Here is a 141,471-nt window from a genome sequence, read left to right as displayed (position 1 = left end):
TCCTGGTGCTGCCTGTGCCAGGAGCAGATATTTCATAGACTCACACAATCACGGTTCTGAGGTTGGAAGGGATCTCAAAGTTCATCTAGTTCCAACACCCTGCTGTGGGCAGGGTTGCCAGACAATAAGTCAGGAGCAGGTTTTCCACTCTCTCAGTGAAAAATTTCCCCTAGACATCTAAACTAATTATCCCTTCCTTTAGTTTAAAACCATCCCCCCTTGTCCTATCACTATCTGCCCGTGTAAAAAGTTGGTTTTGGAGCTATGGAGGGGCTAGGGTCCTAGAGATGAGATTGCTTCAGGACATTATTAATTATAAAAGCTGAAATCTCTGGCGTAGCAGGAGGTCAGAATAAAGTGCACTCTCTTGAGGGAAGGACACAATGATGTAGACCTTCTGAATGTCTCTCATCAGCCTCAGAAGGATTTAATTTTAAGATTGCCTGCAGTTAAACGACCAGCTTAAGAGGAGCTGCGCGGAGAGGGAAATATAGGCTGCTTTATTACTTAAGCATCCAGACTGTTGCACATATTGTGAGGCTAATTGCAAATGCTGCTTCATTTTCTGGGTTCATTTTCGTACCATTAATGCACAAGACTAGAGGGTGAGCAATTATTTCCCATCCCTTGTTCCATATCTGCAGGCTGTCTTTCTGAGCAAGCCTCTCCACCCCTCCAGCAGTTTGTGCATTTAGCTGGTGACTGTCAAGAGAACAGTTGGTGCGAGGCAAGTGGTGTAAGTCCTATTTGAGCTTTGAAATCCTTCTCTGAGGAAAGGACTGCAAATGCTCTGGGCAGGGACTGAGCAGGAATACATCTGCAAGGCTGCAGTATGGAGGGGCACCAGTTCTCCCAGGGCCTTCAGGTGTGAGAGAGGCTGCAGTCATAACAGTGCTCTTCCTTTCCTGTGCTCTAGTGGAAAGGAAAACAGGAATGGACAATGAAGATCAATGGGGCAAAAAATGGAGAGGTAGACTGAAAGGGGGGAGAGGCTGCAAGAGAATGACATGGGACAAAGACAACAAATAGGAACAGAAGGGATTTGCATGCAGTAAGAAGAGAGATTGAAGCAATAGCACAGTGTGGGGAAAAAAAAAAAAAAAAGAATATAAAAAATAGGAAGACAACACCAGAAGTGGAAAATATCAGATGAAGTAAACAGACAATGAAACGGTTCACGAGAGAAAGAGGAAAAGAGAGCGAAGGGAACAGTGCGTATTGATAGCTGAGCTCTCAGGAAAATGCAAATGATAGTGTTTAAGAAATCTTCCTGTGTTGCTTGGAATTAGGATGCTTCTGGCTTTGCTGCAGGATTGAGAGTGAAAGCCAATCCTCTTTGATCTGCTCCAGTGGTGCAGAATGACTCTAAGGGAATGTATCAATTAAGAAAATATTGAAATTGCTAGTACAGCGTTTTACATATCTTAGGTCAGACCAAAAGCAGAGTACATTGGAATATAAATGAACTGATGAACTGGCACTGTAATAATCCACTGAGCTTTTTATGGTAAAGAGTAAGAAAAGGCAAGATTTTGGCTGTTCTGTGGGTCTTAATGATGACCACTGTGTTAAAAAAGCACTGCACTTTGATTGCCGGGGCTCACACAGTAGCAGTTCAAAGCAGCACTTCATGAGTTTGGTAACCTCTTTCCTCATGAAAATGTATGTCAGACTCCAACCAGTTAATTTCTTTAGGGCACAAGCTAAAGACCAGAAGCCACAGTGTGAAATGTCAGCTATCAGTCAAGGTTGCTCACAGCAGGAAAGCTGCAATGTTTGCAGGCTGTCTTGTGTTATAATGACACAGACATTAAAGACGGGGAGATGGGAGATGTAGAAAGGATTTTACTGACCCAAACATTACTAGCACCATCAGGCATGTAACCTTCCACAAAGCCTCATCAAGCAGCAGTTCCTGGTTCTTGCATAAGGCACTGTGGCACCCTTGCACCCTTCTGTTCCATTTTACAGCTGGGAGAAACAGAGGGTAGGCCAAGCACTAAGAAATGCAGATGCCTAATGGTGGGCTCCTGTCCTCATGCTTCTGTGCCTACAGAAGTGCTTCCCACTCCGTGCTGTTATTTACTTAAACAGGATCACTTCAAAAGGACTTTTAACAGGGTTTTAGAAACAGAAAGTTCACCTTTTCCCAAGTCCATGTAAGTCATGAATGATGGTCGTTCATCAGATCCATCAGATCCATAGTTACTCTATTACCTGCCTTCACCAAGCAAGAAATCATTTCATCTTCCTGCATCATCATCCTCTCATGAATAGGATTCCCACCTCTGACATCTGTATGGGATATGTGGAGGGGCTAGGGTCCTGCTCTCTGTGTTCTATAATACAGAACACTGCATCTGTTGGGAGCAGAGAGGAGAGTAAGTAATGTTGTGAGTACTACGCTAGCACTGCAGCCTGTGGTAGATATGCTGCTGCCTCCAGCAACATGCAAGCTTGCTTGCATTTTTTCTGGCCCCATATAGGAAGATTTTATCAAATAGTTTGATTAATGTTTCCTTTGTCTCTAGTGCAGATATGAGAAGTAGATGGGGAGCCATTTGTTCTTTTTTTTTTTTTTTTTTTTTTTTTTACCACAGCAGTAATATGCAGTAGTGTATTCTGATTTATTTTGCTGTTGAAATGAAATAGGGAAATGACACTCTCAGGGCAACGTGTTATCAGCCTTCAAGATTCCCAAGAGTAAGTTATGTAAATCTCTGTTCAGTCAAAGTCAACAGTCTTGTAGAAGAGTCAAACAAGGGTAATTCCAGATGAATCAAGACATAGTAATATATGAGTATTCTGGCTGGAGAAACAGTCTGTCTTCCTTCCTGGTTGTAAGCATTGTGCTTTGGGCTTACAGAGATAGTTTAAAGGAAGGAAGGGATGTCTGGATAACCAGAACAGCTGGGAAACAGTCCCAAAAAACTGAAAAAAAAAAGAAAAAATAACTTAATTTTGCTTTTAAGCTTTCATTTCTTTATTTTTAACTACGTATTTTTCAATGAAATGACATTTTTTTTCCAAAGATGAAAAAAAAATCTTATCTCAAAATCTGAAAATAAAAGAAGTTGAGGAGAGTTTAGAGGGGCAATTGTGTTGCTGTTTTACTTTTCCAAACCAAAACAATTTGATAAAAACAAAACCATTAAGTGTATGTGCATACGCAAACTGGTGGGTCTTGTGCAGGGAAGAAGTTTCAATTAAAATTTCTCCCCAAGCCAACTGATGGTTTATAGATAGAAGGAGTGTTTGTATGCCTGGCTGGAACTTATGAAAGGGACTCATTAAGGTACAGGATGGAGACAGCAGAGGGAGGTTTCTCAATAGCTCATTGAGAGCAGTGACCCAACATGGGCTAGAGAAGGATGCAAACAAACAACAATAGAGGGTAGGATTAGGAACTTTTGGCCCATCTGTTTCCTGTAGGTGAATGCAAGAGCTGAGCAGCCTTGCTTGGAGTTAGCCACCTGTTACTCAGCATTGCAGAGGGCAGACAGTTTTCAGCACTGATTAGATAGCCAGGCATGTGGCTACCTACCACTGCTAAGGCTGTCATGCTGCTGCACTGCAATGGAGTGTTCATTTCAAAAAGGGGCTACCAACACCATCGCGTTCCTGAATGAAATACTGTCTGAAGAGAGGAGAAAGCAGAAGAGGGATCCCCTTCTCCTTTGGGAATTGTCACTGAAGATGCCATTTCCTTGTGCTTTGTCCAGGAGAGATGAAAACCCCAATCTGGACCCAAAGCCAATGGTGTAGGGGAAGGAACTGCTCTGATCCTCCCCTTGTTGCAAGCAGCAAAGAAGAAAGAGGCATCATTATACACTGAATAAGTTTTCTGGCTTGCATCTGCACATTCATCCAGAGGGACTTTCATTCCTTTATTGTATTTATAGGTCCCCGGGCTTGGGAATATTGGCTTAAATGAGGCTAATGGTAACAGTTGAAGCTAAATCCCAACACCTGCTCTTATAAGCTGTGGCTGTCATCTCTTTTCAGCTGTTCTCCATCTTCCTTCACAACAAGCCTGCCTGTTGTAATCAACACAAATTCTCATTGGCTTCATTGGCCAGATCCAGCAAAAGCTTGGGGGTGGGAATACTGCATCACTGACCACGGAGGCAGGGGAAAACCTTAAAGTTTGACCATAATGTTTCATGCCACTGCATGATATTTGCTCTTTTATCTTCTATCTTTTTTTTTTTTAAATTTAATTTAATTTTATTTTATTTTATGCAAGTGGAGGTGCAGCCAGAATCTCTTGAAGGAGGCTCCTGTAATATCTGACTTAAGTCTCTTGTATCAGTAGGAAGGAATGACCTTTCAAAAATGTCTCTTGTCTAGTTTCATTCTCATGGTCAATGAATCACACCACAAGCTTTGATCGACTGAGTGTGAAAATTACACCATAAGGTCGTCTGTCTCTTTGAAAAAGCAGCTGTTCCATTTTTTCTGTCTAATTGAGTTTGTCCTGCTGAAAAGGACAGAGTTTCTTTTATATTTCAAAGCGATGAGTTCTTTGCATGATTTCAATGAATTTTGGGCAGGAGGGCCTGCTTCTGCTTATGGCTGCTTCATTCTCTAAGGAAATGTAGCAGGCTGTTTTCATTATCCATGAAATATACCTGACACTAGGCTGCTTAAGGGCATTCCTGCACTCCATGATGCGTGGCACTGAGAGTGCTCGCAGTCAGGCTCTTGCTGTCAGGTACTGCTGCAGAGGCATCATTTGGAGTCCCCTGGTGTAAAGAACACCCGTACAAGAGATAGTCCTACTGTTCATATTTTGCTGACTAAATGGGAAACTGGTGACTGGTTTTCGTGTTTCCTTGCAGTACCGTTCTGGGGAGAATGGAGGGGAAATGTAAATAGAACGAAAAACAAAACCAACCAAAAATAAACATCCAAAAATCCAAAAGCTGCTTGAAAGTCCTCTCCTTCCTTGTGTGTTCAGCGCAGCCTTGAGGATCCAGTTTATAGCAGGGAACAACAAGAGCTGAATCATAGCAACTTCTGACCGCTCTGGCTGTACTGAGGCAAACCCATTGATACAAGTGAAGTCAAGGAGAGGTTAAGACTGTGACTCAAACAGTTTTGAGATAGGGAAGCAAAACTCTTTCTTCTAGAGCAACAAAAGCAAAACAAGGTCAAATCCAGGAAATTTTTATTTAGCCTGTTAAAGGACAACAATACAGATTTAAGGAGAGCATTGGCTGCAGCTTCTTTAGGGAAGTAAATACTGTTTTCACTGAAGCTTACCATCCTCAGCTCCAACTACTCAGACACAAGGTTTCAGCCAGATAAAACATGCAGACTAAAAAGTGAACAGCCCCTAGAGTACAGAACAGGAGTAAAGGAGTAAACTCTACATGCAGAGTAGTGTGATGCTGTCTGGAAGAAGTCCTGTTGTATTTCAGAGCAAAGCATTTCTTGGTCAATAATGGCCAACTATTCTGAGTAGCAGTATGGCTTAGTAGTGGGGGGACATGATGGAGAATGTTTAGGAGCCAGTAAGAGGGACTGACAGGTCCTTATGAAGGGTACATCTACACCATTCTGCCTCCTAAGGAGGCAGCATAGAGCCCAGTATAGATATAGACCTTGGGAGATGAAGTGCTAGGCCCTATTTTGTTACTGTCCTTAGCTTAAATCATTGGTACTCAGATATAAAGGAAGGATAAGGTTTTTTAAAGAAATGCATAGGCTACTATTCCCATCCTTATGCCTGTAGCCACACCATCATTACTGAATTATTTAGAACCTTTTCATTGAAGGACTGATTACTGTTATTGGATATTCTTTTACTAAAATAATCTGAACTCTATTTCAAGTTCACTGCATTGTTTGATAGCCAATAAACTCTGATGCTCATTAATAGCCAAAATCAGCCTGAGTTTTACTGAAAGGTGCATTAGCTCACATCCTGTTGTTTGGCTCTATGATTGCAAAACTAAAATGACTGAACACAATGTGGCAACATACATGCTTTTGTAGCTTTGCTGCCAACTGTTCTTGGCATAAAATGAGTTGACTCATTTTGAAAATGGGCCTCTGTTACTTAAAACTGGGGCAGAATGCAAATGCTTGTCCTGCTGACCATCACTGACATCGTTACCGGTATTTTTTGTGGAACAGTGATGCACACTCTCAGAAAGGATCTACAAGGGGTATATTCGGTTAAGCTGATACATTACAGTAAGATGAAATCACTGATCTCATCTGATAAATCTGTAGGTGAGTTTGTGAGTTTGTATTTTAAAAAAACGTAATGCAGACTACGAGTGCTTTGGGAGGTCTGTCTCTGTAAACAGTGTCTGGGTTGAGCTTGTTTTTTCTGGCAAGACAAATGCTCTGTACCCATTCTGTTGGTTCCTTGGGGATGTACAATCCATTATCCTAACCTTGAAAATAACAGGTGTGAGGAGAGAGAAAGCATGTGAGGGAGAAGAAGGGCAGTTTATATGGGAAGAGGGATTACTAATAAAAGGTGCCGTCCTGAAAAGACTTGCTCTGGTCACTGGATACATTGCTTTTCATTTCTTTGTAATCTTAGCTAAGTTATACGATGTGAGAGAACAGATTTACATTTTCCCACCCGGTTTTATGCAAAGAGGATGGTAGCTATTCAGTTTTTGACTGATTTTCTTTCATTATTTCATGTCACAAAAGCCTAAAAGTGTAAGATGATAACATAGAAGGTCTGTAATGAGACCTGCACTAAGCATTGGGGTAGAGATAGATATGGCATGCATTACCTCCCCATGCATAAAAGTTGCACAAAATCTATTCTGGAGGCATACAGCATCCCTTTCTTTCATAGGAAAGCTAAGTTTCTTAATATATGTTATTACTCTATTTAATATTATATTGAGTGAGAAGACAGGAAGTCAGAAATGACTATTTGTCATTATTCTGTGGCATCATTCTGCAGATGTTCGGCTAAATCATTCAAATGTTGAAAGAGATGTGGTCTTCATCATGATCAAATCTTCCTGGCACTGTCTGCATGACTAGTCTGCATGACAGTAGTAGTCATAGACAGTTTTCTGCTTCTATGAGAGATATTAAAAATAGAAGAAGAAAAAGAAAGGACCAGCTAAGGATCCAGATATAATTTGGATAAAATGAAAATTTGCTTATCATGATAGTTCCTTCCTAGATTCAAGACAGTCTTTTGCCGTATTCTGGAACTAGGAATGACCTTGTAAATCTTTGCTACTCTTCAGCTTCCTCCTTTTCTCCCTTTTCCCCCTGCTCCATCATCCTATATAAGGAAGCCTCAGCCAAGCAGTGGCTTGGCACAAACTGTTCTTAACATACAAGGTCTGAGACCTGGAAGTGGCAAATAGCTGGGCACTCATCCCTCTGGCTGGAGTAATCATGTGCTCCAGGACCTCAGGTAAGGAGTGACAGCCTTTAAAGGCACTAGTTTTCTAGAAAGATTTTGATAAGTGCTCCTCACTCAGCTGGCAACAAAGGAGAGGGTATTGGATGAGTCCCACATAGTCCGGGGCCTTACTCTCCCATTTGCTACATGAAAATCTATTATTTGGGTCTTCTGAGTTCAATGTTTGTGTATTGCAATATGTTTTTGAAGACACACCTCTTTCTGAACCTTTCTGAACAATGTCTGGGGGAGAATGGGACTCAGTAACTCAGGAGGATGCTTCCAGTCTCATGTCATGTGCAGAAAGTGACGAGGCAATAGACAAGGACAGGGATGGAGAATGAGAGAGAGAGGACCACGCACCAGAAGAGCATTGGATAATCTCTCTTGGTTATCTGTGCTTTTGTGGTGATTTACTGAAAGAAATACAGCTAGTGAGGCTAAGCATATTGATGTTTAATACTTGGATGCCATACTGCCTGAAATTTGGCAGATGTAAGTTACACTGCTTGTTCAATAAAGAGTAAGGCCTTGAGCAGGGACATTCATACCACACGGCATCTTACACATGGCTGCGCAGTGTGAGCACAGTTATAAATTCCTGGGGAATTCTAATTCAGTACGGAACCCAGGCTGCTTTTCACCAGGGTTGCAGAAGTATCAGTCTCAGCCACCTCGGAAGGGTGAGTTCCCCTGTGTCACCCACCATCAGCCCTCCCAACATAAATGTGTGCCAGGTCTTCTGGAAGAGGCTTCCTGTGCTATGGCCGAGTAACTCCTGAAAGGTGCAGAGTGCCCTGTGCTTGGCAAATATGTGAATGAAGTCATTCTCTCTGTGTAGATTTGGAGAGCACAAGTGCAGCTCATTGGATGACTCAGGGGTGTTGACACAGTATGACAACAGGTTAAGATTGATTGCTGTAGCTCTTTGCTCCATCTTTCTTGAGGGAGATCTGTCCCCAAAACAGGGGTAACAGGAAGGCTCATGAGTCAGCTCCTCAACCTCCAGAGCTCACAGCCCAGTATGTTATGGGAAGCTGCTGCTGACCCAGGGTCATGCTTTTAAGCCGTACTGTAAACTACAGCTGCTTAAGAGCTGATTCACATCCCTTACATCTCTTTATGCTGAAGCCTTCAAGAATACATTTGATGTCCTTGCTTCATCTGCCATTGCTTGCAGGCCAGCGTGAAACCAGGAGTGAAGTTCAGCAGAGGCAGAAGAGAGTGCTCCACTTCACCATCCTTAGTGAAGATGTTTCTCTTGGTCTAACAACCCTTGTGACTGTCAATCGGATTGCTCTGTTATGACCTAAAGACTAGGTGTGATGGATGAGCCTCAAAGTTCTGTGTGCTTTGAAAGAACCTTTCTGTTAAGTAGAAATGTAAGAAATGTTCACTCTATTCTTTGAAATTATAATCCAAGTCTTTGTCTAGGCCTAGATGGATTGGCCTATAGAAAAAAATGGTCAGCTTGATTCTCTTCACAAGCTATAAAATCTGAATTGTTGTGTGGGTGCGGAGAACCAGATTCAAAATTTTTTCTTCGTTCTTTGTATTGCAGTGATATTCAGAGACCTCATATGAAAAAGCCACCACATAAATACACAGTAAAAAACTATCCATCTTGCAAAGAGCTCCACTTGACAGACAGTGAGAGAGGGGATGCTATTATTGAAATTCTGCAGAAAGGAGGAACTGAAACCTTCAGAGGAGGGAATTACATTTACCTCACGTGTGCTACTTAATTTAGCTAGTCAAAGAAACTCACTTTTTTTCTTGGCAATTTATTCTTGCTTGTAAATTCTGACCAAAGTTGAAGATTGGTGTTTGTATCTCCCCACTGGCAGGGAAGAAGAGCCTGCTTGACTGGAGTAGTCTAGGTGTCAATTTTTAGGTGGCTAAAATTAAGTGAGAGCAAGTCCCACTCTTGGCACCAGAATACATTGGAAAGGAGAAAGTCAGATGGTAGTCAACCAATGGTTTGTTGTCTAACTAAAGACTAAAGACTTGGCAAAAGTTTATCCTGACTTTGCTGTCCTTCAGTTTCTCCAGTAATCTGGGTGACAGAATAGGCTGTATATTGATTACTGTGTTGTGATGAAAGCCTAGAAAGGGTTATAACCATGCTGGTGAGATGAGTGCAGTTTCAAGGGATAGTGACAAATTGGAGAAATAGTCTTAACTAATATGTAGTTCTGTGAGGACGTAGACTTAGGAACAATCTGTTGCTGGATGGAAAAATAAAAAGTATGCAGGCACCAGTGGGAGGAGGTGCACACTGCACAAACTGCAATAAGTTATATACTGATGTGGAAAAGAAAAGCAATCATCAGATGGGGATGCTTAAATGTTTGAGTTCTTTAATATAGAACAGCTAATACAGCTATTTTCCTTCACTTCTACGATGTAATTATTCACCTCATTTTATTCCAGCTTCTCAGCTATAGTGCTGTGGTGGATATCACTCTTAAAGAGGAACGGAGGAAGCCTAAAAGAAAGTAACAAAGATGTCCCATCATATATGAAATATGAGAAAATTGGAAAGAACTAGGAGTGCATAGTCCAGAGTAGGAAAAGCTGAAGGAGACAGAGGGTGTAGTCTTCAAATGCATAAAAGCTCATCACAAAAAGGGTGATGGTTAATTTCCTCCCCTCACGCATGTCCTGCCAGAGGTGAAGAAGGAGCAAGGAAATTAAATTACAGTAGAGGAAATAGAGTGTTGATGTTCAGGCTGCAAGGGCAGCAGAGCAGCAGAGTACCTCAAGAGGACAAAGTTCTTTAATCACTGGAATTTCTAATAACAAGGCCTTTTCGTGTCTTTTTTCTACAGTTCTGTGATCTTGCCCACTTTATTTTGAATTAGCACATCTGGCCAGGCACCTGGAATAATTGTGAGAATATGTCAATTTAGTAGCAGCAGCAGCTCTTCTTGTTGCTCACTCCAACCAGAACTTACATCCCTACCCTCTCCACATCCACTTTCTTCCATAGTTGCTGGGAAGAGTGATTTGCCCCAGCTCACAGCCTGCGTTTTCACTTAGAGTGGCTGAACAGCTGCTCATGCCATCCATGCGCACCCGCTGGTCTCCAATGGAGTCTTGCTGGCAATGTGCTTGGCACTAAGTGCCTCCAGCCCCTCTCTGCCATGGAGCTCAACTTCTCCAGAATAATTTCATCTCTTCAAACAAAATAAAAGCAGCTCTGGGTGTGGGGGCAGGGGGGTTGCTCTAATCTTTCTTTCCTCAATGTAAGCAGCATCTTTATGAGGACAGCGAAGTACTACCAGCTGGAGAATTAATATAGAAAATTTCCTTTTATGGAAGAAGTCTTTTTCTAACACTATCAAAGAGAAGCTTTTAAAGAACAGCACTAATTTGAAAAGCTTACTGTTTCCTTTTAGGCTGTGGATTCAATCTAAATAAAGCGCTTCTTCCCATTGCAGCACAGACATTTTCAAGTGCGCTGATGGTAACAGGGAGATTTTGGTTATCAGTGAATCTTTCTGTATTTTATTCACATAACAAAATAATGTTGTTGTTCAACATTAAACATCCCTATCAGACTGGAAGAACCTAATTCTCCTCATAGAGGCCATATTCAGCTGCGGATGGAAGAAAGAGGGAAAGGAGAAATGGGGTGAGCTGTGTGACTGAATGTGCACGACTACACTGTGCAGCAGGGGCTGTGCAGGCAGTGATACAATGCTACTGCAAGGAGGGGAGACCCCAACCCCTTGGCTTCCTCCCCTTTGCATAATGTGTACATGATGAGTGCATGCAAAGCTCTGGACAGACCTCCTGCTGTTCACAAATAACCATGTGGCTTACTGTGTGCTCCTGTGCTGATGTAGAAATCCTGTTTCAAGGCACTAATTAGATTGTAGCCTGGATTTTCATTCTGCTCAGCACAGGTGGTTAGCTTCTGTGGTTTTTCTTAAAGCATCTCAATGCTGAGCCATTGCAGCCTGCAATTTCCTTTTTGTATTTGCCACTTACGCTGTCTTTTCCACAAATGTGTCTGATTTGGGACCTAGTGACAATTGTAGGAGGTGTTCAGCACACAGAACTGCATTTGAAATCAGCTGTTGCTGCCTGGAGCAGAATCTGGGACTGCTCCATACAACCTTTCTCAGATCAGACTGCCCCTGCATCCTCAACATCTTGTGTCTCTTCAGCCTTAGCTGCTGCTGTCATCTCCCTCCTAGTTCATAGAAGACCTGAATTCAAGCAGATAAAATATTTCCTTTTGATTGTTCTGAAACAATTTTTTGAAGGCTGGCAATGTAGTGGTTGTAACTCCCTGCTCAGCCATAGCCTGGTGTTTTAGACATCTTCTTTCAACTAAAGCAACAAATTTCAGAGGATCACTTGAGCATTAGGGTTGGGCTCATTTAATTTGTGCTCAGTTTTCATTCTCCTAAGGAAAGTTTTTTGCCCTTTTTGTATTATGTCAACAAACCATGAGCTTGTCAAATTCCTCTGCTTCACTGTAATTACAGCGTGGGCATGAGAAATGATCCAGAGAGTCAAAGGCAGAGATGTGGCTCCATAAACACATTTGTCAAACTGACCTCAAGCTGGCAAGCAGCATCATTGCCAACAAATATTTAGCAGGTGCAAGCATGCCAGCCACTAGCGGTATGCCGTATGCTTCTTTAACAAGTAGATGGCTCTGTGTGCTGTTTTAGTATCTGTGGACAAATCCCATGTGCTTCTATTTATTTATCATGGTGCTTTGAATGATGCTAAGCAGAACGCATTTGACAGCCAGGCACCTCACAAACTCTTTTCCATTTTTTACTTGTGCCCCACCTGCAGCGCTCGTGCTCTTTTCTTTTTCCAGGAATTGGAATCCACTCAGGCTTTATGAAGCTGAACATTTGACTAACAGACAGACAACAAACGAACACACAGTCCTAGCAGCCACACCTGGTGCAGTTAGATCAGGGAGAAAAAAGGCAGCAAAGGCTCAAGGTGAGAAATGTGTGAAGGACGAGTTGTTGCAGCAGTACTTCTTCTAATGTTTAGAAAAATCGTTCATAACTGTGAGACAGAAGATTGACTAAATGGCTGGAGAGGGAAGGAGGGAAGGAGGGAAGGAGGGAAGGAGGGAAGGAGGGAAGGAGGGAAGGAGGGAAGGAGGGAAGGAGGGAAGGAGGGAAGGAGGGAAGGAGGGAAGGAGGGAAGGAGGGAAGGAGGGAAGGAGGGAAGGAGGGAAGGAGGGAAGGAGGGAAGGAGGGAAGGAGGGAAGGAGGGAAGGAATTCATATTAGATGTCAGCATCTTTATTTAAAGAACTTCATTGCATTTCACTGTTTTTTTTTCAGCCTGGAACGAGGACAGAAGTGTATTAAAACACAAGCAGATGGAGTAGGAAGAGGGGTGTGGAGCCTGCAGAAGTCTGGCTTTGGGGATATTCAGGCCTCTGAAGGCTTCACATATGTCATTAAGTGCACATAAAAGGTTGTCTTTTTTTTTTTTTTTTAAAGAGTGCTAACACCAGTAACTTGCTTGTATTTGTGCAATCATAAAGGATTTCTGGTAACTATAAAGCAGGCTCACTGCCATTGCGAGTGAGAAGGGCAGGAGACCCAGGAAGCGAATGGCAGGGAGCTAGTCATGGAGCCCAGGCAAAGGAAGGGGAATAAAAAGCCATAAAAGCAGAACCACACCTCCAACTCAGATGTCTGCAGAGTGCTTCCCAGTAGTTTAATGCTCAGAATGATGGAGGTGAATGCTTTAACCTGGTGTAGGATGGCACTCCTGCTGAAAGAAGTCAGGCTTTCAGTTGTTGGCAGTAGCAGTTCCCTTTCTCACAGGCAGCCAGCAAGAAAAGAACAATGAAACAGAAGGGGAATATTTGGGAAACGTGAAAGCTACTTTGTTCAAAATCAAGATCTCATTCTACAACTTGGGAATGACAAAAGTGCTTTCCCTACATATTAATCACCCAATACAAACAGAGCACAGTGCCTGGCTTTTCAAATTTTGTTTACATTTTCATTATAAATTTGTATGAAATAAGCTTCCCTTACAGTTTTCCAGTATAAAAAGAGTATAGACTGCTACACAGTCCTCTGCTACTGGATCTAAAACAGGAGTCAGTGCTCCTTGCAGAAACAAGATGAAGGCCAGACTGAAGGAATGAGTGCAACAAACCAGCACGGGGTGGAAAAGCATAGCTCCTATGACTGCCTAATCCAAATCTCAGCAGCCAGACAGCATCAGCTCCATACTGCAAGCCGCATCTCACTCACCTCCTCCCTCTTGCAGCAACAGCAACAGCTCTGCTACGCTGAGTGGGATTTATCAGCAGCCCCACCCGAGCCCTCGTGGATCAATGTCAGCTGGAGAGCGTTGGTCACAGTCCATGAAGTGCATGAAAGGAAATTTAATCTGCTCATGGAGAAAAGCAAGGAACAAAGCTTTCCCTCCCATATGTGAAATCTTAGCAGCCGCTGCAGCCAGGCCAAAGCCAGGCCCAGCTCCCCGCTCCCTGCCCAAATCACCCTGCCAGCAGGGAGCGTGGCCATGAGTCCTCCTGCCTGCTGTTTCCTGGGGGAACACCCCAGTCCTTGTGGGATGGTGACCATGGCTGCTCGCTGGGATGGGAGGTTTTCATACCCCGCTGCGACACCCAAACTGCAGGCTTTGGATCCCATCATTATTATCAGCGTGGTTCTGTGAGGATTGAGGGCTTAATCCCACCTCACTTAATCTTTTGTGAGCACATAAGGAAGACATGGAAGACATTTGTGTTCAGTGTAATTAATGTCATCCGTGCTAGCAACTGCAGTGAATTAATTACTGTAATAAAGCTCCCCTACATGTTACTAATTTTAATATTGAGTAATCTCTAACTTTAAACTTGCAGACTGCGATGCTTGGAGCCTACATCATGATTTTTAAACATATTGGTACTCACCACTGGCATTTATAAAGTGACTTTACACACTCACTATTTTCCTGCCCCACTCCTATTTCCTTCTCAACACTTCTGGAACAAATGTGTTCTTCTATTCCTAACACCCCTGAAATGTCTGCTTCAGAAATGTGGTATGTGGAATCTGGTGACTGTTTCACAGATGTGGAGCAGGACCTCCAATCAGCCATCAGATCTGACCAGATAAAATTCCTAACATCTGCTGCTCCAAGTCAGACACCTCTTTCTGTTATTCCAGCTGTTGCTGGGTGTATGTATTGAACAGCAGCAATTAGTTAAACCTCTTCCTAACATTACTGCAGCTTGGTTTTTGTTTTGGTTTGGTTTTTTTTCGGCAACTGGAGAAATGTTTTTCAAGGAGAGATATTTTTCAAGCCTTAAAGATTTATTTGTAGCTGTGGTGTCAATACACCCTCTAATGGGCTTTTAGATTTTAGGCCAAAATACCAGAAGCCAGTGTCTGCCAATAACAGATTGCACAGCACCACTCCTCTCCTAAATTGTAAGTGTGCTAGAAATGAGTGGTGAATTCCCTCTTCTACGCTCAGGAAGAATGAATTATGGAAGGGCCAAGACTGTAAACAGGCTGCAGTAAATTAAGATAGAGAAACCCAAACCTTTTGCCCTGGAATCTGCTAGGTAGTGCTGCTTATTCTTGGCTACTTTTAGCTGATGTGTTTTCTCTTCAGCTACATCCAATTCCTACTGTTGTTTGCTGCTGCAACACGTACACAGGGCTCATTCCAGTCACACTGAGGCACTTTAATTCAGAGAACTGTGTATTGGTGTGGCTTTAAAGCAAGGCTAGCAGCAGGAGCACAGCTCCCAGTGATGTCTCCCAGCTCTAACCCAGTATCACACCTCTGCCCAGTGCTTTTTGGGACTGCAGAGATCTGCAGAGAGCACCTCATGGAGGTTTTGCTGGCTGGAACCTGTGGCCATAAAACTGTGCCTCTGATTTACAAGAACATGAAGATTTTTAATCAGGTCATTTTTTTCTTGTTAGTGTCTCTGTCGAGAGAATGAGGCGTCATATTTTAATGGCCAATATATTCTGCTAATTGCAGCATTTCATTATTTTTCCTTGACCTTGTCAACAGCCAGCATTCTGGTAGTATATATACATTAAATGCATTAAAGTCCCTCTTTCTAACGATCCAAGCTGTCAAGCAGAGGTTGAATAGTCAGGCAATGACCCTGCAGAATAATGAAAAGATCAAAGCAGTGCCATGAACTTCCCCAGTTTGCAGAGTATATGAGGCATTCACTTGCTGATATTTCATTCCTGTGACAACAGCTGGAGGAAAGCACCAGCCTCCTCTCTGCACGGAGACCTGCACAAATGGCAGAGGGGTCAGCGCCAGCGATTGTCACTGCTGTTGTGGCAAACAAAAGCGGCCAGCAATAAATGGCACAGAAGCATAAGGTCGAAGGATATGGCCTTCCTGCATTGTCAGGGAAAACAGCCATCTGACATGGGTTTCTTGCAGTCACTAGCCTTGTGCCACTCTGCTTTGCTGTGTCTAGATCCTCCCCTGCACTGTGAAGACCCGAGGCAATGAAAATTCCTGAAAGGTCTCAATAACTGTTGTCTGTTTTTTCTTTAAATAGTCCTTCCGTGACAGTGCTCTGTTTTGTGAAGTATTTGCAGGAGAATATTTTCTCCTGATGATTCTTCTTCATCTCCCTTATTTTCTGTGGGTATTTTTTTCTTAACTCTGGAAAATTAGTGCCATTTTGATGAAGTGTGAAGTTGTAGTGGGTTGTTAATTATTTCTCCTTTGATCCTTTAGTCACTGTGGCTCATTATCTGCGTGGGAGAGGCAGTATTTTCTGCCTTGTGTGAGTTACTTAGGGGAAAAAAACAAACAAGCAAATCTTGCATCTGTTATGCTTTTCCTTCCCAGTGTCTGGGATTCTAAATAACTATTAACACTCATTTTTTTCTGCATTTTTTTTTATTACTAAGTACAAACAGGCAGATAAACACATAGACCAGTCTGTCGGGCTCACTTACTGCAGTCTTATTGAGCTAATTAAAAAAATTGAGCAATGCAATTATAATGTTAAGGTTATAATTTAGCCAGAATCTATAAATCAATGGGTTCAGATTACCCAGCCAGTAAATTCATCAAGCTTGTAATGAACTCAGTTGACAAAATTAATGCTGAAAGCAATTGGGTTGTACCAGTTTTTCTTCAGCGTTTGAGGTACAGCCAGCTTCCTTTCCATATAAACCCACCAGCAGCAACTGCCCATAGATGCCCTAAGCCAAACCCATTAATATGCCTGGATAATCCAACAGGAGAAGCCCTGAGAAACACTCCCACCTGTTTCCTTAGACCCTTGTGCAAGGATGGTGTCTGGTTTGTGGTGGACATTGCAGTGACACACATTTCAGTCTGTTCTGATTGCTCCCAGCTCAAGGCACACAGCCTTTTGTCCAATGTGTTGTACCACATGTCCTGTTCTTCAGTATGATCTGACTCACATTTTATATACAGTGACTGCTCCTTTAGTCCTATCTATTCTTAGTTGGGTTTATTTTGGTTTTAACCATGATGCAGAAGGATATTTGCCTTGGGAGTGTCCTCCTTCCGCCCCATCATCACCACTCCTCAAACAGCTGCTGTCTAATCTCCCTGTTTTGTTTTTAAGCTTTTTCTGGGGGCACAGTGATACTATTTACCATCCTATCAACAAGGCAGCCACTGCCAATGGAAGGGGATGTGCTTTTTGGATTCAAAATGAGGATGACCTTCACGAAGCCAAATGCAGGCTTGGGAGAGGCAAAAAATAGTTGCAGCCCAACATATGATTCAGGTTACTGCGAGGGGACACTTTGCTGATGAAAATGACATATGAAAAATACTCTAGAAATAAAACTGAACTACATCCCCTGTTCATATTAGTGAACTTCTGGAGAGCTGTCTGCAAAAGTTACTTTTTCAAAACAGGAGAATGGAAACTTTTGCATCTGAGGAGAAACATCACCAAGCTGGGGACTGCCCAGCTGGAAAGCAACTTTGCTGAGAAGAACATTGTGTGGGAAGAGAGCACCGTTGCAAAAACTGTATAGACCAAATACACCCACTGACTGCCAACACCTCTATTTTGCAGAACTTATCCAGACAAGAACCATGTCAGAATTAGTGGTATTTTGCCAGAGTAACATCACTAAAGGCAGGTCACTGCAGTTTTACTTTCCAGTTTGATACTAGACTTTGCTCATAAAACCAGTCTAGGTTGCTGTGTCATTAGTTATTTTGACCTAGAGAAGTAGATTTCATGTAATCAAACCCCACTGACTTCAACCACCTGAATACTAAATTGCTGATTTCAAGGACTTTGACTTCTTATTCAGACTGGAAGAACATAGGCACTTGGGTTTGTTCCACTTCCAAGGCCTGATAGAGAAAGGGTGGTGGTAGGATCTGAAATTAAAATGTCATTTGCCCTTGTTAAGTTTTGCACTCATATGTCTTGTGGTTCCTCCCACTCTATCACAACTTTTTTTTGCAGAAGAAATTGCACTTCAGTATGAAAAAGTAAGGTTTTAACAATAGGTACCACTCAATTTTAGAAAAAGGGGGGAAGAGAAAGAGGAAGGGAAGAGGAAGGGGAAGGGGAAGGGGAAGGGGAAGGGGAAGGGGAAGGGGAAGGGGAAGGGGAAGGGAGTGGAAGGGGAAGGGGAAGAGAAGGGAAAGGGGAAGAGAAGGGGAAGGGGAAGGGGAAGGGGAAGGGGAAGGGGAAGGGGAAGGGGAAGGGGAAGGGGAAGGGGAAAGGGAAAGGGAAAGGGAAGAGAAGGGGAAGAGGAAGGGGAAGAGAAGGGGAAGGGGAAGGGGAAGGGAGAAACACTTTGTCTGATCTCTTTCTGAAGCAACAAAATAAGGATTTTAACACTCCTACTTAGGAATGTATCTTATGCATGGTGTCTGATGTGGGAATTTCCTGAGAAAGAAGAATATCTTGAACATGAGAATTATATACATATTCTTAAATAACCAGGAGAATTAGCTAAGACAGATTCATGGTTGAAATTAGTGTAGAACTATGACAAAAAATGTATGAGCACTTTGAAAAGACAATCTAGAGGCCCTGCTAGGTCTTGGCCTGAATGTATTTTCACATGTGTCAAAGCATATAAATGAAAGAATATTTGTATGGTGTGCCTAAATTTGGGCAAAAATGTAAAATTGTCTATAATATAGTCATTAAAGAGGAATATTTCTGTATTATTAATTTATTTATATAATTTATTTTTTTAATTTATTCTTTTCTCTGTACTCTAACATCTTCATTATATCTTCAAAATAGAAGAGAAATCAAAAATGAATGTGTGTAGGTGAAGTTTGCCAATGGATTTTTTTAGTCAATATAAACACCCAGAAGTCTGACTACTTATCACACTGCTAGATCTGGGAAAAGGGATGAAAAGCTCCACAAGTAATATTTTCCAGGCTCTTGAGCAGTGGGAAACTACCCATCGATGTCAAACTGCGCGCTGAGTTTGCTATCCAAAATGCTGGATTAGTTCCCAGAAGAGAAGGAGTAGCCAAGTGACAAGTCTGAGGTCAGCTGTGCTGAGAGCAACCAGGGTAGGGGTACGGCCCTCCTGCAACTGGAGGAGAGCTGAAATCCCTCTTTTGCAGCACATACAAAGCATTTGCCCTATTTTCCAGAAACTCTATCAGTCAGAACACCCACATTTAAATGATTGGAGCACAACAGCAATACATTCTATACAGGGTTCTGCATTCTACTGTGTTTTGTTGCTTTAAGACAGCAAATATTCTCTCTTCTCCTCTGTCAGTGGTGATGTGCAGCGTTGGCTGCAGTGGTTGCTAATAGTGACTGCTGTAGCTTGAGATCAAGGCACCATAAGAGTGCTGCTGCTGCCTTGTGGCTTGCAGTTCAGTAGCTGCTAACACTGAGCTCACTGAAATATTTGTTTTTCTTCTCTTGTTCTATTAAGTGTGTCTTCTGGTTCATCTGTGTCCAGTGGAACAAAATAAACTTGTGACTTCAAGTGACTACAGAGCTTTCTATATCCTCTCTGCATTTTTTCCAGGGTGATCTAATAATGGGTAGGAACTCAAAATAACACAGAAACAATAATTTTTTTAACTCGGGAAAAGGCTGATGGTGGTGCTCCAGGGCAGCCCTTCTTCCAGGGGAAAAGGAGCCTTTTTTGGCCCTGGAACCAGTTCCCTCTTTGACCATTGCCCTGTATCTAAACTGCTATCAGACTAACATTTGTCAGATTGCTTTGGGCCTTTAAACAGATTCCAGAAGTATAAAGTAATATTGTCTCTATGCTATACATACGGAACAATGTAATGAAAGGAGATTAGTGCTGCATCCAGCAACACAGATACCTTACTGTGCTGGGCTTGTACATCCTCAGTTCTGTGTTCTTGGCTTTTTTATTGGCTTTGTTTTTGTTTTTGTTTTTGCTTTTGTTTTGGGGTGGATGTCCAAATGCTACTGACAAGAAAAAGTCTCTCTTCACTTTGTTTTCACTCAAGGCTTGCTTTCACTCAGCCTTCCATTCCCTGACACACATGCAGCACACTGAGTGTGCGGAGACAGCAATGGTGTTAATGAGATGTGTTCTGTTTCACGGCCAGAGAACTAAAGTAGATGTGTTCTATTGACAGGAAAGATTGTTCTTACTTTGCATCAGAGACATTTACACTGGGGCTTACAAAAGGTTTTAAGAGGGTTAGGTGCCTAAACCCCATTGCTGCTTAAGTGGATGTAGAGCCTTTGCTGCCTCCAGTCCTCTTGCACAGAATGGTACGTGCACAAGTGAACCTCATTCATGTCACCACCAACAACGTGGCTTCAGGAACAGCAGCAGCACCTAAAACTGTGGGCTGGCTTCTTCCTGATCCACAGCTTTTTTGTTCCAGTGAGTTCTTCTGATGCACCCATCCTGATACAAATCATCTGTATTGCCTTTGCACCAATTCTTTCAACTTAGTTTTGCTCTGTTGTGCATACACAGCATGTGGGTTTCTACGGCTGTGCAGGTTGGAAGCTGTCTGAGAGTTGCCTGCAGGCTCAGAGCCACAGGCATAGCCCAAAGCTACGTTTGCCCTACTATGACCTGATTCTTAGCACAGCTTCTAATTGCATCTAGAATGTGTAAATAGCAGCTCTGCTGAAAAAGACCTGGGAGTACTGGTGGATGGGAAGCTGGACCTGAGCCAGCAATGTGCCCTCGCAGCCTAGAAGGCAAACTGTATGCTGGGCTGCATCAAAAGCAGCGTGGCCAGCAGGTTGAGGAGGGTGATCTTGCCCCTCTACTCTGCGCCGGTGAGACCTCACCTGGAGCACTGTGTCCAGATGTGGAGTCCTCAGTACAAGACAGGTGTGGATCTGTTGGAGTACACTCAGAAAAAGGCCACAGAAAGGATCCAAGGGATGGAACACCTCTCCTATGAGGACAGGCTGAGAGAGCTGGGGCTGTTCAGCTTCAGCCTGGAGAAGAGAAGGTTGTGAGGTGACCTGAGTGCGGCCTTTCAGTATCTAAAGGGGAGCTACAGGAAAGAAAGGGACAGAATCTTTAGCAGAGTCTGTGGTGACAGAACAAGGGGAAATGGTTTCAAGCTCAGAGAGGGCAGATTTAGGTTAGATATAAGGAAAAAATCTTTAACAGTGAGGGCTGTGAGGCACTGGAACAAGTTGCCTAGAGATGTGATTGATGCCCTGTCCCTGGAGACTTTCAAGGTGAGGCTGAATAAGGCTCTGGGCAACTTGATCTAGCTGTGGTGTCCCTGTTCATTGCAGGGAAGTTGGACTAGATGGCCCTCAGAGGTCCCTTTCAACTCTATGAATAAACTGAAAGACCAAAGTGACAGTTTTCAGATGAATTCACATCAGCTGACCAAGCCCAGCTGTTAGTCTGGTGTTGGCTGCCCCTTGCAGAGGTTAATTCCAGCCTCCTGCATGGGGAGGCTCTGACTGAGCACTCCCATTTCTATACCCTATTCCCCTTCCCAAAAGCAGCAGGCTTTACTGAGACCACATTACAAACTGTCAGACTTTATACCATCCATGTTTTACAGTGGATTCTTGATCTCAGATATAATGTTCTTGAGAAGACAAATTGCAGCTTTAACAGACCAGATCGATTACTGCACTACTGCTTCATATTATGCTGCTCATGTAATAATTAACTGCCTCTACCTTGACTGCTTGCTGGTTCTGTCCTGAGATAACCACACCTGAGATACAGGGAATGGTCATGACTACCACCACTGGTGGAAAAATGAAGACACAATCTCCACCTCTCAGAGTGAAATTCTGCATTGACTGCAAATACTTTAGATCAGTTCTAACATACTTGCTCTGCCTTTTATGTTTCATGTTGCCTTTTTTTTTTTTTTTTAATGTTTTTGAAGCCTTTTTTACTGGAACAAATGCTTTGAAAGCTCAGTTGTTATTGATAATATATTAGTCTTTTAGCTCTGCTCTTCTAACCTTTTGATTTTGCAGAGTTTTGCACCAGTTTTTCTAGAAGTATTTGCATCTCTTTCATATATGTGAAATTGGTAAGGTCTGGGATTTAGTCTGGTACAATAAACTCAGTATGCAGGTGTCTGCTCAGCTGATCTGGGAGCACAAAATGCAGGCTCCCCAGTATCACCACTGTTTGTCCCAACCTCCGAGATCCTTTCAGTCAGTGCAGAGGACCAGCATGGGATGCTAAGGCTGTCTCATTAGGATCAATGTGTAAATGCTGTGGAACAAAATGCAAGAGATGAAAAGTTTACTATCATGAGTCTACCAATCCCATGGTTTTTTTGTTTTTGTTTTTGTTTTTGTTTGTTTTTTAATATTATTTTATCTGCTTGCTGCTTCTTGGAAAAATGAGTTGTAGAACATTTTAGCAATGCAGAAATACTGATTTTCTCTGTAGACACAACACTCAAAGCAACCAGCAGAACAGTAGCAATCATGCCTTCATGAGCCTAACAAATCACTGAGCAACCGGCTATCTGGTCAAAAGCCTTGGGAACACAGTGAAGTTTTGACATTAAATTTAATCACATATCTTACCTAGAGAGTAATGGGCAGAGGGTCAGATTTAAGTAACATGAAGATCAGTCATTACTCAAAATCTGTATACAAATGTTTGCATTAGAAATCACTTGCTGCTCCACAGTGTCTGGCACAGTGTTTACACAATTAAATCCTATTTTTCACTTTTCTTGTTGAACAGAGAAAATGTGCTATTAAGTATTTGTTTAGATATTTATAGACATACCTGAAGTTGTGTAGACAGCCGGTCTATGGAAACCACACCAGCCTCACTCTGCTTCTTCCTTTATTTTGGTTGTGTTTTCCCATCTGTTATTTCTCATCTTAAGCTAAAATTGTAATCTGTGGGGCGGTTGACAGCCTTTAACAGCTACTGCCTTTTGTACAGTGCTCCTACCATAGTGGAAGCCTTTGGGGCTATTGTAACACAATTATTTTACAAAGAATACACAAACAAGCAGTAGTGTAGAGACTAAGGGTGCTTGGAAATTGTTTTTCTCCCCATAAAGATAACTGTGGAAAGAAGCAGAAGAGTTTAGCTTTCCATAGCTGTCATGGGAGGGGGGTACACTATCTGCTCCTTCTGTCACTCTTCTGCTGAAGAAGATCTTTCCAGGAGTTTTGGAGCCTTTCCCTTCCTGTACTTGAAGCAATGCGAGGTGAAAGATGTATAAATTATTACCAGCCAGATGCATCTTCCCTGGAAGAACAATCTCAGAACTACCAGATTTGGATCACTGAACACAGCTGTGATTTGTTAAGGTGAGGTTGAGTTCATCTCTTTTGTATTGCTCAAGAAAAATCACATCTTTGGAGGACTGCATTAGGAACCTAAATAAATGCGTGATCTTCAAGGTTGCTGGTCACCTGCTACTCAAATTAAATGTGGATGATGTTAGGCCTCACCGTATGTCAAATCTGGGCTCAGAAATATTGTGTAGGGAACTGAAAGGAGGCTTCATAGAAATATTAGAAATATTTTCTTCTCTCCTCCAACTGTGATTTCTGGAGCTACTTCCTAGAACTCACCAAAATGAAAGCCTCTTTTAACTAGAAATATTTTTCATTTGCAAGAGCTTTTGATTTTTTAATCTTCTTTTCTTGCAGCCATCCACAGCACCAAGTTGAAAGCCATCATCACTGGGAGGCAAGTTTAAAATCTGCATAACAAATCCAAACCTAAGTAGCTTTCCTCATGGTGCTTGCCATGTATGAAATCTGGAAAGCCCTCTCCTCCCACCATTCCCTCCTGCAAGGTGATCATGGCTGGTGGTGGGAAATGGAGCACACGGGAAGCAAGGGGAAATCAAACAACTCCAAACATTACCTCGCTGTAAGCAATATGGACCAAAAGGGTATAACAAGCAAGCATTCTCAGTCCAGCAGGGAAATGTGATGCCTCCAGAAACTGTAATGGTGTATGGATGAAAGACAATGCTCTAGAGAACATGTGGCAAATAAAGGATATATGGGTGCTATTTCACTTGTTCTTTAGGCTGCAATGGTTGTTAGGAAATGCTGAGTTACTCACTTGAGAGAAGGAGTTACAGAAGCCACATATCAATTATATGCAGACATGACTCCAGATTGGCCTCATTCATTTTTGCAGCAGCTCGAAAGTCATCAGTTTTAAAAATCAATAAGTAATGCTGAATTATGAATCATTTTCTGCTGGAAGGTTTGAGAAATATTGATGTGGCTGCTGAGCAGTTGGTAACACAATATTAATGTAAGCTATGAATCTAATTAGAGATACATGCAGCAGAAAATTGATGAAGACAAGGTTAAAGTATTGCCCGCTGCCTTTCAGAAACAATCGAGTGATTTGCCTTAAATTTCAGATTTGATATTCTCAAGGTAGGCTAAAGAATGCAGTTACAAAATAAACTAATAAGCCCAAAGCTATAAAGCTCTGTGCAAGCAGGTAATCCTTTGTTGCCTGCAAGGAAAAACATTTATATGATTAAATTTATTTTTTGTTCTCTCTGGGTGACCTCCATGTCCTTCCATCAGTTGAAGTTTAATTTTTCATTCCTTCATTCAGACTCCCTCTTGTACTGCAATTGTCTTTTCTTTTTCTTTCAGTGCTGAGTGCATTTATGCTTTCCATCTTTTAGTATCTCTGTCTCAATCACATGTACATATAGCTCCTCCCATTTAAGTATAGGAGAGGAGCTCTTTGTTTAAAGCTCTTTTATAACAGACCAGCAAATGGCAAGCAATTGTTGCACTGGCTCCTTTCAGTGCTGGTGGACAGTGAGAGATGTTTTACTGGGAGGTACAATTACTGGCACGACTTAGCACGAGTCCCACCAGCTGTGGCATGGCCCTGGTGCTGCTGAGAACAAAGATGTGAGCATCCCCCAGCCCATGAATACCTCAGGTTGTTACTGTAAATGGGATAGGAGGAAATTCAGTTATAAATGGAGACTTGTTTTCTTGCCATTGACCACAATAAACATATTTTTAATTCAGCACTGTAAGAAATCATGGATGTCCAAGAAAAGCCTGTTTGTGTCTTGAGCACAGTGGACAGTGGGTGAAATTCAGCCCTGTGTTAAACGCATTGAAGTCAGTGGAGTTTTTTCTTCTCTGGGCTATCATTTCAGGCCAGTTGCCTTTTCCTTTCCTCCCAGATCACTGCTTCATGGGAGGTGTGACACTGGCTTGGTGACCATCCATGTGCCATTCTGCCAGACATGAGCAGCATCCACTGCAGCACAGAGGGATGCTCCTGAAGCCCCCAGTGATATCTTCCCCATGGTATCCCCACCCCACCAGGGCTCACCCATCTTTGAGAGCAGCTGGACCCAGGAGCTGCTAAAGATCACAGGGAGGTTCATCTAGACATTAATGGAGCCAGTAAGGTGACTTTTCTGTGGGCTTTTTTTTTTTTAAATTTCTCTCACTTTATTTATTTCACTGCTGCAGCACGCAATATAAGTCAGGACATACATTATCTCCTTTCATAGCTGTGGAAGTAAAAAAGCCCATAACTCTGGGTTTTCTGGTTCACAGGCAGTACATCTGGTATTTCACAGCTGGCAGCAGCTTGGGAGTGTGTGGAGCTGTGGACAGCTACACTACATCGCAAGTCACTGCTGGGAATTATTTTAAAGAGGCAGAAATGCAGTGTTTCAAGTCCCATAGCTTATACAAATATCACCAGAGAAAATACAGGGGAAAAATTAAACACTGATGTTGTGAGTACAGCTGTGCTTCTGCTTTGTTCTCTGGTTTATGTTTACCCGATGTGTGATAAATTTTTGAAAAATCTTGCCTTTGCAAAATGAGGTTTCCACATGCTTTTCCCTAAGCCACGCAATGTGAAATGATCTTCACTGCTCAGGCATGCAGTTTGGTGGGGCACTGCTGGGCTCATCACTCAGCTAGAAAATAGGAACGGTCTTTATTGCCATATTTAGTTGGCCATCCCCGGATAACATAAATCAGGGCAAGGCATGCTCCTCCATAACAAATGCTGGTGCTGGTGAACAATTGTCACCAAGCTCTCTGGGAGCTTCCCTTTTTTGTCTGAGGACTGGTCCTTCTCTCTCATTCTCTTCCTTTGCAAAGAGAGCAACCCTTTTTCTCCCTTCTCTTCACATTACATCTGTGCAGGTAAATATTTCTTCATAGCACCATGAATTTGCACGTTGAGCACAGATTGTGCTCAAACCCTGAGAAGTCCTGAGCCCCAGGTCAGCTGTTTCCCATACCAACCATGGGTATAGGCTGGAGCCACGGCTTCATTTGTGACTGCTCTGGGTCAACTTAGCAACTAGGGACAATCCTTTCAGGCATACATGTGCTTTGTTGTACATGTCTTTGTCTGAGAGAGAGAGTGTAGTAGTGAGAGGGAGCTGCCGTCTCAGAAAGATCTGCTGCACACTGCCTGCGAGTGCTGCACACTGGAGAGCAGCACAGGCAGAATTAAACTCCAGGATTGCTGCCTGGATTTTCCAGCTTACATTTTTGAAATGGCAGAGGTGAAATGTGATGTGTTCTGTCTCGATCTCTACAGCATTAAAGCCTTTCATCTGCTTTTGTGGGGGAAGCACTAGTTAGGCACAACACACTCATTTCAGACCTTCTGCCCACTTCTAAGCACAGACTCACTCTGCTCTTGGTGCTGGTCCAGGTTCCTAGGGTTTATTTTGAAAGCATTACTGTGTGCTATCTCTTGTAAAAGCCTCTGCTTATCAGCTGCCGCACTTGTAGCGGTGCGGGACATCTGCAGGAATTAACACCATTACACTGAAGCAGTGTGGGTGCTGTGCTGTGGTCCGCTGGGCTGCAGCAGATTGCATGTGAGTGGTGATGCTCTCCAGAGACACCAGCACACACCTATACCTCCGGTAACAATGTCAGCACCTCTCCACAGAACTCAAATCAGATCATTTCACTTGCATCTGCTTTGGGATTTTATTACTACGTTTTCCCCCCAGACAGCACCAAGACAAACAATGAAATGTCCGTTATAATGAGAAAAAAATGTCAGGCAATTAGTGTCATAGGAGGGAAAATTTGATGCTATTACTGCTTCTTTCTCGTTATGCTTACCAGATTAACTACGGGTGTGATTTAGTGAGAGGCTGTCTGCAGAGGGCACGCGGCAGTGAGCAGATGCAGAGTACTGGTTGTAAATTTGGTTCTTTATTCACTTACTGAGATTGAGACCATGAAAGAGATTTCCCCCTGACTGTTACATGTTTGATGATTGCATCCTGGTATTTTCACATACTTCAGGCTGCAGTCACACTGCCACGCATCTTTGGGTGAAAATCCCCCTTTTTCTTGGTCTTTTTCAATGACTAAATATGAAGGCTTCTTTTCCTGTAATGCTGTGTCACATGCTGGGGGCAGAGAGGGATTTTCTTGTGCTTGTGCTTCTATGTGTGTCTTCTGACCGTTTAGAAATCAAATTGGGTATGCATGTGCTACAAAAAGCTTTTATCAAAAATATGGTGAGATCAATGGAAATTCCCCTTTTGGGCAGAGCCAAGGCTTAGAGCTTTCCGGCTGCTGGAAAGTATGAGGCTGGCTGTAAGCAGACCTGTTTTTTCCAGCAGTCCATCGGATGTGTGTTTCATTAAGGCTTGGGATCCCATGGTGCCTATTTCAAGAGGCTTTGCACCCCAAACGTTTAAAGGCAGGGCAGGACCCACGTGTTTTTTGCGAGATGTGAGATCTGTAGGTGGGAAAGATTTCAGTACGGAAAGCATTGAGAATCCCCAGTGAGCAATTCGACCTTCTTTGTGCCAGAGCAGGGGAAGAGGATGGGGAACATTAGCACTGCAAGCTTGTGCATTGGTTTAGATGGCTATTACTGCTACCTGAGACCTGTGGGAAGGAGAGCACTCCTGCAGACTTGCAGGTGTGTTAGCCAAGAAGCCTCTGACCTCCTGCAAGCCTAATTTGCTTCTAGGTACCTTTCAGTGAGGATCTCTATGAGACACAGCTTGACAGTCTGGTGTGCACAGTCTGCTTGAGATTGCTGTGGACCAGAGCATGAGAATTATTCTAGGCTTGTGGCACTGCCTCTCTCAGCATCACCACTCTCTCCAACCAATGCTCTTACTTTGAAGTTTCCTCCCACACCCTTCCTGTAACAAGCAGGTACTTGGCTTCTATGGTAAGTTAGAGAAGGGAAAAGTCATTTCCCTTGCCTTAAAGATGCTGTTTGACAGGACCGTGATACAGTTGTGGTGAGGTGGGGTTGGCCTCTTCTGCCAAGTAGCAGCAACAAGGCAAGAGGTCATGGTCTTAAGCTGTACAAAGAGAGGCTCAGATTGGATATTAGGAAGAATTTCTTCTCAGAAAGAGTGGTGAGATGTTAGAACGGGCTGCCCAGGGAGGTGGTGGAGTCGTCACTTCCCCGGAGGTGTTCAAGAAATGTGTGGATGTGGCACTGAGAGACAAGGCTCAATAGGTATGATGGTGATAGGCTGATGGTTGGACTAGATGATCTTAGAAGTCTTTTCCAGCCTTAATGATTCCATGATTTGAGCTCACTGTGGGACTGTGGCCTTCAACAAATATCAGAGCTCTGTCCTTAAGCTTAGTGTTGTATCACTTGGGGGAGCCCTGGACAAGCATCTGAAAGTTGACATCAGCAGCCTCCCAGGGGGCATCTGACCCTCATAGCTCTGCAGGCCAAGACAGGAACTGAAGCACAGGAAGGAGTGGAGATGGATGTGGGGCCTATGGCTGGAGTTAGGGTGAAGAGGAAAGGGGTGGGCAGCCCATGACAGCAGGGCTCTCCCTGTGCTGAACTAAGCACACTGTGGGTTCTGCTGGTGGGGTAACGTCAGCTCATTTGTAAGATCTGCTGACTGGGGTTTCTGTGTGCATATATATATATGCACACATATATATATAGCTTTTGGCTTCTGGGGTGGTTTTTTTTTTCCAAATAGCTGAACAGACAGAAAAGCCCAAACTACAAAGGGGCATTTACACAGTCAGATGGGCTCGGTGATGCTCTCCTAAACATTAGCCTGGCACTGAATATTTCTGTGATATTACCAGGCAGGAATCAGTTACATTTAGGGAAAGGGGAGTACTAGAGCAGGAGGAAAAACTATAAGAAGAGACAACATGATAGGGAGGAAAAAATGGAAGGAAAATATAAACGGTAGTGCCACCATAGCTAACAGATTATCACACCTGCTGGTAAATGTTTAAACAGGAAAAGAGCCCACTGCCAAGGAGAGCCAAAGCCTGTCAGGCTGGGATGGGGCTGGAACATGGAACTGGAAACAGACAGTGTGAGGCGGTTGTGCCAGACATCTGCCTTGTCCTCGCGCTCTGTATCAGGCCATGCCACGTCACCCAGCACAGCAGCATGTCCCCACCACATCCTTCCTCCCCAGTCACCCTTCTTATCCTGTCATCTGCATCACCTTCAGCAGTGAGCAGGTGATGCGTGGGCTTCTCATCCCACAGGAATTCCTTTCATCCCAGCTTTGGAAAAATAGCACACATCCTCAATTGAAGAAATATTGTACTTAAATAATTTCAAAAGAAAATTCCGAATTCCAGTCTCATTCCTCCTGTCCACGTGCTATCTACATCCTGCATGAGTCATAAGCAGCACAAAAGGGCCCCTGTCTGATTTTCTTTGGCTCTGTCATAATAGAAGGTTAATGACAGTGAAAAACATAGAGCTAGAAATCCTGCTAGCTAATGTCATTTAAGCAGTTAGCACAGAAAAAAAGCAATGTACCTTCCCAAGCAAATGCAAATGAGATTGATTAAAACCTGCTGCAGAAGGCTGGCGCATTTGTCGAGGCCAATGAAATCCAAAATACTGCCACAATACCTGCCTTATAAAAATGCATGTATTTCTTCAGCTGTGTGTATTTAGACCTTTTAGCAGTTCTAATGAGCTTTCAGAATGAAGCTACTACAGCAATCATCTTCTGTGTAACAAGCAAATTTAAATATTAAAAACGTAAATTAGCTAAGCTGGTTAATTACAATTTTCCAAATATTGCAAAAGTGCGAGTAAGACTATTAACTGCTTTGAAATTCAGATATCAGTTCCTCCCACTCAGGGAACATCCAGTTCAGTAGAGAAGATGAAGTTACAGAACAGTCTCCTGAGCTAGCCAAAACAATATCTGCTTACTGGAGCTACATTTCAGCTGCCATTCAGAGATATTAAAATGACACAGAAGCCTAAAATCAGAATTTAAGTTTATGCAAATGTTTTTCTTGCTGGCTCTCTGAGCCCCTACCCAAGGATGCTGTGGCTTGAGGCATCACAGTCAGCCAGGTAGGCACCTGGTGGGTTGCAGCCCACCTCTGCAGATCATGGAAAGTGTTTGCATTGAGTTAAAGCTCAGTCAGAAATGTGCAGCAGACACCAGTTGAGCTGCTGTAGCATCTGCCTCAGGTTCTCGTTAGAAATGAAACAAATGTAGCATCAGGAAAGTGTTTGTAAAAGTCAATTGATGAGGATGATCTTCTCGTCTTCTCTTCAACAGTACAGACTTGGCTGGTACTCAAGCTCACGTTGTGATCCCATTTCCCTGAACAGCATAAAAGCAGCCAGAATCTTCTTCAAAGTCAGCCTCTGAGCATGCTCCCAGAGTCCCAGCCAGCCCTCTGGACCCTTCTTTCTTCTCTGCTTACAGCAGCCTGCCATCACCCACACCTCCATTTGCCAGCATAGATGTAGTCACAGAATAAATGGCCTATCAGGAAGATCTACTTGATTACTATACAATTCCACAAGTATAAAATGGTTTCATTTTGTTTGTCGTGGCTCAAGGAAAAAGCTTTTCAGTGCCAGTTCTGCAGCAGCTACCTGAGCATTTGTGTTTCTAAGGCATCTCAAGATTTTGCATGTTGTATTGTTTTCTTTTAAGTAAGGGGCAATTTTCCATCTGTCACCTACTGTGGTTAAAACCCCACTGGCCCCTTCAGATCTCTCTAATGGGGAAAGAAAGTGGAAACCTCTTTCTGGAAGACATTGTGTATTATAAGCTATCAACATTTGGTGGTATCTTTTCACTTGGAAATGCCTTGTTGACTCAATTTGGAGTCAAATGTCTCTCAAAAGTAAGTGAAAAGGTGTGCTTGATTCACTTTCAGCTGCTTGTGTCACTCAAGCATACTACAGGCCAGGACAAATTTTGTTGATAACATCTAAAAAAAATATGTAATGCTTTGGAACAAACAACAGAATAGCTACCGTTACAAGCCTGAGTAATCTTCCAACTGAAAGTTAGTCACTGCAACAATAAACTCTAATTATATTATCTTTGTGTCTGTAGGTTTCAGAATTGAAAAACCCTTGGTACATGGCACTGTGCATGGTGTAGGAGACTGTCTTCCCATTACAAATTATAAATTTCTTGGAAATGAGAGAAGTCCCAAGAATGCCCCATCCCTGGAGATGTTCAAGGCCGGGTTGGATGGGGCCCTGGGCAGCCTGATCCAGTGGGTGACAAACCCTGCCCATGGTAGGGGGTTGAGACTGGATAGGCTTTAAGGTTCCTTCCAACTCAAACCATTCTACGATTCTATGAAGTCAGGTGTCCTTTTCACAAGCAGGAAGATGAGCCTTAACCATTTTAAAGAGCAACCCTGTGCCAGACATGGGCACAAAGCAATCCTCTCAAATCTTTCTGTCTTAAATATCCCTCACTTCCACAGATCTTCTAGACAATACATTGTGAATATTTGGAAATTAACATATATATGAATTTTTTACTTTGCCTTAACAGTGACATGTCCTGATCTATTTGCTGTTGTCATTCGTGGGTGCCTGAAAAGAGAATGTGTTGGTTGTAAAATATTGCTGTTGACCCAGTGGAGCAGCTTTAATTTCATGTCACGTAGAATGTGCTTGTTCTGGCCAGGAGAAGGGAATGCACAGTCTCCCAGCTGCAGAGGAGTGATTTTAAAGATTATCTTTGTGGTTACTTCAAACTGTGAGGCAAGAAGGACTGATACTGAAGTAAATTTAGTTCAGATGGACTGAGGTCTGAAGGGAAATAATTGGACTCTCTAAAAGCAACAACTGTTAAAACATTGTTGATTTCTCTGCAGATTTTATCAAATCTCTGCAGTCAGTTCTCTTTAAAAGAGTAACCTCAAGGATGCTCTCTGAGGTGACAGTGCTTCAGTGCCAAACTGCAGCAGCAGGGAGATATCAACATGATCTTCATGTGCAGGAACAATATCTGCATGAAAGTGTCTCCACTTAATGCCTAAATGAAGTCCTCAGAAAAATAACGAAAATACCTTATTTGACCAAGGTGCTCAAATATTAGCATCCCCATGATGTTCTTTGTGCCTTAAGTTTTACTGACATAAAGGCATAAAAGCAACAAACCCTTAAGTCTCGTTCCCATCAGTGGGAGGGAGAAGTGCTACTTGGTGGCCCTACACATAAAATATCTTGCAGAGTAGAGCAGGTTAAAATAGTAGTAGTTCTCTCTTCCTTTCTCTCTCCTTTTACTGACTTGATTCTTATCTGATATTAAATGATCTCTTTTTCTAGGACAAACAACTAAGTGGATCCACAGCTACTTGCAATATAATTCATGCTTGTCACTTCTGGCCAAGATCAAAATTGTGAATTCATCCAAAATAACTCTGTTTCTTTACAACCTTATTAGATTAGATACTTACTGAACTACTTTCTGTTTCTGTAGGAAAGCATTTCAAGTCAAGTCTGAAAATCGTAAATCAACACAAAGTTCTGTGGGATAATTCATGTGTGGTTTTGAAGAGGGAGTATTTTAAGTTCATTTCTTCTCTGGAGCAGTGGGAGGCACAGAAGGTGGTATATGGAGTACTGCTGGTTCAAAGGCAAGGTGCTTGCTGTAGTTGCATTTTTGCAGTAAAAGGGATGTTTCTCTTCTCAGGATACATTTTTGCCTGGGGAAGTTCCCTTCCAAGCACATTAACCATGACATTTTACCGCTGCAGCGAAGGATTTTGTCATTTCAGAAAGGTGACAATGTGTAACCAGTAACAGCTTCATAATCAAGAGACCTGATGAGCAGAGCACAAATTCCCCAAATGCTGTTTGTTACCAATTTTGTTTCCAGTAGCAGTTCCAGGTGGAGGAGATCCTTCTCCTCAGCCTGGCTCATGTAGTTGTTCAGTTTCCCACTCCTCCCTAACTTGGGTGATCACAGCAATCCAGGTGCTGCTCTGGAGGCTGGATTTTGGGATGGGCACACAACAGGGAGGAGGCAGGAAAAATATGACAATCAAACTGATTTTAAAAAACAAAGTAAGGCAGGACTTACCTGTCAAAACACTGTATTATAGTTAGCAATACACATTCAGCCTCAGTTGGCCATCAGAAGCAGGACAAGAAGACTGGAAAAGAGCAAGACTTTTATTTGCACGCTGAATAAGTAGTCACCAAATGTCACTGGGAGACAAGCACTGACTCCAACACTGTCTAGTTTAGACCCTTTGGAGGAGCCACAGGCTGAAATCAGCTCTGAGCAGTCCCAGCACCACACTTCAGCTCTGCTCTCCCTCTGCTGGGACTTCTTCATTATACAGTGGCAGCAGTAAGGGGATTAAATACTTGCAGATCACGTTCTGATATTGCTTCCCAACCCACAGCAGCACAGCACTCTTAGAGCGCAGCACAATGGAGAAAATACCTGTGAGCAGCGTGTTAAAATCTGACACGTGCTGCTGGACCAGGCTGTTGACTGTGCTGTGCCAATGATGGGGAGGGAAGATCTGGAAAGAGGAAGAGAGGAGAAAAAAGATGTGAGGCTACATTTATTTTTGTTTATTTTATAACCCAAGAGAAGAGTTGAAATTCGTAGTAGTAAATGGATCACTGAGGAGATAAATAAGATGCTGTATAAACATACGATGAGTACAGAGAAAAAGGGAATTGGTCTTGCAGTAGATAAACTTGAATAATGGGGTCACATACTGCAGGCTTTGTAGTCCAATTTAATTTCCTTCACACATCATTCCGTTGTGTAAAAGCCATCCCGTTATCACCACCTAAATTTCCTTCTACTTGGTTGCAGCCATTGATAGCTTTTACCTCATTACCATATGCTGCCCTTGGTCAGGAGCTGTTCTTTGTGGGCAATATTACCCTGGTAACAAAATAAAACAACTGAAAAAGGAGGAGGACGTAACATTCAATGGGACTGTGTCAAAGATAATGCTTGATTATTATTTTCTTGAGGACAATTTTCATTCTCTATTGTAAAGAATGAGAAGGTACCCTGCAGTGGGACTTGTTACACTGCATGATTTCCAAACAAATGTTCACAGAAAAAGCTATTTTTTCTAAGTACAGGAAACAAAAGCTTGACATTCTTGGTAACTCTTCCTTTCTTCCCATGTGTCTTGCTATGAAAAGGAATAAAAAACTGAGACTGACAACAATTCCTGTCACTACATAAAACTGCAATTTAAAGCCACATTTTTTTTTTCTTTTTTAGCTGCAGAATACTTGGTTTTATTGTGTTACAGTGAGAGGAATGTTTATATTGGTAGCAGTTTTACACTGAAGAAAAAATATTAGTTCAGTTATAGCCCAGGTAGTAAGTGAAAGCTGAATCTGCCCATGCTTGGCTAAGCATCAAATATCTTCCAATATGAAATAACACGTCTTACAGTTCTAAGACAGCAAGCTTTTTAAAACATAAGCAGAGGCAGTGAGATGGCAATGTCCTTTTAAGCAACCTTCAGAACAGAGCTCAGCATTTGTGGAAGTCCATTTAAACTCCTGGAAGGATGTGAGTGATGGGGAGAGCAGGCACGGGGACAGATAATAAAAAACAGCACCTGCTTTTAATAAAGGACAGTACCAAAGGAGAAAGAATGTGAGAGGAAAAAAAAAAAAAAGAAAAAAGAAAGAATGGGGAACCATTGCTGCTCTAGAAGGATACCAGTCACTTTGTTTGGCTTGTCCTGCTGCTCTCTCTGCTAATTGAGCCAAGGAGGTGTTACAGCGCTCTCCAAGGAGGGTAACTGGGCATGGGGAGAAGAGAGGATGGAAGAAAGCAGTCTGATTTCTGTGTGTGAATTTTGTTGATTTTTGTTTGTTTGTTTGTTTTTGTGGTGGTTTTTTTTTTTTTTTTTTTTTTTTTGTGTGTGTGTGTGTTTTGTTGTTGTTGTTGTTTTTTAAGCTGAGAATAAATATAACACTGCCTAGCATTTTCAGGTCGTGAGCAGATATTCATCCGGAGTGTTCATGACCCTATATCAAGTGCAGGCCAGCAGTTGAAAGTGGCTGTCTGCTCAGAGCAACACAGCCATTCTGAGGGCATAAAGTGAGCAGTGTCTCCAGGCATCCCTCCTCCTGACCCGCACCAGGCAGCCCTTCTCCAGGGACTGAGCTCAGAGCTTGTGGAGAGGGAGGTTTGCACAACTGAAAGACTATGTCATGGATAAGAAGAAGTCTGCACTGTAATGCCGCTTTACAGCTATTTAAGAATAGGAGTCACTTAAATACTGACCACTCGGTTGTTGGATTTGCGTGGATGGCAGCAAAAAGGAATCAGGGTGGCATTACATAGGTGTTAAGAAGGGCTGGCAAAAAGAAGGGGAGGGCATGTGTATTTACTAGCTCAGCTCTGCAGGGAACAAGGAGCATAAGAAGTGGTGCTTGAAAGCGAGAGACAGGCTCAGTGTGTACACTTGTCTCCTCTGCCCTCAGCCAGGGCTGCTCCCCACAGTGGGTGCTCAGGTGTTGTGCTCAGCCTCGCTATATACCTCAGGGACTGCAACCTGCTGTGTCCTGCTGAGCTCATCCTTTTCCTTTGTGTTTTGTTACAGGGCCTGATACGAGTACTTGCAAATCCTGATTTAAATGCTCTTGCTGCAGGCTGGCCCAGAGCAGGCATGGCCAGCAACATGAGGAAGGTGCAGGAGCCTTGGCCTCTGGCAGCCATCAGACACAAACCCTGGTGCTGCCAGGCATAGGCTGCTGCTTCCAGCCAAGCTCATCTTGGCTTCTGTCACCCTGAGAGAGGACTAGAAGTTGAATTTAAGCCACTTGAGCCTACTCTTCACCTTGGAATCAGCTGGAGATGGCCTCAACCTTTGTGCTTCAGTAAAGGAGACCTTTGGACAGCCCTGAGAATGCTGTGCCATGAAGACCAGCCAGTGCCAGCCATGTACCTTATCTCTCCATGCTGGATCAGGACAAGGATGAGCTTTTCACAGAAGCTCGAGACTAAAGGTGGTTTTTTTTTTTTTCCCTAACAACCAGTACTTTAAAATACAGAGCAAAATGATGGGGTGGAGGTGGGGCAGGAAGGGTGGTCTGTGAGGACATGTGTTGTCTGCCTGCATAGAGAAGAAAGGCCTTTGCTCCATTAGTCATCCCCTAATGAAGCATGTGGCCTCCAGATGCTTCCAGGATGTTGTGATCTCATTGGAATGGCAAGGTGGGCTTCTCAAAAGACAGTGGGATCAGCTAAAGCTTTTACAACAGCAGCAGATGAAAAAGTTTGGCCCTAGAACAGCTTGCCTAGCAATGCCAGTACCATGCATGTATAGCTCAGTGGTAGGGGAGAGCCAAGAGCACAGCAGCTCACCAGTTCACGGTGCACCATAGGATGTTCATTGTCCCTACACCAACAAGCCTTTCTGCTCACTGTGTCAACCAAGCAGAGAAAGAAATGTCTGAACATCAGCACAGCTGCTTGGTGGGCTGATAGAGCAGCTGCTGCCCCCAGCTGGTAGGGCATCAGACTGCAAATCTCCAGGCATCCCCACTTTGGGGATGGGTGGCTCTGGTGGTTGCTGACATGCTGTGGAATAGAGATGGTGGACATCAGGCTTACTGAGGCATTTCACGTGGGATTTGGCAGGTTGCTGCAGTTTGCATCAGTGTGGAGATGCTGTGAGAGTCTGCAGTAAGCTGAGTTCACCCAGATATGCACAAATACAGCATCCAGAAGCAAATTACAAGTTTAAAACTATTCTTTACAGTTTGGAAAACTCAAATTATAGGGCCAGGAGGAGAGTGCCATAAGGATAAGAAATAACTAGAAGAAAGTGATTATTAATAAGCTTATACATTCTCATTTGCTGCATTCACATTGTAACAATTTGTTTCTGTGAAAACTAAGTAAGCAGTAACATCCCTTGAGGGGCAAAGCAATGCAGTGTTTTTATGCTTTAACATCCTGGCCAGTGATTGCTAGAAACTTCTTGTTGATGAAGCATTCCCATTGACTGGAATTGATCCTTTGCAGAACTAAACCTAATCTGGGCATAACTTGATGGGATTGCTTAATACTATTTGATAATAAGATATAGTTCAGTGACAACAAATCTGCAGTTAAATAGTAGAGAAACAGGGATAGAAAAGATCCCTGAACAAAAAGCCTGTGTTGTGCCTGCGACAGAAAGATGATTCTTTTTTTTTTTTTCAGTGGAATAGGTCTTAAAGCTTTGTCATCTTCCAGAAGGTTGCCAGTGATGTACAGATTGGAGAAAAGGCAAATGAGCCATGAGCAGTGCAGTGGCACACAGCAGCCTGCATCGCCTGGCAGTCTGGTTGCTATTAAACAGTATGGGTGTACTGCAGCCAAGTTCAAATCCAGACATCCAAGGAGATGGGGCTCTGAGCATCCTTTGGGAGAAAGACAGCCCTTCCTCCCAGGAAACTGTGGCAGATGGGAAAAGAGGTGGAGGCCTCACTGAATATGAGCAGTTAGCCCAGCCCTTCTGCCAAGTGATTAAAGGCAGGGGAATACTGAGTGGGAGTGAGCAGGATGTGTTACCTCTGTGTCTGGCCAAGTGAGTCCATTTCTGGTGTCAGCAATTCAGAAAGGATATTGAGGAACTGGACAGGATTCAAGGGAGAGCTACCAGGATGAGAAAAAAATGGAAAATGTGAGGAAGACCCAAAGAGGGGAATCTGTTTATCTTCTCAAAATCAGGATAATGCAGCCTATGGCTGCCTACAGATGAAACACAAATTTATTAGCAGATAATTCTTCAGCCTAACAGAAATATACAGCATCATCCATCAAGAAGAGTAGAAGACACTAATACCTTAGAATAAAAATAAGGCACAAATATCTAACATAGCATTAATCAATGATTAACCTAATTAGTGATCAGAGTAGACTGCATTTTTTTCCTGCTGAAAGAGTGTTTTGTCAGGAATTGACATGGAAATCTGAGCTCTGTACTCTGCAAAACATCAAATCAAATGATCTTGGTGATCTCTCACAGATCTGTCTTTAAATCTGGTAATTCCTTTTATAGCCCTTCCTTTTTATATCTATTCCCTGGAATCTTGTAATTCCTAATTCAGCACGGGGGGAAAAAAAATCATTTCAGTGTCTTTAATGTCTACCAAATGTTTTTTGCATTTATCTTGCAGTGTTTTTGATTTCCTGAAATACAACTTTGGCTGATCTCTAGCTCTGTGTGCTAGCACACAGATAATGTGTGAGGAGATGTCTCGCAGTCAGACTACAATATGCAAAGCTTCATGGGAGCACTCTGTAACATCACAGGCAACTATGGCAATGACTGAGTCATGAATTGGCTTCTGTTTCCTGGGGGAGTTTCAGCTGAAATCCCACTCTTTAGAAATGAAAAAAAAAGAAACCAAAGTGGCCAGATCTTTTACCAAGGACTTCAAAAAACAACCTGTTAAGCCCTGTATATCGCTCACATTTTATTGTATGCAGGAGTACATCATTTAAGAAGAAGAAAAAAAAATCTTTTATTGCTAGGTCATGTGATATTTCTACTTCTTAAGGACTTTGACCCCCTTTTCTCTCAGCAACCACTTTGTTACAACACTGGAAGTTCAAGGCAGACTTCAGAATCTATGCATGGTGTTGCAATGAGCCAAAGGAAAAGGCAGTGGTAGGGTGGAACCAGGAGAGAGAGGAGCAAAAAAGAGCGAGTGGGGATGCTGTGTTGGATGGATGCTAGTTTGCTCACTGCAACACCAGTTCTTTTTGGATGAATTTCTGGGTTAGATCATTCACTAGTGTTGGTGTATCATCGCCACTGTTTAAATGCTGTTGCTCGTACCCAAAGAGTTTGTAATGCCATGGCATGTGGATACATCATAGATAGCATTTACATCACTGTTATTTTACTATTTGATAATATGAACATATTACAGCAATAATATACAAGCAGCAGTCTGAGTCCATGTTTAAGTAAATAAAGTTGCCAAATGCTGCATGCAAAATTTCTGGAAAGAACATTTTTATTAGGGTTAGTAGAAGATGTTCTGTTGGTTTAGGATGTCTCTTTGGATATCTGATACAACTCAGTTTTCCACTCCTGATGCAGAGCAGGCAGAAGCTCTCCCAGATTCCATTTTTAAATAGTCTGCTATGCACAGCACTCATGAGCAACCCAGGTCAGGCTGATGAACTGGGGAGCTAAACTCAGATGAGCACATTTTCTCCGTGAATTTGGCCTGTACAGGCACACTTGTTAGATCAGGAAACTGTAATTTTTCAGCAATAGTAGAAGAAGCAGAGAGGAGAATCCAATGCAAACAGTGTGGATTAGTCTGGATTTTGAGGGCACACACAAAAGGATTTGATATTTTCAGGGCTTTTGTGCCACTCTTTCAGTTCTGTCACCTCCGCTATTAAGGTCAAACTTTGTTTTTGGATTTATCATGTACAACCGTGTGGATAACATAAGCCCTCTGGGTTTAAATAACAACAGTTTTAGGCACCAGTAAGCAACAGACAAATTCTACTGAAAAACCCTCAGACACATTTTCCATGCTTGCTTTAGAAATTGCCTCAAAGCCTTGGCTCAGAATGACATTTCTGTTCATCTAGAAAGTCCTCATCTGATCAAAGCATGTGCTCTTCAAAATCAGAATGTGAGGAAAATTATTTCTCTTTGGTGTAGAGACACTTAGGGGCTGAGTTTAAGTCTTCTGCTGGAAAAATACAAACCAGATTGTCTTCCTTAGGCAAGCAACAGGTCTACGCTTCTTGCTTCAGGTGCATATAGGTATGTATCATTTTGTTACTGCTTCCATTTTCTTATTTTCTTATTGTTATTCTTTTTTTTTTTTTTTTTGGTAAATGGCGTCTCATGTCTGAATGAAAGAAAAACCAAAACTATTACTGTCTAGTGAGGAAGAAAGTAATTTGGAGATCAGCTAAACACATCTTCAGATGACAGGCCTGTTGTAAATTTCAAGCACAACAACAAAAACAAACAATTCTGTGCTCTTACAAATTCATAAGCAAGCTAGCTCACTAGTAAACTTATTCTAGTTCTAATTACTTAAACTTTTTTATGAGTTCTTAAGACTAAATTGAGGCTAGGCTTTGGATGAATAAGGGTACAATACAGAATTAACTTTGCTCTTACCTACTTTTCCCTTGGAGACACCACCATTTACTGCAGAGGTAGTTAGGGGCGGTAAGCGTTTATGTTGCTTTATTGACCTGTCACCTCCAAAGACTTTTTAATATTTGATTTGGAGTTAGACACATACATGATAAAGGTAGGATTATTTTATCAGGTCTCCCACTCATTAAAACTTCCTCTACAAAGCTGTGGAAAGGGTGTTTGATGCTCCCTGGTGCTCCAGGATAATGAGAACCAAAGGAAAGACCTGGCTGAGCATCTGTGACTGCAAAGACACTGCTTAGTCCTTATTAAGAGAGTTATGTGTGTTAAAAATGGACTGAGTTAGGAAGCACAGCTTTGCTCTGTTTTAGCGCTTATGTTGAAGGTCATTCACAAGAAGGCTTTATTTTTCCAGTAGTGACTCAAGACAAGAAAAGAGCTTTTAATTACTACCGAGTGATGAAAAAGCGTGAAAGCACAATTCATAATACCCTGGAGACTGCACGGTATCTTGGTGGCAGTTGTTTGGTCCAAACAAATTTATGTAAGGATAATTATTATTATTTTTTTCTTCTAAATGTTTTTCTGAAGTTTAACATTTACAGGGAGGTTTCATATCATGCAGATATTTATACAAAAACTGGACTTTAGAGATACAGGATCGCGCAGAGAACACATGATGAGTACCTCTGTTTGCTAGGACAAACAAATTCAGGTGTTGGCACTCAGCCCTGATGTGATACTTGGAGATTGGGTTTTAACCAATCCTGGCCCTGGAAAAGATTCAGGTGTACCATAGGGGAAGGAACCTGGAATGCTTGGGGAGGTGGGTGCCCTCATTGAAGGAGGACAATACTGGTCTCTCTTTTTTTTTTTTTTCTGCAGCTGTGAGTTAGGTGGAGTTGCCTCATTCCTTTGTTTGATAGAAATTAAGATATTGTGAATGCATATACCCAGAATGCCAGTGCTCAGAATTACTTTCCTGGTTGGTAAGGAGATTCAGCAGCTCATAGAGATAGGCATTTGCTTTGTCATGGGCAGTTTCAGTAAAATATAAGGCAGGTTTTCATGCAAAAAAAAAGAGAGGCTACAAATGCTGCCTGCCATCTGTTCTGGTTCTCACTTGGTTTCCACCCTGTCCCTGGGGTCCTAATTCTTCTCTGGGGGGAGCTGGTATGGACCCCTGCTGCAGGCACAGTTCTGTGCTACAGGGAATAGGGGCTGAGCTATTTCAGCCATCTTCCATGCACCAAATTTATAGATTTGCCAACATGATTTGTTTCTAGAGACGGGGGAATGGAAAGAGAAACAACTGCAGCCTTTCAAGGAAGGAAGTACAGTGGGAATTTTGGTGCATCCCCAGGTCATTCATTAATATTGGCTGATGAGTCAGAAAAATGTGGCTGTCTGCTGACATGTAGTGTGCTTCAGTAACAAAACAGGTTCCTGTTGCAGCAGTTCACCATTGCTAATGCAAAGCCAAGCCCTCTGTCAGCTTCTGATGATTCCCACATCCAAATAAAGGGCTGCATTTTGCTTCCAGTCTGCTTTTCTGTTCTCTCAGGCCCCTACTGACACCTGCATGCAGGCTTACAGAAATAACACTTCTACTGAGTGCTGTATATAAGCATACGCATCAGTTAGGATACTCGATCACGTCACGTTCGATATATTTAATAAAACAGCATTCTCTATTATATGGCCTTTTGTCTCTTAGTGCAAAGTCTCAGTTAATGCCTGCAGAGCCGCGGAGGCACTTGCTGAGAGCAGTCCCTACCCCTGCACACACCGTCCCCACAGCTGCCCAACGTCAGCCCTCACTGCCCAGAGGAGGAAGCAGCTCTACCACAGGGATAGGCCACGGCAGGGCCTGGCAGCTCTGCTGCGAGGCAATCTGCTTCTCAGGGTGAGCTGTGCATGAGCAGATGGCAAAGGGGCTGACCCTGCTCCAAGCAGGAAGCTGGTGGCCACAGGGCCCTGCCGAGGCCTCTTCCTACCTGAGTTACCTAAAATTCCCCGATCCTAGCCCCAGGTCTTCACACCTGTTCATCAGATTCAAATACTTGGCTTCCTGGCTCTCTTCCAGCCTTGGCTTTGCATCTATATCAACACTCGGTGACGCAAAAACTGCTCCTCTCCCATACATCTTCTGAATATGCACAAAAAGAAAGTGTGTTTTAAGATCACTGTAAATCTGTTCCCTTCTTCACATGGGGTGGTGGTTGCCCATGGCTTATCTGAATTACTAAATAGCTCTGATCAAGCACATTTATCTGCAGATGTAGCAAAGAACTGCTGGACCACCAGACTGTCCTACTAATTACTGATCAACAGTAGCTAGATAGGCTCCAAGTACCCACTAATAGATTTTCCAGACCTAAGTGACTTGTGAGTTGTAGGTTTATTTAATGTGAAACCTTTATTCTGCTGGTCTGATCAGTCTTATTTTCCTTCTGGTGAAGTTCTTCCTAGATGAAAGCCATTAAAAAACAGTTCAAAGGCTGTTGTGCTTAGCAGTGCAAGCTCCTGTCTTGCTTTTTCCCAGTTAGCTGTGTATTGTTAACCACTCCTGTATGATGAGCTTCGAGGTGAGGCCCAAATTGACTTTTATTCTCATCCAGTGGAAACTCCAACACAATCACTGAATCTGCTTTTGAGGAAGAAGGCTGCTCAGAATACACAGTGTCACGGTGCTTGCACTGTTTTCCATAAATACAAGGCACATTCAGGGAGAGTGTAGGAGGGACACAAATGTTTTGAGACAAAGAGGCAGAAAAAGCATTTTTCTAACAGCTGATTTTCAAAACAGAAATCCTATGGGATTTCAAAATAGAAATTGCTTCTACATAATTAAATCTTTTGAGAGGTTCATCTGCATGCTTGTCCCTGCCTTGGGGCTGGTGTTTTGCTGCCCATAATGAGCTGCAGTTGGCCGCCCCTGAAGCACTGCAGTAGGCAGACGGCACAGTCGGAAGTTCCCATGTGTTTGTGGGGGATTCAGCTGCAGCTTGAGGCAGTGATGTGCCTGAAGTTGGGGGGGGGAGGTCAGAGAGGAATAGCTGGAATAATGAGAGAAGTTATCACATCCCCCAGGAGATGGATTTTCAGGGATAAGTTCCATTTCCAGCAGTGTTGCATGTGTAGCCAGTATTGTCTTGCTAAGTCCTCCAACCTGAAAATACATTATCTGAACACAAAGAAAACGGAAATGATGTGCTATTTTGGAGCTATGTCCCATCCTCTGCATTGAATCAGAGTGGGGAAAAAAAGCCTGCAAACATGACTATTCCTACACGCTAATAAAAACAGCATAGCTTCTGAATAGACTGCTTTCATACATGGGTGTCTCCTCTTTCTTTCTGCTTCTGTTGTTAAGACACTGGCCTCACAAAGAACTACAGGCTTTTGTCTTTCAGGGTTCCTCCATGCTCAGGAGCTCAGCTGCAGGTATCTCAGCTCTGCGTTTTCCCCAGCGCACCATGCTCACAAGCAAGTCATCGAGCCATGGAGCCTCCAAAACAGCCAAAGGTCAGCAGGCAGCACAGGGTGAGGAAGTAAGCCCCAAGCACCATGCAGGAGCTGCTTGAGCACCTTGTGACAAGGCATGGCTGCCATTCCCTTCTGCCTCCTGTGCTCTGGGAGCCTCAGAGCGACAGATGGCAGCATTTGTGGCATCGCTGCAGCATCACCTGCCAGCCCTGCATTGATCTCAGCCCAGCAGTGCCCAACAATTCCTCTCATTCATAAAACCCTGGAATTTTTATTGTTCCCTTTGCTGCCCTGAGACACTTTTTTCCAAAGATACTGATTTAAGTTCATAAACACAGTAACAATTTTGTGAAATATAACAGGTGGCGTAGGTTTGGGGGAATGAGGCAAATGCATTTTTCTTTTCACACCAGATCTTTCCTAAGCTGTCCACAAACTGTGTTGTGCAGTTAATGATGAAAAGCTAAGACTGCCATTCTGCTTATCCAATAAGAGGAACAAAGAACATCTTTTAGTAGAAAGCAATTTTTTTTTTTGTATGTGAAAGACCAACATCACTCACAAAACACAAAGGCTTTGGAACTGATGCTCAGGGTTAAGTGGTTGCAGCAATAAAGCTCACTGACAGCTTTACAAGCAGGGACACCAGAAATCCTTCTCAAATAGAACCATAATCTGTTCAAACTGTCCTGCATGGGGCTTTCATCTTTTCACACACTATTTAGAAGAAAGGTCTACTAATGAGATTTGTGCCATCATGAGATAGGATTTTACTCTTGTATTTGGATGTGGAGCTTAGGGGTAAAATGACTTCAGCCACAGGCTCCATGGGTGCCTCCCTCCAGATGTGCACGGCTCCAGATGTGGGACATCCAGGAAAACTGCTGCCCACCCCAATGGGAGAAACACCTGCACTGTACTTAGGCAGCACCCTGCATGTGGTCCCTGCCCCCACATTAACTGTGAGCCAAGCCCCATCCTCCTCTACCCCTGAGCGTGCTGGGTGCTGGATTTGGGCACCTGGCCTCAGGCAGACATGGAAGCTGTTCTGCCCTGTAATGCCTGCCATGCAGGGGCAATCAGAAACATTATGTACAATTTAAACAAATACAGCATTTAGCTGACCAAGACTTTTAAATAAATATGATGTAGGATTTACATGTTGACAAATGCATGTACAATTTTTAATTTTTAATGGTTTTTTTCTTAAAATAAATAGAGAATAGAAAGTTAATTCAAAATCATGATGGCCAGGTTACCATAGAATGTTAAAGCAGCCCAAATTGAATAAACACTGATAGACAATATTCAAACAATTTTTTTTTTTTTTTTTTAATAGACTCTAAGATTTGGCACTATAGAACAATGAGCACTGAAGGTAGAGTACATCTGGAGACCAAATTTGAAGCGTGAACCACTGGCTGGGCAGGGAGGCAAAACTGGTCTTCGTGAGAAGAAACATTCTTGCTGTAGGAGGGTGTGTGCATGACCATGGTCATTTTTCCCAGACTGTGAGCCTGGCATATAGGTTGCTGCATCAAAATGTTGTCTCATTGCAATATATGCCCTGACTTTACTTGTATGAGGCAGAGATGAGAGCGGTGGTGCTCCAGGAAGTACAGGTTGAAGGGTTCTGTGAAATATCCTGCTGCTCCTTCCTGTGCCATAGGAATTAACCTCCAAGGTTCCCAGCACTTCCAGAGGTCACAGACTGTTTGTTACCAAACACAGCGTAATAAACTATGAGAAAATTTTCCTCTTAAATGAAAGGGAACACATCATGCACTGTGGTATTCAAAACAACGTAGCAGACTCCTTAACACATCCACTCTGTCTTGAATGGGTAGGTGTTACTGCACTGAGGTTTCATAAAATCCCTTTGGCAGCTTGGGATCCTGTCTCCAGCTTGCATTGCTGAGTGCAGGAGCAGCCTATCCTGCTTCTTTCTTCACCAACAGAACAAGAGATGCCGAAGTACTCCAGGAACTTTCAGGTGATTGCAGAATACAGCTGGTTCTCAGGGAAGTCATTTCACCTGCCAGTATTTCTCAAGGTTTTCATCCCTTCAATTTGGCAGTCAGGGTGACTGCTGAGCCTTGTTGCACCACCCAGTGCTTGCTCTGAAACATGACATTCTCCCACAGTCATACCCAGGCACCCAGAGCTTTGCAAACCCGTCCCAACTTTGGAATTCACCACAGACTGAAACCAGGAGAATTTGGCCTTGCTTTCGCCTTGCTTTGGGAAGCAGCAGGTGCTTTGAATGTTTTGGGTGAGGCTGGTTGTAGAAAGCCATGTTTCAGCAAGGCTCCTGAAGACGACTTTTAAAACTTAATTTTCCCCTTAAAAAGTGGTGAGCTGAAATAGTTGTTACTTTACTTACAGTTCCTTCAAAATTGCTCCTCTGGATACTGAGTTAGCAGCAAGAGAGAAAGTGCTGGGTTCTGTCACCTAATGAGAAGCAGTGTTTCTTTACAAATGGTGAATTAGAGATCCTTAACATAATGGCAGACCATTAACCCCCAGCGCAGCAGTACAGTACTTTTTGCAGTATTACTTTAATTTTTGCCCAAGCTTCATCCAGTTCCAAGTATTTTCTGATTCAAATAAGCATCTCAAGCACTTTCATATCTTTATCTCATTTCTCATTTGCTCTATGATATAAAATATTTCACACATTTTAATTATTTTTATCAGTGATAGTGAAGAGTTATGACTTGACCATTCAGTTTCCAACCATCATATAGCCATCAGCAAATTAGGACCTGACTATTAGATACCTGCAGAGTAGATTTTGCTAAATATTTAACTCTTCTCATTCAAAAAACAATCCTCTTTGCTATATTATATTTATTTTCTTCTCTTTCTTTCTTTCTTTCTTTCTTTCTTTCTTTCTTTCTTTCTTTCTTTCTTTCTTTCTTTCTTTCTTTCTTTCTTTTCTTTCTTTTTTCTTTCTTTTTCTCTTTCTCTTTCTCTTTCTCTCTTTTTTTCTTTCTCTCTTTCTCTTTCTCTTTCTCTCTTTCTTTCTCTTTCTTTCTCTCTTTCTTTCTTTTCCTTCCTTCCTTCCTTCCTTCCTTCCTTCCTTCCTTCCTTCCTTCCTTCCTTCCTTCCTTCCTTCCTTCCTTCCTTCCTTCCTTCCTTCCTTCCTTCCTTCCTTCCTTCCTTCCTTCCTTCTTCATTTTTTTTTAATATAAATGAAGAAGCGATGCCAACATAAGCACTGTGACATTTACAGCAGTTCAGCTGGGAACATGCTGCCTGTTCTTTTTATACCTAATTTGCTGATGATTTCCAACCATGTAGGAGTACAAGCAAACGCTCAGTTTGATAGCAGCATGTGCTGCTGCCCTTGTCTTTTGTTTAACCCTTATCTAATTTTGGCAGGACTGCAGTTCCTGCTCTTAAGCGTGATAAAAGGATCAGCACACTGCCCAAATCTACAGCCAAAGGCTCTGGGGCCATGCAGGCAGGATGTCTCAGTCCAGCACTTGCTGAAATAGGGTCATCTGACCCATGTGATCAGCAGTGCCCTTGGGTCCCGCTGAGCTTGCTGCGTGCCCACAGCCCTAATGCTATTTTGTTATGCTTTTGGCATAACTTGTCCTCCCTGCTGACTCCCTGTATTTCCTCTCTCCTCATTTGGAGATAGCCTCAAACCCTAAATAAGAAGTGTTGCTTAGCCACAGTGATTTATGAGGACATTTCCTAGCCTACTTGTGGTTTCCACAGTGCAAGCCTTAATATGCAATTTGGGGAGAGAACTGGAAGGATTACAGATCTCAAGGCAGAAAAGTGTAGCACAACTGCCTGGGAATAGACTGTTTGACTGTCCATATATTTAACTAAATTGCTGATGTTAGAGTAAAGCATATCATCCAGAAAGGCACCAAACCTTCAGCTGAAGAAGTGGAGAAAACATTTTTATCCTGAGCATTTAACAATTATCCTTATTTTCACATTCTTGTAAAAATTATTTATATATTTGTCACAGCACTGTTCCAACCACTTCAGCTGTATTGCTTGTGCTTCTTTAATTCCCACAAGCTAGACACAGTCACTTATTTCCAGGATCCTATTTCCCATAGGGGTTCAGCTAGCATTCCTTCTTCCCAAGTGTGTGTTTTTGCATCATCTTATGTTAAAGTACTCCTTGTCTGGATGACTCGAGCTGAGTGAGTGCTCCAGCACATTCTACGTGACTGCCATATTACAGTCTATCTGCTTTACATCCCGGGCATCTTCCATACATTGGCTTTGCATTGCTGTTTTCAGGTGCTCAACAAAAACACTACCTTGTCCCTATGCAGACTGAATCACAAATCTGGCAAGTTCATTTCAGGGTTATTCCTCATTGTTAATCAGGAAAGTCTTAATCCACTGGCTGTGTCCTGTGTGATGTGACAAGGTTTTTATTTTTGTTGATGTTGGTGGAGCTTTTTGAGATAACATCCATGTAGTCTGTTATAGTACATATGAGTTAAGGGTCTGTCCTATGTCCATAACTGTCTTCTATCAGACAAACTTGTACACTGGGAAAGTGAAATATATGATTAATAATTTAGGTTTGTTCTTACAAAACACTGGTGTCAGTAATTAAATGTACATCACAAAATGTCACATCAAGCTTCTCCATAGCTTCAAGTAGGATGGAAATTAACCAGCCAGTCCACAGCTGTCAGCTAGTGACATCCTTGCCGTCCTCTTCAATTAGCACCTCATCCTCTTGCTTCAAAGTTCCTGTAGTTCCCCTGGTATTTTAGAAGCTACTGAAAAATCATTCCCTTCTCAGCCAGCTCTTCTGGGACGCTTGGGATGCACAAGAGGCACTCTGCCTGTGTTACAGAAGCCAGAACCCTGCATCTTCCAAAATCAGAGAAAAAGCGCTTTCCTGAATGTTTCTGCCTCTACTTTGCATTATTTTAAACACTCTTCTATCTCAGGTATTGGAGATCTACTTTCAGTTTTGGTTTGAACATATTTACATGTATTAATTGTCCTTGAACATATGGTACTTTTTCACATCTAGAAAATTCATTTTTCCTTCACTGGGCATGAGACGTAATAGAATTACCTGGACCTGGGAAGCCCCAGAATGTAGCTTATGCAGCTAGGTGGCAGGACTAATGTTGCCTTGTTTTGGGGTGGCTGGATGCAGCCATGATCCTGTGCATGGGGAGCTGCAGAGCTGGGTAACCTTCCCCCCCTGCCTTATAGTCTGGCTGTGTGCTGGAGAAAGCCAGCCTGCCCGCTGCTTCTCTTTCTCACTTTCCTTTGGAAGCTGCAACAGCAACTTTGTGCTTTAAAAGCATGAGTCCATTTGAGACATTTCCAAAGAGCTTGACAGCTTTTCCAACCTGCTCAGACTTGGTGTCTCCTTGTATGACAGTCTTTTGAAATGCCCACAAATATGTTTTCTCACTTCCCATTCATGTATTAAAAGCTCATCTCAGTGATGCGGTGCTTGCCCGGGGTCTCTCTTAATGAACAACTGTCAGATGTTCAGCACCAGCGGCCTTCACCGCTCCAAGGCACAGGCTTTCAGAGCTCTTCTCAGTCACTTCCAGTTCTGTCTGACTGAGAGCACAGGGCAGGGGGGAGAGGGGAAGGAAGAGGCTGTGCCTGTCAATGGGATTCCAGCTGGTTTGTATATAAAGTCTTTCCAGGACACCCAAAATGCCTCATTCACCAGTCAGACGTCACATTTGAAACAAAACAGACTGTTTGGTTGACATGACAGCCCTGCTGAGGTACGTGATAATGGTGTCCCTTGTCTGCTGAGCCCAACGCGCGTGCTCTCCATGCACTGGCAGCCAAGTGGCCCTGGCCAGGCTCCGTGGTGGGTAAATGCACTGCTAGGCCTCTGCCCCAGCCAGCCAAGGTCCAGAGAATACCCTGGCAAAACTTCGTGGCACAGACTATCATTTTTATATTGCTTTTGGGTAAACTTCAATGAGTCATCTTGTATTCATGCTCATCTATAGTCGGCTTTTTTTTTTTTTTTTTTCCTTCTAACGTTCTGATTTGCCAAGCTGCAAGTGGTTTGTTTAACAATGTGCGATGCCTGGAGAACAGATGGCCTCTTTTCTTCCTCCCGGTGGCATGCAAAAATGAAATTTTATCATTCAAACTTTGGTCTGCGATATTTCATCTGAAATGGTTGTTTTAACAGCTACTTCACCACCCACCAGCTCCATTGTGTTTCCTTCCACATCGGATATGACTTTACAGCAAACCTACTGTCCCATGTGGCAGCTGTGCCATGCACAAGCTCCTCTCAAACTGCTGTCCTGCACAAATCCGTACTTGGAGAAAGCTTGGCACCTAAAGTCTTTACTTTGGTAAGGGAAGGGGACAGCCCAAAGTGCTCTGAAAGAAGTTCTGGCATCACCTCCTGGTGCCCCAAATTGCCTCTGGGACACTTCCTGCTGCCCTGCACTCCACATTTTGTGTCCCCACCTGTGTCCCCCAGGCTCTACATGGTTGCTGTGGATCTGGGTCAGGGGAAAGTGCTGTGAAATCTGCTGTGGGTGGAAGCATACACATGTACCAAACGACTTCATAGATTTATAAGAGGCTCGATGCTCAGTTTTTTTTAAAAAAAAAGCTTGCTAAATTCTGGGATTTGAAACTGGCTGCTAATATTTTAATGAAAAACAATAAGCATGTGGGATTTAGCGAGTCACAGGGCAGGTTATGAACAGACGTTTTGTCTGCCAGTTCTCAGCTGCTACTTTGATAAATCACAGGGGAATTTCTCACTGGCTATCTCAGGGGTAAATGCAGCAAACACAAAGTTTCGTATCAGATTTTATGGGCTGTAGCCTTCAGCATACTGAGTTCCCTCTGAGTCGCATGATTGTAAACCAAGGACAAGCTGTGCTGCTGAATCACCGCTTTTATGGTGAGAGAGCTCCCCGTGGACACCAGGCTGGTGGGGATACCACTGCAGCTCAGGATTTCAGGCACACAGAGACAGGAGGAATGGAGATATGGGAGTGAGGATCCTCTAGGCTTGATCCCCTGCCTGCAGCATAGGATACAGGCTCATAGCTGTTTCCAGGGTACCTACAGCTACATGTAACACATTTACTGACTCATACATTAAAAAAAGAGCAAGAGCTGAGGTCTTACTTGCTTTCTGGCACAGAAAACATGAGTGTTTCAGGGTGACTGTCAGGGTGTCCTTGGGCCAGAAGAGCTGCACCATGCTATGCCCCTAGCCTGCCTGGTGCCATCGACAGTGGTGAGTTCACCCATGGAGCCTGACAGCTCAGGCTTTGCATCTCAAAACTAATTCATCTGTGCTTCTGCTGACACCTTCTGATTATGCTGCTATCCCAGTAAAATAAAGGATGTGCTGCAATCAGTTTTCCACCCCCTGCTCCATTGCGGATACGAGACAAAAGATATATTGCTAATTAAAATGTTCTTATCTGCTGGAAAGCAGTTTGTAGGATTGATTTCAATAAAACTGATGATGCAGCCAACTCAGATCACTGGGAAATGACCTCCTTATTATAAAGTCCCAGAATAACATAGTGAAGCAATCTTGATTTCCTGAAATCTGTCAAAGGAAGAACTTTGCAGTTAGTTACAGCTTATAATATGGATACTCCTGAAATGTCCTCTGCTTAATGAACAGCTGATATTGGCTAACCTCGTGGAAATAAGAGAGAATTAGTACCAGCTGCAAAATGCATTCATTGGATAGTGAAACTGGCAGTTGGTATTATGCCTGCTATAAATATTTTTAATTAAAAATTGTTTTCTGTCTCTTCAATTGGTATAATAGCGATGATGCTTACTGAGAGTTACTGAAGATGTAATAGGATTCCCCTTCGTGTATAGCAGAGCTATTTATTCTGCTGTAATTTTGCTATAGTGGAAATCTGCATAATAATGCCTGGATTCTAGTACAAGAGAAAAATAGATTGAGGGAGTATTTTATCTGCACATTTTAGAATAATACACACCGGCACTATTGCGCGTTCCTAAAAATCTGCAATGCTCAAAGCCTGGCTGCTCAGGTACAACATTAAAATGATTTTAATCATATATTTTGGAGTAAATTCAGGAACGTATTTCCTGACCACTCTCATGCACACTCTCTGTGTGTATCTCATGTCCTGGCACAGTTTCTGTTGTGTGTTGTTTGCTTTTTTGACAATTCCCAGATGCTGAAGTCAAGAAAAAAGCCCCATCCTGTCCATCACTGTACGATGCATGATTAGACACATCTCCTGCTCCAAAGACCTTTTGATTTAAGCCTGCTGCTTTGATTTCATAATGACATTGAGTTCCTTTTCCCATTTGGCTCTATCCCTTTCTTGGTGATAGCAGTTTTATTGCAGCAAGGCTTTCCCCAGACAAAGCTGTCATCTTTTCTGCCTGTTGGCTCTTATTCTGGGTTTTTCCTTCTGCCTCAAAATCTTTGCTGTGGTTTTCCAGCAAATCCTTTCAGATGATCTCGTGCTTCGTGGCCCTCTCATGTTCCAGCTCCTTGTTCCTCTTTAGGGTTTAGCATGTGCTCTCCTTTCTGCTATCTTTCAAAGGGAAGCCCTCACTCTTCTAGAGTCAGCTAGCTCTTAGCTGAGCTGAGCAGAATTTATGATGGTTGCTGTCCCCCTTCCTTATCTCTCCACGCCTAGCCTTGCAAGTGCTAGCTACATCTGAAAACTTTGTTCTTGAATCAGTGATACTCCTCTCATTTCTAGCAAAATCTTCCTTCTGGCTTTCCAGCCTTGAAATATTAATAGATATCTGACAATGTGAGTGCTTGCTCTTTTTTCACCTTTAACCCAACTAGCAGGAAGATGTGCAGTTATTTCTCCTTCCAGTTGTTGTAGCAAGGTGCGGATTTGCTATGCGGTGAAAAGAGAGCCCAGAAGGTTGCAAATTTATGATCCTGTGATGATACACTAAGTCTCATTTTCTCTTCTGAAATTTGTGTTTTCCTCTCCTACTTCCTGCTTGCCACCTGTGATGACCTCCCCCTCCTCAGGCTCCCTGCAGAGTTGGCAGCAGCACCGCACCAGCGTGGTTTGCATTGGGCACTGTTACTTTTATCTGTCAGCGCCTCTGCAGATTGCTGCACTCAGCAGCAAAGTCAAGAATAAAACAGAACCAGAAAAGTGACTTACACCTCTGCTAGAGAGAGAACTGAGAGGAAAGAGAAATGGAGAGCATAGCCATGTCAGCCTTGGTCGTGTTAGCAGGATGGGGCTCTTCTGGAGGTAGCTGGACACAGGAACTTTCTGCTTGATTATTTTTATTCTGTCAGGCTGCCTCTGAATATTGGGTCACTTTGTGCTGTAACTTTACTCGAATAATGAAGGACTTTTATATTAACATGAACAGGACAACATGTTCTCAACCCTTTATTATTATTATTTTTTTATTTTTTTAATTTTTTTCCCTGTATCATGAGCAGTGAATAGATTTTGGTATCCAGTTTGAGTTATATTTTGATCATTTGGGGTGTTTTGCATGAAAGAGCTCAGACTCTCACTTGCCCATGTGGCTGTTTCCTGCCCTGCCACGAGCAAAAAGAATTAAGAATACCCTAAGCTAAGACAAATTTGAGATACAATTCTCCAGTTATCTCAATCAAAAGGCAGTATTGATTATTTAATTACGCAGAAAAGATCCAGATGCTGAGCATTTACTACAGATTAATGACTGTCCCAGAGCAGTTAATGGCTCTTCTCACTGCCATCAACACAAGCTGCTTATTAATCCCTGGAAAATGGCTTGCATAACAATCATAACCTGCTGTTAAAAGTTTATAAATAGATAAAAGTGTCACATGGATTTACGAGTGCTGGGGCTGAATGGGATCTGCATGGCATTTCTAGCGAATGAATGCCACGTGCATGAGCTCATCTGATTGCTTGAATTATCACAAAATCCCAAGTTGCTCTTTTGGATTTGAAAATGGCACATAAGAAAGTGCCAAGTGGCTTGAGTCCTATCTACTGACTGGGAAATAATTACTTTGCTGCATAATAGAGGCACCTTCAGCCTAACAGCAGCACTCTGCCTATTTTATCTTACAGCCTGAAGTGCATTCAGGGGAGGCTGTGTGGCTGTGCTGTTTCATTGTCTGCTTCGCTTCTAACAGGAAAGCAGTGAGCACACATAGACACACACACAACTGGCCTAGCTTCCTCCAGAGCCCAGCAACCAGCTCAGCAGATGTAGGGCTCTTTCTAGGCTGGTATCTGTGTTATTCAGGCAAAAGACTTCAAAGGAGCCTTCTGCACCCAGATCTCTGATCACACAAAGGGAATGCGATACATGTTGCTTACTGTAGGGAAACTGCTTCAGCAGGGCCTTGGACTCAATGATCTCCAGAGGTATGATCCAACCCCTACAATTCTGTGATTCTGTGAGAACTGCTTTAAGAAAATGTCACGCCCCATCACAGTCTGGTACAGCACTGCTGGAACTCCCTGCAGCAACCTCCATCTCCCTGTCCCCTCGGCTGTCCCTGGCCCCAGACAGCTGTCCCCACCTCCCAGCCTGCCACTGCCAGACATGCTGGGGCTGGCCATTGCGTCTGAGCAGTGTCTGACAAAAGTGATATAAATCTGTCATTGTCTGAGCCCAAGTGGGCAGACTGGAGTAGGAGAGGAGTCTATGGGAGCACCTGGTCTGTGACAGGAATTAGGGAGGCGGTTTCTTGTATTCAACTCCTCTGCAAAATTTGAGGTAAGAGGAAAGCTGAGAAGTCACTGCCTCCAGCAGAGAGCCAGGCAGGATGGGATATGAGGGGCCTTCCTGAGTCACAGCTTCCAAGTCTGATAGCACAACTGCTGGTGTTGTCTCTTAATTTGAGGCTAGATTTTCTTCCCTGTAGCATGATATTCTTTCATCCTCATATTGCATGTGGGCTGATCCCCTCCTGGAGATAAAATAAGGAGATTAGTTCCTCTGCACCTTAGTATTCCTCTGTGCAAAATAGCTCAGTAGTCACGTTCACGGGTCTTGGTCTGGTTTTGAAAGGAGTTGGAGACCCTCTGGATGAAAATGGAAACAGTGAGCATAGTGGGGATGGGTTGATGGTTGGACTGGGTGATATTAGTGACCTTTTCCAACCTTCATGTTTCTACAATTCCATGAGTGGGCATGGTGGTGTTGGGTCTACAGTTGGGCCTGATGGTCTTGGAGATCTTTTCCAACCTTCATGATTCTCTGGTTCTGTGATTCTATGAAGGCAGTGTACTGAACACCAAATGCTCTATCAACTCAGGATTGTAAATTTCCTGTTTAGTGCTTGTCGTTGTAGGTAAGCAGGTTGCAATATCAGAGCCTTTCTGCCATGCACAAATGCACTTTCCAAAGTTTTGTTGCAATTAATTATGGCGTAATTAAAGCAGAACAATAGCGCTAAGGGTGAAATCTTGAAAAATAAATATCATTTGAGTTGGATTTGTAATTGTTCCAGGTTCCCCAGATACGAATTGCACTGTCAGGCTCCTGACTGATGGAAGAGCTGGGGGCTGGCTGCTGCCTGGGCTGTTGTTTGGGTGGCCTTGTGGGTGACCCCATTGGGGTGCAGAGTTTTGACAGATGAACTTGATGATCTTAGTGCTTTTTCAACCTCAATTACTCCATTGTTTTATATTTTCAGCCAGCGAGCAACAGGGATGCTCTGTTCCCATTTCCTTGGAGACAGACGTCCCTGGAGCGTGCCTGCAATTTGGAGAAGATCCAGGTGCCTCTCACCAGAAACTTCTGAGCCGCGGTCTGTCCGTGCTCATTGCCAGAGCAGCTCGGGGATCTGCTGCTCCTCGGGCACCGAGGCTCGCTGGGGCTGCTCCTTTTGTCGCGGCAGTCAGTGCCACCCAGCGGGTAAAAGCAGCAGTGCGGCCCAATGAAAGGTCTTCGGGTGTCAAAACTGAGTTTTGAATGTTTTATTTATGTGTAGAGTGGATAATAGGAATAGCTGTTGGAGAGGGTCCAGAGGAGGGCCACGAAGATGATCAAAGGGCTGCAGCCTCTTATGAAGAAATGTTGTGGGAGTTGGACTTATTCATTCTGAAGGGATTCTCTAGGGATACCTCATTGCAGACTTCCAGTACTTGAAGGGAACTTAAAAGCTGAAGGGGGACCAAATTTTTACAGTTTGATAGTGATAGGAAAAAGAGAATGGCTTTAAACTAAAAGAGGAGAAATTTAAGGTGGATATTACAAAGAATTTTTACTCAGCAGGCAGTGAGACACTGGGACAGGCTGCACAGAGAGAGCCTGTGGGTGCCTCATCCCTGTCGGTGTTCAAGGCCAGGTTGGATGGGGCCTTGGGCAACCTGAGCTGGTGGGGGGCAGCCCTGCCCATGGGGGAGGGGTTGGAATCAACCTTTAAGATCACTTTCAACTTAAGGCACTCTATGATTCCATGATTGTGAAATAATTAAACACCTCACAGTGAGCAGGTCGGATGAACATTTGCAGGGACAATGCCCTGCTCAAATGTCTCTTCCAGCTTCTCCAGATGCCCAAGAAAGCAGCAAAGGCGGCACAAGCTTGCTTTCATCCTGAAGAAAATACTGAGGTACAAGTGCAGGATGGGGAGTGGGGAGGAGGCAGAGCATCACCCAGGAGGCATTAAGCTATGGCATTCAACCAAATAATTAGGTCTCATCAGGAACACGTGTTCTTTTTAGTTGCAAGTACTAAAGTACTTCAAGCATTTACCCGAGTGCTTTGGTTTGATTTTGATGATGCTGGATTTTCTTTTTCCCTTTTTGCTGCAAAACGCCAGCAGCAAATTCAGCGCTGAGGAGCACGGATGGGAGCGATGTGTGATATGAAAGAGGAAAGAAGGTGCTTGCTGCACGCCCCTCAACCAAGCCCATCTCCAGGACCCCGCAGCTGCTGCCTGAGTGGAGATACGACCGGACCCAGCGCGCTGTGCTGCCCCGGAGCTCGACTACAGCAGCGTATAGCGCGGGACTCCAGTTCCCGGCGTGCCGCGCGGCCCCTGTCTCACTTCCGGCGTCGGGCGGAAGTTGTGTGCGCGCGGTGAGCATGGCGGCTCCTGAAGCGGCGGAGGAAAAGGCGCGGCGTCCCGGCAAGAAGAAAGCGGCCAAAGGTGAGTGCGGGGCTGTGTGGGAGCTGTCCGCGGGCTGCGCGGCCTCTTGGCGGCGGGGTTTGGGGCCTGCTGCCCCGCCGTGCTTTCCCTCTCGCTCGCTAAGGGGCTGAGGGGCCCGGCCGCGGGCTGGAAAGGCAGTAACTTCCGTAAGGAGAAATGCAGAACGCCTCCTACGGAGTATTGAATGCACCGCCTGCTGTGTGCCTGCTTTCAGTTATCGCCGCCATCGATGACAAAGGAGAAACAAACTTTCTTTCGTCTTTTAATCTCTAGCAGTTGATGAGTCTGAGCTGCTCACTGTGCCGGATGGATGGAAAGAACCAGCGTTTACCAGGGAAGACAATCCCAGAGGGCTGCTGGAAGAAAGCAGTTTTGCAACATTATTCCCCAAGTACAGAGAAGCCTACCTGAAGGAGTGCTGGCCGCTTGTCCAGAAAGCCCTGAGTGAGCATGTATGAGTTGTGATGCTGTGCTCTGTTGTTTGGGAGATAAAGGTGTTACTTTTGTATAAAAGCTTGCTGTAGTAGCAGGTGTTGTCCAGTGTCTGCCAGCCGTAAAGGAGATAGGAGGATAGTGTTTCAGGCCTTGTGATACATAGAGCCTGTCAGTCTGGTGTTTTTTTGGTTTTTTTTGTGTGTGTGTGTGTGTGTGTCTGAGAGTCATTTTCAGAGGTTTGGATAATGGATTTGCATGCCTGTGCAGTGTGTAGTTTTATATTTCTTAACTTTATGCTATCAGAAATATAATCTTAGATTCTTATTTTAATGAGATTGCTTTGCTGTTTATTTTCACACATTGCAGTACGTGAATGCAACGCTGGATCTAATTGAAGGAAGCATGACAGTCACTACTACCAAGAAGACTTTTGATCCATATGCGATCATCAGGGCTAGAGATTTAATAAAGCTTCTAGCAAGAAGTGTTCCCTTCGAACAGGTTTGTAGCAAATAATATTGTAATGCTTATAAAGTAGTATGTTTTTAAAATATGGGTTTTTCAGGTAGTGGTAGTGAAACACTGGAACAGGTTGCCCAGAGAGCTGGTGGATGCCCCATCCCAGGAGGTACTTAAGGTCAGGCTGGATGGGGCTGTGAGCAACTTGACCTACCTGTAGGTGTCTCTGTTTGTTGCAGGGGAATTGGACTAGCTGACCTTTAAAGATCCCTTCAACTCAAATGATTTTATAACTACATGAAAATATATATTTAAAATAAACATATCAGCAAATGAAATGAGTCTTTTGGCTCTTCTGAATAACACTTTTGGATTCTGATGTTAATACCTGCTCCTTGTATCTTCAGGCAGTTCGTATTCTTCAGGATGATGTTGCGTGTGACATCATTAAAATAGGCTCTCTAGTGAGGAACAGAGAAAGTTTTGTGAAAAGAAGAGGACGGCTTCTTGGGCCAAAAGGATCTACTCTGAAGGTATTTCTGATAAGTATGGTTACCATAAAAATCTTAGATGCAGATTTGTTTCAGACCTTGAGCTCACACTGACTTTATTCATATTTGTTGTTCTAGGCCCTCGAACTGTTAACCAACTGTTATATTATGGTGCAAGGCAACACTGTTTCAGCTCTTGGACCTTTCAGTGGGCTAAAAGAGGTAAGAGAAGGCAGATGAGTGGTTTCTGTCGCCCACTTTTGTGCCCAGCTCTGACATGGACTTCAGGCACAATCTGATGGCCTCAAGAGTTGTTCTTTCAGCTACGTGTTAGTAAACTACTTCTATGTGAATGCCTATAGTCTTAGCTCCTGAATTTTGTTAGTTGCTGAAAAAGTATTTTTTGTTTCTTAAGGTAAGGTTTAGCAGATGTATAAAAAGGGTGCCTTCATATAATTCTGAATAATGTATCTAATTCTGCTTCTTCAGCTTTTTTTTCCTGTAGATTGCTGTGCAGAATTGCTATAGTTTCAGTTAAGAGACTTAAGTGAAAATATTGCAGTGCTAATGGCATATAGCATGGGTGAACATCTCATATATTTTTAATAATTCTGTAGGGAATAATACATGTCAAAAGCTAAAAAACAACATAATGTCCATGGTGGTGTGAAAATAGTGATTACGGGTGATGCTGGTGTGTATCAGAGGTGTGACAGTAGAGCCAATGATATTTTTTTAAGCACCGTTCGTCTAGTTGGCTTTGTGGCTTTTTCAGTCTAGCTGCTTTTGGTTTTGTTGTGCAGCTAGGAAAGAGAAATTTTCTGATTTTGAAGAAACTTAGGATACTTGATATTTTAATTGGTTAGAATATGAAGTACCTGCTGAGTGTTCCATTCATTTTCTTTTATTAAATACAGGTTAGGAAAGTTGTTCTGGACACAATGAAGAATATACATCCCATATATAACATTAAGGTTGGTACGGTCCAACGTGCACCTCTGAAAGCATTATGTCTTTGTACAGAGCTTTATGTTAATAATTATATGTTTCGATGTGGTAAACTGTTAATCAGAATTTCTGTTTTGTACTTAAAAAAAAAAAAAAGTCTACTTGCTGGGGATATGTTGTCATATCATTGACAGTATCTGAGCAAATATCGTAAGAAAAGTGTTTTCTTCCCTTTTATTGTTTGCTTGATACCTGCTTATTTAAACTGTCCCCATCCTGAGACACATTCACCTTTCTGCTTCTGTTCATAATTAAATCCCTCAACTGTTAATATACCATAAGAAACTTTTAGTTTGGAGCTCTTAGGTACTACTGCAATACTATTGTTCTGTTCTTCTTTGTGACGTTCTAAAACTACCAAAGACTTTGATGATCAAACGTGAATTATCAAAAGATCCTGAACTGAGGACACAAAATTGGGAAAGATTTTTACCTAAGTTCAAGCGGAAGAACTTGAAAAAACGCAAGGAGCCAAAGAAGAAAAATATTAAGAAGGAGTACACACCATTCCCACCTCCGCAGCCAGAAAGCCAGGTCAGCTGAAACTTTATTTGGTTATGCAGGAATATATGATTAATTTAAATCCTGCTCTTGTTAAGATGAAGTTAATGGGTCTTTTTTGTCAAGTTTTTATTTCCTGACACTATTATATCTGACTTATAATATATAGTTTTCTAAAGCTTCTTGGTACTTTTCTTGTACAGATTGATAAAGAATTGGCAAGTGGTGAATACTTCTTGAAAGAAAGCCAGAAGAAACGAAAGCGAGTGGAAGAAATAAAGGTAAATTTGTTACAACCAGTTAAAAAGGGCTTGATTTCTGACTTTGATTTTTCTCCCTTTTGCCCTGCTCTGTTGGTACTTCATATTTGTTATTGTTAACTTTAGGCAAAGCAAGCTGATGCAGTCAAGAAGAGACAAGAGGAAAGAAATAAAGCTTTTATCCCACCAAAGGAAAAGCCAGTTGTGAAAGCAAAGAAAGGTAGAGTTTTTTTTCCCTGTTCTAAACACTTGTAGTGTTAATTCCTAGGCTAAGTGATTATGTGGAGATGTAGCCATAGGAAATAAGGAAGGTCATGCTACTTACGTAATAATTATACACTCTATATTACAGTTTCTTGTGAGCTGAAGAATTTGTTTACTTCTCAAGCAATGTATAGTCTGGAGCACTGATTTGTATAAAGTACTTTTTTGTGATAGCAGTAAATTTTCTGTAATCATGCACTGCCTCTTCTGTATATCAAATACTGTCCTCTTCCAGCTGATAAGTGTTTTGAATGAAACCATTCAGTCTTCCAGAAGTAAATAATAGAAATACTTCATATGTAGAGAAGAACTGAGTTCCAACAAGGACGCCTGATGGTGTGTAGGAATTAACCATGTGAGGTGGCAGAGTTGGACCTAAGCTCGTGACTCTTGGCCAAAAGGGAAGATACCAGATGAATCATAGAATCATAGAATGGCCTGGGTTGAAAAGGACCACAGTAATCATCTAGTTCCAATCCCCCTGCTATGTGCAGGGTCGCCAACCACCAGACCAGGTTGCTCACAGCCCCATCCAACCTGGCCTTGAATGCTTGCAGGGAGGGGCATTCACAGCTTCACTGGGCGACCTGTTCCAGTGTCTCACCACCCTCACTGTAAATAATTTCTTCCTGATATCTAGCCTAAGTCTACCCTCTTCCAGTTTAAAACCACTTCCCCTCATTCTGTTGCTACATGCCCTTATAAAGCATGTTCATAAAATGTTTTATGAACACCAAATAGGATATTCTTCATGCTGTCACTTCCTGTAGAAGTCTCTTACAAAGGTCTTCATGCAGGGATCAGACTTTCCAGCAGCCATCATTAAGGCATGGCAGGGAAGGAAAATAAGGATGGTACAGGCATGTCTGTGAACTCATCACCCTAGTTACACGCGTATATATAAAATGCCACAAAAGCTCTGAAAATAAGTACTCAATAAATAGTTTATTCTTTTTATGTCAGACCAACCAAGCCAATAGACACAGCAGATTATGTATGTATTAATCTTGGAGTACATCTGTGGTCTGATAAGCAGGTGACAATTTCTAAGTGTGCATTGTAGTAGGGCATCAGTTTTCAAATACAGTTGTATAGGATTTTTTTATGTAACTATTCCTTGAATTCTGTTGAAAGAGGTTTGTGTATCATGCTAGTTTCAGTAAAAATGGTAAGAATAGTTTATAAAATTGTTAGCAAACATAAGATTAGTCCTAACCAATGCTACAGCATGCAGTTTACTGTGGATACATAGGAAGTAATCTCACAGGCTGTGAAAAATCAGAAAAGTAAAACTTGTGTCTGCTTGTGTTTTTGCTGTGTAGCCTCCACTGAGAAAAAAATTGATATTGAAGCCATCAAGGAAAAAGTAAAGAATGCGAAGAAGAAGAAATTAGGAGCACTTCCTATGGAAGAAGTCAAGTTAAAAATGGCAGCAGATGAAAAGAAGAAAAAAAGAAAGTAATTCACCACTCATAATGCTCACTTTTCTCCTACAATAATGAACATTTTCACACTTAGAACAACTGAGATGTGGAGTAAACCACTTCTTGCTGTCAGTGTAGTGTGGATAAGAAAACACTAGGCAGAAAGATTGTTCTCTTTTCACAAGCCCATTTTAATGAATGGACCTAGAGCAGCTATGCAAAATTGTCAAAGTTGGTGTACAAAATCTGCTCTCTCATATTTTTTGAGAAAGTGAGAGTGTGTTTGGGTAATATCTGTCTGCCTGAAGGAAGTTTCATATTAGAAACATTCAGGAGTTTAATACAGAATGTGAAACAGTAAGGATTGAAGAACTCAGTGGGAGTTAAATGGAGTACTTCTATGAAAAGCTACCAAATAACTGTCAAGATAGGCAAGATTTATTACTTTTATTAAGCTTTTACTTCTGTACAAGCTGGGTTTTTTGAGTGTCTTGTTTTGGTGTTAATAAAGTATTTTAATATATTGTCGTTAATTCCTTTAATTAGTCATCTACTGCAAAACCTACATCTTTTGATCTTGCTTCCAGGAATACTGCTTTGTGTGAGGATTAGACAACCATAGTCTTAATTGAATGCCATTAATAAATTGTCATTTATTAGCATTATCTTGTTAGGCAGAATGTGACACAAAGCAAGTGTGCTGCAGGGAAAACATAAATGTTGTTACCTTTCTTTAAATGTGTTCTTAATTCATTTCTTACAAGAAATGAGAACTTAAGTTCCTTTTAACTTTATTCAGCCCCTTCCCCTTTTTTGAAGGAAGTACAGAGGTTCTTAGTTTCCTAAAAATGGAAATTATGATGAAATAGAGTGCAATAGAAAAGCAGATGTTATTAGTTGATGCATCTGAGGTTCAAGAAGCAAATGTAACAGTAAGTAGGTGGTCAGGCCACACCAGTTTCATGACCGTGTTTGAGTGCTTTGCCAGACTTTGGAATTCTGATCACTTGCACATGTGGTAAAGATGATTATGCTAGAACACTGCAGCTCACTTTGCTGAGGTTAGTAACCTTTTATTTCAGACTGGTCAGTGAAAACACAGCTGTTTTCTTTGTTACATGTTTAAATAAAAATTTAGAATGTATGTTAAAGAGTCAGTATGTGTATGTGCATGGAGAAAGTGATCTAGAATTCTTGCATTTTAGGGTAGGGGACAATATTAGTACTCCTTTCTGTTGCCTGATCTTTTCTTGCAACTTAGTTCTGGAAGAGAAAACTCAATACTCTATCATTCATAAATGTCAGTTTAATTACTTATAAAATCATGTAAGAAAGTACTGCTCAACAGATGCTTCACTGAGAAAATAAGTAAATTACACACCCATCTGAGAAGCTGTAGTAAGCTGGTATGTTTAGGGATACCAGCCCTATGATAAGCTCTTAGACATGTTACCTGATATGTAGCTGTTGATGGTGTAAAGGGGAGACCTGAGCTCAGCATCAGGTGGGTCAGACATATTGAGGGCCTGGGCTACCCTGAGAGGCATTGCAGTAGTTCTCATGTGATCCCACAAGTGAGTACTTCAGTGGAGTAATCTGCGGAGCCCAAAGCCAGTAAGGAGGAGTTGAGCTGGATTCAGGGGAGGTACAAGGACAGAGAGTCCTCTGTTATATTTTGGACTGGATGAGGCCCCTTTTACTGCAGAAGGTCCTTGCAGCAAATTTTTGTTTGCTAAAATTAAGTTTATATCTTCTTCCATGATGCAAAGGGCTTTTGACTTTGTAGGTTGGCCTTTTATTTCATGAACCTGGTTTGGCTAAAAGCTCCCTGCTAATTAAGTGACTGTTTTCCAGCTGGGTCAACCAGCTGCATGGTTGCCTGAGTTGCAGTGCAGGAAAATGTACATTAGCTTGGTGGCAGCCTGACCTTAAAATGCATATATGTGCTTTCATGGAAACGTGTGTTTTGAATTTTGGTTCCCCAGCTGAGGTTTCTATGTAGATCTGGCATCAAAGTCCCAACCACAGTAGAACTTACTTGATTTCAAGGAGTCTTGTCCTGTTGTCACGAGATGAAAGGGTTATGTTTAATCTTTTTTGGTTGTTATGGCTGCTGGGTTTCAAGGATTGTTGGTTAGACTTCTATTTATTAAAACAGGAAAATCTAGAAAGACCCTTCATTCATGTAAGGAAAACAAACCAAGGATTTGTGAGCTTAGAATCTGCTTTTTAGTGGTAACCATCTGCATTGGGCTCACTACAGTGCTTTCTGCACCTGTTCTAATGTGTCTGCAAAAAAACAGAACAGAAAAATAAGTTCAGAAGGGCAAAGTAGTTGTTCTAGTATTTTGAGGACTAGCTTGAATTTTTGCAAATTATCTCCTTAAACTGATTTTAGAGTTTACAGGCTAGCAAAGAAGTGCTCAATGGCTGTTCCTATATCTGTATTTTGCATTTATCATGTGGAAGTCATGGATGTATGCCATAAAAAAGAATGTGAACAACTTGAGGAAATCATCAGGAGTTAAATATCTGGATTTTGGGTGTCCTTAAAAAATGAGATGCAGCTCTTGCTTAGCTTTGACTCCTTGACTTTCTGGATTTTTTGTTTGAAAGTTACCATGCTGTAGAATTTGTTGTTGGTTGGTTGGTTGGTTTTTTTCCCCATGAGCCCTAGTGATTTACAGTTTTTTTAATGAAGCTTTCTCTATGGAATTCCCTTCGAGCTGCTAAGGTATGTAGTTCAATGGCAGCACTGTGAATGTTTTGAACTTTAAGGGCTCTGTGTTGGTTCTGTTTACTCTCCTGGAAACCAAGTATAGATTAAACTTAGCAGGGGAGCATTCCTGCTGAGCTCATTTTGCTCCCTGGACACAGCATTGTATGTGCTTTGCTTTCCTCCATTTCTCCTTGCATCAGTAGGATTTTTCTGCACATGGGGCAGATGCTGGCATAAGAGCCCTTCTCTGCAAAAGGACACTGCAGAGTACGTCCTGCTGCCAATATGTGCTGGTTATCGTCCTTGTGGGATTTCCAGATGGGACTTTGCAGTACAGGAAGTGTGAGGCTTGAGTGGTGCTCAAAAGAGTGTGGCAAAAAGGCAAGTGGGAATGAAAGTGGCTGCCCTTTTCAACAGATAGACCCGTGGCCTTAAATTTGTAGTGAGGATTTTATTTATTTTTTTTAATAAAATTGTCTCTTTCTATGTTGGCCAGCACGAGTGCTGTGATACTGGTCATTGGATGGCAGAAAAGAGGCTCTGGCACAAACGAAGTGCAAATATAAGTGAAGGACAAGGAAGAGGATTAGGAATTCTGTCCCTGACCACATTTACATTTTGGAAAATGATTTATTTGGGACATGGTGTGATGCTGATATGATTCAAGTACTAGCAGCTAACTGTACGGAAGAATAACATCAGAAACTTTGGGTTGCAGTTGGCAGTACTTCCAGGTGAGACTGACTCCAGCAGTGGCATCAGAGCAGGACTTGTGCAGCAACACTGACAGAAGTGAGCAAAGACAGCACTACAGAAAGGAAGCAGCTGGGGAACTCCCTGGCTTCCTGCATAGAAGCACCCAGCAGAATGGTGTGATGTATCGAAGGGGCCTGGCTGAACCCTGCCAGCTCTGGGGGCACAGCCTCATGGAGACTGGAGCTTGGCAGCCACTGAGCCCAAGACACAACGTTGGGCACAGCACGATTTTATTTAGACCACTGTACTGTGTTTTTCCCAGCATCGTGTTTCTCAGCATTGTGCAGGCTGGAACTGAATGTATTTGTTCTGGGTCTGTGCACCAGTGGACCTTCAGATCAGGTTGCAGATACATGATCACCATGCACAGGAGGCAGGAAATAGTGGTTTATTGTTTGAAGCAGAAGTCAAAAACCTCATGCTCAGAAAAAGAAAAAAAAAAAAGAGTTTAAGGTGGTGCAAAGTCACATTTAAACACGGGTGAAGCTCTGTGTCTTGGCAGAGATGATGTGTGTTTGAAAACAGATTCTAAGCAAAGAGAAACGCCAGTGGTCCCTGTGCACTGCGATACGGGGAAATGCACTGCCTGCTGTGGGACGCACATGCTGGAACTCACCTGTGCCCAAAAATTAGGAGGTAAAAAACAGCTATAAATGACAAAAAGAAATCTCTCCAGGCTACCCAAAACCATGCTGTTGCGTCTCGCTGGAGTACGTGTGGAGAGAGCTCAAAAGGCATAGAGGAGTCTGCTCTGCTGGGCTGCAGACACCCCACTCCCCCACTCCCTCCCTGAGAAGCGTGGCAAGCTGTTCCATGGCATACCCATCTCTGCCACAGTGCTCCACTTTGGAAAAATAAGCAGGTACTTTAAAACCAGCTACTGATTCTGAACAATGAGAAGGCCACTTATCAGCTCTGCCAGCTCCTCCATGAAGTGGGGATGATATTTCTATATTTCAGAATGATCTGTGGATGCAAACAACATTTCCATCCATCTCAGTGCTGCCAGTAGCTTAAGCACAGGGAGGGGACGAATCAACCTCAGTGCTGCCACAGCCTCCTGTGCGTTACTTCGTGGCAGGTGCTATGGACCAGTATTTGGGTAGGATCCAAGTGGCTACAATAGTCAGAATAAGAAGTAACAGCCTTAAAACAACCACAGAGATGCAGTACTCATCGCAGGCAGGTCTGTCCCAAGCTGGGTGCCACTTGGAATCACCTGGAGGCAAAACAGATCAATTATTTCAAGTGTAACTGCACTGGGGGCAACAACTACTGGAGGCAGTAGTATCTGTGGTACTTACTAATGACTTTGTCACGCTCAGTGTTTCCTGGAGAGAGAAGAAGAAGCGAATGTAAGCAGCAGGCTTAGAATTTGTAAACAATGTGAGTTATAAAAGAGGAGAATTCGCTCACAGTGGGCTGACAAGAAATACAGTTGTGTTTCTTTCCAGGAAGAACCAAGGACCTATAGACTTCCAGAGAGTGATTTTGGGGCTTTGCTGTAGAGAGCTCGATTGCATCTTACTAAGTGCCCCTGCCAGTGGCTGGCATGGAGAGGAATTATCCCTCAGGTACACTTCATCACTTTTTTTTTGCCCAGCTCTCATATTCAAGATCCACTTGTCTAGCTGACATCAAGCAACCCCATCAGCCAGGGATCCCGTCATTCCTTGATGCTGGTATTTTAAAACCTTTTCTATCCTTAGGCATCACTGCTCTCTTGGCTCCTCATTGCATTTTTTCAGACAGTATTTGGGAATAGGAGATGCTGTGCTTCCTGCCAGTGTCTTCTTGTGTGCTCCCTCTCTTTTTACATGTGCTTGTGGAGGAGGGTGGGTTGTCTACTTACGACACAGATTGTCAGTGCACTGCTCGCCATTGCATTTGCTGCACGCTGCTCCTGTCTCATATGGGTGCCGTCTGTAATTCCCACTGTGAAGGAAAATAACATTGCTTTGAAGCTGCCCTTATGAGGGGATGGCAATCCCTTCTGCTAATTTGCTTCTGAACTTGAGATTTTCTTCACTTGTATTGACATTGAACTGTGTCCTGGTCAGCCCTGCCTTACTGTCCTGCTCCCACCTAGCCCAGGAGGTGCCCAGGCTGCTCCATGAAGATTTTGGCAGGCAGTAAACACCCACAGTAAGGGCTTTGTACACTATCCTCCCTGTGACCTCAAAGGCTGAGCAGATCAGGGCCTCAACCAGGACCAAGAAAGCATCCTGCCCTCATAAGCTGGGACCAAGGTTCAGCAGGTCCTTCAGAGCCTCTGTGTCTCTCAGGCAGCAAATATGCTACTTACAATGCATACGAAGGATCTCTCAATAAAATTTTGTCTTCAGCAGGCCCAGCATCACATGTCCAAACTCTCATACTAACGCTCAGCCTGCAGCCACAAGCACTGCACACTTCAGTATTTACTCAAACCATTGACCAAGAGACTTGATTCTGCAGACAAACCTTGGGTTTGCGCCTTGGCAACCATCTGGGGCCACCTCAGCACTGAGGAAAAAGGGAACAGCTTTCAAATGATCACTTAGGTATGCTTATTTCAGTGTCTTATATTTTACCCTTTCTATCAGCACCACTGCTTTTTAGCTACAATATATACATCTCCCACTTACTCAAACTAGAGTTGCTTGGATGTATCTTTATCTTTTTTGAGGATCATTTCTACCCATAAACACAGGAAAAAATGATCTGATCCTATCAAATTACATATTTTGGGAGGGAAGAAGAGGCAGGATCCAAATTCTTTAAAATATCTATCATGGAAACCTTACGCTGGCCCATAGTTGCAGACGAAGTGTGCTGCGTTGGTTCCTGAGAAGTATAACACTGTGGGACAGAAGTGGACAGCACAGCCAACCTTGTAGCTTTGAGCCCAAACGACCTGGAAAGACAGACACAAACATTGGTGGCTGAATATTTGGTTTAACAGCTACAGTTTTAGGGAAAAGCTTTGCTCTCCTCTATATTACATGGGCTTTGGAGTGCTCCTTGAACATGATTTGCAGTGGCAAGCAATAGTGATGGATATCTAAATAATAGCTCGTTCTGAAGAACATCTGGTTGTTTTAACTAATTCACTAGATGTTTATTAATTTATTTGATGACCAGAGGACTGGAGCACCTCCCCTATGAGGACAGGCTGAGAGAGCTGGGGATCTTCAGCATAGAGAAGACTCTGGGGGACCTTATAGTAGCTTTCCAGTACCCATAGGAGGCCTAAAGGAAAACTGGGAAGGGACTTCTTAGAAAGGCATATAGAAAGGGTGAGGGAAAATGGTTTTAAACTGGAAGAGGGTAGATTTAGACTAGATATCAGGAAGAAATTATTTACAGTGAGGGTGGTGAGACACTGGAACAGGTTGCCCAGTGATGTGGAACAGGATCCAGTTGCTGTGGATGCCCCTCCCTGGAGGCATTCAAGACCAGGCTGTTTGCTGTCTTCTACAAGAGTTTACTGCATAGGCAAATAACCAAAAGGCAGGGGGCTATAGGAACAACAGGGCGAAGGAGCATATCCAGGTTGCAGTCTTGCCTTCTATGATCATGATAATGATTGACATAACAGAGACAAGAGCATCAGATCTTCTTATGATTCCCCGTGTAGCATGAGCTATCCAATTCAACTCAGCACCACATACCCTATCTCCCCTTCCAAAGGGAAGCCTGCCCCTTGTTGTTTGCTAGGTCCATGAACAGGACATGTTCCTCAGGCTCCTGTGTTCTCAGCACAGTAACAACCAGAGGCTGCCCATGACACCAGCGGTGGACAACCGCATCCCTGAGGATGGTGATGGGGAAACAGCAGGAGCCAAATCAAACAAGGAATCACAGAACTAGCCCTTGTATAGCAGCTCATGGTGCCGTGTGGAAGCTACCTGGCAGAGTGGGGACTTTGTCCCACCATGCACTGCAGCCCACAGCCACTGCTACTGCCTGGTTTTTGGCCATTGCTGGGCTAAACTTGGTCGTTTGATCGCTGTCCTGTTTTCTTCCTAGAAACAAAATACAGCTGGGGTATTAAAAAGAAAATGCAGTGAAATTCTTGTTCTCTAAAATGTGACATGAGAACATCTCATGCACACAGGCACAAAAAAATTACTACAGCACTTTGAATTCACTTCACTGACTCTTCAACAGAAATCTAGAATTTCTTTGTCAGAATTGCAAGTCTAGTTTATAAAATCATAGAATCATAGACCAATTAAGGTTGGAAAGGATCTCTAAGGTCATCTAGTCTAGCCACCCGCTTATCACCGCAACATACACTAAACCATGTCCCCAGGTGCTGCATCTCCATGTTTCTTGAAAATTTCCAGACATGGTGATGACTCTACCACTTCCTCGGGTAGCCTATTCTAATACCTTACCACTCTTTCTGGGAAGAAATTCTTCCTAATATCCAATCTGAGCTTCCCTTGATCAGCTTAAGACCATGACCTCTTGCTCTGTCACTACTAGCTGGCAGAAGAGGCCAACCCCACCTCACCACAACCTCCTTTCAGGCAGTTAGAGCAATAATGTCTCCCCCAAGCCTCCTCTTCTCCAGACTAAATCACCTCAGTTCCCTCAGCCATTCTGCATGAGACCTGTGCACCAGATCCCTTACCAACTTTGTTGCCCTTCTCTGGACACCAGGCTCCACAGCCTTGATATATTTCTTGCAGTGAGAGGCCCAAGACACAGTACTCGAGGTGCACCTCAGCAGTACTGAGTACAACTAAACTTGACAGAGTTAGAGAAGTGTGATGCCTTACCTGTGTGTAATGGCCACATACTCTGCTACAGCTATTGCTGGAAAACGTATAGTCTCTGACCTCTTTGTACCAAGAGGTGATGGCTCCTTGCACCGAAAAAATTGAAAGCGAACCAGTCCAGAGATTTTCTCCAACAGGGTTAAATTTGGGGTGAGCCTGCCCTGGCTCTTGGAGGTATATGTTATGTTTGAACTCGCATCTCTTCGCCCAACCTCTTGCAGTCTTTGCCAAGTCTGGATCCCAACTCTGCAAAATAAAGACGAGTAAAAATGACTTGGTTATCTTAGCAATGCAGTAGTGCTGACCAGATTTTGGAGAAGTTGCATCTATATGCTGCAGGTTCGTTTGTTTGTTTCTGCTGAGACTTCAAGTGCTGTATGGTAGACTGACTTGTAGGTTCTAGTGGGAATCTAGTCACTCATTAAACATGGGGAAGATTTTGGAGAGGTGGACAATTGTGTCTGACATGCTTGCTGGATGCCAAGACTTGTGCATCAAAGTGTATGGAGCACAGTACACATTTCCAGGCTGTGCCACTTAAGGGACAATGTTAATTTAACCTTAAAAAAAAATGTATTTATAGAAAGCCTGGAAGAAGAGGGTTGTGCTTTCTGTCCCAAACTGCCTGAAATCTCACGTAGCCTCACAGATTAGGGCTGCTACTTGCTGGTCAAGTCACAAACATGCTGGGATTTTTGAAACAGTCTAAACTCAGGGAATTTTGTGGCTTCAAACACTAGCACTGAATTCATATTTGTGGAATCACTCATTCACTTGCAATTCAATCCAACAGAGAGCTGTTATGTAAGCCACTGAGTTATATGAATGTCTTTTGTTTGCACTGGAGGCATTGTCAGATTCCACTGGGTTTTCTTGTGTACACAATCTGATTGAGCAAGCAGTGTTGTACCTCCTGGAAAACACGGCTCCTGGAGCTCTGCTTAAGCACTGTGTCATGAAAATTAAGCTGTTCAGTACTGCTGGAGAATTTCTGATTGGGCTTTTGTAAAAAAAATAAGACTTCCTTATTTATCCTTCTGTGTATGGATTAAAATCTGTCAGTTGCCTCTGCAAACAATGGGATCACCAGAGAAACTGTTTTGATCTGATCGTGACTGAGGAAAGATTTGGAGGTTGCTGAATTTCATGCCTATGTTTTACATAATAGAGCTTTTTTGTACTGAAGATGTCTAAAACATTTTTTTTTTTAAATTTTATGCTGTGAATAAGTAAGGAGAAATTGTCAGGTGACATCAAAATAGATCTACAAAGATTTGAAAATATTTTGTAACAACCATCTTCCAATTCTCCCTACACCAATTATTTGGGAGAAGTGTTGTCCTACAAAACTAAAACATAAATAATAAGCCTAAGAACTCAGTACATGGAACGATCAAGGTAAACTTGGGAGCAGGGGGGTCTAAATGCAAACTAAAGATCTGATGTTTCCTTAAATGATAACTTTGAAGGATGATTAACAAAATCTGGCTTTGTTCAGGCATTTTCTCCCAGTCCTAGCATTGCTGCAAGCTGAGACAGAGGCTGCAGTTCACATTTTGGCAATGCTGTGAGGTCACAAGCAGAAGGCTGTGACAAAAGCTTTGTGACAGCGGTTGATAGGTTAGTCCTCCACGGTCCCATTTTTCAGACTCTGCTGGAGAGTTCTGTGGGAATGGAATGTTGTTTCTGCATTTGATATTAAAAAGAGCAATTGGTTTGAAGAAGTAGAACATAATGCATTTACATTCTGTAACTTGTCCTTAGAAACAGTTGATCTAAGAAGTAAAATACTATATATGGTAATGTTTTAAAAACATTATTACTGAATTATGTGATTAATTCTTTCTTGCAAAACTGTAATAGTTGTTAAATGTTCCAAACAATGTGAGTATAGTATGTTAGGGATTAGGAAACATATCATAGAGTTGTTTTGTTAGGATAAGAAACTCCCAGCAAAAGAAAACCAGATTTAGCAAACATTAAAGAAGTTAGGGCCTCTATACAAGAACCAAACTGTCTCCGTGAGAAGGTTGGGATGTGACAGGCAGGCACCAGGATACTCCCCTGTCTTTCTCCCCAGCTTATTTTTTAGAAAGAAGGACAAGCAGATACCCGCAAAATAATGGTCAGCTGTGGAATAAGTTAATGAATTAACTACAGATTTATGCTTATACAGCAAAAATTTATGTTTGTCCAGTGTTTCCATGTTTAGTGAAGCATCGGGAAGATTGTGAACCTAAAGTACTCAGCCAATGAGGAACCAGGGGAGAAGGAGATAAGCGTTGGGGAATAGGGAATAGAAGAGCTAACTCTGTTTTCTGTGTGCTCTCCTGCTTGCAGGAGGCCTGCCATTGCAACTCCGAATAAAATCTGCTTTATCAGAGATACCGTCCTAGAAAATTATTTGGATATTTCCTACAGTTCTCACCCCTCTTTTCTTCTTCATCCTGCACTAGTATTAATAATAACAGCTGTATTACAAATGTAGCTGGCTAGGCTTTGTCACTTATGCTTAAAGGAGTTTCTGTCTTGTATTTTGTTTTAAAAAGTATTTTTTTCTCAAAGGATGGAAACGCCTTGAGTTCATATCCTTCATTTTTATGCATCTAGATGGACAGTTATCAGCAGGAAACAGAAGTGTTCTGAGAAATAAAAAAGTTTTTTTGTTTTCCTCATTTTTGTAGTGCTAAGGTCAATTACAACAATGAACATATATGCTCTTTTCAATTCCAATACTTCTACTTTTCTCATTGATTTTATAATGTATTTTACTGCTTTACCCACAACAAATTCTTACTGGGAGAGGTCATACCCAAGACTAGTTTTTTTCGCAGCACTTTAAAAGAAATCTGCCATTATTTTAGTTCTTCTCTTCTTGTGGTGACCTGTCTTTGTTTGCTTTTCTTTTTTTTCCTGGTTCCAGATCTTCAGCTTTTCAAAAAGAAAAATCAGGCACAAAATCACTGAAATTTTAAAAAGATGGATACTACTCAAGAAAGATTCTGTTAGTGTAGAGCTAGTGAAGCCATTCAGAAAAAGTTTTAGAAAAGGTCTGGAGCAATATGCAGTGAAGGTTTGGGATCCTAATGCCCCACTAGATCTACTTCCCAGGGCTGAGGTTCTTTTGAATTCACAACAGACTGCCTTTTGCATCATGGCTGCAGCCAGAGATGGGCACCACAGTGCAGGACCAATGCCTCCAGCTATTGCTGCTGCTGCACTTGTTTTGGCTTCCTTTGCAGCCCAGCACCTAGGAGCTGCAGCTAACAGCTCTCTATTGGCTCAAGCTGCTGAGATCTCTGCAAAGAAAGCTAAAAGAAAGTTCTCCAAAGCCATTTGGCAATGTTTTCTGCACTTGCCAACTCAAGTATGAAAGGGTGTGCTAAGGTCTGCACATAAATCACACCCCTTGCTTCTAAACTATGATGCCTTGTAACGAGGAGCCTTTTCACAGGACTTTTCACACTGCTAGGCTTAGGGTTGAAATTTTGAGTTTTGAATGAAAAAACTAAGTCAGGCAAAGCTACACGTGCATCTGATTGTATAACACCATCCAACAATCAGAGCCTTATCTTCTGCTTTAAAGAGGAACTGCAGCTATGATCGCAGGAGTTGGTTTCTTTTTCATTTTTTTACATTTGATTAGAAAAAACCATCTTTACAACTGTAAACACCACACTTGCATGTAAACTGTGAATATCCCCTTACCATGTACAACATGTTGCTGGCTGGGGGGCTCACTCCAGACCGGAATCTGTTGTGCGTTCTCACACATTCCTCAATAAACTCTGCATCTCCAATATCAGGCAACGTCTCCGGTCGATAGAAGCCAGAAGAAAGGCAGAAATGCAATAAAGCCAGCACACAAATGAAAAATCTGCTTATCATGTTACTTAGCCTCCCGTCTGTCAGCTTGAAGAACAGAACACTTCAGCTGCGTAAGGTGGCTTTAGCTTTCCTTGCAGCTTGTGGGCTTGTGTTGCTTGGAAGGCTTGTGGGCTGGACTTGTCTTAGCCATGGTAATTGACTGCAGCACATGTCACAGGAAATGAGTCATATTTCAAGAGCGTTGCTATGAGAATAAGGAAATTAAGCTACGAATTCACATTAAAGCTGCAGAATCTTTTTCTCTCTTCCCTTTCACTGCAGTGGGCAAGCTTCTTGTCTCCTAGCCCTAGGGCTTCTTTGTTTTTTGTAACCTCCCATCCATTGCAATCACAATGGGTTACAAGAAAGTTTTGGATAGTTTTTCTGCTTTTCATAAAAATGGCATTGCTGTTAAGGCTGCAACTGTGAGACGAAATGCAATGAGACACAATTGATCTGAATTAAATCTTTTACTATAGTAGAGCAGTCACTTTGGCTGTACTTGCACTTATTGGCTAAGAAGTGTAGCTTAAATGTACTATGCATACTGATGGGTTTCTTCTGTGATCACTTGCTTGTGGTATTTGTTGCTCCCAAATTTTCCTCCCCAGCTTTAGTAATTCATGAATCACTCCCTGTGACCCAAGCCTGCATTGGAGCTGTGTGCCACAGAGCTTGGTGTTGCCTCATGCTACGTGCCCAGCACCCACACTGGGCTTTTCACCCAGAAGCTGCTGTCCCAGTCACATTGCCTCACGTACCCAACACTCCCTGCCCAGACCCACCACCATCACCACCCTTTCCTCACACTGCCTGTAACTATAATCTCTCCACCAAGCTCAGCATCCTTTCTGCGACCCAACTTGCACATCTTCATAGGAATGAAGTTGGATTTCTTCCCACTGACTTGTCTAGGAGATGAGTGATGGGTGTTGTCCTGTGGCAATCAATATCACTGTGTGGACAATTTTACACTTGAAAGCATTTCTTTGGAGCTGTTTGCATTCGAAGAGAGTGCTCAGGACTGTTTACTGGCAGAAGATCTAACCTGTGATCAAATAACTCCAGCTTGCTATGGCAGACTGCAGGATGATACCACTGTATCCTGTAAAGGCAAGATACAAGTTGGCGCTTATCTGCTGGCAAGGCCCGGAAGATACGAACAAAGGAGCTTCTGCTGAGATCCCAGAGCCAGAAGCTGCCACTCAAAAGAGAGCTGACTCGACCACTTTGGACTTATAAATAAGTTGGTGCTACAATTGAGAAGTCGCCATCGCCATGGTCACTATCATTGTCAATGGAACAACACCTGATGATCCACCACTACTGAAGACTGAGCTACAAACCATGCTGGATCCATGGTGGTGACTATCTCCCTCTTGCTTCCTATAAAAACTCCTTGCTTCTTTCCTACCTTTTCTATTGCCCTTCTTCCCTTCCCTAATCACCCTAATTCGTAATAGTGACCGTCCTCCCCTTCCCTATCTCCCTGATTAAGATTTGGAATAAACTGGTCAGACCAACATTTGAACTGTTGCTTCTTAATCTCACTCTGGGTATACAGATATCAAAGAATCTCCTCTCCTTCCTGTAAATTGGAGCAAGACACACCCACACAGCCACTGGATCAATCCCCATTCCCAGCAGAATGGAGGAGAAAGCAGGAATTAAAAGATGAGAAAATTCATGAGTCAGGATAAAGACAGCTCAACAGAAGTGGAGATGAAGGAGAAAAACAAACAAACAAAATAACAGGTGCTGTGAAGGCAATCACCCTCACAGACAGATATATAGATGCCCAGTCTGGGAGCAGTGGCCACCCTGGAAGAAACCCCTGCCTCTTCTTCCTCGACTCTGGATTTCATTACTGAGCACAATGTTACACGATGTGATATATCCTTTGGCCAATTCAGGTCAGCTATCCTGTCTGTTAAATGCAAATAATAATAAATGCATGCATATATATTCTCTAAATCTTTATTTAAAGCCTTTAATTTAAATCTTTATTTATCTCTTAGTATGAAAGATGGCAGCAGAAAAGAACTGACAATGGTGAAGTTAAATGTTTTTTTCTTATATGGTGACATTTTAACAAAAGCCTGAATACTTGGGGCTCATTTTCTTTGTGTGATGCCATGTTCCTTGTGAGCTACATCGTGGCTCAGAATTTGAGATACTGTGTTCACAAAACAATAGGTCTAAGATAAAGGAGAAGAAATATTAATAGTAGTTATGCATGCTAATTTCAGCCAGTATTTCTTAACTTGAAGCATAGCTTTCAGACAGAGTTTGTTTTCCTTTGCTAACAGAGGTATGTAGGAACAATAGGTGGTTGAGGCCAAAAGTCTCTAAAAACAAACCGAAGCCATCAGTGATTCCAGCTTTTTGAATGAGGCTAAGATCTTCATTTCTGAACCAGAACCTGTTCTGAGCCCACCTCATTTCTCCCACACCTGGCTTTCCTTCTCTCTCTGCCAGCTCAGGGTGGATGTTACCTACTCCTCATGTCAGGTTTTGTCACTTTCCATACATCCTAATATTAGGTTTCTTCCACTGGCACTCAATTTTAAACCTCGCTGTGTCAATCTTCCCCTGTATTTTTTGACCTACAGAGGACAAAGATTAGCTCTGAGAGAAGAATGGAATGGTACCACTGACAGTAGAGTAACTTAAATGGAGACTAGCACATATAGGCTTAGTAAAGGACAAGTTTTATTCTTCCTCTTCTTTAAAAGTAATACATAGTTAAATCTCCAATATCAAGAGAAAATGATGCTTGGGATAATTGAAATTTAATGAAAATGAGTTATTGCTTCTTTTGGATCCAGAGTTAAGTTCAACTTAAGAGCTGAAGGAGCACTTGGATGATGCTCTCAGACATAGGGTTTGATCACAGAATCATAGAATCACAAGGTTAGAAAGAACCTACAAGATCATCTAGTCCAACCATCCTCCCATTACCATTGCTATGACAAGCTACTAAACCATATCTCGTAGCTCCTCATCCAGAATCTCTTGAACACTGCCAGGGGTGGCGACTCCACCACATCCCTGGGCAGGCCATTCCAGTGCCTGACCACTTCTCTGAGAGAAGAAGTTTTTCCTTATGTCTAATCTAAATTTCCCCTGGCACAACTTGCAGCCATTTCTTCAGGTCCTGTTTGTTGCCGGGGATGACGCCAAACCCCTCCTCATCATAACCTTGCTTCAGGAAAGTGTAGAGTGCAATGAAGTTTCCCCTGAGCCTCCTCTTCTCCAGACTAAACAATCCCAGCTCCCTCAGCCCGCTCCTTGTAGGACTTGTGCTCCAGACCCCTCACCAGTTTCATTGCCCTTCTCTGGACACGCTCCAGGACTTCAATGTCTTTTTTGTAGTGAGGGGCCCAAAACTGAATACAATACTCGAGGTGCGGCCTCACCAGTGCTGAATACAGGGGGATGATTACCTCCCTGCTCTTGCTGGCCACACTATTTCTAATGCAGACCAGGATGCCATTGACCCTCTTTGCCACCTGGGCACACTGTCGGCTCATGTTCAGCTGAGCATCAACCAACACCCCCAGGTCCCTTTCCTCTTCACAATCATCCAGCCACTTGTCCCCAAGCCTATAGCGCTGCATGGGGTTGTTGTGGCCAAAGTGCAGGACCCGGCACTTGGCTTTGTTGAACCTCATCCCATTCACCTCAGCCCAGCGATCCAACCTATCCAGATCCCTCTGAAGGGCCTCCCTACTCTCAGGCAGATCAACACCACCTCCCAACTTGATGTCATCTGCAAACTTACTGAGGGTACGCTCAATCCCCTCATCTAGGTCATCAATAAAGATATTAAACAAGGTGGTCCCCAGCACTGACCCCTGGGGGACACCAGCTGGATTTAACTCCATTAACCACTACCACTACCTGTTGGGCACAGCCCTCTAGCCAGTTCCTTACCCAAAGAAGGGCATACCTGTCCAGGCCACGGGCAGCCAGTTTCCCAAGGAGAATACTGTGAGAGACTGTGTCAAAGGCTTTGGTGAAGTCTAGGTAGACTACATCAACAGCCTTTCCCCCATCTACCAGTCTGGTCACCCAGTCGTAGAAGATGAGGTTGGTCAAGCATGACCTGCCTTTCATGAACCCGTGCTGGCTGGCATCCCCTGGATGCCACACACGTGCCATGTGATCTCACCCAAGATGATTTGCTCCATTACTTTCACTGGTACCGAGGTCAGGCTGACAGGCCTGTAGTTCCCCAGATCCTCCTTATGGCCCTTCTTGTAGATGGGAGCCATATTGGCAAGCCACCAATCCTCTGGGACGTCTCCAGATAACCAGAAGTGCTGATAGATGGCAGAGAGCGGCTTGGCAATCAACCTCCACCAGCTCCCTCAGCACCCGAGGGTGGAGCCCGTCTGGTCCCATGGACTTGTGACAGTCCAGATGGAGGAGGTGTTCTCTAACCATCTCCACTTGAATCACCGGGGGTGTATTCTGCATAGCATCCCAGACTTCTAAACCAGGGCCTAAAGTGCCCTGAGGATAACTGATCTACCTATTAAAGGCAGATGTAAAGAAGGCATTCAGGACCTCAGCTTTCTCCTTATCCTCAGTGGTCACATTCCCTGCTGCATCAAGTAAAGGATGGAAATTCTCCTTGATTCTTCTCTTACCGCTGATATATTTGTAAAAGGATTTCCTATTCTCTTTTACTGCAGTGGCCAGTCTGAGCTTGAGTTGGGCTTTTGCCTTCCTAACTTCCTCCCTGCATACCTTAGTAACTTCCTTGTAATCTCCCCAAGTAGACTGTCCCTTCTTCCAAAGGACATAGACCCTCTTTTTCTTCTGGAGTCTCAAAAGCAGTTCCCGGTTCATTCACACCAGTCTTCTTCCCCTACGGCTTGCCTTACAGCATTCAGAAACAGCCTGTTCTTGTGCCTTTAAGATTTCCATTTTGAGGAGCATCCAGGCTTCCTGGACCCCTTTACCCTTTATGAGCGACTCCTAAGGGACCCCTGCAACAAGCATCCTGAACAGGTCAAAGTCCGCCCTCTGGAAGTTCAAGATAGCAGTTTTGCTACTCACTCTCCTCACATCTCCAAGAATAGAGAATTCTACAATTTCATGGTTGCTTTGCCCAAGACAGTCCCCAGCCTTCACATCTCCCACCAGTCCTTCTCTGTTAGTGAAGAGCAGGTCTAGCAGGGCACACCCCTGGTAGGCTCTCATACCAGCTGTATAAGGAAGCTATCTTCCATGCATTCTAGAAACTTCTTGGACTGGTTTCTCTGCAGTATTATAATTCTAACATATATCAGGGAAGTTGAAGTCTTCCATGAGAACGAGTGCTGGCGATTGTGCAACTTCCGCAATCTGCTCATAGAATGCCTCGTCCATCTCTTCATCCTGATTAGGCAGTCTATAACAGACCCCCACCAAGATGTCGCCCCCACAGGCCTTCCCCTGATCCTTACCCATAGACACTCAACTTTATCATTCCCAACCCCAAGCTCTTCAACATCAAAACACACTTTAATATAAAGAGCCACACCACTACCCTTCCTTCCTTGTCTATCCCTTCTGAAGAGTTTGTAGCCATCCATCACTTCAGTCATGGGAATGGTCCCACCATGTTTCGGTAATAGCAACTAGGTCATAATTAACCTGCCATACAATCGCTTCCAGCTCCTCCTGCTTGTTGCCCATGCTGCTTGCATTGGTGTAGATGCACTTCAGATGAGTCATCTGCTTCTCCCCCAGCTCCAGCACTGTTCCCCTAGGCTCGTTTCTGGTGAGCCCTGTTTTGTCCCCTTCCCCCATCATAGCTAGTTTAAAGCTCTTTCGATAAGCCCTGCTAGCTCTATTGAGGATTATTTCCCACTTTGAGATAGGTAGGTTCCATGGATGGACAACAGGCCAGGGGCTGAGTAAACTGCCCCATGATCAAAGAACCCAAAGTTTTGCTTCGACACCAGCCTCTGAGCCAATTATTCATTGCTTGTGCTTTCCAAGCCCGCTCCATGTCCTTCACTGCCCCTGAAGATATAGAACAAAAGATCACTTGAACTCCTTCTCCTTGAACTAAATGCCCTAAACCTCTGAAATCTCTTTTCATAGTTCACAGGCTTCTCTGAGCAATTTCATCACTGCCCACCTGAACTATGAATAATGGGAAGTAATCAGTTGACCTAATCAGTTTTGGGAGTTTCCTGGTTATGTACCTGACCTGGGCCTTAGGAAGGCAGCACACTTCCCAACAGCTCTGGTTTGGTCTGCATATGGGGCCCTCCGTTCCTCTGAGAAGGGAGTCACCCACTACAATCACCTTTCTTTCTTTCCTGACAGGAAAGTCTAAAGGTGTGGGGGTGACTGCCTTGCCTTAGGCTCCCTCCTAGGGAGATCCTCCATCACCTCACTATTTACCGCCCCTTCAATTTCCAGCGTCTCAAACCTGTTGCTTAGTGGGAGCTGGGGAAGCAGGCTAGGCAGTGATGCTGAGTTGAGACTCTCTTCCAACCCTCCTCATCTGTCAGGTCTGTCTGATTGTGACAGGGCAGGGAGTCAACCACTTTTCTGGGGGTATCTCCCTGGCACCCTTCCCTCTGGCAAGCCAGCGAGTCACTCCACCAGTCGATCTCCCGCTCACACTCTCTAATGGTCCGTAGTCTCTCCACCTCCTTCATGGGCTCCACCACCAGGCTAAGCAGCTCATCCACTTGCTCTCACCTCATGCAGGTAGAATCCCTGCCACCCCCCTGGGCAGCAGCAGGCTCAGGCACTCCTTGGAGCTGGAGACCTGAACAGCCACACTTCTGGGCAGGCCCTCTGTCTGGGTCGCCACAGTCTTCTTGGAATAAGCCCACTGTCTGGTGGAGACCATGTTTAGGCCTGCAGTTCCTGAGAACCTCCCCATTCTCAATGGGTGACAGTGGTTACTCACCTGCTGTGCTCTGTGTTCCCTCAGGCTATTTAAAGCTTATCACCAGGTGCCAACGTCAAGGGTGGGTGATGACACGTTCATAGGGTGTTAAAACTGTGCCGCTAATGTGCCAGCTCCACCCCTTGCTGAATTCAAAAAAGCCTTAAAAAGAGTTTTTTTGTTGGCCTTTTTCACTTCAGATACCCTGATTTTTGAGCGATCTGTATGAAGCTGGACGTTGGACTCAATAATCATTGAGGTCCCTTTCAACTTGGGATACTCTTTGATTCTATGATTCAGTTAGAGCTTTGAGATGCTCCAGGTTTCCAGAAGGCAGTACACTGCCTACATGATCTTTCCAGCAAACTACCCCTGAAGCAGAGCTAAGAAGCTCTTACAGATGTAGAAGCCACGCTAATAAATCACAGCAACTCCATGCACAGCCATTTAAATCTTGCCCTGAATGCAGAAGCATTCTGCATTGGATAAACACCACAAAGGTATAGCAGAGATGGCTTTTTTTTTTATCAAACATGCAGTTCTCTAATGGAATGGTAGAATCGCTAACAGTATCTTAACAATCATTACACATACATAAACGAGTGTGGAAACCACCGCTGTACTAAACGAACACCTACAGCACTCAGTACCAAAAATAGTGGCCTTAAAATCAAGACACTAATACAGTAGTGGTCACAAGAAGAATGCAGCTGCCCAGCTGTGGGTGTGTGGGCCGGAGGCTGAGGGGCTGGAGGCTGAGTGTCCCAGTCCGGATACCAGTTGGTATAACCTACAAAGGAATAAAGAAATGACTGTTAAAGCCTGATCAACTTAGCCATACTCATAACAAAACAATGAAAAGCAATTGAATACATACTTATAAGTTTCTCACGTTCTGCATTTACTGTGGAGAGATCAGAAAAAAGTCATCAATGCAACAGTCTTTGTCTTATAGGAGAATATAGCAAAACTGGTTGTAGGATCTAGCACTGAACTAACAGAAGCTCTCTTTTTCGTCTCCCTCCCCGTAGTTTTTGTGATGCTGATAGTCTTTCTGTGGCCTGTCAGCCTGTGACTTTCAAACTGAGTCAAACTGAGTCAGCCAGAACATTACAGAGGGAAAATGAATAGCAAATGCTCAATTATTTTTACAGCTGAAGCTATCTAGATTCTGGCTAGTAAAGAATATCTCCTGTAAAACTCTGCACAAAAGTAATATTTAAGACACTGTTGCATGCCTGTTACCCTCTGACTATTTAAAATGCTTTTTCTGACTAAGTTGGGGCTGGGTGAGACAATTAAGGTCCACAGCTGCAAACTGCTGTGGAAAAACAAGCTCTCATTGCACTATTTCAGAAAATTCTAACAGTTAAATGAAAGTATTTTTCAGTATAGTCTCATTATTGGTTCGGAACTATAGTTTTCTGGAAAATGTGTTAGGATATATTAAATGAATGGGAAAGTTAAATATACAATTTCTCCAAGGGAAAAAAAAATCAGATGGGAATATTCGTTGGGGATATTTTAGTTTTGACTTCCCTATCAGATAAAAGGCAAAAAGTAATCTAATTGATACATCTTTTGATTGGAAACCCTGCTTTGTACCTCCAGTAACCTTAAATTACAAAATATTCCAATTGATAACTTCATATACTATCCTAACCTGACTTTAGTCCTGTGGTGGGCTACAGACCCACTATGTATTTAGTGCAAACTGACCTATTACTGTATTTTTACTGATACTTATGACACCACTATTTCTATGCAATCTCCTTAGTGAATCACTTTTATCTTACCACAGAGATTTCCTACACACTGGTCGTTACTGCATCCACTACATGGTCGTCCTGCTTTATAAGGTTTTGTTGGGTAATTCCCCCTGAGGAGGAGAAGAACAGTATTTTGTTAGCTCAGTGTTTGGAAGAGCAATTTAAACACACATTTTCATTACACTGCTAGAATAATATATATTGGGAAGCTATTATTAGGCAAAACAACCCTTATTCCAAAAAAGGATCATTATCATTATTTGAAATTCTGCTTAGGTGAGATTCATACCCTTGTTGACATGGGGAGGTTTCTTGTGCAGTGCTGTAGTATTCAGCCCAAATATCTGGGAATCTGCTTTTAGCCCCTCATTACCCATCTGTATTTTTAAAAAATCCATAAAATATATGTCTAGAAATCACAAAGCATGAGAAAAACTTGAGCACTGTCTTCCTTTTATACTAGAATCAGCGAACAATTTAGGTTGGAAAAGGGACTTAAGATAACATAGTCCAACCATCAGCTAACACTACCAGGTTCAGCACTGATCCTTGCCCCTTAATGCCATGTCCACACATCTCTTAAATACCTCCAGGTACAAGGACACCACCACCTCCCTGGTCAGTAATGCCTGACCAACTTTCTACAAATAAATTCTTCCTAATATTTAATCTAAACCTCCCCTGGCACAGCTTGAAGCTATTTCTTCACATCTTATCAATTGTCGCCTGAGAAGAGAGACTGACATCCCACTCACTGCAACCTCCGTTCAGGTAGCTGTGAGAAGGTAGTGCGTGAGAAGGTGAGGTCTTCTCTCAATCTCATTTTGTCCAGAAACTGGATTTTATTCCACAGGCCTTGCTGACAGTGCGTGCCCTCTGCCAGGATCTGCTTGTCTGCTTTTATAGTGATTTGCTGCAGCTCAGACTGCCCAGCACCTAATGCTCTAGATGGTCAGTGGAACCACTGATTGGTGGACATAGCTCTGAAATTTGTTATAACCACTCCTGCCATTGGTAAAATCTGATGTCGTCAGTTAAAGCATATTTAAAAACAAAAACATGAAACCCCAAATGCCATAATTGACTTACGCTGGCCCATAGTCGCAAACAAAATGTGCCACATTGTTGAATCCTTGAAGATTGTGAATTCTAGGGCAGAAGTGAACTGCACAGCCAACTTTGTAACTTGTTGCCCAAACAACCTGCGGGGAATAGTGAAACATGTGATGCACCTGTTCAAAGTCAGTAAAAGCAACCAGAACCAGAACTCAAAGTATTGATGAAGGAATTGGTGACTGAGTAGAAGGATCTTGTGAACATTTAAAATGGCCAGCACAGGGGCAACACTGACAACCCAAAGTGTGCCTGAGACCGGTGACTGGTGGTCTAGCAGCTATTGCCTGACTCCCTCGGGAGCACTGTCAGGGAGATAATACCTTCCAACCATTAATGAAACAGAGCTCAGACAGCCCTGCAGATCAGAATTTATTTCCAATCTCATCCAGCACTAGCATATGGGGTAAAAACCCCTCCATAACTTGTGTTCCAAAGCAGTCTGGTCCAAGTCTGCACTTTTTTTTTTTTTTTTTAAAACATAATAAATCACTGGGCACGTAAGACTCACCTGGGTGTAGTGACCACATTTGTCAGTGCAGTGACGGGTGTTGAAATCGTAGCTGCTGACTTCATTATACCAGTCAGTCAGAGCTGTGTGCACAGAAAAGATGATGGCGGTGCCAGTCCAGATGTTTTCTCCAATAGATGTAAAGGTGGGGTGCATCTTCCGTGGTATTTTAAGGTAGATATTGTGCTCAAACATGCACCTCTTTGCCCATGCTTTAGCAGACTTAGCTAAAGCAGGGTCCCAGGACTGTAGAAAGGAATGAAAATACAATGTAATCTGAACTGCAGTGAGTTAGTTGGATTCAAGTATTCTTAAAGAGAAGATTGCAGTTTTTTTCCCTTGCAGTCAGCTTCTTTGTCTTGTCATTTCTACTCTCAAAGCAAGAAATTTTCTTCTTTCTCCCTCAGATATTACTGAACATGAAACACCTCTCACTGTTCTGTAGTATCTGACTTGTTACAATGCTTAGAGCTGGACTGCAGTGTTTAAGCTGTCATGTCTGCGTGGAGACTGGTATGTGAGACTTGCAGAAAGATTTATGCCACCAGGCAATAAAATGGCAAGTAAAAGTAGGTATGGAAAAATAAATAAGTTAAAATAAGTAAGTGAAGGGATGTGAGAAAAAAAAAAAACAGAATTTTAGCTTTGTGTTCATAATGATAGGTTTGGAGCTGACCATTTGTACTCATAAATCAATGCTGAGTAGTACTATAAATGACAAAGTTTTAGAAATCCCTTGAGAAGGAATGGAGAATGAAAAAAAATATATAAGTACACCACTGTAGAAGTCCTGTTAAAAACTGTGCACAGTACCTCACTTTAAGAAGGAGATGTTGGAACTGGAAGGGATGCAGAGAACATAAGAGAGCATGATCATCCTAAGAATGGAAGGCTTTCATAAAGCAACATCCTACACAGCAGGTTTTATCTTGTGTTAAGTATGCAAACAAGCAATGATCACTTGCTCTTTCCAATACAGGCACCAGAGCCAATGAGAGAAAGCTAGTAGTTAACAAAAGCAAATAAAATGCTGGGAGATATCATCACACAGCTTGTAGGTAGACTGTGCAGCTCTTTGCTGCGAGTTGTTAAGGATGATAAAAACTTGCAGAGGCTGAAAAAAGTCATGCAAGAAAAGTCCATTGTGAGCTTTCAAACGCAATGCAACAGGTTTCTTTATATTTGTCCTTCTCTTATTTCAGCATTGCTGGATCTTTGGTCCGAGCACCTAAGTTTGCTCTGGTTCTTTTGCATTATCAATTAAATATAGATAGATTTAACAGAGTTCCAAGAAATTAAAATCATGAGTAGTATGAATGTTACTTCTTTGCTGTGATCTTCCTTACATAGAAATGACTCATAGCATTTATGTGATTATGCATTTAGCTTCCGTTTCAGCTAAGCAGCACTGCCGGAAGGCTCAAAGTAATGGCATGAGCTGACTGGGGTTCTCTCTCCCACCTATCTGTCTTCTCCTTACACACTCCATTGAGCAAGCTAAGACTGATACACAGCCTGTTCTGACATCCATTACATTTATGGGGAGATCTGCTTTCTAATCCAGAATCTAGCACCCCTGCTCTCCAAGCCCTGTTGCAGCAAATCAAGATGAGGCATCTATTTGAATGTCCAAGCAAATCTCTTTCTTTAGTACGTATTCTAGATTGGAAGAAAGAAGGCAAGAGACTAGATTTCCAAAAAACCCTGTGGTACAGATTGCCTTCCAGGAGTTTTTTAATACCAAACAGATTTCTTGTAAGAAAACTGGACTAATATAAGGAAGATTACTGTCTCTCTCTGAAAAAGATAAATGAAATGCTGAGAACTGAACATTGTATATATTTTATTCAAATACAGTCCTTAGCTGTGGTTGACAATTAGAGCAACAATCTGTTCTTATACAAGAAATCCCCTTCCAATTATTAAGATAAAACAGTACTGTGAAAATGAATTGCTTTCTATTTCCTACGAAGAATGATCATACATAGTACAGAAATCACTGACAAAAAGGGAAAGAAAAGCACAGAGGAAATGGAAACAAGGATGGTCTAAATAAGCAGCACCATCTTCATTAATTTTCAAATAGAGCACAAAAGTCTCCTTACCATACGAAGCATATTGCTGGCTGGTGGATTCACTTTGGATCGGAAGTCATTGTGAGCTCTCACACAGTCTTCAATGAACTTTGCATCTTCTATGTCAGGCAAGGAATATTGGTCGTAAGTATGACAGCAAACAAAGAGATCAAGCAAGAACAGCACAGCAAAGAAAAAGGTGATTTTCATAATTCTTCAATGCTTTTGGTATTTTTTAAAATGTTTTCAAAAGAAGAATTGCTCAGGTGGAGTCGGTACTGCTAAGCTCTTCCTCTGTAGTCCTTTGGGTGTTGAAACACTTGAAAGTGTCAAAGCAACAGGAAGTGAAACTGCTTCCTAAGATGAAGCTCTGTCTGACATCACATCTGCTGGCTGTCCATGAAAGGCATCTGCCATGCATATCGCCAAGAGGCAACAATAAAGATATGACTCTGTCTTTTCTTTGAGTGTGCTTCATTCTGGTTGACTGCCAAGCTATTTGGTGGCTGTAGGTGCTAATCACTGAGGTGCTGCATGATGAGTTTGCTAAAACTTCTGCGAACCATAAAAATTCTACCTATGATAAAACACAGATCTGCTGTTCATCTGATTTTCTTACATCATTATTTTGCAAGACCTTTCTTCCTTCTCAGAATTATTCTAGGAATAAACAGAATTAGCGAAACTGTACATTAGATTTTGACCTCATTAGAAGGAAAAAAGTTCCTAAGCAGCAGGAACAGACCTCCTGACCTTTTGGTTGGGTGTATAGCAAAAGCAATCCCAGCCATGAATGCGTGTTGATTCTCCTTCAGTAGCCACCCGTGCTTATCTGTTAGGCTGACGTTATTGGAAGAGCCTTCTGTGCTCCCGGAAAGAGAACACTGTGGGATTAGTGCTCCTGGTGTAAAATTCCAAGCCTGATCCCTTCCTGGGGCAGTAGGATGTGCGCTGGTGGGATTTGTATTGTCTAATCAATCCTTCCACAAGCTGGTTAATTTTTTTTTCAAAACTGTGGTCCTCCAACTCCATCACATTTATATCTATCTATGCTATTAATAGGAGGCATATAACTATTTATCTGTGTGCACATGTATGGATTTCAAGCATTAGTAATTCTCCCCACCCATGTCTTGGCCCAGCCATGATTTGCTGACTGATTTCATGAAGGTAGGGCCAGCTGCAGAAAGCAATGGTGTGGTGGGCACCTTCTGGGGCTGTGGATCTTCTGGGAGAGAAAGAAACAGGGCCTACAGTTGTCTTTGTTGGCTATATTGCACACACACAAACTGTAAAAATAGAACACAAGTAGCATACTAAAATTGCACCATCGATTTAGCAATCCAGTGATCTAGCAGTTTTATATTCGTGTAGCTGAAATGTGTGTGGAGACTGAAAAGAGATGCTTTATGAAGCAGGAAATCTTGGCTTATCCAGCATATTTGGGGTTGTAAGATGCTTTCCTGCAGAGTTGACTCTGGCTCCATCTAGTGAGTCTATCCTTAAAATAGAAGTGCAGTCTGCCTACAATCAAGTAATGTTTTCACAAAAAGCAAATCAGCAGCATTATTATTTGGAAGAAAATTCCATAATTCCATGCTTAGATTTCTCTTTCTCACTTCATACCTCCTGCTTTCATTTTAAGATGGCTGGAAACAGAAGGTTCCCATTTCCTTTTTTTTTTCTTTTTTCTTTTTTTTCCCTAATGTATCATGTGGTTAGATAAATAAGAACTGGTGGACTACATACTAACAAAAGACCAAGATGTAAAATTGCATTTAGCTTTCTCCTCAAGTTATCAGCTTTCCCAGTGAATGCTGTTACTTGTGCTGAGGACAGAGACACCTATTTGTCTTTGACTTGCTTGATTCAGCTTACCAAGTGGGTGGATTTGCTAGGCTTTCTTGGTCTGCCCATGGGATATGCAGATATAAGATCACCTGCCCTTCCAGGGGTGTGAACAAGCTAGCATTCTGACATCTGTTGCTACTTGTATTACACAATTTCACCTCAGGATAGGGACTAATTGGAAGGATCATGTTGGTATTGGATGATTTCCACATGAATTCTTTTGTAATAAATTATTTTGGAATTATTTATTGAAAAGAATCACAGAATCACAGAATGGCCAGGGTTGGAAGGGACCTCAAGGATCACCAAGCTCCAACCCCCCCCCCGCCACATGCAGGGCCACCAACCTCCCCATTTAATACTAGACCAGGCTGCCCGGGGCCCCATCCAATCTGGCCTTGAATATTTCCAGGGACGGGACATCCACAGCCTCTCTGGGCAGCCTACCATGTCAACCGCACCACTCAGCTTGGTGTTATCAGCAAACTTGCTGAGGGTGCACTCGATTCTGTCATCGATGTCATTGATAAAGAGCACTGGTCCCAAGACAGATCCCTTCAGCTATGTCCATCTTGACATAGAACCACCCTCTGTCTGTGGCCTTTCAACCAGTTCCTTACCCATCAAGTGATCCACGCATCAAATCCACATCCCTCCAATTTGGAGACAAGGATGTGGTGGGGGACCGTGTCAAAGGCCTTGCTCAAGTCCAGGTAAATGACACTGGCCGCCTTTCCCTTGTCCACCGATGCCATCACTCCATCATAAAAGGCCACCAGATTGGTCAAGCATGGCTTTTTTCTGCTGAAGCTGTGCTGGCTGTCACAGATCACACGCCCTTTCCTCATGTGATCAAGCATGTCATCCAGGATGATCTGTTCCATGATCTTCCTAGGAACAGACGTGAGACTCACCGGCCTGTAGTTCCCGGGGTCCTCCTTGCTCCCTTTCTTGTAAATGGAAGCGACATGACCCCTCCTCCCGTCATCAGGCACCTCACCTGACAGCCACGACTTTTCAAATATGATGGAGAGTGGCTCGGCAACCACCTCAACCAGCTCCTTTGGAACCCTGGGATGCACGCCATCCGGCCCCATAGACTTGTACACATTCAGTCTCACGAGGCAGACTCAGACCTGCTTTGTCCTCACAGCAGGGGGGGGATTTACCACCCTGGTCCCCACCTGGAGGTTTAGGGATGCAGGGCTCAGGGATGGGAGAAGTACTGGAATCCTGGCCGCCAGTGAAGACGGAGGCAAAGAACTCATTCAGTACCTCAGCCTTCTCTTCGTCCGTTGAAGCAAGTTCTCCTTTTACATTTACCAAAGGAGGTACACTCGCTTTGGCCTGTCTCTTCTGGCCAATGTACCTGTAGAAAGTCTTCCTATTGTTTTTCACATCCCTCGCCAAGTTCAGTTCTGCCTGTGCCTTGGCCTTCCTGATCTCACATCTGCAGGTCCAGAAAAGAAAAGGTGTATTTGTCAATTTGGGGGTAATAATGAGGCTATAAACAGACAATAGTATCACAGGATGCCATCATTACATGGCTGGACTGCAGATAGTTCTGATAGTTTTTCTGCTGTTTTGGATAGGGGAATTTGTACAGTACTGCTTACTCCAGCTATGCCTGGCAGCCTAACAGAGCAGAACTGCTTGCTGATTTCTCTGATCAATATACTGGGAGGCTGTTCTTTTGTTCTCCCAAAGATACCCCAAATTAGGGAATGGGGCAAACAATATGATTTTTGTGAACAACAGACAAACCAGCACTGAGGGTGGTAGCAATGAAGTAAACAAACTGACATTTTATCAGTTTGTAGAAATATCCTTCCTGTGCCTCCCAGTACTGAGCAAAGCGTAGTACAAAACTAGGCCATTTCTTTACTAATTGTCTATTGCAAGTATTAAGGAAACTTTCCTGACAGTTTGGAATTCAGTTTCTCCATCATAAGAAGCCATCTAAAGAAGGATTTTATCTTTCAGTAAAGCAATGGGAAGAACTGCTCCTCAGGAATGTCCACACTGAACAATTTTGTGTGTAAAAGCTGCCTGCTTATGGTCATAAGTATATAATATTAGATTCCTAGATTTGAGAATGTAATCTACAAATTTTGAATTTGCAAAGTATGTTCCATATTTTAGTAATCTTTCTGTAAGAAAACTTACAGAAGAAATAGCTGTTGTATCTAATTAATTTTCAAGAAGAGTCTGGCTTATTTTCTTCAAGACTGTGTTATAATAAATACTTTTAATATATAAAATCAGTGGATTTACAAATACTAACTTATATAATAATCTGCAGTGTTTTAGACCCAGATTGTCCATCAAACACACAAAAAAAGGAAGCATAAGACAAATTATTTCCTAAAGATGAACTCATGGAAGCTTCATTAAGCTCAGATTAAGTTTCAGAAAATAGCAGTTTTTCAGTCTGGATTTTTTCAGTCTGTTTTATAATAAAGGTGAAATATTACCTAATAATAATGAACTTTAAAACAGCTATATTAGTATTTACCAGTCAAGACAATGACACAATTAGGAAAATCTACTTTTATTATACTGGTAACAAAAGAAGCTTCAGATTATTGTATAAATAACATTTTTTTTTTTTTAAAGAAAGTGAAATAATTAAAGATTTGATCTGTTGGATATAGAAGAGTGAAATCAGTGTTGAATACAAAGGCTTCAGTAGGTTTAAAAAACAAGAACATTTATTATTAAAACTACAGAACACTTACAGGACAGTAAATATTCTATGCATCAGTAACAGTACAGTGTAAAGCATAGAACAGCAAAAGTTTAGAATTGAAACACAAGGTTTAGGGGAAGTTAGGAAAAAAGTAATAATGTGAACAATCTTATTTTGAATAAGGAACAATAAGTGCACAACTGAATAAATATCAAGTTGTACTATTTCACAAACATCAGTACTTCTGAAGAACTTCTTTCTAAAGAAATGTCTTAACAAATTTTACTCAGAACATTCTGTCGCTCTAGCAAAAATGACTTTGTATGTAATCTGATGCTAGCTTCCTCTTGGCATTAAAATCAAGCATTTGTCACCTCAAATATTGGTTTAGCATGAACTGTAATAAATTTTTAAACTGATAGGCATTTTTCTCTTTGAATTCCAAGAATACAGTGTATAAATCTGGTAACTAAACAGAGTTAAATACATACATTTGGCAATTAAAAACAATGCTTCTAATCATCAAATGCATCCTTAGTTTACTAATTTCTCAACATGGATCTTATCTACAAATAATTTTTAAATTTTTATAACATGTTAAGTTTTCTGTAAGGAGCATAAAATAGTAACAACACAACTTAAAAGAAAGCTGACATATCAATATAGATTTTTGCTGAAAACATTAGAGATTATGTTCAAATATTGCATGTATTTCAAATCAATGTTTATGTGGACATAAACATGTTTGTAAAGTGTTTTCTGAACAAATAAATAGCTAGAAAACCAACAAATATCAGCAATGCTCTTGAAATTATAATAGCAATACACGCCTCATCACACACAATTCTGAATTCCCAAGGTGGATTCCATCTTGAGTAATCTAAAAATAAGCATATAATTAAAAGTTTAGGTGAGAATACATACATTTGTAGTAACTAAGGAATATAAATAACAGTGCAAAATTGTAACACTTACAAACAATTTTATCACGTTCTTCATTTCCTGGAGAAAGGAAAAAAAAAACAGTTCTATCAGGCAGCCAGAATTTCTCTTTCCTTCAATCTTTCCTAGTAAACTGAAACTTACCAATCAAACAAGAAAATCTGACAAATCTGAGAACTTGAATTTATAAACCTTACAAAAAAAGTGAAATTGCTTTGATAAAATTTAAACTGCAATACTTTATAATGCCTCCATAAAGATATTCTTGCTTCTAACAGTAACACTGATGAGAAAAAAGGCCCACGTGAAAATGAATTGAAGCCTTATATGATCATTTTCAGTTTGAACCCTCTCTTCTTTGTGCTTCTCAAAATAATAAATACTGTTTAATATTCACAACATATACATGAGTTAGTACAGCTTTATGGTTGAGAATGGGAGACAGACTGTTTCCTAAATTGGGCCTAAATCTTGAGATAAATATAACCTGGTAGTCCTATCTGTTTTTCAGAGGTGTCTCCTACTTTGAAAGTAAGACCCATAACATTATTTATTGCTTTTAAAGCTATACTAACATATATTAAGGCAACTAGTTGTTAAACCACAAGCATAACTTCCAGTTACTGAATGAAACTTAGAAGCTTATACCCTAACTTTAGCCACATGAATACTCCAGGTTTTGGCTTTCCAAAAACTGGAAGGAAATAGTAGGTAGAAACTGTATGTTTGGGACCTTCTGAAGAGAGACACCAAAATAAGACCTTTGAAAGTAGATAGATGCTGATTTCTTTATCTGGCTAATGATGTCATACCAAATACTCTGAACCTTTACAGAGTACAACAGAAACCATAAGACATTTAAAACTGCAATCATGAATTAGCAAATCAAATTGAGACTGCATAAGTATCACTAAGACATTGATTCAGTAACATGAACAATGCATTTGTTTCCAGAATATAAATAGCCTTATGGATAGTTTATAATTGCAAAATACAATAATACATAATACTAAATAATACAAACTGGACCTGAGAGAGCATCAAAAAGGAGTAATCCACATTTTGCAGCAGTTTTTATCAAGCACTCAGTTGTATTTTTTCCTTTTATGTATTACATTTTACATTGTCTTTCACTTACTACACAGTTTCCTATCACAGAAGTCCCTCCTGGCACATTCACTGCATGGTGCTCCTTCTTTATATGGTCTTCTTTGAAAATTACCACTACAAAGGAAAAAGAAGTGTCTATGAGACAGGTAGGTCATGCATAATTTTAAAGAAGTCATTGGTTGAAGTAAATACACTGAAATACAATGAATCGCTCACTATTTGTTAAAAACATTGGAGACGTTTTGAAATCTCTCTTTTCATTTCCTCTGTTCTCTCCACGTGAAAGAAAAGATTGCTAGGAAGTGATTTTTTTTTTTTTTTTTTTTACAGGAAGGTACTTTGGCTTTTTATTCAAATTTTACACTGGTGAATAAATGACTTCAAAACAGAATGTTCTAGGTAGAATTTTGTTTTAACTGAGATAAATTGAGAAGAGTTTTAGAGTGGAAAATTTTAAAGCTGACATAGTCCTGAATAGCTTGTAACAAATCATTTAGTAGAAAAATAAAAACAACATATGTAGCAAGAAGATATTCAGTGGGCTACTTACTGTTGAAAAACATAACCTTCATTCAGCAAAATACCTGAAAATGTCTAACAGTAAGAATGCAGTCTTAATGAATACAGGCGGATTATTACATGCTTAAGTACCTCATCTAAGTGGAGCCTGACTGTTAAGTATAAGGGTCAGCCTGCAGGACTCATTAGTGGCACACTCATAAAATCCACTTATACGTTTAACTGGAAGATCTGACAACACAGATATCATTCTGGCTGCCAAGCAATCAGCTGCACAGGTCCTGGCTATGCTGTATGGTCTGCTTAAAAAGATGAAGCTGTGTTATGCTCACAGCCTAACCCCGGGAACAAAGAGACAGATTAAGCTCCCCCAAAGGACTGTGGGCTACTTTTCATCTCAATAGCAGACACTTGGAATAATTTTCTTCAAAGGAGATCACTTGCATCAAGACCTATGATAATTTTTTCAGGATTCCAAGTTTCTACACACACTCTGTACTATCTGTATTTATAAAAACAGGAGTTACTCACCAGACATAAAGATGTAAGAGCTGGTAAAACATTGCTGAAGAAGGTGCACAGAGAACCCCTTGAAGACATTACCTGCAATTTAACTGCAATTTTTCTTTGACATGCCTTTATACACATTCACACGCTGTTGGTTGGCTTGACTGTTACCCTAGAAGCTAGAGTAGCCCATTTCCACCACATGCACTGCCCTGAAACTCAGACAGGAAGAAAATGGAAGCAGAGTACCCACCCTCTTAACTCTTCTGTTACTAGGAATCAAAGACTGCTTTGAACCTGCTATAGAAAAGCAGGAGAGAGTTCTGTGTATGTAAACATAAATAAATACATACATATACAAAAGTTGCAGGTTAAGTGGCAAAACTTTTAAGTCAACATCCATATATACACTCACAGCATGAGTGATTTCAAACAGAAGGCTAAACTGAAAAGGGTCTCAGACTCCAGAATGGAAAGCTAGGACAAAGCAAAGCTTCTAGAAGCTCTGGCCAAAGCATAGTATCAGATAACAGTGTGAAAGGAGAGCCAGCTGGTGATTGTGCACGGTTCAATTGCAGGAATGCAATATAAGCCACAGAGACTGCCTGAGCTGCAGTTCAGGAGGTCTGTCTTGGTATCAAAGGCTTCAACTGCAAACAGTAATTGTATTGTTACGACAGAGTTTAAAATCCTCTGTAAAATCCTCTTTGAGAAAACATACCCTAAGCTACATATCCAGAGAGATGGAAGGCACTGCCTGTTTCCTGAGATGCCTTGCCTTCTCATTACAAAGAAATAAATCTAAACATTGAGTAACGTCTAAGTTGTGGAGTGGTACCTCACTGAGAAGAAATAATGAATGGGGAAAAAAAGGCACAGATTAAATTCTGAAGAGGAAAAAAAAGTCCCCTTCTCAAGAGGGAGTGAAAGAGCAGCATGGCTGAGTTCAGTTGGCCATTGGGCTGAAACCATCTCACACATGTAGCAAGATGGGGCAGCTAACTTTAGGCATGAGAATGCTGATGGGAGGTGATGGGAACCTCAGACATGGATGGTACCGGAGCATGCTGTCTCATTTCCTTTGAAAAACATCTATAAAATAGCTACACTGCACAACTGCTATGCTGAATAAGGTAATTTTAGCAAGGTGATCATTTAATTGGTGCATCCTCAATTCTGAGAAGAAACTGCTATCTGTTAGGGTGAGTGAGTCCTCAGGGTGCTCTGAGAAAATGGTCTTACTGCTCTAGCTCCACTTATTTCCTGTGGTGTCTTAGAGATTGGGGTTCTTAGTATCAAGCAGTTAGACCTCATCTCTTTGTCGGATTGAAGTGATAGGACAAGAAGTAGTATTTTTTTTTTTTTTTTTTTTAAAAAAAAAGCAGGCTTAGATTAGATAAAAGGCAAATTCTTCACACAGAGGGTGGTGAGGCGCTGGCACAGCTGCCCAGCAAGCTGTAGATGTCCCATCCCTGAAGGCATTCAAGGCCAGGTTGCATGGGCACTGGGCAGCCTGGTCTAGTGGGAGGCATCCTTGCCTGTGGCACAGTGCTCGGAACTGGAAGATCCTTCCAACCTAGACCACTATTCAGCTTAGCTGTCAGTTGTCAAGAATCTGCAGGATGGCACAAGATATCAGCATGATAAATTGTTACAGATTAGAAAAGATCAAATTAATAAACCGTTACAGACCACTGTTGATGTCAATTAGTCATGATTCTGAATCGACAATTGGAAATTTTTTTACATCAGATTTTAAAAAGAAAACAACAGCAAAACTCCATATCCCAGTAAGTTTCAAAATAATAATGCAATTAGAAGTACAGCTAGGAAGAGATAAGGGCAGAACTTAAAGGAAATATTTCATTCAAACTAACTGAACTCTGTGACAGTGGCCCAAGTTTGCTAGAAGTAAAAAAGCTGCCAAGCTTCCCATTTCTTCTGGCTCATATGAAAAAGAAAGAAATGAAGAGGATTATAAACCAGAGTGGGAATCGCTTAAGACTGCCACAGAATGACTTTATCAGTCAAATTAGTAGATTAAAAAAAAACAAGTACATGTTGTAATGGTTATGTCTCTGCTAGTAAACGAATTAGACAACTACTATTCTCTCTAGGTTTAGCATTTACAAGGCTACCAATAAACGAAGATCTCAATGTACTTTTAGTGAACTATTATTACAATTGATTTCTCTTTCTTCGTATTTAGAAGAACAACTCACCGTGGTGCATAGTTGCAAACAAAATTTGCTGCATTTCTTATTCCTCCAACTTCCTTACAGAAAGCAACAGCACAGCCTAGTTTATAGGAATCATCCCAAACAACCTAAAAAACGTTCAAAAATAAATTAAAATGACACAGAGGGTAACCCAGTCTAATATCTAGCAAATACCAGGTTATTTTAAGAGACTCTACATATGAGTTCCATTTTGCAGTAACTGATCTACTCTTCATGTTTACTCATAAAAACAGTGCTGGTAAGAAAGCATTCTAAGATGCACATCTAAATATACCTCAGGAGTAAGGGAGCTATCCTGCAAGTTTCCAGAATTTTCTACAGGACAACTTTAGTAAACATCATTGGCTTTATGGTCACTGGGCAGGTTCCAAGGAACAGAAGAGAAATTAATGACAACTACTTGACAGCTTCTTTAAGTAGGACTGCAGAAAAAGTCTTCTTATGTGTGCTAAAAATGGCCTGGGTGGTAACTACAACACACTTAAGCCTGAAAGCTTTAGCACTGTACAATTTCAGACTGACCACTGCTAGCTGCCATACTTGAACAAAGATGGTTTACTGTTGCTTACAATCTAAGTATCCACTACTTTTTCTTGGGAGATTCTTTCTATATCCTCTGCATATGTCCTGAACTTTAAGAACTTTTAACTATATACCTACAATATCTGGATGATCATATATCCCACTTCTGGAAAACAAAGACAAACCAGATTGTTCTCAGTATCTCCCCGGCATGAATAGTACAGGCCTCAGACTGACAAAACAACCTGAACATCCCTGAAAGTTCCATCCTGTCCATTTTAGCTGCCAGAAGTGGTTATGTTAAGCAGACATAACCTTGCTTAGAAAAGGACTTAAATGTTTAATTTGGTATTACCTGAATCCCAGATTAAGGACTATCTTTTCTTACTAGATATAATTGATATAATAGGATATAATTGATTTTGGCTGGATTTTCATTTTCTCCTGGTGTTTTGTTGTTTTTTCTTTTTCTTTTTTTTCCTATTAAGGAGTTCCCATAGATATTTTGCAATTACTGTGATTATTTCCAACACCAACTCGACATTTCCAGAATTCAGAATGATGTGTGTACACAGCTGGAGAACTCAGAGTGATTATTAAGTAGAGTTCACAAAGTATTGATACAATTAAATGAGTAGCAAGGCTAACATTGTAGGCAATAATATATTATTACACATGATTTTATGAAACAAGAAGGTAAACCAGGTAACTTGCAGTGCTGCTACTGCCTGAGATTAGAAAAGACAATAAACTGATGGTCACTACAAACCACGTTCACAATTCTGTATTAGTGACAGACCCTGATTTGTCTGGTAGGCACTATACTACTAACTACACAGAACATTTTACTGAAGATGATTCTTACCTGAGTGTAATGACTGCAGACTTTACTACATGTCTGCAATGAGTAATTGTAGTTTCTGACTTCATCATGCCACGCTTTAATGGCATATTTAGCATGAAATATATGGTAACTTCCAATCCATAAATTCTCTCCAACACTCATAAAATGAGGATGGCAATGATATCTCATGTTTAGATACGCGTTATGATCAAAAATGCATTTATTTGCCCATGCCCTGGCAGTCCTTGCCAAAGCTGCATCCCAAGTCTGCAAAACAATAAAGTTGAAATAGTTATGCAATGTTACAGGAGTCTCCAACAGCCAGATAAAAACAGTCAGGCAATAAAATGGACAAATACAGATCATTATATATTAATAGCAGGTAGACTTTATATATTGGAGCTACATAAAGAAATGCTTTTCCTTGTTTAAGGCAAGTACTCATGTTTTATTCTGACCTTTCCAGTGGCAGCACAGAAATACAAACTTAAAAGAATTTTCCCCTTTTCACTGTTGAAAATTAACTTTGTAAGAGCACATACTAGCAACTAAAAAAATGTTTGGAACGCACTTTTATCTTCAGATAAATGAGTCATTAATTAAGCGTGAAACTTCTGGGGGATTTTTTCTTATTGAACAAATTATTAAGGATTTCCATCGCATAAACATTAATTCAGAGTAAAAAGTACACAGCTTCTGTAGATTAAGATGTATAAATATTTCATGCATTTTAAGAGATTCTCCACAAACACATCCTGCACTAATGCTTTAAATACACCAGAGCATTTTACAAACACGGCTTCATAAAATATGTTTGTTTGGCAAATAATTTATTCTGCTATTTATTATTTCTCTGCAGTCTACCACTGTAACATAACTTCTGATTATTTAACAAATGTATTTTGTATTTGTGTTCCAGTCACGAGTGCTTTTCAGCAAGCTTCTTCTACCTAAGCTTGCTGAACTACCTAGTTTTATGTCTTATAGAAAAGATCCCAGATTTTTATGCCTAAGCTTAGCATTGTGCAGACATTTTGGTTTACTCTTTGTCTCTACATGGCTGCCAACGCTGTTATCACACTAAAGCCTGTTGCTTTTTTTTCTAGCAATCTTTCTAAATTTGTATTTCCTTTTTTCATCATTTTTCTCTGCTTTTCCTACTCCAGAACGCTAACCCCAGGCATAGTGCTTTAACAAGGTGCTTCAGACTAAAGGTTACATGGCTCCCCATCTGCCATTCTGGGTTCTAACCCATGCACACAAAGCCATTCTGTTCCCACAGTGTAAGAGTACGTGATAATTCTCAAGACTACTTCAAAATACCAAGAAGTCAGGTCTCTTTTTTTCAGCACATTCTTCAGTTTTGTGTAACCATTTTCACCAAAGTTTTCAGTGCAATTTGTCAGTACCAGATACAAAGACTTTTCCTTGATACCAGAGATCTCCTGCTCCAGTATTCCAGTTCATACTCTTGCTTTTGACAGAAAGCAGAACTGCCTTCTGGTGCTGGACTGCTTATCTTCTGGAGGGAGGTCAGGGGAGACCTCATGGCCCTCTACAACTTCCGGAAAAGAGGTTGTAGCAAGGTAGGAGTCAGCCTCTTCTCCCAAGTAGTAGTGATAGCATAAGAAATACGGGGCCAAGAGTTGCACCAGGGAGATTCAGGTTGGATATCGGGAAGAATTTATTCTCAGAAGGAGTGGTGAGTCATGGGCACAGGGAACTGGTGCAATCACTGCCCCTGAAGGTGTTTGAGAAGTGTGGAGATGTGGCACTCAGAGCCATGGCTCAGTGGGCACAGTGGTGCTGAGCTGACAGTTGGACTAGATGATCTCAGAGGTCTTTTTCAACCTTAACAATTCTGTGGTTCTTCCCAACCAGAAATTCTTTGGGGCTAACGTAAACCTCTTTTGTTTGTCCATTCATCAAGCTGCACACACAGCTGTTTCTATCTCACCTGCCTATAACCAACCCAGCTTTCTAAGATATTTCTCATCAAATAAGCGTGATGATATCTGAACACACACGGCAGCGCTTCTACCCCGGCCACCTCACTGTGCCACCCCTCTCACACAGCCGCAGGCCGCTGCCTACCATGTACCGCATGTTGCTGGCGGCGGGCTCCACATTCCTGCGGTACACGTTGTGGGTGCGTACGCACTCCCTGATGAAACCCTTATCGTAGATGGGCGGCAGGGCGGAGACGTGCCCGGCCACCGCACCCAGGGCCGCCGCCGCCACCACCGCCGCCATCACCCACAGCCTCATGGCGCCGCACCGCCGCCACCGCGTGGGCACGCGCCGGTCCGCGACGCCGCTTCCAGAACGTTCGGTGGGCCGGCCGAACTACAGCCCCCTACAGCCCCCACGAGTGCGGCACCACTCCCCTTCCCTCGGTCTCGGCCGCTTAGAGCTCCGGGCCGCGCGGGAGCCGTGAGGGGCCGCCGTGCTGCCGGCGTAAGCACCGCCCCGCCCGCCCGCCCGCCGCTCCTCCTCCGAGCCGCTGCTGCGCGGCCGCCGGACGGGCGTCGGTCCGGCGGCGGCCATGGTGCTGTCGGTGCCGCAGCAGGCGGTGGTGTCGGTGGTTCTGGTGCTCTGCCTGCTCGTCGTTATGCCCAGGATGTTCGGGGGAGGCGGCGGCGGCAGAGCCGGGCGGGCTCCGCGGGGCGGCAGGGCCGGGCCCGGCCATTTCGAGCCGCAGCAGCAGCACAGAGGTACGGGCCCGCGATGCCGGGCGGGCCGCTCGGAGCCGTGTCTGTAGGGGCGGCCCGAGGACAGCCCGTGGTACGGAGGGGGCCCTGAGGGAGGTGTTGGGAATGCCTCCACGTGAGCGAGCGGGAGCCCAGAAGCAGCGTGTGTGAGCTTTAAACCTCCTGCTCCTTTATGGCCCTGCTGGTTGCTGTCTGTTTGTCTTTAGAAGATTATTTACAGAGCATAGGTGAAACCGTGTCGCTTGAAATGTATGATGCCGGTCAGCGTAACAAACGGGTAGGTGTATTGCGTTGGCTGTGGGAATGAAAACTCTTCTCCGCTTGCTATCCAGCCTGTTCTGCTTGCAGATATCCGTGCTGGCATCTGCAGCACCTCTGATGCTGCCGTGGCCCAAGTTGTGCAGAGCTGACCCTGTGCTGGGAGGACACTGCTCTGTGCCCTGCTCCTGCCAGGCCAGCCTTTACTTCCTATAGTCCTGCAGCCTTCTCATTGAGAGCAAACACTTATCTGTAGCAGAAAGGGAAACATTTAAATCTCAAGGCAGTACTTCTTGGCTGTAAATAGGAGGGAAGCTGTTGTGGCCACACCGCATATATACTCTGTTGATTCATTTACTTAACGTTTCAAGCAGTCTGAGCTGCCTGGCAGGGTACATCTTGACTCAGACCCTCAGAGACAGCTTTGGGGTAAATGTCTCAGTGTGCTGGCCAGAAGCATCTCTGACTTCGTCCTCCTGGGGTGAGGATACATGGCCTTTTCTAAAAGGGAGGGCCACAAGTACCCCTCACACTTAATACAACTGCTGCCTTGCTCCAGAAACTGCTGTGGCCTTAGCAGGGACTCATTTGACAGAAAGGAACATGGTGCAAGATTGTATTTACCCTTAAAAGAACCAAAGCAGAAATACAGCATTAAAATGTTTCCTTTGTATGTCTGTCTTTTCTGTGGTTTGTCCCTGAGTTAGGCAACATGTCTATGAAGGGAGAAACACAAAACTTGTATCTTAAAGGAGTATGGAAATTTGAGAACCTTTCCTACTCAGATTTAACTTTATGTTCTATTTATAAAAGGTTGATTACTGGTAATTTTGTTTGAATGTAGAGCTGACAGCATCATCTGCTGGAGAGAAGAGTAAAGGTGATCACGAGAAGGAAAGAAGTTCATTCTGTTGACTGCACCTCTGATTTCATTTTTTATTTTGTCTTATTTCTTTCACTTTAACTTTTAAGGTAGTCCTCAGACAGTTAATCAAGGTCGTCCAAATCCAGGAAATCCTGAAGGTAATGTTCACCAGAGTATTCAGCAGATGAGAAATGCAATGGCAAAAGAGATGAAGAGTGAGAGGACAAGAGGAAATGGCAGAGACTTAGCATTCACACTCATGCCCTTGTATGCTCTTGGAGTGGGAGTGTTTGCAGCATACAAATTCCTTAAGGTGAGATATACAAAAATCACTATTATTGAAATTGGAAGGGAACTTTTTTTTTTCTTCCCAATTCTGAGCCCATGTATGTGGTTGTCTAATGATGTTAGATCTGTCTTCTAACATAAATGCCGTAGTTAAAATAGTAGCATATGTGATTCTTCCTAATGAAGGCATTGGTCTTGTCTTTTTTAGATGCTTAAATGAGAGTCTTATGCTTCTTCTCCCAGTCTCATAAAAGAATCTGAGAATATGAACAGTGCTGTTACCTGAAGCTGTAATTTAAGTTTCACCAGTATTTTTCATTCTTCAGAATGAGCTGGGATATGGGAACAAGGCGATTCCTGCAAAATAATAGCCGTAGGCTAGCAACTGAATAGAACAGTGAGCAGTAATAATGAGCAGTCTAGAACTTTTCCCCACCCTGACCCCTCTCATTTGATCAGGTTGCTGTAACAAAGACTACTAGCCATGAAATGCAATACCTTTTGTACCATTAGTGAATTAAGAAAGGAGAATGCAGGATCGATTTTTCTTAGTTGTTTTACTATTATACCTGTTAGGTATCCTGTATAGCATTTGCAAGACTGTGTGAACCTAGAATATTGTTGCTTACATTCAGGGAGAGAAAATAAAAAGTAAGTCAAACTTGTTTTTATATGTATACTGCTGAACAGCAGTATACACAGTGTATTCATGTCTATAATCAGCTTCATATAATCTATATGAGAAGAATACAACTCAGCAAGATGAAGGTAGAAGTTGAACAGTTTGGGTCTAAAAATAAATGTAATACTAAAAGTAATTAGGTTGTAAGTAAGATTTAATATCATAAAAACTGTATTTTGGATGTTATGACTCTATGACTTGTGCTTGCAGGCCTGAAACAAAAGTGCTTCTATAGTAACATTTTAATGACATTTTTAGTAGTTTAAGAAAGACAGTTTTATCTCCTAATTAATAGTAATCTAGAAAGTCTCTTCCAGTACTTTTGTAAAACTGAAGAAGCAGCCACTTCTTTTATAACTTTTCTCAGTCATGTTATCGTTGCTTTGAAGAGAAGTGTTACGTTAATATTGCAAGAAGGCAAAGCAGAAATGAAATTTCATTAATGGAGCACAAATTTTACAGTTGCTGTTTTCTTTCAATGAATTTCTGAATGTATTTTTAATATTATGTATTTATGTATGTATATAATCTTTTAACACAATTTTGTTTATCAAAGATGAAGGCACATGAAGAAAATCTCTCTGAGAAGGAAAAGAGTACAGAAGAGAAGGCAAAGGAAACGGGTAAGATTTCCACTCACCACGAATGTGTATTTTCTGCTGAAACAAAGCTACTGATTTTCATGCATACGTTCTAGCTCAACAAGAACGTTCTTTTCAGTTACTTTAGCACCATTAGAAAAGGACAAAAAACATTTTGTTATTCTGTATATTTCAAACACTTACTGGATTTGGTTGAAAACTCCCGATGGTGTTATTCTTTAAAACAGTTATAGTAATACGAGGCAGAGAACCGTTATATAATGGTTTCAGTTTTCTCATTGTGTAGTGGTTCTCTGCCTTGTAATGTGCAGTGTTCTTGTCACTCAATGCCTGGTGAATGGCTTCATTAGATTAGAGTGATAAAATAGGATATAATATCTTTTAGAATTAATAGGATGTTGTAGGAGAATATAACATGAATATTATGCAGTTATACAGGTTGCTCTATTTCTGGGCTGAATTAGAGATCAAAGCCGTGATATGTTTATAGAAGAGATAAAGTAAGTGGTGTCATCTTCATGAAGCAAAAATACCTTTGACTGTCTGATTCAGTGTATTTTCGACATACCGAGCAGTGAACGTTCTTTTGGAGAAAAACTTAAGGCACATCAAAGTTATACTGTTCTCATACCTTTTCTTGCCCCTTGTATAGGCATGCTTCTAGTTAACTAAACACCTGGCAGCCTCTTTTGGTGTCCCCATACAACAGATCTGTAATTGTTTTTGGCAGTGATTTGTTATGCTGCTTACTCACCACCCTCGTATACTGTATTTTCCTTTCTTCAGAGTTTCACAGAATTTTAGGAGGAGTTACTCCTCTTGATGCTAATGCTTTAAGCACTTGTTGAATGCAACTACTTGAATGTAGTTGCAAGGTATGAGTAAAAAAAATTAATGACAGTATGAAGCATGAAGACACTGCCTTTGACTCAGGAAGTCTTAAAACTGCATAGTTCTTCAGGCTGGGAAAGTAGCAGCCATGTTCTCAGGTTCTACCAAGGTATGCCTGTGTTGGGTACTGTTAGAGATAGGTTACTGGATAAGAGGGATTTCAGGACACGCACTGTAAAGTTTCTGTTCTTAAGCCAGCCATCTCCTTTTCATATTCTAGATTTTAGAGAAAAAACCTTTCTGAATTTTCAGGATAAAGTAATATCCTTTTGGCACTGTAAACACTTCTAATGTAGCATTCTCTCTCTCTCTCTTTTTTCCTGCTCCTTCTCTCTTTTTTCAATTTGTTTTTCTGTTTGCTAGAACATCAGCTTTTAGAATTGGAGCAGCACCTGGCACATACAGAGAAAATGTTAAATTCTTTGTTGACTCAGTTGGATCCACTATCAAACTGGTGAGTGTTTCAAAAATGTTTTAGTATCCATCTTCTATTAAGCGAACTTCTGCAAAATGTTAACACATTTCTGAGATACAGGTAGAAAATATTGCTTAGAAATCTTCCTTAATTACCATTTATGTAGCACTTTGCAGTTAATATCCATTCTTTCATTTATGGTACTTTCTGCAGACACCTCCTTTCTTTTGTTCATCAACATAAATGCCAAAGCTCAGACTTACAATCAGATTACTGTCACTTAACAAGTTAAACTGTAAAGTGGACTGAGGAGAATAATACTGAAAAAATACTTAAGCTTAGCAGCCTTTGAAAACCCTTTTGGGAATTACATTTCTGGTAGCAAAATGAATTCTTTCAATTTGCACGTTGTTAGAAGATGAAATCGGTTATCAAGGTACAGCTGCTTATTTCTGTGTTTTGAAAAAACCTTTAAACTGAATGTGTGCATTGGAGAGAAATGTAACTGATCTTTGGTAGTGGAACAAAGAGGGGAATAAATAACATTACCTCTCTGTAGTTTTATAAGATGTTCTTTCTTTAAGAAGGTAGGGCCTTATGCATGTACCAGAAATAAAAGTATCCATGCTGTACATCTTGTGTAGTCTTGACAGTTTTCATGAAGCCTAGTTTAAAACATGGAGAATTTCATGATTGCTCCTTTAGTATACTTCTGAACTTAATACATATTGAAACTATTAAATAGTAAGTACGCTGGCCAGTTTGTTTACCAAGTTTCTGGTAGTCATAAGGAAGAGAAAGAGGGTAAATAAAACTAGAAATAAATGAGAAAATGGTCTAAGCTGAAACTTTCTGTATTGGCCGTTGTTCTCCTAAAACCAAAATTAATTGGGTTGTTGTTTCTTTAAGTAGTCATTACTCAACCTGAGTGATTGAATCTCTCTGAATTCAACAACTATTTAGTATGTGTATGTGATCATAGAATCACAGAATATCCTGAGTTGGAAGGGACCCACGAGGATCACCAAGTCCAACTCCTGGCTGCACGCTGGACCCCTCAAATTCAAACTGTGTCTGAGAGCATTGACCTAATGTTCCATCATGCTTGGTGCTGTGACCACTGCCCTGGGCAGCCTGTTTCAGCTACCCCTTGGTAAAGAACCTTTTCCTGATACTGAACCTGATGCAGCTCTGTCCTGTTTCCTTGGGCCTCTTTTTGTGGAGCTGTGCTCCAGCCTCTCATCCCTGGTCTGTACATACCCAGGGTTGCCCTGTCCCAGGTATAGAATCTGGCACTTGCTCTTCTTTAATTTCATACAGTTGGTGATTGTACAGCTCTCTAATCTGTTAAGATCTCTTTATGGGAGAAATTCTCAAAAACTTGACAAAAATTATTGCTAAACTAACGTTTTTATGTACTGAAAGAAATACTGCTATCATATGCATTGTTACAAGTAATCATTTCTAAGGTGATCTTTCAGCTGTTGATAATATCTCTTTTCTAGCGTTAATGCTTTAGCTTGTGAGCAGAAAGATGAAATAATGACACAGATCCAATCAATTAGACGACTGATGAAAGAAAGTGGATTGGATAAATCAGAAAACAAGATGACAGGTACTTCCAATTTTCTGTGGGATAGTTTTCCAATTAGTTTACATTTTAAACAGTCAACATCTGTGATAATGTTCAGTTCCTGCATCTTAGGTGAAATGAGTGTAGAATTAATTTTATTCTGCAGTTGTACTATTCTTATTGTTTGAGTGGAATCTATTATCAAGTTTTCTTGATACACTGTAATTTTTTTAAAAAAGAATAAATGCTAAAATACATTGAACTAACATGCTTTCAAGAAGCAAGCTTCTTGAATGAAAGTCCTTGAGCAACCTATTAGTATTGATCTAACGTTAGTCTGAGGATACCCACGTGGGGACCTTAGAGGTTGTGGGCAGTATTGCACAGTTATACTGAACAGCAGATTGCATATTAGTTTCCTCTGGAATCTTATAAAAGGTAAATAGTGGTCCAAGAGAAATTTTAAATGTAAGGAACAGTTCATTAGGAGTTTGGCAATTTCTGCATTAGTTGAATTTTATTAAAAGAGAGAAAAAAGAAATAAATATCCTACTTCTGAACTGCCTCTAAACTTGGAACCTGTCCAGTAATTTAAACTAACTTTTTTTTTTTTTTTGGTAAATTGTAAGATGTCAGCCACATTTGTAATGAGAAACTTGAAGATCTCCTTCAGTCATTTTCTGAACATTCTCAAGAGAAAGAAATGAATGACGGAGAAGATGACGGTAATGAAGATTTGCATGAAGATGTTGATGATTACAGAATAGAGGAGCATGAATTATGTGATGAATGTGAAGTACATCAGTTTGAAACAGATGTAGTAGAAGACCAAGAAATGATAAACAAGGATTTAATAGAATCAGAGATGGGATTGAGGAGGCGTAATAAATATGAATGAAATCTGCATGTGTAAAACTTAAAAAGCTGATGAATTTTTTTCACAATGTTGTATGCACTTTAAACTGTTTTGAATGAAGTTTTGAAGTTATGTGCACTGCTGTATGCTTTAAAAAGAGGGATTAAAACTGCTCATATCTGATAGTTCTGCAATTTATTTCAATGGCAGCAGTTTCCCTAGGAATGTTTACATATTTTATCTATTTATTTTTTCCTATAAAGATATTTCTGTACTCTGTATATAATACACTGTAATCTTATGCTTCACTGAAATATTGGAATATCTTGTAATTTAGACTGAAAATAATAGGTGCTTCGTGTTTTGTAACTAGTAAGCACAGTACCACTTGAAGTGTGATTTCTTGAGTTCATTAAAGAGCATGAGTGATGAATTTAGCTCTTTGTGGAAGTCTTTGGAGGGAGGGGAAATAAGAAACAGTGTAGAGATGCGTTAATAAAGAAATTTCTTGATTGGGAGAGAAAGTTAGCAACAGACACTGAAATAATTTTCATTTGTTGTCTTGTCAGGAATGGTGTATAGTTTTAATGTCAGTGTAAACCTTAATGCATTACACTGGGTAACTTCATTTTTTTTTGCCACAGCTGTTACTGGTTAAACCTGGCAGCTGCATAATCATTGACTAACCACTTAGTACTTGTGTCCTTGCTTCATATTAAGGCTATAGAACCTGGCCTGATTCATTGTAACGTGTTGTTATTTTAAGGTAGTATTTCCAGATGTGTTAGTGCTTCTCATTCAAGAACCATAGGGCTTGGTTGTTTCTTATGTATTGTGTCAACTGGATTGTGGCTTTCTAGATCAATGTTTAAAAAAGCTTTTATTATTATTACTTTTCTCCTTTGCCATCATCATTTCTATCCAGACCTTAGTTTTCTCTTAGCTTTTTCTTCTCTTCATGCACCATTCTGCCATGCTTCAGTTGCAGAAATCACTTCTGAAGTCGGTTTGCCTGAAGAACGCTGTTGATTTTTTGGTTTTAGAAATACGTAGTTTTGAAATAATCAAGTATAGCGCCGTGACTCTTACCTTCTCACACAACTCAGCCTACAGCTGTTCACACCGCTGCCTTTTCTCTGCTCATTTTGCCCCCTCGTTGCCTGAGCGCAGCCCGGGACGTGCTGAGCCCCCACAGCGCCCTGCGTGGCCAGGGGCGGGGTGACGGGCGGGACGCGGCGCCGTTACCACGGGGACGCTTGGGGCGGCCGCCCTCCTCCGGCCCTCCCTGGTTTGCCCGGTGTTAGCTGCCTCGCGTTCCGCCTGAGGCTTCGTTGGGCGGGCTGGGGCCGTGCCAGGCGGTTTGTGCCGATTTGTGTCGAACGCCTCGAGAAAGGTCGTGCGTCTGGGAGGCCGCATCAGCGAGTCCTGCGCGGCCGGCTGCGTACACAGCGCGGGTGCGCTTCCCGCCTGGTAAAGGGGGTGGGAGGTCCGGAAGGTAGAAGCGGGGTCAGCCTTCGTGGCTGTTGTCTGGGAAAATACGCAATGAGCTTCGGGTTTAAACTCGCTAGATGGAAGGAAAAAACAGCCCGGCAGGGAGGGCAAACCGGGTGAAATGTGAGCTGTGTTTTTCAGTTTATTCTGAAGGCTGTCATTTGCATGGATTTGGAAGTGAAAGGAATTGCTGCATCCCCTCGAAGGCAGGCTCAGCTGTTGTCGAGAGGGAAGAAATGTCAGGTACGTTAACGGAGGGCGTGTGCTTGTTTTCTGTCCCTACGCTGAGTTTTTTACAGAACTTTAACCATACGCTAAGGTTTTGAGTTCTGGGCTTCAGTGCATTCAGTGGAGAAGAAAGCTTATAAAGAAGTTAATTCTGACAAAGGTGATAGTTTAATATGATAATTCAATATGACTTTCTCAAATAAAGAGGAGGATTTCAGAAAGAAGCACATCGACGTGCTGGGTACTGCCTGGAGCCTGGGGAACACAAGAACGAATGATGTTTGCAGCAAGGGCTCAACCTGTGCTTTGTGCTGTTTCAGACTCCTGGTGAAACCGGTGACAGCTCTGACTGCGTTTTTTTATCCAAAAGAGCAATAAAGTACAACAGCCTTCAAAGCATAACTTCAGAAGGAGTGATTCCACACTGCCTTCGTGTGAAATAAATCCCAGTGCTTAGCATTTGTTATGAGAGGTAATCTTATTTTTCAGGTAGTGGCTGACCTTTTGAGTTAAGATAAGTAGACAGGATTACTGCAGCAGAGACTTCCAGGTTAATTTTTGAAAGGCTGACTAGAGTAAATACGATCTTGGATTATGAGAGCCATTGGTTTTATTACAGGTAAAGTAAATATTTCTTGTAACAGTTGATTTTTCTTACAGATATGGGTATAAAGTATGCAGTGAAGTAAACTTCATCTGCAGCGTTCCCGTAGCCTGCATGCACCCATTTAACTTCCATGTTTTATTGAAAAAACTTGGGTATTTACTCTAGCTTGTAAAAGAAACATCCTTTTTATGCCTGTCAGTTTCTGAATTTAGACTCCTTATTACATGACTTTTTGTGGCTTGAAAAATTGTAGATTGAAATGAGGTTGAGACTGTGTCCTAGTAAATGTGGGTAGTCTTCAGGACAGCTTTGCTTTATTCCTGAAGACTCTCAGAAAAGGCATTAAACGTGTTGTGTTCTTCTTTTTTAAAGGCAGTTGAAATGCTGCAGAAAAACTTGTGATTTAATGCACTGCAAAAATACATGAGACAGCACACTGTATGATTCAAAGAAGACCAGAGTTTGTTTACTTTGGTTAGTTTGAGGACTGCATTTTATCCCTTAAAGGCTTTTAAACATATTTCACCACAAGGTGGTGTTGTTCATTATGTGCGGATGCTCTGTGAGAGGTTCTTTCTTTTTTTTCCTTTTTCTTCCTTTTTTTCCCCCCAAACATAAATACCCTTTTCTGAAGACACTGGAGGGTGGTGGTGCTCAGTTTTGAACTCTCTTTTCCAGGGGTATGCTGCCGGGGTGTGTGGGGAGGAAAGCATTTAACAGCTCTGTGATGGCTTTCAAATCTCATATGCATTAGGCCACAGCTGGAAGCGGGATGCTTGCACAGTTCAGGCTGCAATGCTGACATCTATATGTTAAGGTCTTTTAAAAAACAAGATGCTGCAGAACATCTGTGAGTCACGTATTTTTTTTTCCCAACTGGAAGGCCAGCTGGAGGAATTGCTCCTGGCTCAATGTAAGCCAGCTGTCCGTCTGTGCTGTGGTTTCAGTTTATGGACTGGCTGAGGGCTGGCTCAGAAACATTCCAGCCATCAAGAACCGTTTGACCTGAAACCTGGTGAGCAGTCATTGTATGATCAAAATCTCAGGAACGTGGATTATTTTTGAAGTATTAATAGCTGGTGTGGATGCTGTCTGTATTCTTAATAACAAAAAAACTTCCTGTATTGACAAATACTGAATATTCTTGTTTCAAGATCTGTAAGAATCAACTTTCAGTGAAAAGCTTTTGCTTTGTCCTTTTCTTAGTACTATCTCAGTCAAATACATACATCAGATATCTGGAGACGCTGGTTCTAAACCAAGGCAGGCTGAAAGAACAACCGTGTGTTTGTCTCCTGATCTCTGTCAGCATGTAATAATGTGTCCTTCTAGGGGTGGAGACCAGATACATGTGCTGCTCGGGGTCCTCGCCCACCCGAGTAAGTCTGCTCATGTTTTTCATCTGATTTCTTTAATAATTTGCACCATACACTTACATTTGTATTGATAAGTAAATCAGCGTTGCGTGAGGTTTATCATCTTAAGGCTGTTTTCTGTGATATATTTAAAGCAAAAATTTTCAATACATTATTTGCATTAGTGGAGTGCCTTACAGCCACTGTATCTTTCTACATTATTTTACAACTGTGTGCCATTATGGCCTTGTGTTGTTCATACCTGCATCAGAGAACTTCAGCTTTTTGTGTGCTGTCAGTCAGTTTGCAATGAAAAACAACTGGAAATTAATGAGCTCTATTATTTGTAGAAGCAATCATATTATAGTAGGGTTGTTTTGAAATACTGGAGGTAAAATTCAGTCCCCCAGAGGGTACCTGAGGTAAAGACATAAGACACAGAAATTCTTAAATAAATCTGTGATATTTTCATTTCTTTAAGCAGAAGTGTGTGTGTGTGTGTGTGTGTGTGTGTGTGTGTGTTTGTACACACACTGAAGTATAGTTTGCTCCCACCATGTAGTTAGCTTCCTCTGTATTAGTCTGGTTCAGATAATTGAGAAAGCTTGCATCCTGAGAAATTATTGCTTCCCTGTGGGCTCTCTGGAGTCTGTTTGTAGAGGGATGTTTCCACAGACCTGCTGTGGAAAATGGAAATAAGAATTCTTGATTTATGATCTGTTGCTTTGCTGGGGCTGTCTGAGGCTGGGAAGGAAGGAGAACCTTGCAGGGGCCTTTTGTGGTTGCTGGTGTGAAGGAGGAAAGCTCAGTGTCTGGCTCCTGAGGGGCTAATAGATGTTTCCTCAGTAGGCTGTTTCTAGTTGTAAGGAAACATTTGTGTAGGTATTAATAGAGTAACTGGAGTTTGTTTTTAATGTAACTGGAAAAATAAGAAAACGTATTGTTCCTAAAATCATTTTAACTTCCTGCAGGGTGCCATGCCTAGATCTAGGGAGGCTGGGAGATTCTGATGATGAGGTAATTATAAATTAATTTGGTCTTGAATGGTTTTTAGAATTCACATGTTGCAAGAACTTACAAATACATTTCTGAATATTAGAAAAAAAACAGCCCGATTACTTGTCCTTTCTTATTTTAGGATGGGAACTCCTACGTGCCATGCAGTAGAAGTTTTCCTCACACAAGCTCTCTAAATTCATCTTCGGATTGGAGAACATCATTAGAAATGCCACACGGGCAGCATCTACCATCTCAACAGGTCAGTCTCTCATAACAAATCTGTTTAAAATGTGCCCCTTCAGTAGTAATTTGGAAAAAGTAGTTTAATATTTTAGTATCATCATACAGGCTTTTTGTCTTTTCTCTTTCTGCTTCGATTAAATTCTCATATCCAATTGCTAATGGTCCAAAATAATTCTGTCAAAGGAATTTTTATTGAGAAGCCTATGGCATATTTTGAAAATCCAATGTTTGTTTAATGCCTGAGCTCATTCTTGTTGGTAGATGCATTTATTCTTCTCATAATCACTTAAGAGATATATTTAGATTATTTAGATTAATAACTAGCTTTATTAACAGTTTGTCAAAGAAACTGAGCAACATTGAGATAGCATGTAACTTTGCTTTATCTTTCTGGTGTGTTAACTTAAAAAAGTTAAAAGGTAAGATCAATAGTGATCATTAAGCATATGACTGAAGAAAACAACCTAAGCTTACAAACAGTTAAGTATTCTTTCTATGGAAGAACAGTTACTTTTGAAAAGGGAACTTTAGGAATTAGGTACAGATATTTCTCTGAGACTTTTTCTCAGTCTCTTACCTTTAAAATATAATTGTTTGGTATTAATTTTGAAAGTACGTTCAATTGGTCTGAGCACTTTCATTGTTAAAATTTCCCAATCACCTACCAGCATTATTTTCTGGTTGACTAAAACTTAATCACTGCAAATCTTAGATGCTTTATAAGGAATATTATTAGTGCAGATGGTTCTGTAAAGCATTCTGATTTAAAAATTACAGCACTGCTCAGGATTAGCATCCAGTATAATAAATGTAAGAGTTAATTGCTCAGGTAGTTCTCCTTTGTATACTGATCTGAGTTCAGTTTGGAAAAAATAAAAGTGACAGTTTTTTATTTGACCATTCCATACATTTGAGATTTTGCTAATTACTATTTATTTTCTCTTTTTGTTTAAACAGATTTCCAGAATGTCTTGTCAGATGAAAACAGAGGTAAAGTAGATTAAGAAATATACACTGACAAAGTTAACAACTGAATAGTAAACGCAGCAGTGTATGATCTGAAAGTGGAGTGTGTTTCAACATCTTTTGTGTGGCAGGAAGTAGCTTATTTAAGTCTTCTTAATCTGTCGTTCTACATCCCAGAGTATTTTGAAAATGTTTCAAGAATGATAATTAGAAAATGCTGACGTTTAATAAAACACTTTTCTATTAGTGATCCCTGCATATTTGAGAGGTTAGGTATCTGGAGCTTTTAAACTAATTCAAGAAGAGTAGTATCAACATTTTTCTGTCATTTTCATGCATTTTACATAAACTTTGTAATGTTTTATTTTTGCATTTTTATTTGGTTAGAGTGCAGGAAATACCTTAACTTACCAGTTTTATCTGAAAGAACTGAGTAGTACTTCCTACTGTTTAAAAATCTATTATTTCAGAAATATTTAACTTAAACCTAAGAACTACTGAATGACTGTGTCTGTCTAGAGCAGTAGTGCTGCCAGAGAGAAAACAGTTATTAATACATTTACATATAATCTCTATTCCTAATATATTGACCTGTATGGCAGGACTCCAGATTGGCTGGCACTCGAAGGTGAATCTGCCAGTATCATCATTTTGTTTCCCTGTATGACCAAGTGTTTTCCCAACTTGAAACAAAATATATTTAAATCTGAAATATTTAGTAGTTTTTTTTTTTTTTTTTAATAGAGAAAATATAGAGCAGTGTAGAGTAGGAGAGAATTAAAAAGTTTTGTATATAGCTTCCTTCCTGCATGTTGTGTCACTTGCATGTACTCATGGATGCTGTAAAATCAAACACTTTGAATTGCAGTAGACCAGTCTCTAGAGGGAATTTGGTTTGATTGCCCTTGCTAAATGCTGTCTGCCTGGTCCTTGCAATTTCACAGTATAAGCTATAGTCCCTGGGCTGCAAGCTCCAGGCTGTGCCTCCCTGTCCTCCACACTTTGTAGAAGAGTCTCTCTCCTGATTGACCTTGTCATTTCCTCCAGAGAAGGCACAGTCTCCTTTCTACTCCCTACCCCCTCCTTCGGGCTCCTTTACTTCATCCTGTCTTACTGAAGGTAACTAGTAAAATTGTGAATAAAAATAGAAAAGCATAAAACATATCCATCACAAAAACAAATAAAAATATTTTTCTGAAGAGGTGTTCTGAATATAGATAACACTGATTTGCTGCAACTTCTCACCTACTCTTTATTACTGTTTAAGCTTCTGCATGCTGCCTGAAGCCTAATGCTTTTATTGTTTCTTAGAGTTCACAGCTAATGAGTATGTTCATTAATTTAGGCAATATGTATGGATTGTACAAACTGAGATAACTGGACTGGTAGTGCTTTAGCTCTCAGAATATCTCTGTATCCAACAAAGGTATTTATGCACATTTTAAAACGCACCTGTAAGCACTGGGGGAAGAAAAAAAAAAGACACAGCCCTGCCAAAAAGAACTTGCAGGTACTGGTGGATGGGAAGCTTAGCATGAGCCTGCAATGTGACCTCACAGCCCAGAAAGCCACCATATCCTGGGCTGCATCAAAAGAAGTGTGGCCAGCAGGTTGAGGGAGGTGATCCTGTCCCTCTGCTCTGCACTGGTGAACCTCACCTGGAGTACTGCATGCAGATCTGGAGTCCTCAGCACAGGAGAGATGTGGACCTTTTGGAGTGCGTCCAGAGGAGGGTCACAAAAATGATCCAAGGAATGGAACACCTTCCCTGTGCGGATAGGCTGAGAGAACTGGGGCTCTTCAGCCTGGAGAAGGCTCAGGGATGCCTGATAGTGATTTTTCAGTATCTAAAGGGGCCTATATGAAAGAGGGAGACAGACTCTTTGTCAGGGTCTTTTGTGATGGAACACAGGGAAAAGGTTTCAGTCTAAAACAGGAGATTTAATTGGGTATAAGGAAAGTGTTTTTATGACAAGAGTAGTGAAGCACTGGAACAGGTTGCCCAGAAGTGTGGTGGAAGCACCATTCCTGGAGATACTCATGGTCAGGCTGGATGGGGCTCTGGGCAACCATCATCTAGCTGTAGGTGTCCCATTCATTGCAGGGGAGTTGGACTAGTGGACCTTTAAAGGTCTCTTCCAACTCAAACAATTCTATTTTTAACTGCAAATTATCTAGTTTCCTTTATATGGCATTATAATCACAATGCATACATACTTCAGTTGCTATACTCTTCTGTAGTTTTTTTAGAAGTTGCTTTACTTCTTTAGTTAATATGTTCATACAAGTAAATCTGTCTAGCTGCAGGAATGCTACAAAAGGTTGGTATGACTTTGACTGTTTCAAGATCTTTCTTCCTTTCTTTTCTGCTTTCCTTTATCTTGTCTGCTCCCTTTCTACCTTCGTTATGTCTTGAATACCGTAGTGCTAAATTTACAGTAATGCATCTTCTGTTCATTTACTTTCTTTTTGCCATCTCTCTCTCTTCTTGTTTTTTATTTTGCCTGACGTTTGGGGAGAAGATTTTTCAAGCAGTTCTGAAATATTAAGATCACATTCCTCTCAGCAAGTGCTCTTTATTTCTGCGTTGCTTGCTTCTGGAGTCCTGACTGAACATTCCTTTAGCAATACATTTTTCAGCTTCCTCAGTAACAGACCGTGCAAGTAAATCTTTCCAAAATAGGTCACTTTTGGAATAATAATTTGAATATGGTCTTATCATTCAGGGATTAACTAGTAAAGGGACGTGGATCCCCTTTTGAATGAGAAACTTGCCCTTTAAAGAACATTTTTAAGATCTGAGTTTTTTTGAAAAACAATTTTCTAGAACAGGACTGTTTACTGATGTCCATATCCAGCATTTCTACTTGACACATTTCATTTTGAGACATCTTATTTTTGTTAGCGTCGAGGAGATATCAATTAAACATTGAAGGTTGTTGGTTATTCAGGAAGAGAAGGAAGAATGGACTCTTGAGCTTATCATCTTGCAACTGTTCCTACTCATCAGCCTCCACTGCAGACTGCTAAAATGAATGTAACGTTAGGAAGATACTTAGTTGGCTTTGTAGCCTGTTCAGCTGATGTTTTCAGGAGGGAGTGGATCACCTAACACTCGTCTACTGTTGGAATCTTTGGCTTAATACAGTCCATCAGCTATTCAAAATCAGCTGTCAGAATTCCTGTTTAATTAATCTGTAACATCTTACAGGACAGCACCAATGAATCTTAACTTTGCATAAATGTATTTGGCTGTGTACTACTTAGATTAAAAAAAAACAAAAAAGGCAGATTTCATAGAACTCTACGAAAATTAAACATGAATTTTGCAGTCATGCACTTTTTTTTTCTTAATGTGAAGCATAGTGTCAGATAGTTTCAGAAGTTATTGCAAATGGGAATTATAAAAATGCTGTTCTCTTTTAAGATCCCAACCAGAGGCATTTATATTGATTACTCTTTCTGTAAAAAGAAAGAGTAATCCGTATTGATTACTCTGCATTCTCTTCTGGAGCAGAAGACACTACCAGGAAATCTGTCAAGCCCTGCAGACAAATATAAACTAAAGTATTGTCAGTATGAAGCAGATATGAAGGAAGAGTATAAGCAGTACTCTGAGAGAACTTCAGAAAAGAAAAGAAACCACCTCCAGTGTCCAGAAGCTTCAGTAAAGGTGCTGGCAAAGCAATAATTGCATTTTTAAGTGGTAAATGTTTGTTGGAATTTCATTCAGTGTGTGGAGAGATTTGCATTTGTATATATATATTAAAAAAAATTCTTCCACGTATTAATTTTAAAGACATTTCCATGTATGCTTTTGGCATTTAACACTTAGCAGGGAATAAAGAATATAGGAAGTTTACTTCAGCTGCTCTATAAATGAGAGATGGCGGTCCTTGTAAATACGCTTCTGTTCTCTGCTATCATAATGTTTGCCCTCATAGTGCGTGTCTGGCCTGGGCATTGAGATTAGTGTGATTGATGGGGATGAGCCTGGAGCCTAAGAAGATAAGTGACAGGGGAAAGATCTTGGTAAAATGTTATTTCCAAATACGGAAATGCATTCAGGCTTTTTTTTCCCTCTCCCTGAATATTCTATTGAATTATGTTTGTACCGAGGACTTAGAAAAGAATTAGTGAAATATGTGATCTGAACCTTTGAGAACTATTAACGCTGAAAATGGGCAGAAATATGGAGCTAAAAGAATGGAAAATAATATCTCTACTTTTTGTCTTGACCTTATGTAAGATCCAGCGCATGTAGTCTGCAAAGCTTGGACTGCAAGCTGTGTTAATTCTACCGGGTTTCTTAATTGTTTGTAAGGTAAAACTAAGCAACAAACAAGGGAAGATCAGGTTCTTGAGTGTAGGTGCCCAGCAAGGAACAGGAAACAGAAGCGAGCAGATTATATGAGGACTGGTCAAAGCTAGACTGTGCTGAGGGTAGATGACCACTTCAGAGTATTAATGACATACAATATTCAGAATATTAATGGCTAAATACACAGTTGTTGAGCTAATATGCTGTGCCTATTGCTTTCCAGATATAAAGTTTGTAATAATTGACAATGAGATTATTTTATTTGCTTAGTGTTCAGTAGCATGAAGAGAGATGGTTTTGTAGAAAACAAAGATTTTTTTTTATTGCTTGGGCTAAGGTCTCTTTTGCACATTTTACTTAACATTTTAAAGGATTTTCTCCCCTTAGAGCCACACTTCTGATATTCAGATAATACTTGGAGAACATGCAGAACCTTTATTTATGGCTACTTCAAGTAAAAACCGAGTGAAGAAAACAAATTTGTTGTCTTGTTAAATGTGCTTTTATGTTCGGTAGTGGGTAAGAATGTCCATTCTGGTGTTTTGTTCTAGTATTACTTTTGTTTTTGTTTCCACTCCTACGCTCCAGACTGACACAGTGATGTCGTCTGTTTTCCAAGGAGTGAATCCTTTATATACTGTTCTGCAAGCCCATCAAAAGGGTATTTATGTGAGTGGCCAAGTTAGTCTGAAACTGAAGGAACAGGCAACAAGAGTAAAGGCAGGACTGGCCCATTCCAGTGCGTTTGGATTCAAGACAGGTGAATGCCAAGTACCAGAAGCTGTGTCAGTTCTTGTGGCAGATATCAGTATAATATCTAACCAAGAAAATTAATCTGCTAGACGTTATTACTATCTTATTAAATAATAAATCAAACCTTCATTAGATTTCAAGATATTATTTTGTTCTATTATTGAAACTTGTAGCTTTTCTTCCCTCAAAAGAAGCTGCTCCTACAGCAACATAGATAATAATTTGTCCCTGCTGATTTGTCTCCCATGTTTCTTCTTTTCCAAGTTCTATAATCCTCCATTGGGAGATACTTCTGTAATCTACTCAGACTGATTTAGAAGTCTCTTAGAGCCAGTTCACCAACATGCTTCAGTTCTTTCTCCTATTCAGACCGTATTTTAACTATTTTGCTGATCAAAAAGCAGCACCTCTGTGATTGAGATCTTATACACCTGATGGCAAATCTTTTGCTTTATCTTTGATGTTCTTAAACAGAACAGAGAGAGTTCTTGTCTTCTTCAGAGAGATACTTACAGTCCACTTTCTCCCTGTCTTGCTGCTGATTTTTAGCAAAGTTTGTAGAACCATGAGATTTTTTGAGATTTTTTTGTTGTTGTTTGCTTGTTTTAGTATGATTGGAAGTTGGTAAGGATTCAGAAGTTGGAAGGCGAAACTAGTAAGCAAAATCTGTAAGGTCTGTTTTAATAGAAAGCTAGGCTTACAATTTCTTTGCCTTTTTAATTATGATGAAAGTAGGATAAAGAAACTTCTAAAAAAGGCTTTTTAATAAATTAAGGAAATTGTTTTGATGTTAATAATTTGTTTTCTGAAAATAATTTATTTTTGCTTAGGGTTCACAGCTTGAAGATGGGTACAATGATGATCTTACAGCTCTTGATGAGAAAGCTCTCCTGCAACAATGCTATACAAGCAAGCCTTACAATACACAACACAGTATGAGGAAATCAGAAGCTGTAAGTGTTTTGGCTGTTGTTGGACTGTTAACTGTCTCTATACTTGTAGAATGACTTGTAGGTGTTCAGTAGAAGTTAGGCTCTTGATGATTTGGTCCTAGTCTGTAATTTTCATCATAGGGGTTTAAACATTTGTTTTGATGGGAGCTGAGTTGAGTAATCCAGCGAGCAATTTTAAAATCTCTTTTACAGTGCTTGTTATTTTTTGTGCTGTAATGTGAATAAATGAGAATGCATGTTAAAAATAAATAAGTACAACTAAAAAGACCAATTGAGTGACTTGTGTGAATCTGACTGTACTGTTCTATGTCTTCTAGTCTCTAGCCTGTACATGAGCCTGTATCCTATGGCATGGATTTCATGATTCTGTCAGCTTTTACACTGACTAGTTTCCAGAGTAAATGGGCTAATTTTCCTCATTAACTGTTGGAATGGAGTATGTGATGATAACCCTCTTCATAAGCAGTATGGACTCTGCTGCTGGCATTAGATCAGGTCAGCTGTGGCTTTGGATGTCTTCAAGCTGCAGGGGTGTATTGAATTCTACAGCACCTATAAGCAACATGTTTCTTTGCTGCTTCACTATTCCCTTTGTGAGGTACTTCTTCCTATTACCATTATTAAGCCTCAGAAGGCCCAGTTTGTGACTTTGGTCTCCTGGTGGCTGGCCGCTATCCGAAGGGGAAAAAAAAAGTTTGGCTATGTAATCTTTGCCCTTTAGTTGTAGGATACTTTTAGAACACCCCATACCTGCTTCCTTTGCAGTCTAAACAAAACCAAACTCCCTTAGTTTCTCTTTTCAGTTTCTTCTGTTCAGATCCTCTGTTGGATCCTCTCCAGTTTCCTTTCATCCTTATTAATTCTGTGGAGAAGGCAGCCCCCCAGACTGGAAACAGATGTGGCTTTGCTGTTACAAGAGGAAATACTAACTTCTCTTATGTTGATGTACTCAGTATGTTTCTTTCATTATGTTGACACAATTCTTACTCTTTTTAGGAATGTTCAACTGGAGTATTGTCCATTTAAGGCTAAATTTTATATTTGGGGTTTTTTGAAGTGGTGAAGAATCTTAAGATTTTAGGTACTGCTTGATTCAGTATTTTCATGTGCAGAGTGATGGCCTTCATAACTTAATTTTGAAGGTATTATCGAACAGAATTAGTACTCTGACATCCTGATGGAATAATAAGCCACGATAAATTTTATGAGACTATGAAAGTAAATAATTTTTCATTTATTTTGTTTGTTCATTACTAAGCACTGAAGTTCACGTCATTGCAAACATATGTTTGATCTCTGGTCTTGCTAAATTGGATGTGAACATTGTGCTATTGATGTCACCATTCATTTTCATAATCAGAAAATCTCTTCAGAAGGTACTCTAAAGAAGAATTTCCTGTTCATTATTTCTAAAATAAAATCTAAAAATCTATACAATACAGTGGGTATAATGGGCAGGATGGGAAGGTTTGACGTACTTTTAGATTAATACTGCTAAATCAAATAAGCTGAAGAGACTGATAAAAGGAGCAGTGCAGGACAGTCAAATGGCAGGTACACTGCAGCTGGCATGCTTTAAAAGGAAGCCAGCAGGTTTCTGAGGGACTGTCTGAAGCCCTTTTGTTACTGATCAGCACTCATGGTTACACAGGCTGCCAGTCTCTTTCTAGAAGCATTTCTTAGGTTCTCTCATGTTCAAGATTCTGATAGAAGTGGTATAATAGAAAAAAGTAGAAGTAACTACTGCTTATGTAATAATTAAATTGGATATGTGTTGCTTCCATAGTAGGCATTTGATTTTAAAGTACATTTAAAAGTTTGCTTAAGAATACACAGTAACTTTAAAATTTTTCTTTACTGTGATCATTACTAAAACTTCTAATGTTAAAATAGATTCTCTTTTAAATTTTCTTGAGATTTGGAATGAGAATTATCTAATATGAAATACAGTAAGCATATGACTACCAATGGACACTATATATGATAAACTTGGGATTTTAGGGGGAAGAGAGTTATTTTTCTATCAACAGTTGTTCTGTGGACAAAAGAGTTGCTTCTCTTTTAACCGTTCAGAGCTGCTGTAAGTTCAGTGTCTGCCTTAGCAATTTTATAAATTCATAAAGGTTTTTGTCTAAGAGCTGAATGGAAGAGAACTTTTTGTGACCCTCCAGTATTCAACTGAAATGTAAAGAATAAAGTTGAATTCTTAAAATTGGATTCTTTTAATAATGCTAAGATAATTTGGATCTATAAGTGAATCTGTGTTGTATTTCAAGTCTGTTCTGTGTAATAACAGTGTTCTCCTTTACATGCTTTTCAGTATTCAGTAGTTCAGTAGTTTGAAATGAAGTACCAGAAATTCTGATAGTTAGATGCAAAAATGAATATGGAAGAAAACCAGGAAGTTCCCTATCCGCTATTATTCAGAAGTTTTTTAAAGTCAAATCACCAGCTGGTCTGTTGTTACATTATTTATTCTTTTTTTTTTTGTTTTGGCTAGTATTAATCCATGTTTACTTGAATCTTTTTTACTTCATCTTTGTAAACTTACGAGTTGTTCTTTACAGTTACCTGTGGTCTGGGAACCGACCTACTATTCTTCAGTTGTAGGCAGGCTTGCTGTATGTAGAATTTGGATGGTACATGATAAGCTACACAGAAAAAAAAAAGTAATCATAAAAATATCAAATTCTTCAGCTTCAGAACACATAACAAGTCATTGAAGAGGCTGCCTAAGCCCCTCAGAAAGGATAATCTCTCTTTTCTAATAGGTAAAATGGAAGGAATGAAAACAAATATCAATGCAGTGAAGAAGTTCAGAGGTCTGGAAGATGAAATGAAGCAAGATAGCAGAGTCTAGTTGTTGCCAGTGGCTTCCATGCTGACCTTAGACATCCTCATGTGCCTTTGGTTTCTCCTTCTGTGAAATGAATGATGACTGATAACCAAACACTTCACAGTGAAGGGCACAAGATTGTGGTTGAGTGTTATCCTATTCTAAAAATGGCAGTAAGATCCTGCTAAATCACCTTGCTCCTCCGAATATTTGTTCTTTTACAAAAAAATGTTTTTCAGATTGGCCTGTTTCAGCAGAAAATTGTTCTGGCATGCAGCAAGTATGAACTGAGAATTGAGACTATATCTTTAAAGAGTTTTTAGCTAAACATTGCTGGAGGTGGAACCCCTCTCTCTAAATGGAGATCTGTGTCAGCCATTTTACCCAGAATAGCATCAGTTTCCTCAGGCTCTATTGTACTTCAAAAAAAAAGTAATTGGAAACAACAGAAATATCAGAACTCTCATACTTACTGTCAGCTAATGCACAGACAATCTGAGTGTGTAGCAGAGAACACTGTTTGTCTTTTAGTTACACAAATAGGATTCTATTAAAAAAGATGAAAAAACCTTGAAAATTCCAAATTAGTTGTAACATTCGTACGATTGAGACCTCTGAATGCTGTCTTAAAGGCTAGTTTAGTTTTTGAAGTGCTTGTTGTTATATTTCCTTTGCTTTTGGTTACTTTTTGCTTTTTGGTTATAGGAGGATGTTGCTGTGGAAAGAAAGAAACAGGCTGTAGTAGAACAAGTGATGCTAGATCAGTTATGCAGGTGAGTGGATTTTTAATGTAAAACTAGAGCTTTCCTTACTGAAGAATTTAGGTCTATGAGTGGCTTCTCTTGCCTAGGTTTTTTGATCATCTCACTGCAACTTGTGTTATGTAGTGCTACTATTTGTAAAATCCCTTTTAATGAAAATTGTTTTTCATTTAAAAGACTCCATAATTAAAAAATCAATGTCAAGTGCTAAGCTTAAATTCCTTTTTCTCTGAGAAAAATTGTTAATTTTGTACCTGAAGCTTTAAGTGTTTTTACAATCACAGAATCACAGAATGGCCAGGGTTGGAAGGGACTTCAAGGATCATGAATCTCCAACCCCCCTGCCACATGCAGGGCCACCAACCTCCTCATTTAATGCTTGACCAGGCTGCCCGGGGCCCCATCCAGTCTGGCCTTGAACACTTCAAGGGACGGGGCAAATAACAGTACTTTTCATAAATAACCCTCTTGTACCTCTGCAAGATATATGGATTCCTGTTGTTACAATTATTTTTTATTTTCTGTCCTAAGTCTGTTATTAATATTCTTCTATTAATATCTCTCTGAAGTTGAAGGGTAAGTTTATGTTGGATATCAGGAAAAAATTCTTTACAGAAAGGGTTGTTAAGCACTGGAATGGGCTCCCCAGGGAGGTGGTTGAGTCGCCATCCCTGGATGTGTTTAAAATCCATTTGGATGTGGTGCTCAGGGACATGACTTAGTGGAGGGTTGTTAGTTAGAGTAGTATGGTTAGGTTGTGGTTGGACTCGATGATCTTTAAGGTCTTTTCCAACCTGAGCAATTCTATGATTTTGTGAAGGAGTATTATACCACTGTTAAGCATGCAGGAAAAAAGGAGCAAATGAAGCTAACTGATTGGGGCTGTACAGGGAAGCTCTCTGAACTTCATTGCTATCCCTTCAGCTCTGAGAAATCATTGGTTCTATATAGAAAGATTTCATCGTAGGTTAAGGGGAAAAAAAAGTAACTTACCTGTGAAGATGAGTATAATTAAGACATCTTACTATTGTTCCTATAAATTTGTTCTCGTTTCTGTGCATGCTCTAATATTTCAGAGTTTTACTTAAGCTGTCTGGTTATGGTACTATGAGATGGTATAGATTGGTGTAACATAATTTCAATTTCACATTACTTTATGCTTGCTAAAAATTTTATGTAAGTGGCTCCTGCTGTAAACCCTTCTGTTGGCAAATGTCAGAACAATATTCAGTAGTGCTGCAGCTGCATCAGGATGAACTTTCAATTTAAGAAATCTCTCTGTTTACCTTCTATATATAACCATGCCAGAACTGCCAAACAAATTGGTATCAGAGAGCAAAATGTTAATCGAGGAAGATTAGTTCAAAACTCTTGCACAACACATCTATTAAAGAAAGTGCAAAAGGTTTTTTGATTTGTTTTAATAGAGCCAATCTTGCAGTAAAATCGTTGTAACTGATACATGCAAAAATAGCTCAGTGTGGATCAAAGAGAACTTTATAAACATAAGTTGTATCAGCCATACAAAATTATCTTTCCTTCTGATTATGAATTATTTCAGTAATGAGAGTATTTTTAAGGGTTCTTTTCTCTTGTTTACTTGTTAAACAGCTACAGAGAATATCAAAATGTTCAGAATCCAGTTAACCTATTATCTGTGAGATGGGACTTTGAGTTCCTATAGATTGGGTGAGTGCCTTGGCAGTGGAGGTGCCTGTGTTTTTGTTGAGTGATGCTGCTAGCCGGTACTAGTAACTCCCATCACTGATTGTGGAGGGATAAAGAAAATTGAAGATGGAATATTTACTGAAATGAGGAAGGGGAGAATAAAAAATCTCCATAATTCTAAAGAAATAAAGTAATAAATGCATCCATGCAAAGTATACTTGTTCACTACCAGATTATTTCATATACTTGATTTAGAATAATAGATTTCAGAATCGTAAAAGCAAATAAAAAAACCCCTCAAAATCTACCAAATCCAAACAAAAGAACAACCACCAAACAAATAAAAATAAACACCTCTCTCCCCAAATTTTTTCAACTGTAATAGCTAAATTCAATGTGCTACTGTTGCATTATTGTGAGGTTTTTATTTTTCAAAGGAAGAACATATAAAATCTGAAGTACCAACTTAATACAAGTTAAAAGGCTTATACCTGCTCTTTTTCATCAGAGCTGTCATAAGTGATCCAGAACAATCCACACGAGATGATGTCTCCACAGAAGCTCATGGACATTTGGGACTTGGGACTGCACCCATGCGTTTTAGAAAAAGAACACTGCATGAAACGAAGTAAGCTTTCTCTAGTGGTTATTTGCTTAGAAATATTCTCTTTTTTGTTGTTATTTTGGGATCTGCAGAGTCTCTCTCTGTCTTTCCAGGTGTTTTATTCCTGACTTGGAACCAACAGCTTAATCTCTTTCTAGACTCCTCATTTTGTATAATTGCCTGGGATCTTATTTGTGGATTCTCTGTGTATAACGTTTGATTCACAGTATTTATAAAACATGGCAGAACCAACTTAATCTTATATTGATATTGTTCATCACAGAGTTTTGCCAACCTTTTTTGCATGCTTGAGATCCTGTCATATCCTTTTAGAGACTTCCATCCTGAGGTGCATGAAACTGCATAAATATACATCCATAAATACTAATGTAGATCTTCACAGTGTAATCATGCTTTTCTTCTGTGTTTTGATTTCTTTTGGAGTAATTAACTGTATTGGCATTTAAATTTTATTCCTGGCCTGCAAGTATTGAAATCATAATTCCAATGGCTTAAGAAAAATTGGGAAAACATTTTGCTTTTCAGCATTTCATGTTGAAATGTGAATCTGCATTTCCTGGTTTTATTCTGCTAATCTTTTTCAACATGCAGGCAAACATGATGGATGGTAGAATTTTAATTCTTGACAAGTGTTCATAAACAAAGTATCCCATTCATGTCTATGCTTTCTGTAGATGTACTCTCATATGATGTAATTACAGAGTGCCTTCCACATTGCAACTCTGAGTTGCTTCCTGATTCAACTACAAGGATCATCTCTTCAGCCAGTTGCCACGGATACCGTATTTCACTTTTTTTTTGTTGGTTTTTTTTTTTTTTGCTGTTCTGGAACGGCTGAATTTCATATAACATTGTTCTGTGACCACATAGATATCACTAACATGCAGCATTATTTTTACAGAATAAGGACTAAATCAGGATTAACTGAAAGCATGCTGTCTAACAAGCTACGCTTTGATAGTAGGATTATATCCAGGTAATTACAATTTTTTTTTGAAACTTTTCAATTCTGTGAATGTATGAATAATGATAGTAACTCTTTTGAAATAATTAATTATAATGAACTTCCTTTGTTGTATGTATAGGAAAAAAATGAATATGCAGTGTAGGTATATATATACATGTGCATTTACGGTACAAAATTTGACCTAGCTCAAGTAGTGGCACTGTACAGCATTAAGATCCATAAGTTATGTTATGTTACTGTCATGTCTGTCATAGAACAGTGAGGTGTCTGTGCAGGACAACCATTGCATATCAGTTAATGGAAAATTCTATGGTCTTGTCTTATGGTATGTGGCAACCACTGTGAATGGAAGGGATGGGTTTGTGTCTCATTTGTGGATTCTTGCATATTAACCTTGTAGGGTTAGGGCAGCTTTGAAACTGATCTGAATTCAGTAGTGGTGGCATAAACATGTTCTTCAGCTCTGATGCAGTGAACTGCCAAGGATTCAGCAAAATAGCTTCATATACCATAATAACTACACGTAGTCCAGGTTTAGGTAATCCTTTAGTTAATGAATGAAAATTACATTGATCTACTAAAGCATGAAAATTTGATAGACGTTCTTAACATGATGGAGAGCAGAATATTCTATGTGGATTTGTTCACAAATCCAGAAGCGGAATTCTACAGTGGTTTAGAGAAAGTAGATAACTTTTAAGAGGAAAAAAGGTTGTGCAATATGGAAGAGTAGATACAAAGTGGGTGCTTAAAAATAGAAGTACTGCTTGTGTTTGGGTTGAGTTAAAGGTGCGTGTATGTAACAATGTAAATATACTTTTCAATTTTCCTTCCAGAAATGGTCGTGATGCTTGTAGGGACTTGATTGGATTCTTTTTTACGTGTGACAGATCCCTTACTGTATATGAATTCCGACAGTTTGGAAAAAATAGGTATGTTAAGTTTCTTTTAAAAAGGTTTTAGAAAATGTCTTTAACTTTACTTAGCAAACATAACAAAATGTAATTGTTTTAAGATTGTTTCTGAATTATTTCACAGAACAAATGCCTTGCCTTTCATTCAGAAGGGAGTTTATCAACATCAGCGAGGACAAAAGAAGGGAGAAGCTTATGATCTCAGTGATTTCTACATCGTAAGTATTTTTCTGTTGAACTCAAGGCAGTGATGTTGGCGAATTTGAACTAATATTTAAATATTCAAATTTAAAATCCTGGTATATCATTTAGGGAAAGACTTTTGGTCTTCCCTTCAGTAGCATTTTCAATTTACACATTTTTCGGGAGTCTAACTTATTTTTCATGTTTTAGAGATTCCTCTTTTGGCTTCAGTTTGTAGTATTCCCACTAGAGGGCAGAAGACTGCAGACAGTGTAGACCTATTTGTAGAAAAAACGATTCACGAAGTAGAGTCCTGAAGATGAAATAGCCAAAGCACTCTTTAAAAAAGTAATGATCTTTCCAAGGTTTGCTGGAATTTTTGACAAGAGTCAATGTATAAATATGTTTAAGCACGAGGGAATTGTACATTAATTGGTTTTAACCCAGGAGTTTGAAAATATTGACCATCAGCTGTCTAAAGAAAGCTTTTGTTACTTTTTTCTTGCAGAAAGTGATTGAAACATCATTTGAATAAGTAGCATGTCTAATCAAGTTTATACTTATTTGAGCATTGGAAACTTCATCCGCCAGCTAACCTCATTAATGAGTATGAAACACATTGGGTTAAGTGTTCCTGATTTATAAACACTAGCATAATTTTTCAAATACAGTATGTTTTGTCTGCATCCTCCTGAAAATCTGAAATTTAGAAAAAACAATGTATTTGAGTGAAGTATTGAAATAGTCAGGGAGGACGTGGGCCCTCTCTGGAAGGAGACTGGAAACCTGGTCACGAGGGATAAGGAGAAAACTGAGCTGCTCAATGATTTCTTTGCCTTAGTTTTCACTAGTAAGGGCTCTAGCCACACTGCCTAAGTTGCTGATAGCAATGGTAAGATCTTGGAGAAAGTAATCTGCCTGCTGTAAGTCATGATGAGGATCAAGACCATCTAAAGAACTTGAAGGTGCACAAGTCCATGGAACCTGATGAGACCCATCCATGGGTTCTGAGGGAACTAGCGGATGAAGTTGCCAAGCAGCTATTCATCATATTTGAAAGGTCATGGAAGTCTGATGAAGTTCCCACTGTTTGGAAAAAGGGAAACATAGCAGCCATTTTCAAGAAGGGAAAAAAAGAAGATCCAGGAAACTACAGGCCAGTCAGTCTCATCTCTGTGCCTGGAAAGATCATGGAGCAGACCCTCCTGAAGGCCCTACTAAGGCACATGGAAAAATAAAGATGAGGTGATTGGTGGTAACCAACTGGTAGGGTTAGTGAGACACTGGAACAGGATGCGCAGAGAGGTTGTGAATGCCCCTCTCTGGAAGCATTCAAGGCCAGGCTGGATGGGGCTGTGAGCAACCTGGTCTAGAGGGAGGTGTCCCTGCTTATAGCAGGGGTGTTGGAACCAGGTGATCTTAAAGGATAAAGAGAGAAGAGTAACAGAGAAGTAGAGCCAGGCTAAGGAAACAACAATCTGTAGTCCTTCATTCCTAAACTGTGAATTAAGGCACAAGAGGCCCTCTTCCCAGATAAACTTCTACATAGAGGATAGTATTTCATTTTGAAGCAGGCAGCTATTTTTATTTACTACTAGAAAAGCTGTTTAGAAGGTTAACTGTCATTAGCTACATTTTTTTGTCATTACATACCTAAATGTTAATAGTCATACTTTTTGAAAGTCGTTGTATTTTACAAATTATGTGACCTGTTTGTAAATAATTGTACACTTCTCAACAGGGAGCTAACCTAACTTTCCAAAGTGTTGATCATAATCTTCCAAGAAGCATCAAGCAGAATCCAATTCTGACCCTTCGTGTAATAGGTATTGATGAAGCTGCTATGGATTTTCTAAAGTAAGTGCCACTGTTTTTCAAATTAGTTTTCCCTACTTAAGCAAAAAGTCTTTTTTATAAAAACATATAACTTCTTACTTATACTGTTAAAAAAAATAAATCTGTATTTAGGAGAAATTACTAATAAGCATGAGAGGATATATGTAATTTATTTATGGAACGATAAGGAGTAATATAAAAAATGAAATTAGATATGAAGCTATGTTATTTGCTTTGAAGTTTTTTTCAATACAAAACCTTATGAACATTTTTCAATGTAATGAACTAATATACTGTGTTCAGAAGAAAAATAACTTTTTGTGATTAATGTTATAATTGAATCTGCTGTGAGGCCTATATTAAAAGCTTATGTTAGTCATAATGATACAAGTGTTTGAACACAGTCAATGGAAGGACAGAAGGTTTCTCTGTCGTTTTTTTTTTTCTTCTCATTTTTCTGTCTCTTTTCTTCCAGATATTGCTACACGTTGTAGACTGCAGGCACTGGGGCAACTCATTTGTTTTCTATAATGATCCCCGTGTTCCAACAGAATCTTTTATCACATGCTCTTTCCCTCAGACTCTTCAAGTGTGTATATTGCAAATCTGCTTTAGCCTTTTGGAGTAGAGAGGAATGCTCCTTTCTGCACCAGAGGGTGGTGCTTGCCTCACAGTAGCAATTCTGAATTACTGTTGAAGAATACAAATCCTGATAGCATTCTCTCTGCTACTATATCAAACACAGTCCATCAATTTTAGAACAGATGGCACAGGCTCATATCAGCAAATAATAATTTGATATTGTATGATACTGACTGTCTTAAGAATTAAAGTGTTAATTTTGCTACATTGCCTATTTCTCCCCTCCCTATTTCAAGTGCATGAGGTAACAGAAGGACTAATTTTTTACTACGTTATATCATTAACAATATCTACGTGAGAAATCAAATTATGCCATATATTGTCTTTCCAGTCTCTTGTTATTTGTGTCTCGACTGGTCTGGTTTGCTATGGCGAAGAACTATGGAGAGAGAGGTTTTGTCTGGTCCCTAAATCATTGTAATCATGGTGTGTACAGTAAGCAGTCATTAAATGACACTTCTGATTTGAACATTTACTCAGATGTCCTGCAAACTTCATAATAATGAGAAATGAGTGATCTTAACATGTTTCATTAGAACACATGGCCTAGATATTTCCTCAGATTATCTGCACTTGATTTTTTTCCCCCTTTCCTGCTGAAATAGAACTTGATAATATCTGAGGATGGGCTGTGTCGTCTTTTGCATTTTCTCTCTTTTATGAACAGTGGGATGTAAGTATGATGAAAACACAACTCTAATACATTACATGGTAAAGCAGAAAAGCTTTTTTGGAGCAGAATTTCTATGCTTGCTCTTTCAAAATACGTTTCAGTAAATTACATTGACTATAGAGAATTTCATAGAACTTTTTCAGTTAATCCCCAAGTATGTATTATTTTTCACAGTCAGTACAGTTATCTCACTATCTGCAGAAGTAAACAGTCAAGGCAATGAACTGTCTTTCTCTGTGGTTTCTGGTTTTTATTGTGAATACACTGTTTCTTACCACAAAAAAAAAAAAAAAAAAAGAAACAAAGTATGAAAATGTGTTGCCTGAATATGGAAGTTAATTAAGTTTGAAATACCATCAGTTTGATTATTCAAATTTTGGTGAGAAGTTTGTTCCTGTTGCCTCTTGTCCTGTCACTGGGCTGCATTGAGCAGATCCTGGCTCAGTTGTCTTTACTTTCTCCCATCAGATATTTGTACACACTGGTAAGATACCCCTGAGCCTTGCTTTCTCAAGTCCAACCAGTCTCAGATCACACAGCCTCTTGACTTGGAACAGCGATAACAAAGCCTCAATTAAATACATTCAGTATGTAAAGACTACTTTCATCAGAACAGTTTAATTGACTATTATTTTTCTTTCTGAAACTGTTTAGATGCATGAAGCTTGTTCTCAGTTGCAGTAATTCACTTTAATATCTCTTTAACTGAAAGCTCTGCAAAGGGGCCATAGTGAGCTAACAGTCCACAGAACAGTATATTCAAACTTAATTGGTTGTAGAAAGGTATATCTGTATGATACTTACTGCTAATTGCTCCCTCTTTGCATTTTCATTAAATAATATAGTTAAATTTTGGATAGCTTAGGTAGGATATTTTACATCTCAGAAGCATATCATTTTTGTAAATATCTTCTTGCATTTGTTGCTACTTTTCTACCTGTGAATTTGGAGTTGATCCAGTGTTATTTCTGAAGGCTCTCTCTTCAGGCTAAAATTTCATATTTTCTGCTACTTGTGATGGAACAAGTTGTTTCTTTCTTCTGCATTCTCTCTAACTGAAGTGTTGTGGGTTGTTTTTTTTTTTTTTTTTTTTTTCCAGATAGTTGACTAAATTTCAGATTGTGAAATCAGTCTATTTTTTCTGAACAGTGTTTTTGAAGGGGATGATATTGAACTGTAACTTATTCTTCTCTGGCAGAATACTCTTTTACCCTCATTACTATATTTAGAGAGAATCCTCCTCAGATAGAGTCTTAAAGGAGTCTTGAAGGTCTATTGCAGATTTACAAGAGCAGCTATGTCCTGCTGTCACAAGTTATGAATCTTCTGTGTTTTAAGTTTATTTTAGAGTGTTATGCCCTGTAGGTGGCTGTTGATGGTAATGTACAGTTTAGGTGGTTTGATATGAACAAGTTCATAGGGACTTCATAATGGAAGGTACACAAACTGGAGAGAAGTAAATTCTTAACAGACAGGAGAGAAGTAATTCTTCCTCTGAAGGAAGAAGTACTCCTTCATGACAAGGCACTGGTGAACAAGCAGTTCTAAATTGGCAGTAGAGCTTTTGCATCTACCTTCCTATTCTGATTAAAGTAGTTGCAGGAGTAGGAGTAGGTTTTCTTTTGTTTTGTTCATTTTCTTTGTGTAGATTATTTGCAACAGTATTTTTTCTATCAATCTTCGTAATGATTTCTGACTTGGGATTCTGGAGGGACCTTTTCAGAACACAGTCACTTGCCAGGAAAAAAAATACACAGTTTCACTATAATTCCTTGTTCATGCCTACAATGTACTTATCCAGCTTTAGATCTATACCCTTGCTATTGTTTGTACCCTCACCAGATGAACTTAGAAAACAAACTTCATTAACAATACTGAGTTTGCATTCATTTATTTTGTCAGACATACAGTTAGCATTGTGAATGAAAATATAAACAAGGTCAGAAACTCAGTCTTTGTTGCATCAAATTCAATGTCAAATATATGTAGCTAATCCTGCTTTCTACAGGAAAAGTTGCAAACCAGCGTGTTGTGGAATGATGCTTTCTTTTTTTGTGGAAAGCTGCTTGTCTTTCTCCTGTTTATTAGTGGTTGGCTTGTATTTGAAATGAGAAGGCTCATGCATTTCCCAATTAGGCTCTCAATAAAACCTGAAGTCCCTCCATTTAATCTCCAGTGCAAGAGAAAATTTCTGTGATTAACTGGCATTTATAGTCAGTTGTTAAGACTCCTATATGGTCTCTTCCTGTAAGTGGGCATAGTAAGGAGAAAAAAAAAGCCCAGAAATTTGTAGTGTTAACATATCTGTCATTAATACGCCTCATTATTGCTTGTTAGTTACCTGGACACATTTCAAGATATTAATTTCTTTATTTGAGAGAGATTCTTTTTTTTTTTTTTTCTGGAGGATTTATGATTATCTGTGCAATGTCCAAATAAATACACATCAAATCTTTGTATGTGTTTTCTGGGAGAAACTTTGGAAACAACTTTGCTGATGTTCCTTTAAAATGGCTGATTAACACTGGAACAAATAGGAGAAACTATATGAGATTTTGTTACCCTGTTTATTCATCCTTTTAATGCTCAGTGCCTCATCTTTCTGAGTGTCATCAGATGTTAAAAGTAATTGGAATCTGCACAGACTATTTGTAACAATGAGGTTATTGAAAGAATAAGTTCATTCAGATCTTTGTCTCCAGTGTCTCCTAAGGTTACTAACAATAAAGATACATGAATGTAGAACACTTATAGTTAATTCTTTTCTTGCCACTAGTTTGTTCTAGTCATTAAGTTCAAAGACTGTGAGGGAAACATTTTCCTTAAGAATATATGTGGAAAATACATGGGATATTTTATAAACACATACAGGAATTTCCACCTCTTGAAATTTCTCTGAGCTACCTCACAACATTCTTTGGATGTGACTTCTATTCACAGTGTCCCATTCATTAGCTCTTCTTTTTCTTCTTTTTTCCTTAAGCACGTTTTTAGAAATCCATGATTCGTTTATCAGAATATTTTTAACCAATAATCAGCATATGAACATGTTTGCCTTCCTTAAGGTCTTCATGACAGAAAAATCCTCAGGTCCTCTAGTGTTATGCCAATCTAATGGCCATTCCTTTTCTGAACAGTGTCCCTCTTTCAGCTTGCAACATTTTCATATCTCCATATTTAGTGGATTTCTGGCCGTTGCTTTTTAGCCTGGAGAATGCACACTCACTGCAATTACAAGGTTTGTAGTTCTCTCTTACTGCTCTGAGGTGTCTTTGATGGACCATGTTCTCCTTGGTTCGGGACATATCTGTCAATCAGTTGAATGAATACAGTCATACGGAACCACACTTGGTGACAGTGTGTGAAATATCTGAATACTGACACAGAAATTTTTAAGTAATTCTGTTCTTCTTATAAATGCATGATTTATAAATTAGCAGAGGAAATGCTAATGGAACATTGTCAGACAAGAATTTCTGTACATCTGCAACTATTGTGTGTGTGCTGCATCAAACTTGATCAGTTGATCACCATGCTGGTAAGGGCAGCTTAAGAATCAAATGTAAAGTTAAAAATGCGTTTCTACTACAGCTATTTTCCATCAAGTAATATTACATGTGATTTTAACCAACCAAAACAAATTTTGATTATTCTAGAGATTCCTCCTTGAAATTCAACCAAGAATATTCTGAGCAATTGATTGATGACGGCAAAGTGTTCAAGAAAATTCAAGGTTTGTGTCTACCAGAACCCCCTTGATTTTAATTTCCATATCTCTAATATTGTTCAACACAAGGAACAGTGATGACAGTTCAAAGATTCTATTTGAATAAACAAAATTAAACAAGAGGTAGTTGTCAGAATATTATTGGAACCTAATATTGGAATAAACCTATCATAAGAATGCTTTCTACTCTCATTTTCCTTTAAATGGATGGTCTGCTTAATGATTTTGGAAAGAGTGTGGAATAATTGTGAATGTAATCAATATGATATTACTCTCTGTGATGACAAAATCTTTAAAATATGCTAAAGTGTAACACTAATTCTTTGTTAAACTGGCATTAAATTAAAAAAGTACTGATGAAATGTAAAAACACGTTCTCATTTCATCAGTTAATTCTATGCTCAGTAGTTCTTCGACCATTATTTCTACACATTGAGAAGTTGTTTTTTCATACTCTTTTAACAGTGATCATACTAAATATGTGAATACAATTTCGTATCTAGAATATGCAATTGAATTTTACCAGGTTCCTACCTGTCTTATTTTGGACAAGGACACAGCGTTGTGTTTAAAGCTGTGACAAGATGAGCATCTTACTGTGCTCTTGCTGTGTAACTGGTAGTCAACATAAACAGTTCAATTGTAGACTCTAGAGTCCACATTTCATGAGTCAAACCTGTTTTCAGCAGGTGCTCCTCAGTCACTGCAATCTTCTTGGTCATTTACTTTTAGAAAAATAGTTGAAATAATGAGGAGGGTTTTTGATCTTCTAGTTCTGCCTTTTTTTTTTTTTTTTTTCTTCCTAGCATAATGCACACAAATTGATTTCTCAATTATCTGAATATGTCTAAAGTTTGCTGCTGTGGCCTGGAAGAAGGCAAGACATATTTTCATGTACTTGTTTCGTTAGTGTAAAAAATGTATTCCTCTCTCCTCCATTTTGCTTTTGAAGAGTAGGTGCCAGTGAAAATGTAGTGAGATAATAGATGGCTTCTGTTATGGTATGCTGAGAAACTCAGACATCCCTGAAGTAAAACAGATGTTGATAACGCTGTCATTGTTACCATAGAAATTTTGGAATGATTTTGCAGACTTACTAATAGTTGTTTCTGGTTGCACATGTATTAGCATGTTTGTAGGCAGAGGAGGCACTCTGTATTCATTAATGGAACATTTGTTTTTACCAAAGAGCAGCATTACTAAGATGGATTGGCCGTTTTAACCTGCAGCATCACATGTTGTGGTTATGTTTACTTTTATAACAGCTCTGTAACTTGTGGTCAACTTTGGCTGAATATTGTACTCTTTTCTTTCTGTAAATCCTCAGGTATGCTCAGAGAGACATTAAGTAAAAGAGGAGTTAGAGTTGTAACAGGCTTAGGAAAGTATTTCCGACACATAGACAAGAATGGAAATGGTTTTCTTTCTCAGGCAGACTTTAAAGAAGCTCTAAAACGATTCCATTTGGAAGTGCCTGAACAGGTAAGTCTAACTGAAATTGTAATAATGGACAGTATCTCACTTTAATTTACTGAAATGCTTCTTTTCTTTGCTTAAATCTATAGTTTAATATGGTTTAATTTTTTCAAGGCTTGTTTTTTTCTGGTGCTGCATTGGCATTTCTGCATTCAGTCCCTTATTACTTATTCTGAAATAAGTAAAAAGAAAATAAAGAGCTCTCTTTCTGAGGGATGAGTGGCATTGCAATTATTTTTCTTTTGGGGCCTTTTGCAGTTATTGTATATGATGCCATTTACTTATCAGTCTTCCTTTTAAATATTATTTTACAAAAACAATACACAACTATCAAAACTGCAAATAATGTGAATGATGGCTGTCAGTGACTGATGATAATTTGAATTATTTTGATGAATCTTCAAGTCAGTTTGGATTGGGCCATTCTTCTTTGTGAAGTTTGCACTGTAGCAATTGCTTTATCTCAGAACGTCGTGAAAAGCTTTGGCAAAATATTTTTAAATTACAGGACTTTGAATCCTTATGGCTTCTTCTTGATGATAGCAAGAGTGATAAAGTCGACTATGGAGAATTTATTCATGCTATAGCTGGAGAAATGAATGAATATCGGAAAGCATTTGTGAGAAAAGTAAGTTTTGCTGCACTGTAATTGTAGATATTTTGCAGTCTAACTTTGGAGTTGGTTATTTATTTGAATATTTTTCCTTACATTTTGTTCCCGGTAATTGTCTTTTTAAACTGTCAAATGAGTGAATTAAAATTAATGTAAATTAGAAGACTGATGCTTTCCACTGTTGAATGAAATTTAGTTTTGAACTCTGCCACCGAGAATCAAATATTTTGTTATTTTGAGGTTGAGTATGTAGCATTATTCTTACAGTTCACTCCAGTGTGTAAAGCATCTGGCACTCCGAAGTGGTATCTTCCAGAAGTCTGTTTCTGTATTTTGGCAGATCACTCTGTCTGTGATCTGTATATACTGTGTGCTTATTTTTTCCTCCAATGTCTGAAATAGGGGCAATAATACTTGCCTTCTTTGAAAAGTACAGTTAGAAGCGTTAAGTTAGTGAGAGTTTTTTATATTGGAAATGTCATTTGTTAAATGTGTATCTAGAAATTGGAAAGACAAACTGTAGTGCCAGTATATTGTGGAACCATTTCCAGTATGAAACACTGATTGCAAATCAGCCACTATTGTAGGGATGGAATATCATAACAATCAAGAACTATGACACATACTTTTATACTTTTAATTATGAAGGATCTGACTCTCCTGGCCTTGTTTATTGAGTGTGTGTATTAAAAGTAAACTGTTGGAACGAGAGTGAAGCTGCTGTAAGCAGTGCTGAAGAAGCCTCTATTGGAACAACATTGGAATCATACTAATTGGAGGAGGCAGAAAGGAAGCATCTTGACTGCGGATGCCAAGGATGTGCTAGAAATTTTGGAGAGAATACAATTTTTTTTTTGAGTTTGTGAGGGACAGAATTTAATGTGAAAGTTGTTGAAATAAAATGATTGCAAAATTCCGCAACGTAGAATCTTTTACTGGCATCCAAGTTGTCAGTGATGGAAGACTCAGTTTACTTATGTTAAATGGTTATGTCAGGATAATTAATTGCAAAAGATCTAAAAATACTAAGTATGTGAATATATTTGATCTTTAAATATTTCCTTTTTTTTTTTTTTAATTTTACCTTGTTTAGGCTTATATGAAACTAGATTTCAACAAAACTGGAAGTGTTCCTATGGTAGACATCAGAAAATGTTACTGTGCAAAGAAACATCCTCTAGTGTTGGCAGGTAATTAATATGAACGCAAAGAATATATCTGTAATTAATGAATTCACCATGTTAGCAGAGAAAACAGATTCAGAGACTGCTGCAAATACTAACTGTTTTTGTGTTGGCCTAGACTTCAGCTGTTGACAAGAACTTTTCTCCTCTGATTACCCATAACGTGAAACAGGACTGTAAATAGTATATAGAAGTATTGCAGTTCATCTACATAATTTTACTACTTTTATCACGCTGTGAATACTTCAGATATGCAGGCTTGGTTCCTTTCCTTACCTGTGTAGGACTATATTTAAGTAGTTGTATCTTAGCTCTTGTGTGCAAGTACTCACTGACATACATAGTATCAGCAGTTTTAAATTAGGAGGATGCTCTCCCTTTTATGTTACTGTTCTCTCTCAGTATACATAAGGTTTCCAAGTGACACGATTTTCTCATCACTTGAAGTTCCTTCTGAATAAATTATTCATTTATTTCTGCTCGTGGTTGTTCCTCTTTACTGAGGAAATGTTTGAGAATTCTGAAAAAATAATGAAGATAGCAGCGTGTTTAAACTCTTGCTGCTAAAAAAAAATAAATAGGAGTTTAAATCTTTGTAGGTTTCAGTTTCTAAAATAACATCTCCAATGCTCCAATGTATCAAACTCATTACTGTGAGAGTCTCCTTGATGTCTTGACCCCTTCTATTTTACCTATAGAAAAGATGATGTTTTTTGTTTTGCCAGCAACCTCAATAGTTGAGGTGTCATGATGACACACTGTGGCTTAAGGATGATGGACGTGCAGTTGTTTTCTGTGCTGTAATGTTTCTCCAGTTTTTTCCTTAGTGCAGTAAAAGCTATCTGAGTATAATCTTTATTAAGTCACAAAAAAGCACTTGTCAATTCCTGAATGTTTTTGAATGAAAGTCATATCTTAATGTGTTCCTAGAGCTTTGAGCTTCTTTTACATTAAATGCATGTTTTGTTACAAGTTTACCTCTGAATTACCAACATTTTAATTAAAGAATACATTGTTCAGTTTTCTCAGCCATTTGAGGAAAAATCTTTCTGATCTCATAATCCATTGAAACTGACTTTGGCCTCATGTTCCATTTCTATTTAATGCTATCATTTGCTGTCAAAGTAAGGTAAATACCACAGCTGATACCAAGTGAGCAAATGACTTCATTACCCCCTGTGAAGTCAGAATATTGAATTTGTTCAAGAAAAATATTTGCAAACTAAATTTTAAGTTTCGTTTCCTAAAATAGACTAAAAGCTGTATATTCACTGATCTTAGAAATGTATTTGATGGAAAAAATAAACTTTCACAGGCAAAGCTACAGAAGAAGAAATAAAATTGTCATTTCTAGAGACATTGGGAGAATCCTGCAGCAATCCTGAAGAAGTGTCCTATTCTGAGTTTGAAGATTACTATGAAGGATTAAGTATTGGAATCACAGATGATGATGATTTTGTTAACATCTTAAGGAACCCTTGGGGAATTTAGAGTGGAATAAGACAAAAATGAAGGAGAGACTCCTCCTAAACGAGAAGAGAGCTACATAAGGGAGGATTCGATCATGATGTGCATTGCTTAATAATTATTGCTTTATATTGATTTCAAGGACTGAACATTTTAGATGCTTTCAGAATCATACAAGACATGGTAAGTTTCTTAAAGTGCCTGTTGAGCAGAGATGACCAGTGTTTTAATATAAATGCTCTTTATGCACTTTCATGGCCTGTTCCCCATAGCAGAAGGCATCATTTAGTGGATGTTTGAATAAAGAGACTTATTTTAAAAGTAAGTGAGAATAGAATACTAAAATGTATGTATGAGTAATGCAAGAAAAAAAAAACAGTTTTATGATTGTTGAAAACTTCAGATTTGACAGTGTAGACATGTGATATCTTTTTTTTAGTTTTATTTTATAAAAATAGTATAATTGCTCTTAAAACATTATTTGCTTTGTTTCTCCTTTACTGTGTTGGTGATCACCCTGGAAAAGGGCAGGCCATCCTCATCCAATTTGGAGGATGTCTGCAGCACTGAAAATGCTGAGAAGATCACACAAATTAGTCTTGAAACCAGTACCCAGATCATCTCTACTGATCTTATTTTTTCATCTTCGTCAGGCATCTGAAGCTGAATGTTGAATACCAAGGGCTTAATAAGCACAAGTATATTTTGCTAAATTATGTTCAAATCACATTTGTATGTAAATACCTGACATCTATACTTAGAATTGCTGAGACTTTTTTTTTTAAATTAAGCAATTATATCCTTTGTCAGACTGATATGCAGAATTTCATGTCTAATTTAAAAGTATAGACCAGAAAAATCTATATTTAATGAGCACTGTTGCACCAAAAACTAAATTCTGAATTAAAATATTTCTTACTACTTCAGATATTCAGCCAGGTAAGCTTTTCTGTGTAATACATCTTTTTAATTCTGTAAAGTTAATTGTGTAAAGTAATAAAAAATGTGTTCTTAATAAAATATATATGTATGTATTGATACCTTTGGTTTCTATGTACCTCTCACCAAAATTAACAGTGTGTTGAACTGCATTTCTTAAGTTTATGCAATTACAGTCTATTCCTTTTCCCCTTGCTTGTCTGACCAGTTTTGAATTTATAGCTTGGGGTTCAGAGGACCTCCCCCTGAAACAGAATTTGTGTTCTGCAGAAATTTAAGGGCAGTGCTGAAATGAATGCTAAAATGAGGGTCTTGAGACCCTCTGTGTCCAACTGGTTTGTTCTAGATATAGCATTTTTGTGTTCTAATTACTTTTGTTTTTGTTATCATCTGAATATTTGTAGCCTGACCTCTCTTGTAATTAGAATTGCAGTTTCTGCTCTAAACCTTCAAATGAAGGATTTTTTTTTTTTTTTTTTTTTCCAGTTCTTTTGAGGCTGCAGATGTCTGCATTGGTTTATATAACAAAGCAAAATTCTGTTAATGCTTATTCTAAGAAGAGTTCTGATGTGGCTCATTACAATCTTTTTATTCCCCATTCCTGCCGAAATTTCTCTTGCTGGTAAGGTTTTGTCAGTTGGTCGTGGAACTGGTGATTCTGAAATGCTCAGCACAAACTGTACAGGTCATATGTGCTGCAAATTAAGTGCTTTTTAAAATTTTGTTCTTAGCACAAAAATTAGGTGAATGATGTACATGAATGATATTTCTATAATTTTTGTAGTAATGCTTCTTCGTCTGAAGTCAGAATTTTAATTGGTTAATCTACAATAAACTCTAAAGGTCAAAAATTGCCTAAAAAATGTAAGTATGTAGTTTGGTAATTCTGAAAAGCCTGCTTGGTATTTCATTTCTATTAACTTCAAGGTCAGTTACACATCAGTGGCTGCCTCTAAACATCAGCTATGATGTCTCTGAATTTTTAATGGAGTTCACAAAAGCTCCTTTTTTATAAAGTCATTTTCCATTTGCCTGCTGTTATTTGTTCTGTCAGCTTAAGAAAGTGGCAAAGAACTGACACAAACGTCTATGCAAATCTGGCACACCATGCTCATAGTTACCAGTAAAACCAGAAGGACTGAAACTGTATTCAAACCAAGGTCTGTGACTTTTTATTCTTTTTATTTTCTGTATTGGAAGCAAGTATCCATCGATGCTGGAGATCTTAGTTTGTACTGTTCCTCTTTGGAAATCAAATAGCAAAGAAAGACAGGGCAGCAACGCGATTCTGTAAACCCCAACAGGTTTTCTTTTTCTCTGAGTATCTAATAAGTTCATTTGTTCATTTGAAAGGGCTTGACGTCCGCTTCTATGGTTGAATTATTCAGAACTGAGAATAACCAACCGTTGTGATCTGTATTTCTGTGTTCCAGTGTTCAGAAAAGCTGTCAAAAGACGTTCTTAGTAACGGCAGTCTCAGTGCTCTGCTTAATTGTGTTCTGATTTGTTCTTTAATTGTGAATCATTTGATGAACCCAAAGCCTTTTCTTTGGTCAACGCTTTGTAACTTTAACACTTTTGGGATATATCTGCTGGGGCTTAATGCCTCTAAATGTGTTTTAACAAAACTCTTCTCTGTAATTCAAGCCTTAGTATCTCAGAGTTGCTTATGTTTTCTGAATTAGAATGTGTTTTTAAACATGGTGTTTTCAGTTACAGAACTGGCTTCTTTCCTTAAAATTAATAAAAACTAGTGGTCTTAATGACAGCGTAATTTAAATTTATGCTAAGAAGTTTTAGCAGTCTGATGTAATTGAGAATAGGAGAAGTCCATTATGCTGTGAGCATGTTTTCTCCTAAGAAATGTGTGCACTTTCAGAAGACAAGTGAAAATTAATGAAGTGATGTAACTCCTCAATCTTAAAGTCTGAGGCCACTTTGTCAAACAAATGTGCACTGGTAATACTGGCTGGAATGTTTAAGGACATTTTAAGAAGCAAAATACAAGTACCAGTACAAATAATCAGAAATTTTTCTTTTGTCAGTTAATGGAAATGTAGCATCCTCACCTGGGATAGCTCTGGTGGTAAGATAAGGTGTTCTGACTGATCTACACACACAGACTTATTTTTCTTCCTTAAGAGCCACTGCCAGATGATCAAATTCTGTTCTCCTTCAGGGACAGCATCCCTGCTAAAACGTGTGCATTGAGGTACTCTTTAGTTTGTGTCTGGTTTTGAACAGGCTATCTCTAATGTAAAACAGAAAGCCTAGAGTTGATTTCTTCTGTGCTGGCCCATACAAAAGCAAAACAGGTAAGCTTCTGTGGAAGAAAAGGAGCTGGTACAAAATAGCATAATTTTTTTCTGCGTATATAACATCTAATAATCTATCTTTCCTCTCCTTTATAGTCATGAATTGGAGACTGAGCCAACTGTACTGGGCTTTCATGTTGCTATCCCTGTCTATTGGAAGCTGAGTCAGGTGGACTGTGCTTTGTAATCCTGAGGTATCACCAGTGATGACAGAGGAACCTAGTATTTCCTCCCAGACCCAAATAGGCTGTTTTTTTTT

At 40.7% G+C, this 141,471-nt stretch overlaps 6 protein-coding genes and 1 long non-coding RNA gene across 18 annotated transcripts; 4 read left to right on the top strand and 3 right to left on the bottom strand.

Annotated features, from left to right (window-relative positions):
- Positions 1 to 6,105: 6,105 nt before the first annotated feature.
- On the top strand, positions 6,106 to 14,368 carry LOC149919516 (uncharacterized). Its single transcript, XR_016463625.1, has 4 exons — positions 6,106 to 6,240; positions 12,237 to 12,367; positions 12,720 to 12,855; positions 13,666 to 14,368. It is a non-coding gene; the product is annotated as an uncharacterized LOC149919516 (long non-coding RNA).
- Positions 14,369 to 56,483: 42,115 nt separating this feature from the next.
- On the top strand, positions 56,484 to 62,776 carry KRR1 (KRR1 small subunit processome component). 2 transcript variants are annotated; one of them, XM_031589693.2, is made up of 10 exons: positions 56,484 to 56,783; positions 57,060 to 57,235; positions 57,585 to 57,719; positions 58,085 to 58,210; positions 58,307 to 58,390; positions 59,086 to 59,142; positions 59,540 to 59,710; positions 59,881 to 59,958; positions 60,064 to 60,157; positions 61,524 to 62,776. In XM_031589693.2, exons 1-10 carry the CDS (start codon positions 56,720 to 56,722, stop codon positions 61,661 to 61,663), a joined length of 1,125 nt encoding a protein of 374 aa, XP_031445553.1. In that variant the 5' UTR covers positions 56,484 to 56,719; the 3' UTR covers positions 61,664 to 62,776. The 2 variants fall into 2 exon arrangements, with proteins under 2 accessions (XP_031445553.1, XP_031445552.1); XM_031589692.2 differs by having other exon boundaries at positions 56,501 to 56,783; positions 57,057 to 57,235.
- A 2,697-nt stretch (positions 62,777 to 65,473) lies between these two features.
- Positions 65,474 to 73,894, bottom strand: LOC116226742 (glioma pathogenesis-related protein 1-like). The gene is made up of 6 exons (XM_031589695.2): positions 73,578 to 73,894; positions 69,870 to 70,115; positions 67,887 to 67,996; positions 66,953 to 67,035; positions 66,405 to 66,431; positions 65,474 to 66,319 (listed from the first exon to the last, which is right to left on the bottom strand). The coding sequence occupies exons 1-6, from the start codon at positions 73,755 to 73,757 to the stop codon at positions 66,168 to 66,170; spliced, it is 798 nt and encodes a 265-aa protein (XP_031445555.1). The 5' UTR covers positions 73,758 to 73,894; the 3' UTR covers positions 65,474 to 66,167.
- Positions 73,895 to 81,140: 7,246 nt separating this feature from the next.
- Positions 81,141 to 86,799, bottom strand: LOC116226743 (glioma pathogenesis-related protein 1-like). Its single transcript, XM_090138939.1, has 6 exons — positions 86,136 to 86,799; positions 84,031 to 84,276; positions 83,496 to 83,608; positions 82,434 to 82,516; positions 81,515 to 81,541; positions 81,141 to 81,427 (listed from the first exon to the last, which is right to left on the bottom strand). The coding sequence occupies exons 1-6, from the start codon at positions 86,313 to 86,315 to the stop codon at positions 81,222 to 81,224; spliced, it is 855 nt and encodes a 284-aa protein (XP_089995065.1). The 5' UTR covers positions 86,316 to 86,799; the 3' UTR covers positions 81,141 to 81,221.
- A 3,846-nt stretch (positions 86,800 to 90,645) lies between these two features.
- LOC116226746 (GLIPR1-like protein 1) lies at positions 90,646 to 99,741 on the bottom strand. The gene is made up of 6 exons (XM_031589701.2): positions 99,424 to 99,741; positions 97,351 to 97,596; positions 95,946 to 96,049; positions 92,726 to 92,811; positions 91,621 to 91,647; positions 90,646 to 91,525 (listed from the first exon to the last, which is right to left on the bottom strand). Exons 1-6 carry the CDS (start codon positions 99,595 to 99,597, stop codon positions 91,371 to 91,373), a joined length of 792 nt encoding a protein of 263 aa, XP_031445561.1. The 5' UTR covers positions 99,598 to 99,741; the 3' UTR covers positions 90,646 to 91,370.
- Positions 99,742 to 99,805: 64 nt separating this feature from the next.
- On the top strand, positions 99,806 to 106,655 carry CCDC107 (coiled-coil domain containing 107). Its single transcript, XM_031589700.2, has 6 exons — positions 99,806 to 100,043; positions 101,271 to 101,476; positions 102,690 to 102,756; positions 103,990 to 104,080; positions 105,547 to 105,656; positions 106,244 to 106,655. Exons 1-6 carry the CDS (start codon positions 99,875 to 99,877, stop codon positions 106,510 to 106,512), a joined length of 912 nt encoding a protein of 303 aa, XP_031445560.2. The 5' UTR covers positions 99,806 to 99,874; the 3' UTR covers positions 106,513 to 106,655.
- A 1,136-nt stretch (positions 106,656 to 107,791) lies between these two features.
- On the top strand, positions 107,792 to 139,292 carry CAPS2 (calcyphosine 2). 11 transcript variants are annotated; one of them, XR_016465920.1, is made up of 20 exons: positions 107,792 to 107,924; positions 108,103 to 108,204; positions 110,129 to 110,175; positions 111,123 to 111,168; positions 111,290 to 111,409; positions 112,351 to 112,383; positions 115,877 to 116,032; positions 118,264 to 118,386; positions 121,928 to 121,995; positions 124,160 to 124,279; positions 125,178 to 125,252; positions 126,080 to 126,175; positions 126,282 to 126,375; positions 128,082 to 128,197; positions 133,148 to 133,224; positions 134,546 to 134,700; positions 135,203 to 135,322; positions 136,401 to 136,497; positions 137,807 to 138,141; positions 138,490 to 139,292. XR_016465920.1 is itself a non-coding variant. In XM_090138908.1 (20 exons), the coding sequence occupies exons 6-20, from the start codon at positions 111,377 to 111,379 to the stop codon at positions 137,980 to 137,982; spliced, it is 1,539 nt and encodes a 512-aa protein (XP_089995034.1). In that variant the 5' UTR covers positions 108,116 to 108,204; positions 108,510 to 108,661; positions 109,680 to 109,811; positions 110,129 to 110,175; positions 111,123 to 111,168; positions 111,290 to 111,376; the 3' UTR covers positions 137,983 to 139,292. The 11 variants fall into 11 exon arrangements, 9 of the variants coding, with proteins under 9 accessions (XP_089995015.1, XP_089995003.1, XP_031445557.2 ...); XR_016465919.1 differs by having other exon boundaries at positions 138,485 to 139,292; XM_090138908.1 differs by lacking the exon at positions 107,792 to 107,924 and adding exons at positions 108,510 to 108,661; positions 109,680 to 109,811 and having other exon boundaries at positions 108,116 to 108,204; positions 137,807 to 139,292.
- Positions 139,293 to 141,471: the final 2,179 nt, after the last annotated feature.

This window comes from Phasianus colchicus, chromosome 1 (assembly GCF_987193195.1).
Source record: "Phasianus colchicus chromosome 1, bPhaCol1.hap1.1, whole genome shotgun sequence".
NCBI lineage: Eukaryota > Metazoa > Chordata > Aves > Galliformes > Phasianidae > Phasianus > Phasianus colchicus.
Note: the sequence above shows the minus strand (reverse complement) of the source record. Positions and strands in the feature narration are given on the sequence as shown.

What these genes read in the sequence shown, in the direction of transcription:
- KRR1 (XM_031589692.2), top strand. Translation starts at nt 56,720, where the DNA reads ATGGCGGCTCCTGAAGCGGCGGAGGAAAAGGCGCGGCGTCCCGGCAAG. An exon ending in CAAAAGGATCTACTCTGAAG is followed by an intron (nt 58,211 to 58,306) that starts GTATTTCTGATA and finishes TTGTTGTTCTAG; the next exon opens with GCCCTCGAACTGTTAACCAA. An exon ending in AGCGAGTGGAAGAAATAAAG is followed by an intron (nt 59,959 to 60,063) that starts GTAAATTTGTTA and finishes TGTTAACTTTAG; the next exon opens with GCAAAGCAAGCTGATGCAGT.
- LOC116226742 (XM_031589695.2), bottom strand. Translation starts at nt 73,757, where the DNA reads ATGATAAGCAGATTTTTCATTTGTGTGCTGGCTTTATTGCATTTCTGC. An exon ending in GTGCACTGACAATCTGTGTC is followed by an intron (nt 66,432 to 66,952) that starts GTAAGTAGACAA and finishes TTCTCTCTCCAG; the next exon opens with GAAACACTGAGCGTGACAAA. An exon ending in TGAGCGTGACAAAGTCATTA is followed by an intron (nt 66,320 to 66,404) that starts GTAAGTACCACA and finishes TTTTGCCTCCAG; the next exon opens with GTGATTCCAAGTGGCACCCA.
- LOC116226743 (XM_090138939.1), bottom strand. Translation starts at nt 86,315, where the DNA reads ATGAAAATCACCTTTTTCTTTGCTGTGCTGTTCTTGCTTGATCTCTTT. An exon ending in AATGTGGTCACTACACCCAG is followed by an intron (nt 83,609 to 84,030) that starts GTGAGTCTTACG and finishes TATTCCCCGCAG; the next exon opens with GTTGTTTGGGCAACAAGTTA. An exon ending in AGAACGTGAGAAACTTATAA is followed by an intron (nt 81,428 to 81,514) that starts GTATGTATTCAA and finishes ATTCCTTTGTAG; the next exon opens with GTTATACCAACTGGTATCCG.
- LOC116226746 (XM_031589701.2), bottom strand. Translation starts at nt 99,597, where the DNA reads ATGAGGCTGTGGGTGATGGCGGCGGTGGTGGCGGCGGCGGCCCTGGGT. An exon ending in CTGTGATAGGAAACTGTGTA is followed by an intron (nt 91,648 to 92,725) that starts GTAAGTGAAAGA and finishes TCCTTTCTCCAG; the next exon opens with GAAATGAAGAACGTGATAAA. An exon ending in AGAACGTGATAAAATTGTTT is followed by an intron (nt 91,526 to 91,620) that starts GTAAGTGTTACA and finishes GCTTATTTTTAG; the next exon opens with ATTACTCAAGATGGAATCCA.
- CCDC107 (XM_031589700.2), top strand. Translation starts at nt 99,875, where the DNA reads ATGGTGCTGTCGGTGCCGCAGCAGGCGGTGGTGTCGGTGGTTCTGGTG. An exon ending in GCCGCAGCAGCAGCACAGAG is followed by an intron (nt 100,044 to 101,270) that starts GTACGGGCCCGC and finishes TTAACTTTTAAG; the next exon opens with GTAGTCCTCAGACAGTTAAT. An exon ending in CAGCATACAAATTCCTTAAG is followed by an intron (nt 101,477 to 102,689) that starts GTGAGATATACA and finishes TGTTTATCAAAG; the next exon opens with ATGAAGGCACATGAAGAAAA.
- CAPS2 (XM_090138877.1), top strand. Translation starts at nt 108,127, where the DNA reads ATGGATTTGGAAGTGAAAGGAATTGCTGCATCCCCTCGAAGGCAGGCT. An exon ending in CGAGAGGGAAGAAATGTCAG is followed by an intron (nt 108,205 to 110,128) that starts GTACGTTAACGG and finishes GTGTCCTTCTAG; the next exon opens with GGGTGGAGACCAGATACATG. An exon ending in AGAACACTGCATGAAACGAA is followed by an intron (nt 124,280 to 125,177) that starts GTAAGCTTTCTC and finishes TTATTTTTACAG; the next exon opens with AATAAGGACTAAATCAGGAT.